This window comes from Aptenodytes patagonicus, chromosome 2 (assembly GCF_965638725.1).
Source record: "Aptenodytes patagonicus chromosome 2, bAptPat1.pri.cur, whole genome shotgun sequence".
In the NCBI taxonomy this organism is placed as follows: domain Eukaryota; kingdom Metazoa; phylum Chordata; class Aves; order Sphenisciformes; family Spheniscidae; genus Aptenodytes; species Aptenodytes patagonicus.
In genome coordinates, this window is record NC_134950.1 from 92,452,830 (window position 1) to 92,597,008 (window position 144,179).

Sequence of the window (144,179 nt, forward strand, 5' to 3'; positions counted from 1 at the left end):
CGGAACAGCACCTGTGTGGAGTTTCTAATACACCATTTGATTACTATGGTCACACTGGTATCTTCCGGAGAAAGAAATCAATTAAAGTAGATACCAGTTTGATAGAGCAAAAAGTTGAGAATGAAACTAAACTTGTAAATGTAAACTCAATACATTCTCTATGAAAAAAGTTGTCATTCTCTCGCTTCATAATTACCCTTTTTTCTTTTTCTTAGAGTTTTATAATACTGATTTAAGACAAACCCCCCCAACCTTCCACACACACCTGTGTCACATTCCAGATGTGGAATCCACTGTTTAAAACAAAACCAAGTATCTCCTTTGCTTAAATTACTGTACCAGTTTCTGCAAAAGGACCTGAAGTTTATGGCGCTGGTTTAGCAGAGTCAAGAAGTACATTTAGCTGCAAAACTGAAGTCGGGTACATGCTTAAGTGCTCTGCTGAATAAGTTTCTTATAATACTTTCCTCCTCCACAGCGGAGTTCATGCAGTAACTTTGCTGGTCACTGACAAAACAGCATTTGGACACAGGAGACAGTCGTTAAACAGCTTTTCCTCCTACAGGCTTTTGAAATTAATACTTTATTACTTCATACAAGACAGTAAAAATAACAAAAATAATCCCACGACTTTTCATAAAAATTAAAAGGATTTAAAAACAAATCTCATTAAAAAGCCAAACGAACTTTGCACTTAAAACCAAACTAAAGAAATACTATATATACACACACTTTTTTAAGAAGAGATTATGATTTTCTATTTGGTATCAACAGGCACTCTTCATTCATCATCTGCAAGAAACTAGGTTAGATCTCCATAGGCCACAGAGTTATTAAGTAAATATGCCACTGCTTCTGTGCCCTCCTTTTATTTCCTTGCTTCTTCAGTCTCATCTGGCTCTCTCTCTTGATGCTCTCTTTCCCACCTCATTTCTTTCAACTCTTGTCTGTACTTCCGTTCAATGAACCGTTTCTGATGGGCCATCTGGGGAAAGTTATCTGACACAAGGAAAAATATTTTACATTAATAAACAAACTGGTAACACAGAAAGCCTCAGCTCTTTTTTTTTTTTTAAAACTTTTATGAGATTAGGGGTAGGGGGAAATAATGTTATTACCATTTTTACTCATTTATTTCTAGTAATCCATAGTAAACCAGAGATGTGTGTCATAACACTTTGGTTTCCTTATGATTTCCACATCTGTTTCTCCTGCTATAAAGCACTGCCAAATATAATAAACTCACAAAAATAAAATATAAAATCCTGGTATAGCAACATGGCCAGGTATTACCTGGATTTTACATTCTGTTCCCTTAGCAACAGGTAGTCGATACTGAAAAACGAATGTGAGACTACTGTCAATGCTGTCAGGGTTTTTTGTCTTGTTCTCACTCCGAAAAGTATGAACCACTGGTTCCAAGCATTGTACAGATGTTTCCATTATTATTTTAGACCATGCAGAACCCACTAGATGCCCCACATTATGGCAGGGTTCCTAATGGGAAAATAATAGTGTAGCAAAATGGAATGCAGTAAAATCTGTTCCTGAAAAAAATAATGCTTGGCTATGTACCAGACTACAGCCTTAGCGTAGTCTAAGAGCGTGGATGAGTGAAGACTGGCTAAAACAGACTAGACAAGGCTGAGGTGGTGGAGAAATAGCTAGGGGGACAGATGCTTCTGATTTCAGACATTTGTCCATCAGCTGGTACGTATGTACGCTAGTTAGAACTGAGACTGTAAAACCAGCGTATATAATTGCACTCAATTTAGTACACAGCTGACAGAATATGACGTTTTCTGCATGACCAGGGTACTGACATTCATCTGTGCTCTGTGCTGCAGCGACCTGCACCCTCCAGCCGGTCAGAAAATGAAGGGGTGGTAGAGTACGTGGCAGTCTGCAGCTGGCAGTAAATCCTGCTGGGATCGCACAGAGTTCTGGGATCAGCACTGGCTACCTATCTGCATCCGAGATGAACGCAAAAGGTTACTACACTGACCTTTAAAGCCATAAAAAAATCTGGGAGATGTCTCAGCAAAGGACTGCTCTCTGTCTAGTTGGCTGCCAAGAGAGAATTCAGCTGAGGCTCCTCAGGGAGGAGTCCCTTGGCACCAAGCGTTTTCCTCCTCTTTCTGGGTCCCAGGCAGCACAGATTTGTTCAGCTAGAGAACACAGTGCAGAAGCCACGTAATCTGCAGGAGTTTGTGGTAGAGCAGAATGACTTTCTACTGCTTTGTTTTATTGGCCGGTGAAATTTGTGCCTTTTATTATATACTACAGGAATAAAAGGTTTATTCATCAGTTATTTACAACTCAGGCATAAGAGGGTATATTTATTTAAACCAGAAAGCAATCTAAACAAAAGCAAATTGTTTTTAAATTGCTGCTGTTTTTAAAAACACTAGTGCTTTGTTTAATGGAGTTCTGGGATATTTTGTTGCTCATGTGCACCATAAAATGAAAATCGGATTTTCAGCACTGTGCCTGTAACGTGATTCTTTAAGAACTCTGAAGAACTCAACTTGGTAGCAACCTGTTTGTTTATAATCCATTTAATACGTTGAGAAGGAAATTTATGTAATAAACTCATCATGGTTATCATATATATAAACAGGTACATGAAAATTAGTTGAAGTTAACAACTTATGCATTAAAAAAACCCAACAACAAACCAACCTCCACTCCACAAATATATACATACTAGAACAGGTGCCCATAGGGGCTGTAGAGCCTCCATCCCTAAAGATAATCAAAACTTGACTGGCAAGGCACTGAGAAACATGACCTAACTTGAAAATTGGCTCTGTTTCGAAGGGCGGTTGGAGTAGAGACCTCTAGAGGTCTATGGTATTCAAACAAATACATATGTCAGAAAAGAGCTGTGAAGTCCTTGGACTGATAGGAGATGAAGCTCACAGCTCTCTGAGTGGCGACACTGTCACAAGAAAACACACTCAAAGAAAACTTCAGTAACGTTTTGTAGATATTCACTGAAGAAGGGAAGTTACATTTTTCCACTTGTCAAATTTACTGGTAGTCAGGAGTATATGCCTAGCAGATGGATATAAAAAAGATTCTGAATTACAGGGATTCATTGTCTTCTGAAATTTTTAAGCCCTGGGATTTCCACATGCAGAGATAACAGATTAAAAACCTTTGGCATCTGAGGAACGGCATGACTTTTCTTTGAATCAAATGCAAAAAATGTACCTCCCCATGTTCTTCTGAACAGAGAGCTTCTGCTGTACAAAATGCATGTAATCTATTTGCCTACAGTACGTCCACATCTGGCACTTTAACTCAAGTGGCCAAAGTTCTTCCATGTAAGATGTTTGCATACACTCATTCCTTTCGTATGTGAGACTCCATTGCAATGAAGGACTGCTCCCATGCTGGCTATCCTGTGCATAATTTTGAGAGATGCATACACAGATCACTGGATCCTCAGCTGATATAAGCTGTTCTTAACAGATAAATATTGACTTACATTTGTTGGGGATGTGCCTGTTAGATTTTAACCTAGTCTACTGTATAATCTGAGATCAAATTTTATTTTCTAAATTGGCAACTGAAAAGTAATTTTCCTCCTCCCCTAAATTAGAGGATGAGACAACCACACCATCAGAGACTAAGCAGTCTTATCCCACTGCATATTTAAGCATGGAAAATCTCAATGAGACTTCACTGCACAGGGTTCCAAGTTGCGACCTCTGTAGCTGATCAACTCCCTTTTAAAAATACCTGTTGGTATCATATTAAATTCGCCTATTACAAAATTGTCTTGAAAGGACTAAAAGGAAAACCTGCTACTCAGAAGCTGACAGCATTCAGCATAGACATTCTGTTCAAATCTTATCCCCCACAAAACCTGCACCTAACCTCACTAAAGACCAAGGATGTAAACTATAAATTATTTCCTTTGTTGCCCAAATATCTTACATTTTTCAAGTGCGTCCATTGCAGCTCCCATTTCTGCTTGCTGAATACTGTGAAAGCCAAACAAAAACATGTTACATGAGATCTAAGTTGTACAGAATAAACTAAAGTTTCTGACAAAGTGGAACACTAGCTACTCTTTTGTAATAAAACTCTTTGGATAACCAGTAGCTAGTAATTCCCAGAGTGTATGATATGTCAACCTTTCCATAAATATGTGAGCAACAGCACTACAGTTCCAGTAGAATGTTTTTAAACTTAGATCAATAACACTAACAGAATATTCAGGTCCATTCTTCACTGAAGTATTTGCTTTTACTTGAGAGAGAAAAAGGAACAAAATCACAGAGGTGTGAACACTACAAAATCAATGATATTTTTATAACCACCACCAGATTTGGTAGCAGAAAATAAGACGAGGTCTTTGGGGTTCATGGTTGAAGTCTTTGCAACTTTAGAAACCATTCTAAAATGCCTAGAAGTAATAACATCAGAGAAAAAAAAAAACAAAACTGAGAGCCTTGCACCCTTAACTTGCCAGGTTAAGTTGGACAGTAATGCAGTAGCAAAGCCAAAGATAAAGTCACTATTTCCTGGAAGCTGTTCTGCACTTTCTAGTCAGAGAGCCACAAATGGGTTACCGTTGCTAGCCACCTTGTAGGCAAGTTCACCAAAAAAGCTTAAGACCCAAAGTTATACAGATGTCGAACCCTTCAGGTATTCCTGAGGCAGAAACTCAGAATAGCTTGAAGAAGGCTCTATAGCTTTCCTTTTCTAAGGCCAACCACACACTTGTCTATCTCCATGGCTAGTCATTTTGGACACTCCCACACTCAAACTTTAACACCATGTGATTTATTTTTCACTATACCTTGGGCCTTTACCACATCCTATTCGTTCCCCTTTGAAGTAAACAGCTACTGTGTATGTCCTGGCATGAGACGGTCCCACTGTCTGCAAAGTCCTGAAATAAGAAAGATATGATTTATTCAAGCAGGAAGTATTAAAAACCAGAATCTGTTTGTGGCACATACATCACCAAGCTTTCAGTCTGGTCAATATATATAGTGGAATTAGTGCAAAGCATGGAGCAAGGGTTCAAAGATGCCTATATAAATCACATTAACCCAGAGATTACTAGTATGGTGCGCAATACAAAGGAGAAATTTACATAAAATGCACCTTGTTTATATTGGTTATATTTATTCCTCCAGGTTCACTCAGGAGCACCATATGAAAATTAAAACTTTAACCTATAAGCAAAAACGCAAACTATAACACAAAGTGCTTAAACACTGTGAAAACACTTGTAATAAAGTCATACAAATTGTGCATAGCTGTGCAATTGCAAATAATCACACAAATATGATTATTGTGTGCACTAAAATTTTAGTCCCTGAGAGCTGTGCAGTTAACAAGGTTTTAAAAAGGACTTTATATTGGACACGGTAGCTCTCTACATACTGAATTATCACAGTACAAATAAATTTTCCATCAGCTTTGAAAAGTTACAGTTTGTCACAAAACAAACTTTCCATTTGAGCTCAAGTCTAGGACATGCATCAACAACCATCTAAAGGGGAAAAAAAGATAATTCCCTAGACATGCAATGAATTGCTCCTTCTGTTGTTTCTTCCTGCTGTCCCAAATCTCTCCCGACTGTTAGCTTGAGTTCTGTCCACTACCTTGTTTCTTTTTGGAAGGAGCACCAATTTCACATCAATTTTTAAAGTATCTAACTATAGTACTCTGTCTCTGAGTGCTGTGACAAGAGCAAATAAAACCCACCCCAAATTTAAAAGCAATAGTACTGACTGCAGTGAAACAGATAACCCCAAGAAAAGGAATTTAACAAGATAATAGGAAGATAACAGCATATTACTAGATCTAAGCTGTACTATAAAAATCAATTTATCATCACAACAAAACAAAACAAACATTTGGTACTTGATAGTCAGTGGATTTTACAAGAATCAGGAATTGTTTCTTTTGTATTCATCTCCCTCACTCGAGACAAAGCTGTAAGCCCTCATACAGAGACACTGAGGAGTCAGATTTGCAGAGCATTAGTTGCAGTGTTAAAGCGATCATATTTCTGATGTGCCCTGTTTGTCACTATAACTGAACTGCAACATTTAATTGAAAACTTTACTTCAGTAAATGTGACAAATGCACTTAGACTTTCATTCTTCATACCTTTTTGATATAATAACCCCAACAACATAAGCCTTGAACTTCCATAGGTTTTATCTCTTATTTTAGGGGCTAACACTGCACTCCTCCCTACATTAATTGAATGGATACGGATGCAATATACAATCTGAAGTTTATTACTGCCTCTTTGGAGCAGCTATTATGCTGTTTTACAACTGAAGGAGAGAAGGGAGATCCATCCCAGCCAGCTTCAGGTATCTAACTGAGGTGTAAAAATTAAGAGGTTAACTGCCCTGACCTCTTCTATCACTAAACAGGAGGACATACGTGGGCTGAATTGAGCAGCGAAAATGTCCAAAACTTGTGTTGCCCTTCAGTGCCTGACTCTGTGGATTAGAAACAGAGCCTACAATCAGGATGTGTAACACAAGACATTTATTATGTTTGCATAATAATGTAGAGTGTAGAGAAACTTCATACTATGACTGAAAATAGAATGGAGGTATCTTGACTTCATATCCAAACAGCCATTGTTCCATTAATTTAATTTAAAATACTGCCATTCCTTACATTAAAAGAAGAACAAATATAGAATGATGCCAATGAAATACTCCATTCGAACATAAAAAATATATTTTCCCTTCAAACTGTACAAGGTAAAATGCTTACTAATTCTTCCTTGTAATGGCTTAAAATACCTAAAGCCTGGAAAACATTGGTTCAACATTTTCCATCTTCAGACAAAGAGAGACTGGAGGGCTTGGATAACTACAATAAAACCAAACTATGGGAAAAACGCAGGGCGACTATCACATCTTTCTCCATATACAAGAAAGACTGATAGCTAGCTTGTATCCATAAGATGCCAGTTCTTACTTGTAAAGAGGAATGTCTGGCTCTTTTCCTTCTGTCCTGAGAGTCAAGCAGCACTGCTGAAGCTGAGATTTAGGATCATTCCAATCTTGATTTAAAATAAACTCCTGTAAGAAGTTCACAAGGATGCTTTTATGATTGAAAGATTGTGATAAGAGTCCAAAACACAATAATGTGTAAAACACAGTGGCAGGAAAGTAGGAACCTGACTGGTCTTACCTTTAGCCGTGGAAAAAAGCATACGTTCATGAAAGTGTGAACGTATTCCAAATCTTTATCAATGTACAGGGCAGCAATAAAGGCTGGGGGGGAAAAAAAAAAAAAAAACGGCTGTCACTCATCCAAGGAGAACGTTAATGGCTTGCAGTTTTAGAAACAAGTATCTCTGAGTACTCTAAAGCCACATTCAATTATGTTTCACAGCAGTGATCTGATGAGGGTATTATTATCCTACACACACAGGAAAAAAATAGAGTTGACCAAGAGATTAAGTGACTTACCCAAATCCACTCAGTCATTTAAAGAGCTAGAAACAACACTCAGCTCCTAATCTCACATTTTAACCAGGAGACCATGGATTCTTATAAATAAATCACTACTGGGTACCATAAAAAAGTATTAGATATAAATCACTCCTGTTTGTGTGCAATTTCCATTTGCTAAGAGGATTTGGCAAAAGCCAAGGGGTTGGAATGGCTCACAAAATACACCAAAATATACAAGATACAGATTAACTTTCTCTGCAGAACATTTATCACTGTTCCCACTTTCTTTGGAAAGAAGGTAGCACAAACTGTCATAAATAGGCTAAAAATAATTTAATTTCAACATAGCTTTCCCTCTTGTGGAATGAACATTTTGAAACCTCCCAAAATGCAGTCAGATGAACCACAGAAACATTCACCTGCTGAAGGAACTACTTTATCTTCCAATAGTGACAAGAACATATTAATGAAACATTGAAACTGCTGTTAAATAGCTCAACTCAGAATACAAGCTTTAATTTTCTAGACATGCTTTTGACCTGGCCATCATGAACCCTCAATTTCTAAGCCTACAACTTTGTATCTGTATCTGCAATTACACCTCCTTCATGCTTTCATACAGACTTCAAAAATGTATGCTAGTGTTCAATAATCTGGCTTTCAGAGGTATAGGCATAATTCATTTGAAAACCTGAACATACATTTTTAATAGTGATTTGGGGGATTTCTAATGGCTTTCTTAAACAAGCCCCGAAGAAAAAGAAGCTGCATAAGTACTAAGCTGTTATAACCAAATGAACTCACATTCCAAGAGATCAGCCAAAGTCTTAGTGCGAAGAGCTACAGGTCTTTTTGTCTTGTCATTAGTGATGGCAAATTCTTGCATACCCAGCTCTTCTGCCACTTTGGCCTGCGTTCTGTTGTTCACCAAAGAACTTCTCAACAGCTGCAACAGAAAGAAGTTCCACTCCATGGTAACAATTAGCAATGCCAAACTATAAAAGGTAAGGAGAGCTGGGGAAAAAAGTTACTTTTATCCTTGTAGCCTCTCACTTGTCTCAGTTTATTGACATTTTGTTTCAGCACACCTCAAATGATTTACATAAACACGCACACACTCATTCTTTCTACTGCTGATTTTTCCTTCTGTTTCAATTCTTCTCACCAAATTTTATTTATTCTATGGACACATTACTTCTGTAGATATGTCTTGCATTTAAAATGCTTGTTTGTGAGCTTCTTCGCAATCATATACCATCTTTTCATCAGTCCTGTACTTTTTTAGCTAATCTGCATTTTTCCAGTTTATGTAATACGCAGTTATATACATTTTTCCACATAAAGTATAAACATACAGTATTCTGGAGTCTGTAGAGCAGTCCCCAGTGTCCACCAAGTAAGAAATAAATAGGCAGTAATCAAAACAAATGAACATTAAAGCAAGACAGTCTAGTGTTTCGCAGATGAGGAAGCTGCTCCATTCATTTGGCCAGAGAAGAAAATGCATAGCTGGAGAGCCTGTATGTACTCTTTGCTCTACTGAATGCAGTATAGCTGTGCCGATGCACCCCTGACAAAGATCCGGCTCTAACATTTTCAGTGTATGACAATGTCCAGGACACCTGGTTCTCCAGCAGAGTTCCCTGAAGTGCTTAACTCAGGCTCTAGGCAGATTGCTTAAATAAACATAGGGCTCTGCCAAAGATACAATCTCATACAGCTTAAAGGAGTATTTTTGAATTTTAGGGTTTCATACAATTTTCTGAACCCCTGGTTAAGGTGAGCTTTTTTCGTGTTTGTTTGCTTTTCTGCTTTAAATAAAACAGCATTAATTTAAGAAGTTAGGGATATTATGGGAGGTGTGGGTGGGAGGGAAAGAATGTCTCTCTTTTCCACTGTTTATATGTAATCTAGAGTTGAGAAGCTGCATACGTATTTTTTCTCTCTTTGTCTTCCATGTCACATTTGCTCAGCTTATTAGATCCAAGTTATATGCTACCTGGCTCCAGCATGTCAACTGAGCTTATGAAAATCAAGATTTATTTGCTGCACTTGATACTTCATCTCTGCCAACAGATAAATAAAGAACAGTATGTTCATAATTTGTTTGGCAATGATGTATGAAGCAGATACTCACAACTTGATCTTCATAAACTAGGCAGACTGCAGATAGGATTATTACCTGCCTCCCTAACCTCTGCTTAAACTCATCTTCTACTTGTTCCTTTCCAAAATTCTTCCCCTTTATGTCCTTAAGATAAATAAACAATACTTCCCCCAACAAAATCCTAAGTACAATATGCAACCTACGAGACAGAAGTGCAGTATCATGTGACAAAAATCTGTTTCTTGTAATGGGAGAAGAAGAATCTCTTTTGCTGTGCTTGCAGAGTACTTATTTTGATGGGACCCGTAATCATGATTAGTAGGATCATAAACCAAAGAGCAACATATACACTACACAGTGAATTAGAGGTGGAAAAAAAAACAGTTATCCTTCTAGCACTGTGGTTATCAGCTTGCTCCGTATTATAATTTGCCTCCTCTACAAATGTGATCTAGCAAGAAACTCAATTCCCCTTAATGATACAGGGAAGACATGGTACCTGTGCCTTCCCAGCAACTTTTTTAGAGCTGTCTCCATGCTGGCAACACACAGCCTGCATCATTGCAGATGCTGTAACGTGTGATAGATGCTTAACTGGAGCTTAACTCTAATTAAAAACAATTTTTTTTTTTTTTCCATCTTCACACAGCATACTACTACCCATGACTGTAGCATAAGCCAGTACTGGAGAAGCTGTATCTTCCAACAGCCAACAAAATTTCATCCTCTTTTTTGGCAGATCACTTGGATATCTCAAAATATGTAGACAAGACTACATTCTTTTTCTTAAACATAGTTAATTTACAGACATCTCTCCACAAGTAATCACTACACTCTGGGAAGCCACTGCATTGACAGTCAAGTGGAATCTTCCCATCCTTGACCAAAATTGTCCTCAACACTACAGACACCATTCAGCTGATGTTCCATTATTACTTCAAATTTAAGTATGTTCCCAGATAACAGGAGAAAGAGCTCAGTGTTTGCTGTTTCTCTTCAGATCCCACATCATCAGTCTCCTTTCTCACACGTCTCATTTCATTTGTCCTCCAATTTAAAAACATTCTAAGACAATTTTCTTTTTCACTGCATGCGCATCCCCAGAGTTGAAATTTTATTCTGGGCATTGCCTACTTCTCCATAACTTAATGTGTTTTCAGCATCCATTCCACTCTAACTTTGTAGTTTCCCCTACAAACTTGGACTGTGCAACTTGTTCTACTTGCCAACTCGCTAATCATTAAATTAAGCAACACAGAGATGTTCTGATCATTGTTCTGAGTATTTACACCCATTAATAGCAACACTTCATAGCCTTCCTGCCAAATAGTTCTTGAAAGATTTATCTTAGTATAACAACGCTGATGCCTACATTCTTAAAAGTCACCCACAAAGCAAAACAACCCCACCAGTCTTGGATTTCTGCCTTATGTTTTTGCTTCCCTGAAGAATTAATATGACAAGGCTCTTCCCCTTTTAACTCTTACTTCAAAAGTTCAGGCTTTATCTACTCTGTCTCCCGAACGGTGCAGAAGAACCCATACAAATGTAAATGAAACTTAAGAACTGGTGAAGAAAAATTAAAATTACTTTTAGTCAGATCATGTACTTTTTTTCTTTGTAAACAGCTTTAGCTCAAAAGACCCAAGAAGCATATTCTTGGAAAACACATTGCCTGCTAGAGACTTAGCATCGCTGTCCCTTTATTGACTTGAAAAAATATGAGTAGCTAAGAAACCTACAGTGCTACTTACTAACTTTAACTAGAAGACTTGACTTACATTTTTTTATTCTAGTCAAGACTTGAAAACTAAGAAAAAACTAGTAAGCCTAAGAAAATTTCTTCCTCACAAATAAAGCCACAGCTGGCTAGCTTCAGTACTAAATGAATCAGTCAGGAAAAAAACTACATATACGACCACCCTATGTTTAAAGTACTGTAAATTGCTCAAAGATCCCCAAACTGGGTCATTCAGAGCCCAGATAAGAGAGGCTGAAAGGCTACAGTAATCAACAACAGATGACTATAACAATAGTAAAATTAAATTCAAAAGCTACCACAGGAGCTCCAGATTGAAGACAACAGGAAAACCAGACTAAAATAGGTTGTAAAAACTTCTTATCAGGAAACATAACCCTGCCTGGTTGCAGGTTCAACAGACTAGAAGTCATGAATAAAAAAAGTAATGTGATGTGCCTATTTAAATAAATAGTTTAAGACACCCATCTTTAAAAAAGAACTAGTCTTATCTCCCAATTTCATCACTGACATCCTTAAAATTATTGATCTATTTCACAGACAGAACAAAGATTATTGCACTGGGCTCATAAATCACCATTTCCTATTCATTGCAGTGCTCATGACTTAAAATTAACAAAGCCTTATTAAGAGCAGTGGTTGCTGAGCCTTCTTTTATTAATCAAATCCAGAATAATTCACTAGCTGCTCCCATAATTTCAGTCTCCATCCCACTCTTGCTTTTCCGGGAAGCATGATTGATGGCAGTCTCACCGTTAAGTGCCCTTCATGATGATCAGGGAAATGTATGAATAAATACTCTGTGGCTACCAACTGCATTATGGAGTCACCCAGGAATTCCATCCTCTGGTTATGGCCTCTGAAAAATGAGACACCAATGCAGCAAAATCAATAAGCACTCAGGGAGGAAAAAACAAAACCAGCATGCACACACAAATTAAAATAAGGAGTGCTCTGAAAGCAAGCCTCGCTCATTTCCAAACGCATTTAAGACAATTTTCCAGCGTTAACCAGGTGAGATGAAAACACAGTTCATTACTGTTGTAACACCAACTTTCGGGGAGAAAGCAAATCAGGGTAGCTGCATATAAACACAATTATTAGATCACAGATCTGCGACTAATTGAAGAAGAAGAGCAGTTGACATCAAGTTTGTAATGGGATAAGGTCTCTACCTGCAACTTCTTATAAGAAAGTGAACTAATGAATGCAACAACTTCAATAGAGATAAAGGTCTGTCCATTCACAAGAAATAAAAGGATCAGGGTTTAAACCCATGCGAGATCCTGGACTGGGTAACCACTGGTATGGTTCTACTGTTTGCTTTAAAACAGGGCCTGGCAGCTCTACACACCACAGAACACAAGGGCTGCACTTGGACCAAAGATCATGATTTTACTTCTTTCCTCTGCCCAAATGTAGCTCCAAGTATGTTTTGCTACTTTCTCAAGAGTGACGTGCAAATATCAACGATGCAGGAAGCTCAGAAGAAACACTGGGATGGCGCTCTAACATCTTCTATAGTCTTTCCTAAGGTATCCAATACCGACTACTGTCAGAGATGGGATACTGAGCCATGGGGGCTTGTGAACATAGCTGCTCTATTCTCTTCTGGAGAATAGATATAACATCTAGAGCTTATTTACTAATAAAGCAATCTGGGATACTAACAGAAGGACCAACAGAGCTACATGAGGACTCTTGCTGTGTACTCACAGAGTCAGATGGTTAAAGCCTACTGTCCTCAGAGTGAATGCACGTGCTAGAAGCCGAACATGAGTAAAGATGACTCCAATTGCATCCTCAAACTCTGTAAGCTTTTGAAGAACTGGAGAGGTCTCGATGAGCTGCCTGTCAGTATTGGACTCCTGCAGCTGTAAATAAAATGAAGTGCCAACAATGACAAACTGACACTGTTTTAGAACTTCAAAAGAGAAAGCCTTCTGTAAACCAAGGGCAAAGAATACAGAATACAGCGAACAAATCGTTCTGTGGGAAGCTGAACGGAGAAAACCCAGTTTCCTCTGGCTTTTTGTCTTGGATAACTACCACACAAAGAAGATATGAGCTCTGATGTATGCTTTTTTAACAGTTGAGGCATTTATAACACATTGCTTATATGTTCTTGTCTCTACGTGTGGATAGCATGGGCTACTTATTTTCACAAAACATGTATAATTGCACGTGTCTGAGTTTTCTAATATTATCACATTGTTTGCAATTGAGCAACAGATTCAAAAATTATTAGAATAGGCCTGGCAGACTGACAGCATGTCAAGATGAGATAAAACCCAAATCTATTGCTCCCACTTTCCTTCAGTATCAAAAATCAAGACTAAATACTTAGTATATGAAATTCAAAAGGGCACAATAACACAAGAAAATTAAAATGATCACTTTGGGTCTGTATCTTTTCTTATCAGTTTCTTGTCTGATGTCCTTGATGTGGTGACACTGTTAAATGGCTTTCTGGAGCTGGGAAATAGCTTAGGCATTTCTTTTGCTTTTTGCTTCCTCATGCACAGTCCTTTATATGTATCTACACAGAATTTCATCTGCTTTTTTACTCCATAGTTAGTCATTCTTGCATTCTCGCAATGAGACTGCAATTCTTCACCCTGCTGTTGTCCCTGCTACCCTGAATAATTTGGTATTGTCAACAAAGTGCCACCTCACTGCTCATCCTCTTCCCTATGCTGTCGATGCGAACAGCCTGTACTTCAGCGAAGATCCCTAGGGAAATCTGCCAGTGATCTCCATCCCTTGTTAGATGTGGTCATTTCACTCCTGTTCTCCATTTCTGAGGTTTCAGCCATTCCTTTAAATCTTGTAAGGACTGACAGTATTCACTGGGGTTGCTTTATTTTTCCTTCCTTTTTTTTAAACACATTTTTAAAAGCCTTTTGTGAGTGCCCTCCCAACAGCCTCTTAGGAAACCCAGCAGACAGTATCATCTGCATCATCACATGCTTTTTTGTTTCCTCTAAAATCTCCTATTCATTTGTGAGGCAGGACTTGTCTTTACCTGTAGACTCTTTCTGAAGAGACCACATTTATCCACGTGACCACTAATTTTTTTTCATCACTATTTCTGCTGACTTGACTACTGCCAAATAACAGGGTTACAGGCCTTCAGTTCTGTATATCTTACCCAGAGCTTTTTTTTTTTTTAATTGGCATTTCATTTGCCATATTGTTATGGTGACTTTTAATAATTTTTAAAATGCCATTTTTCAGGCTAGCTGTGCCCAAAGGCCAACCTGAGCAGCTTGTGTTTCCCTTACTGGTAAGTAGAGAGCTAGGATGGCTTCTGGGACATGGAAGAAAATAAATTTTCATCACACAAGTTAAGGTAGTAGCAAGAAATGATAAGCTGCATATACTGTCTCCAATCTCTAAGCAGAGTCCAAGTCTTCTTTGTGAAAGCAGAGATAAAGAGATTAAAATAAGAGAAAAGAAAGAAATCTAGAGTAAGAAGAATTTTCTTGGGAGCTTGTGCCACCATGCAGGATAGCTCGTGCTGAATCTCAAAAATTTATCTTCCCATTAAGACTCTTTTCTATTTACACTCACAGAGAATTGGTTGTAAAAAACACTTCATGTACACTGATTTGTTGCTGAAGATTTTGACTATGTACCCATTACAAAATCCGTACAAATATATGAGACATTTCAGATGGAGGCCTCAAAGTGACCTTCTGCTGGAAGGGTGTGCTCATAAAAAGTTTCAAAGGAGTCAAACTGACTGCACAAAACATCAGAGATTTGGTTGGACAAAAGAAACCTCTCAGATGTTCATACGATCTTGAACACCTTACTAACTGACTGGGTGACAATCTGAATACAGCTATTCTTCCAGCACCCCTGCATACCTGGAAATGCTACCATGTTTGCTGTGAAGACAAGGAGCTACAGTGCAGAGACGCTCTGTGACTTGCTCTAGGTCTCCCCCAGAATTCAGTCAGGGAACAAGGACTGGGAAACCATTCTCCCAACTTCCAGCCTTGTAAATTAAGAACTTATGAGCTTGTATCCTCCAATACATGGAGGATAAATTAGCCTTCAGACATCTTCATAATTTCAGTGTTTACTTGGTATTAAAGCTACTAGAATCACCGAAACAACCATGCTATCATTGCGCGCGCACACCCCACCAAAAAAAAAAAAAAAAAAAAAAATCAGAATCTTACTCCATTCAACTAATGTGCCTTCCTACTATTAAGGTTTCAGTCTTAATTTCAGGTTAACAAAATATGTACATAGATTGGTTTTGTACCCTTTTTCCCCCACCTTTGAGAAGATGAAAAAGAAGCTGCCAAAATGTCACCTCTCACTAGATTTATTGTATGAGAAGCACAATTATATATCAAACATGAGCCAAGGAAAGGTGAATGATTAATCCTCAGAGAGGCAGAGACTCATTATAAAAAAAAAAACAACAAACAAACAACAAAATCAAACACAAAGGCAAATATATACACTCCTTTGGCTACTTTTTAGCACAATTTCTGAGATGTCATTACAATGGAAACCTATGGAAAAGCATCCCTGAAAATAAAACAGAGCTATGAAATTTATTACAGAAAGGGATACACTTACTTGGAGTGGGTGTAGTGGATAATTAAGCCATACATCCCGCAGGTCCTGCAAACATTGATAGATGCCTTTAATGCTCAAGGGAGTCATTTAACAAATTTCACAGTACTAAATAAAATGTCATTACTTGAAATACTGAACTATTTCAGATGCTGGCTCTGCTTATTGCAAATTCAATAGTGCTGGCAAACTAATTTTTAAAATCGTGTATTTGCTGTTCAAACTGCCTGTAGTTCTTCCAATTAGCTTGTGTCAAAGAGTTGGAAAAATCCTTGAACCAAATAAAAAGTGGTTAAAGGAAGAAAAAGATTTGTTTAAGCCTCAGGACTAACTTTATTTGCAAGTACTCCTCAGTAGCAAGTTTGACTTCACCAAAGGCAAGGACTAAAAAAGAAAAAAAGAAAAACATTTATTTTCTTCTATTTCATATAGGCTTCCTTCACTACAGGCACCGAGCAGCAAATAAACACTGAGTTACAATAGGCTTCAAAATACTTTTATTTCTAAGTATTTATTTCTTTTGTCATTTTGCAGATTCAGAGACTTTCAAGAAGGAAAAGACTGTATAATTTGTCCCCTTACCACTGCCACGTGTATTGTCCCAGCAGTATGTACCAATTACTTTCCTTAGCCCTTACACGGGATAAATTCCAGCTAACAGTGATCTAAGATACAGTATGCAAGACTAGATCAGACTTTAATTATGCAATTGTGTAAATGTTGGATAAAATCCCCTGTATTTTTTTTCAAAGATGTGTTTAAAACTTTTAGGGGTGGGAGGATTTAACTGATGAAACAGGAATAGTCGCTCTACACGTGCATCATTTCCCCAAAGCATGCCGCCTGAATCCACAGCACCCATCTCTGTTTTTAGAGCAGCACTTTGAATGGAAGTCTGCAGGTTTCCCACGCCACCCACCCTTCCCTAAGCCAACCAACAAACAGCACACCTGAGGAAACACCGTAATTTTTTTGCCTGAACCAGTGCAGCTTGCTGTCCTAATTGCACTATGCTACGTTCAGTTTCCAGGAACCAAGTACAAGAGGTGTGTTCCTGTTCATTTGTGATTCTCAAGTAAAACAACGGACAAGAAAGCATGTCTTCCGTTATTTTTAAAACGGAAATCAAATCATATAAATATATAAATACCTTGTCATTGAAGAGTAAACGTCCAAATAACTGTTTTGCTTCTTCTAGGCTCCCCTCTAGATAAACAGCTCCTGCATGAGGGGACCAATACATCAAAGGTCCAATAATGCATTAGTAATTAAAAAATTACTAAGCACAGGGAAGTCAAAGATCTCTGCCGCCTTCATCTCTAATACATTTATTTTTTAAAAGCATGCTTTCTGTAGTAATACTAATTTTTTGAGAAATTTAAAGCATGTTAAACACCAACATAAATCAAGGGTCATAAAAAGCACAGAAAACCCTGAAACAGTTAAATCAGTGATAGAAAATGATACATCCAAAGAGCAAAGTTTAAACAAATTAGGCTAGAAGCAATTTATTTCTAAAAGTAGTTTCCAGTCAGCTAACTATACCACATACGTAGATAGTGAAAGCCATGAAATACATTTCAATAGTTAGCAAATAATTTTCGTTTATTCTGTACTTTCAACAACATTACATTCTGCAATATAAATGATGTGTCAGGACTATTCCAAACCTCAATGTCTCTCCAGTATCACAATAATACATTGTCTGAACTGGAAACTGCACCTCTGCATGTCTCAATTTCTGGAGATTATGGTACTTTTTTTTTTTTTTTTTAACTGCATATACGGCCCTCACTAGCCCTCCACATGCCCATTAGTAACAAGCTCTGCAAAACTTGTGCTAGCATATTATATTTTTTGTGTGTACCATATACACTCTGTATCTGCACAGGCACTTTATAAATTCAGTATCAACATTTTGTCCTTTGATACTCCTTACAGGAGGGCTTCTGAAAACCTCAAACTTGTAAGCACATCTGTATAAAAGCAGGGGAAAACAGCTACATGAAGAACACAGAGAAAGGGAGTTGATGTTCCCACATACAGGGAGAACATGGTTTGCCTTGCTGTGTCTTTCCCCCCTCTTTCCTTTCAGTTCCTCGCTAGGTCAACTACTTTCTTTGGACTCTTTGGAGAACAGTTTGGGGGTTTACAAGACTATCTTGCCAGAGGCATATTATGAGAGCACAGAATTTCAAACAGGCCCTAGGCAGCCTGCTTATACTTTTGGTTATTTTCATCACAGGGAAGAAGCACCAGACTTTTACAAAGGTTCTCAAGTAGGAGCTCCAGACCCCACATATAGTTTTATAGTCCCTTAACAAACTCCCAGATTTTAGCTATGGCCCTGACAAAATCTTATTGCTCAATTAACTTTGTGAACAACTTTGCATTGGAGGTTAAACAGCAAGCCTGCTCTCTTAGCAAATCTCAGTGCTTGCCAAATAGTCCTCATCATGACATCCTAGACAAGCTGAAGTATATGAACAAACCCACAGATACATATCTAGTGTTCCTTTTCTGTTTGTTTTTTATTTTTAAATTAAAGATCAAAGCACTCATGGAAAGCAAAATAGAGTTAAAAAGAAAACTCTTATTTCTTGATAAGATGAAATGCAATTTGGCCCAAGGCAGAATGCACAGAACTGTTGAAGTCTAAGCCAACTATGATCTATTTTTCAAAGCAGGACAAAATGCTTTAGGAGCTTGTGTAGTATGTAAAGACCTGGATCAGGGCTAAACCATTCCCATAGCTAATACCATGTACAGTACAGTTGGATGAATATGAAGCCAAATCAGTGAGATTTAGCTTGCTTTGTGTATTCAAACAAGTAAAGTTTTATAAAAATAGAGCTTGCATGGATATAACGGATCAGATTTCTGCCTTACTGCTTGCTTATTGGGTAACTGTGGTCAGGCAGTCCTGATTTCTTCTCCAACATAAATTTATCGACTAACGCAGCCAGTCTCTAACCAGCATGTTAGTGCCCAACAGCAAATTTGACACAACTCCCCTTCATCCTCAGCTAGAGGGTTTTGGTAGCTTTATTACACCAACCATGGCATATTGCCATGCTTTTTATTTGTAAGGAAAATGCAAAGACGAAAAAATATTTACTTGGCAAATGTCACATTTAATTCACAGAAGGTTAGCAGGGCACAGAGGAAGTGGGCTGGTGACTTGGTTGGGAATGTCTGGTGCATTCAGAAAGCAAGCTGCAGAGTTTAAAATTCAGGGCTGAAGTGCAGCTCCCCATTTTGCAGGTGTGTGCAAGTACTGTTGGAAGCAGTGAACCTGCACTTTTCCTGCCAGGCCACGGTGACTGAACTCCTCCCCCTAGAGGACTGCAGGTGGCAGGCCATGGTGGTGCATGAGAGGTGGAGTTCTGCGGTGATGGACAGAAGTGCTGCGCCGCAACGGCATGAAATGGGTGCGTCTTCAGTGCATGGGAGGCAGGATACGGAAGATGAGATTTTCATTGTAATACTGCACACTCATCATGTTATACATGTGGCATGTGTGCAGGAGACGGGAAGAGATGAAGAAGATTTAAGAAGCTTTACTATCGCATATCCTTACTAACACTACTCAACACAGACCCACGTCACCTCCATCCCAGTCAACATGGCATGTAGACATATTAAAACATAACTGTCTGCACATACAGATACATGTTTTACCTATTAGGGCTTCAAAGCAGTTGGCCATGGCATGGCGGAGATCCGACTCCCTGCAAAGGTCTGGACCATGAGCATAAAGCATAAATCGATCTAGTTCCAGCTTCTGCAGAAGATGTGGAAAGAGTTAAAACCATGGCTCCAGAAGTACGAGAGTACCACTTCTAGTCACTAAAGTTCAATTACACTATTATTATGCAGCAACTGGGTTTGAGGGAACTTTAAAGCTTTTCTCCATAGTTTCAGTTCAGACATAGACTAAAATTAGAGGACTTCATATTTGTTTATCAGAGGCAAGCAACTAGACTGTGATAGCGTGGGAAAGCTAGGAATTATCAAACCAGATTGTCAAGGGAAGCCAGATCAAAACATGTTACTAGTGAGATTTAGGAATAAGTTCAAGAGGAGGAGCTGAGGCTATGACAGAAAAACAGCCTGATACTGGCTGGATGGTGCAATGTGCTGTGTTTCTTGCTGGTAGTTTGCCCTCATATGATTTGGCCTTCAAAAATGCCAAAGGGACATTCAAAGGTTGAGGAGTTAACACTGAGGAAAAAGCTTTTGCCTACAAGAAGAAGATAAAGTACAACAGTGAGGAACAGAACTCTGGTAGACATAATCCAGTGAACATCTGGCTTTTTCCTTTAAGAGTGTCAACAGGTGGCAGTAACAAAATCCTCTGGGCACTGCAAGCAGAAGACTGATATTTTAATCTGCAGTGCCACCTAGCTTTCTTTTTTCTTTCAAATGTGCATCATTAACATTCATCTGTTGCCTAAACCATAGTTCTGCTTGCCAGTCAGAATCTCAGGTAGCGAGTCAGATATCTTATATGATAATTCTGCTATAGAAATGCAGGCAAGAGCTACTAGGTTCTCTTTACATATTCATCTTTTTCACACAAAACCATTATTGAGATTTTTAAAGAAGAGGTTTGTGCACCTTGCAAAGTCTGTATGAGAACAGGTTCTTCCCAACTAAGGGTGTAAGTTTCTACTGACCAATTTCTCATTAACTTTCAACTTCATCCTCCTAGAGTATATTTAAGATGTAAAAGTGGAGACTAAGTTGCTTGAGGTATGTGGTTTAGACACATTTCAATTGGAAAAAAGGAGTCTTCCATTTTCAATGAATGAGAGCCTATTCACTGCTCCATAACCCAGGGAATTACCACTTACGATGTTCCATCGCACTTTATAAAGTGCAGGGAGCACTCGTTAGAGTCAACATAGAAGTGGAACATTAATTGTTTTATATCAAATTAAAACTTCTTACAGATTATTGTCATTTGTTCATGTTAACTGGAGTTGTTCGGGTGTTGGTGTGTGTCCCCTCCCTCCAATGGCTTATCTCCATTTTGGGAGCTTGCATTCAGCATATTTTGCATGTGTTTTGCTTCTCAATTTTGATCATAACACGTTTCAGATTATTTTTAAAATTCCTGCTACAATGTCCCTTAGAAGCTACAGAAATTTGTCATTTGATCCTCAATTAAAACAGCATTCCACATGCACAAGAGAAGTTGAGGAGCTGAGAATTATATTGAGGAAGTAAACTGAATGCATCATGACACTGCAGGGGATAATTAAAGGGAGTGAAACCAGGAAGGTCATATAGGATATACGAGAGGAAAAAAGGGTAAGTTGGGAAATCAGGAATGTATAGATATCTAATATTTACAGTCGTATCTAATAAAAATAAATACAGTTCAAAAAATTTTGCAATAAAAATTTTCAAAAGTTGTCCATGTACAATGATAAAGGCTGTGAACAGAGCTTTAAGAATGCATGAGCTTTCCTGATGCAGGTTTTAAAATAATAACATGAATTCAAATGCCAGGCAGTTCAATACCATATTTGTAAACAAAACCCTGATTTGAAACATTTCAATCAATTCATGCTTATCTAAATCATTAAAGAAAGCTTTGGAGGAAAAAGACTGTGTTCACTCCCTACCCTATGTGTCTCCTGAGAACTGAGCAAAAAGATGACATGTTAGAAATCATGCAGTTTTTGCCAAAATCTCAAGATTAGATATGCTTGTTTAAATTACTGTGTGAATATGAACAGAGAAGATTAAAAGAGCACTTGAAAACTATCAGCAATACAGAGTGGACATGTGTGCACGCATACGTGCATGCACAGCTTAATTTATTACATCAGTAAGTCTCAGACTGTTTTTTAAAAAAACATGCTAATAAAATCAAATATGACTAAGGGAATACCAAATTATCTATGAATAGAGACGTAATCAACTTTCTATATCATATTCCTGCCCCCCAGTATCATGTAGAAATGTAAAAAGCTCTGTCATTCACAGAATTAAATGCAATAAAATTCAGAGGCATCTCAATTTTTCCCACGAGGCAATACAACTTTTCACCAAAAGCCTTTCTAACGTATTTCCCTTCCACAGTTCACAGCAAATCTGAAAATGACTGCGGAGGTTACGGAGCAGACAAAATGATTTTTTCACCACTTTCTCTACCACCTGCTGCCATGTTCTCCCTAAATATTCTATCAGGAAGTCCTTTTATAAACAGCCAGTTTCTATCTTTTTCTTCACTAAATTTCTACTATCAGCTTCATTACCTTTGCAATTTAAAGGTAAATAGACACACACCTTCAACATAAGCATCCTAAAACCTTATCCTTCTGCCTGCAAAAATTACTCCTCCTGAAAACATGTTTCGGAGAAAACACTAAGTCCTACTTCATCTTTAAAATCTACTTTCAAACTGAAAAGAGTTCCTGAATCCCAAATCTTGTACACAAAACACGGTAAAGACACTGATGGTCAAAGCAGGCAGATCCCTCAAGAAGCAATCCATGCACTAATAGTATCCTACCTATGGGTGTCAAATAGAGAGATGTATGAAACTGTACCTTAGCCAACATGGCCAGGTGTTGGTTCTGTACGATGGCAGTGCGGTATGTAGCTAATCCTCCTTCCTCCAGAGTGGGAAACAGGTAGTACAAGTGGACACTGGCAAAACAAAAATCAAATCAGATGCTGTCAGCATTTGGTTAAAGATGAACCACATGTGCCTCTAGGGAACAGTGCCTTTCCCTCAGATCCTAGGTAGTAACACAGGTCCCTTCCCAAGGTAGCAACTCAGCTTGAGGTAAGGTAAAGAAACAAACATTAAACCAATGCTCAATAATATTTGATTGGATAGCGTTGGCAGCAGGGGAGGAAGACTGCTGTTTCTATAGTGGGCAGCACATAATCTCTAAATCCCTGCAACAACACACACTTCCCTCGTCTGAAGGTTTCTACCTAACAGCAGCAGTGGGTTCAGCAATGTTGACACACAGAGGATGCTGAGAAATAAAGCACAAGGGAACTGTCAGCCTTGAGAAACTCCGTGCCGCAGGTAGGCAGTGCTTTAAGATGATACTAGTGATTCAGGCTGGACCACTACTCAGGATATTTGTTTTACAAGTTTCTTACAGTACTTTAACAGATGCTAACAGAGCCAAAGAACAGAACTCAACAGTCTGTATTTATCAAATGTGTGAAGTCATTAATACCACAGAAAAAAAAAACTGAGTAAAAATCACAGGCTTTCCACTGCTTTTAATATTTCTCATCATGCAAGTAAGATACTTCATACAACACAAAAAAAGTAATTCAGTGATCCAACCAAGATCTGAGTAAGGGATAAATGATTCTGAATATCTTCATATATGACTATCTAACCCATGTCAGAAAGAAGTTAATACAGAGAGGGTTTTCAACACCCCACAAATAAGGCAGTGGATGGTACTAATTATTAAAATATTTTATTAACCCAGTACACAGGGAGAAAAGTGCAGATGGATCCAAGATTATTTAAGGACAAAAATTACTATTAAGCTTAGAAGCAATCTAATCAAGCATCATAATTCACAAAAGCAGAGACCTGAAGTAGAGTTGGGGAAAAAAAAAAAAAAAAAATCAGGCTTAAATAGGTGCTTACATGCTCTATTGAAGAGAAATGTAGCTCAGTTTTTTTCTGAATTGAGACAAAAGTTAGCTCAGAAAGTCAACTGATGGCTGATGAACAATGACAATGAAAAATGCAAGACATTTTAATCAGCAAGTCTTCCATCTTATCAGCCTGTACTGTTGTATGAGAGAAAAGGCCATGGGTTTTAAGGGCAGGGGAGATATTTATAGGCTAATAGCTTTTAATACTGAGTAGCTAATGGCTAGTAGAGGTTAGTAGAGAATGGAGATGTAAGGGCAGTTTTGTTATTCATATAATAAACTTGCTGAAAGAGAAGCTTTACAGTAAACAAGACTAATCCCCTATTAAAAACAGTAGAACAAAGCAGCTGAAAATTGATTATAATCTTTATTTTGTTCAAACTGCCTGCCTCTAGTACTCAGGTAAGAGAGGCCAATGGAGGTAACTGATAATATCCCCGTACTGTTCACTGATTTCAGAATACTCAGACCAAAACTGGAACAATTTTTGATGAACCATGGTTTTTTATTATTACTTCTAAATAAGTTACATTTGTGCTCAACTATTTTATTTACATACAGACATTATGCAAGCTATAGCCCTAATAACTAGAAATATAAAAACTGCAACACATGCAATATTACCAATAAATGCTTTTCACTTGCAGCTAGAGAAAAAGAACCCACAGAAACAAAATGGCGTGCTAAGAAAAATATCTTTCCTTTAAAAAAATGGTACAGAGTTCAACCTGTCTGTAGCTGAACAATCTCTAACCCCCATCAACTTCAAATTGCATTCCATGAAACAGAAATTCTAGCTTTTCATTTTGTAATCTTCCTTGTTGTATTGTCAGTACTGAAGGCATTTTCAAGAGAGCTGTGTGCAGATGTGCAGCTCTAAATATCAGGCAGGACTGCAAACATACACAGTCATAAAGTAGACACTGCAAAGCCTAGTAAGCCCGACGGTATGACAAGGACATACAAAGGTGAGGGCTGTTGAAGAATTCCCCATTTACCTTGTTAAGAACTCCACCACAGCATCTCCCAGAAATTCTAAACGCTCGTTGTGGTTAATCCTGAAAAAGGCATTTTAAGGTTTACTATCAACTAAGTAACACATGCTGGTTATTTACACAATACAATTAAAATAGAAAAAATCACAGTTGATTGCTAATCAGCCATGACGGACATTCTTGCAGCCTCCCCCACCCTCTCTGGGTTACAAACCTTTCCAAAACAGAGTAACAACTACATGAATCTTGAAGCTCAGGACTGACACCACCACTTTTGAAATTTTCATATGTTCCACTCTGAGCTATTGTCAGGCCTTAACAAATGGAGAAAGGAAACAGTACCGTTTACTGGCACTGAGGTCAGGTTTCTTTGTCCATCAGAGGGCACCAGGTGATTGAAACAAACAGCCCGTCTTCAGTCCCGTGCATGCGACTAGGGAAGTGTACGTAATTAACATCAACACCTGCAGGGTGTGATGACTCTACAACAGATTCGTTGGTATGGCAGAGCTACAAGGGAGTAAGTACTTTCATTTTTCATAGCACCTTCAAATGCCCTGTTTTCTGTAACTTCCTTTGAGCTCCAAAATAAAAATGGCTGTACAAGAAGATGCATTCACAGATGCCATTAAGCTAGTAGAATCTTTTATTTCCTGTGTTTCCTTTTCTTCTATCACTGCTCCTGATTTTCCTTTGTTTTGCATAAAGTTTCATTTCCTCCTGCCTGCTTATATTACAAAGGACTAACAGGACACAGCAGCTGAAAAAGAAGGGGAGTTTGTCTTCAATTATATACAAATTTCTGCTCTACACAAAGCATGTAAGTAGCACTATTTTGACTTCACACGTGATTGTAATAGAATTAAAGCCATTGCCACAGGATTTTTTTTTTTTTTTAATCCAGAAGATCCTTCTCAAGTGTTTGACAGCTTTTGTTGCAATTTGCACTCCCCCAACAATTATGTAGTTAGTCTAATTTCTGAAATAGCAGGCCTTTGTTATGGGCTGAAAGAATTCAAGTATATCTCTGCTGTGTAAAACAATAAAGTGCTAACAATGCTGCAACTCCTCTGTGTAGCAACATAGCAGAAAACACAGATCTCTCAGAAGTGGGATTTTATATTTGTGTGTTATTTTGTAAGAATTAATGCAATTTAGCCTTATCTCACGTTATCTTAAGAGGGCTGAAATAAGCTTGAGGCAGACTCTCAAAGAAAAGGGCATGGTCTAGCTGAAACAGCATTTGGGGAACACTGCAACAATAATTTATTCAGAATTCAACTTCTCCCATTCCCGAGCTTCCTCCAAAATGATGACTCTTAAAAGGCCCAGTTATAGCACTAGTTACCTAAAACACACTCTGCCCTCTAGTTCATGTATTTAGGAGATTTCACATGGAACTGTTTCTTGCATTAGCCGTATGAGCTTTGTTTATTCACTTTGGCTAAATATGGTGCCTGTGGCTATAAACCACATCTTAAACATTATTTATTTGCGCAGAATTCTTAGTAGCCGTTTAAGGATTATTACATTACAACATTAATGGTTTTTGCATGTGTCTTTAAATTGGACCAGTAAATCAGCAAAGCCCATGTTCAGTATCACACTCACGTTAACTAGGTGCCATGCCAGGAAGGTACTACTGTAAGGAAACGTGATGAAGAATCCAATTTATAGCAATGATAACAATAACAACAAATCTTGGTTTTTAGTCTGAAGAAAGCAAAAAGGTAGCCTTTTCATTGTCCTCATTTCAAGGATAAACAAAAATGATAAAATTATCTGTTAAAACCTTCCTCAGGAGTTTTCTGCAGGCATGACCAAACATTTACGATGTCACTGCTAATGGAGGTTCAGCACATCTTCATAATATAAGTCAATTCAAAATTACTTTTCATTTCAACTATTTGCCAAAGCTGTTGCTGACAGTAAGCTGGTTGTTTCTATTAAACACCTCCCTCTGCAATAACTTCCCTACTTGCAAACAATTATTTTCATTACCTGGAAGGAGCTGGATCATCCTGTCCTAAACGGGACATAATATTTATCAGGGTGTTTATCCCTAGAAATATAAATAACGCACTATTAAATAAACAACCACTAATTCAATTTGAATAGGCTTAGAAAATAATTACTCAAAATGTTACTTTGTAATTGCTGTACACAAGATCATCCTGTTATTTACAGGGTTTACTTACAGCAAGTATAATCCTTACAGATGTTCTCTGCCTAACTGACCGCAGTCCCATTACAGTATTTTTGCATTCAGAGAGCCAGATAAAAATACCACCTTTGCATGAAAAGGACATTCCAAACATTACATAAACAATAAACAATTTACTTCATTACAGCTGAATATACTTTTAAGGGGTAAAGAATATTCTGCAGCAGACAGACCACATATTTTCACACTAATAAGACATTTTTACAAAATATCCTCCAGTTTGCTCATTATGTTGAACAGCAAATTAAGAAAACAATACTTGCCAAAACCCAAGAAAATACATCCTCCCATTTATTATCCTTGCTTTTTCTCAACTCTTTACTTGTTGACTAATTTGCAAAATCCAGTCTTTTAGAAAGATCTCACTGGTGTCTATGTATAACCATTGAAATCCTCCACTGAAGGGATCTCTCAGAAGAACAATGGTCAATGAAATAATAATGGACAAAAGGTTTTCTTACTGATTAAGTGTGAGGTGAGAGAAAGATGGTAGCAGTGTAACAGCATACCTTTTTTTCTCATGTGCATATGGTGAACTTTTCTATCTCCGTACTTTGGCTGTCGAATCCCACAGTTGGATAAGGAATTTCTGGCATGATCAGGATTCATTCCAAAGTTTAAGTGATGGCTTGGATGAGTCATGGCAAGCTATAATGTAGCACATACAGGAAAAAGAAGTCTTAAATGTATTTTTGCAAATGCAAGAAAAAAAAATACCTTAGACTGGTAGCTAATAATTGTTATTTTTTAGTTTGAAGAAAGGCTACGAAGTGATGTCGTCAATTAGTAGCTTGGTTCCAGCAATTTAAATGTAGGATGTATTATTTCAGATGTCAGAAAGAAGCAATACTTATGCCCAATCATCAGTTTAACTAATTAACTTTCAACAGTTTTTTTTTTCTTTAAAGAAAAATTAGTTTAGAAGAGAAAAAGCATGAACTGTCAATTTACCCTGAGTTTTGCTTACCAGCTTTCCTGACCTGATTTCAATACATTTGCTTATTTAAACATATATTCACTCTAACATTGCAGCATAAATATTCATATTAAAAATATGAACAACTAAAAAGAGCTTCTCAGCGATGCACATATTTGATTTAGGTTATTTAAATATCTACAAAACTTTCCTACTTCAAAAAACCAAACAACAAGAAACAAGTATATTATCTCTGGCATGGTTATTCACAGAAGAACTCTTTCTCTCATGACTATACAGGGCCACTCTTCAACTAGAAAAGAACAGCAATGGCAGGATTGGTCTCCTGTTTTACATTTGTACCATCTAGCATTATCAAAAGCTTACTCTGCTGCTGACACCACCACTACAAAAATGGCTGCCGTAAATAGAACTACAGCTAGCTTTTATGACTCCATCCTGCAAACTCACGCATTTTCTCTTTCTTTACACATAAACACCTAAAAATATTATGTATGTATAAATGTATGTGTACACACACCTGGTATATAAAACAAGAGATACATTGGCAAATTCAAGCTGCAGAAAGTTACTTCTGAAACACTTGCAGGACTGGTGCTGCAGACTGTGAGCAAAGACATTCCAGTAGTGCATTCAAACATTGTCTGTGGCTTTCCAAACGCAAGACTTAGAGAGTAAAATTACATTTAATCAACAATAAGAACTTTCTCCAAGTCTTTTTTAATTCCTCACTAATATTAATAAGTTTGTCATAATTGCACATTCTCCAATTCTGCTCCATCTGAACTGGATGACACATTACAACTTCTCTAAATAGTTAAATTAGTGTAATCTTTCTTGCCCAGTCTGTACTTTAAAAAGAATACATCATGATGAAACAGGTAAAAATCAATGCAAAATTATACATCCAATATGGCCTACGCTTAAGTAGGTGACTGGTGCTATATACATTTTTAAAAAGCTCTTTCTCTTCTAGAACAAGTTTGTAGGTTTTCAATAAATTTGCATAGGGATCAAGCATTAAAAAGTACTTTATCTAAACATTAATTTGACTAATGCTGACACACTCGTTTTTATGCTTTCTCCCCTTTTCGACTGCAATTTGCTTTTTGGTTTGAGAGTTTCGTCTCAACATTTTGAAGAATTCCATCACTGCATTTTTATCTTTCATATTAAAATTAAGGCAGACAGCAAACAACCAAATCCTACGAGATGCTCAATTGTTTAATGTAACTTTCATAGAATCATAGAATCATTGAGGTTGGAAAAGACCTCTAAGATCATCGAGTCCAACCATCAACCCAACACCACCACCCACTAAACCATGTCCCTAAGTGCCTCATCTACTCGTCTTTTAAATACCTCCAGGGATGGGGACTCAACCACTTCCCTGGGCAGCCTCTTCCAATGTTTCACCACTCTTTCAGTAAAGACATTTTTCCTCACGTCCAATCTAAACCTCCCCTGGCGCAACTTGAGGCCATTTCCTCTCGTCCTATCGCTAGTTACTTGGGAGAAGAGACCGACACCCACCTCGCCACAACCTCCTTTCAGGGAGTTGTAGAGAGCGATGAGGTCTCCCCTCAGCCTCCTTCTCTCCAGGCTAAACAACCCCAGTTCCCTCAGCCGCTCCTCATAAGACTTGTTCTCCAGACCCCTCACCAGCCTCGTTGCCCTTCTCTGGACACGCTCCAGCACCTCAACGTCCTTCTTGTAGTGAGGGGCCCAAAACTGAACACAGGATTCGAGGTGTGGCCTCACCAGTGCCGAGTACAGGGGCACAATCACTTCCCTACTCCTGCTGGCCACACCATTTCTGATACAGGCCAGGATGCCATTGGCCTTCTTGGCCACCTGGGCACACTGCCGGCTCATGTTCAGCCGGCTGTCGACCAGCACCCCCAGGTCCTTTTCTGACAGGCAGCTTTCCAGCCACTCTTCCCCAAGCCTGTAGCGCTGCATGGGGTTGTTGTGACCCAACTGCAGGACCCGGCACTTGGCCTTGTTGAACCTCATAAAATTGGCCTGGGCCCATCGATGCAGCCTGTCCAGGTCCCTCTGCAGAGCCTTCCTACCCTCAAGCAGATCAACGCTCCCGCCCAACTTGGTGTCATTTCAGTAGGACAAGCCCTGGAAACCAACCTCTGGAAAACAGAGAAGCTATGAGACAAGATTTCTCTGTAAGCCTCTGCTTAAAGTAGTTTGGGAGTGAAGTCTCCATACACATACAGAAACTGCATGTTTTAAACTTAGAGAAAATTCACCTTTCTCAGCCCCAGTCAGTGGAGAGAGGGGATGCTTATTTCAGGAGGAAATCCTAAAAGCAGTCTCCATTTCCCTTCAGTAACTTCAGAAAAAACGTAAAGGGAAAGGGGCCACCATGCCGAGAGTCAGCCTTCTGGAGCTGACCAATTCCAAATATGCACTTTCATAAATGACTGGTCATGCCACATGGATGCATTTAAAACAAATAAGAAATTCTCCTCTCCAGTTCCTGCCCTTGGTTGTAAATGCAAAAATTTCATCATGTACTTGTAGAAATCAAGAGCTAAACAGAAGTTTGCAAATTCCTTTTCACTAGCTATAAATGCAAAATAAAGAGGCAATGCTTAAGTTATTCTTTTTTGGAACAACAGAAGATAAAATGAAGAAGCAAGGCATGTATGCTCATCTGCAGAATAACATTGTATTCTTCACAAATATCCAAGAAAAGAACTTAGACGGAAATAATTAGCAATGTTTCTGAGAGTCTTTTCAGTAAGCATATTGTTGTCTTTCTACATATTACAAGCAAATCCAGACCTACCACTGGAGCAAAGGTAGGTGTACGCCTACATGCACAGTAGATATCTCTATTTAGAAGTCTTCTGGGATAACTGAAACTTTTGAAAGATCTGCAGTGCCAGTAATCAAGTACATCCAAGCTGTGGCAATGCAGTGCATTTCTCAAGTTTGTACAGCAGGCAAGATTATGGATCAATGCAGTAATATTAGGAAGACGAACCAGCAAGTAGTTTATTTTTTTCATATCTTACCTGCAGCAAGCACCTATCTCGAAAAGTGTAGCCTATCAATTTGTCCAAATGCATCAGACACTGATGGTAGCGGACATGGTGGGTGAGGACAGGAAGCATCATTGCGTGCTAAAAAACAATTGCAATAAGGAAAAGCATTCAACTTCAGTGTACAGAGTACTCAGCTAAGCTATAAATACAAACACTTTCCATTTGCCACAACACTGAGTTTTACTGTTTTCGTTTAAATGAGGCAAAAAAATAATCATAGTTTCCCAACCTTCATCATCAGAGCACTTAATTAAATCAGATGTGTCCATCTGCATAATCACAGTGGGGGAACAGCACCACCCAGGCTAAATAAATAAATACAGAAAACCAGTCTTCTACTTAAGTATTTTGAATGAGGTAAAAAGAAGTCTGGTCATCAGTAACATCAAATTTCAATAAGCTGTGATTGAATACGATGCTGTACGTTTGTACCTTCTCATTTAACATCCTGCAGTTTTAGGTTAGTACCAAAGATGAAGAAGGATCATTTCCCCTCTGCCTCATAACATTAGGGAAGAAGCACTTTATACCACTTTAACCAGCTTTCACCAAACAACAGTAGCTACTTGATTTTCAAGCACAGTTATTAGTGCCTTGCATCATTTCCTTCTGAGGAAGAATTAAGGGCTTTTTGAAATGCTGTAGTCTGGCATTTCCTGGCTTAATGTGCTAAAAAAATATCAAAAAGGTTGCTGTTTGATCATCTAGGAAACAGATAATGTTTTTCTGTTGGGGAAAATTTCAATAAAATTTTAACTAACTCTATGTTGCGACAATGAACGTCTCCCTCTTTCAGTGTTGTAATGCAGGAATTCTACATTAATATTGACTTTGGATGGATCTGGGTTGAAACAAGCAAATAGTACAGTTTATCAGTACAGTAGTACAGCAAGTATACCAACATTAAAAATCTTGCGTAAGAGTGAAAAGTAAGAGCTTTAAAGAATTTTATGCATGTGACTGTTTTTGTGACACTGATATCAAATTTCAGTTCTTCTAATCATTCCTATTAGTGACATGACACGAATATATTCAAAAGAATGACGTGTTTTAAGGGAATCAAAATCTGAAGGCTATCACTATTAATTTCAGAAAGAAGAATGTGTATGATTACAGAAGATGAGTGTATAGTGTGGAGAGATGCAAGAAAAACAAGCATACAAACCAGATGATGTACAATTTACAGAATAAACGATGTTATGGAATTCTGCATGTCATTAAAGAAAGAACAGCAGAAAATACAAACTGGTGAATGTTACGAGATCGAGAAGTTAAGAATAACCAATGCAATACTTTCTGTTTAAGTAAAAGATTGTGAAATTCTTGAGAACTGAACACATAGCTGGAAGGTAATCATAGAATCGTTTAGATTGGAAAAGACCCTTAAAATCATCGAGTCCAACCGTAAACCTAACACTGCCAAGTTCACCACTAAACCATGTCCCTAAGTGCCACGTCTACATGTCTTTTAAATACCTCCAGGGATGGTAACTCAACCAGTTCCCTAGGCAGCCTGTTCCAGTGCTTGATAAACCTTTTGGTGAAGAAATTTTTCCTCATGTCCAATCTAAACCTCCCCTGGTGCAACTTGAGGCCATTTCCTCTCATCCTATTGCTTGTTACTTGGGAGAAAAGACCAACACCCACCTCGCTACAACCTCCTCTCAGGCCTTCTACAAAGTGAGCAATGCGGTCTCCCCTGAGCCTCCCTCTCTCCAAGCTAAACAACCCCAGTTCCCTCAGCTGCTCTTCATAAGACTTGTTCTCTAGACCCTTGTCCTGGTTTTCGCTGGGATAGAGTTAATTTCCTTCTTAGTAGCTGGTACAGTGCTGTGTTTTGGATTTAGGATGAGAATAATGCTGATAACACACCGATGTTTTAGTTGTTGCTAGGTAGTGCTTACACTAGTCAAGGACTTTTCAGCTCCCCATGCTCTACCGACTGAGAAGGCTGGAGGGGCACAAGAAGCTGGGAGGGGGCACAGACAGGACAGCTGACCCAAACTGGCCAAAGGGACATTCCATACCATGTGACATCATGCTCAGTATATAAACTGGGGGAAAGCTGGCTGGGGGGCTGCTGCTTGGGGACTTGCTAGGCATCGGTCAGCAGGTGGTGAGCAATTCCATCATGCATCACTTGCTTTGTATATTCTTTTATTATTATTACTACTTCATTTTATTTTATTTCAATTATTAAACTGTTCTTATCTCAACCCATGAGTTTTCTCACTTCTACTCTTCCGATTCTCTCCCCCATTCCACTGGTGGGGAGTGAGCCACTGTGTGGTGCTCAGTTCTCAGCTGGGGTTAAACCACGACAACCCTTCACCAGCTTCATTGCCCTTCTTTGGACGTGCTTCAGCACCTCAATGTCTTTCTTGTAGTGAGGGGCCCAAAACTGAACACAGTATTCGAGGTGCGGCCTCACCAGTGCCGAGTACAGGGGGACAATCACTTCCCTACTCCTGCTGGCCACACTATTTCTGATACAAGCCAGGATGCCATTGGCCTTCTTGGCCACCTGGACACACTGCCGGCTCATGTTCAGCCGGCTGTCAAACAACACCCCCAGGTCCTTTTCCACCAGATGGAAGTAACTAGTTAACAGCAAGAAAAAAAACTCTCTGGATCTCTGATTGGCAGAAAAATGTAAAACCACTCCAAGCAAACTGAGTAAGTGTAAATGAAATTTTATTTTGTTACCATGTCACTCATTTAGAGTTTTCTTAGTATAATTTACAAGCTAGGGGAACACCCCTCTTATCTCCATATAAACTGTGCAGGTGTGCTTCCTATGTCTTCCTTCATAGAAGGAATTCATTAAAAAAAAACAACAACAACAAAAAACCACCCCAAAAAACTTGTTTCATGGGACAACTCTGCTTCCCTGCCTGTATGTTCCACTGCACTAGGCAGAAGGAGTCCCTCAAGCAAGGTTTAATACTCTTTATACCAATACATGTGGCCCTGTGTTTGAAGACTGAAATATAAAGTTTTAGATTTTTATCAGCTGTCGTGCAGTGAATGAAGAATTGACATCTCCCTGGCAGCACACCGAAGGCCTTTAATTTGACTCTTGCAGTTACACTGACAAAGTGCTGCTTTCATGGCACTAAATGCTTGATTGATTCAATTAACGTGCATCATGTCGGATTATAGCTATTTGATGTTTCTGATGTTTTATGTATTTATCTTTTTATAAGAAAATAAAACATATGCTTTAAAAATTGTATTAGGCTAAAGAATGGCTAGCGATTAAAAAAAAGTCTCCTGAAACCATACAGCCACAGGAGCTATCCCATAACCTTGGTACTTGCATCTGGTTTTAAACATACAAGTAACTTCTTTTTTTGTTTTTAAATATATATTATTTTTAACTATGCTGCATGTTCTTTTCTTGCTGCAGCTGACATGGCAAGGCAGAGACTCTCTCAGGTGCCCCCAGCTACTGCCACCATCCCCCAGGCTGGCAGACACTCCTGACCTGAAGCCACTAAGAAGAACCAGGTGAGCTGAAACATTTTGAAATGCATAATTTCTCTCCTCACCCTGAACACTTAACACAGCTGTTGAGGGCACACCCGCAACAACACAGGCAACAATGGGGGGGTGTGTGGGGGGAGCATGTGGTACATTCTCAGCATGGCCCCATCCTGCCAGACTGCATAGTAAGTGCTGCCCGGCTTAGTGGCCAAGTAGTGCACTCCATCTACTGGTAACTTCAAGTGAGCCAGGCACAACACAGGCATTTTACATTTTTGGAACATTTCACTCGCCCTTTTTCCTCCCCCTCCAAGCGGTTCATTTCTGAGACTGCAAAGACCAGTGTCATTACTGATATGTGGAACTTAGAGCAACTATAAGCTATCAGAGTGACTTAAAAGAGTTTCACTCCTCTAAACGGCAATGCTTTTAAAGGCATTCATTTTAAATCACTGCACTTTAGCTCTGCCCACAGGGTTGATTTATGTGTATTTAGTTCTAGCCGTCTTTAATCTGAGAAAAAGCATGTAGCGACAGCAGCAATCTTTCATTTTACAGACATACAGTTTGCCTACTCTTGGCCTCTCAAAGAAATCAAATCAAAGGACCTTCATACCAGAACTGGCTGATTTAGATGTTATGGCTGCAGATAGGCACAAAAACATGAAATAGCTTTACTTTCATCGTTCTTTGGTGTTCTGCTGTCCTTCAGCAACAAAATGAAACAGGAATATCCAAGAAGACATTAAGAGATGAATCACAGAAGGTATTATGAATAACACAGAACTGTTTCAAAAGCTCTTAAATTAGAAATTTACACTGTTTACTTAACCTGTAAAAGTAAATACAGTTCCCAACAAAGAAATTAGAAAAGTGCTGTAACTTTCCTCAGCTATGTGAGAAGATACTGTTCCACTATTCTCTTTCTTCGACTTCAGAAGCAATAGTAGAATCACAAGAAATATTTTAGACAGAAGAACAGCAATTTTACTTATTAGCATTTCCCTCCCATTAGAATTTCCCCTTTGGCTTTACCAGACTTCTAAGATAACAACGGGATTTCTATCTATACCTTTGCCTAGCAACCCCCAAAGTTTATACTTCATACTGTTAAGTTAATATTAAATTGTAAGCATTTAATTCTTAAATAACATCTCCAAAACAACAGCTAAAAAAAAATGATGCCAGTATACCTCTAGTATATTTATTTGGCTGTTATAACTACTTGATTTTTACTAATACAATATTATATAAAAATTGCACTTATTTTTATCGTATCACAAAGATGGTGGCTGTCAACTGCTTCAGAATAGGATCTGGTAGAGACCTGTACCTTGCAGATGTCATGTATATGAAACAGAGTATCTGAAAGAGATCTTCCTACTGAGGGTCACCTGTTTTAATCCAAAAGTTAGTTGTGATGGGTTTTTTTTTCCTTCTTTTTGTTCAACTAAAAAGATATTTCTTCATGCTTCACTGTAAAATTGTTTTTTAAAAAATATCTAAATAGAAAAATATATTAAAATAAAAATATCTAAAACCAACCCAATTGATGGATGAAGAAGCCCTTGGAATTCCACACTAGCCTCAACATTCGGCTAACATCCAGCCTCAAGCTAACCATTCCTACCCCCTCTCCCTTGTGCTAATCAACCAGTGGCAAGAAAATTAAAATTTTAAAATAACTTTTTTTGTGTGTGGAGGGGGTAGACAGGACACTAGAATAGTTCCCTAAATCAACAGATCTTATTGAAGCGAAGGTATTCATTTCCATTTGGTTCTTCAGCCTCGAATCACAGCAAACCCTTGCAAGAGGTAAATGGCAGCTATCAAGAAAGAAAATACATCAGACATCTCTGCGGTTTAGTCACCTGGCAGACGTCAGAGCGTATCCCTGTTTTCCAGAATCCCTGGCTACTCAACTCAACGGTCACTTCACGTCTCATTGTGTTCTTCTGACGAATTTTCTGCAGTGCTTCCTAGATAGGGAGAGAACGGAGCTCCTCTGAAGAACTTTCTACAACAAAGCAGTATCAATGTACACATGAATGCGTTCACAATACCCGTTTAAGGTTTGCTTTTGGTGAGCAGTTTCTAAGACTAGTCCAAATCTTGTATCTGCCAGCCACAGACTGTAGTGGACGTGCTGTAGTACAGTGTAGACAGAGGACTTTGGCAGACCAAGAAGAGAACAGAGGTGACTACGGTTTTTACTGCAAATGACAGAACAAACCAGTCCAACTCATACATCCAAGACGATACATAAGTAAGCAAGTTAAGGTCCTTATAAAGAAAGCACCTTCTTTACCCCTGTGTGAAAAGCAACCTCTTCGTTCAAGTCTGTCATCATGAGTACTCCTGGTTTGAAGCATTCAGTAGGATTAAAACACTAAGTAAAAGAAAGGCGTTGTTTTGTGATCTCAGCTACTTCATAATAGTTCCTGTTCAAGACTGTCAGTACTCCCAGTTTGGGAAAGGGGTCAGCATCCACTAGTCCTGGAGCCTATTATGATGAATTCTACCAATATTATTTCAATTAAAAAATTTTTTAAAAAATCCGTTTTGCCTTGACCACTGGCTATTTGGTGTTATGCAAAGTTTATTTGTCTCTAGAAACTATGAAAGGGACAGAATCGTTAAAAGATTCTGACAATCGTTAAAAGAAAACTATTTTCTGTAAAAATGGAATGAAAGAAAACCAACTAAAATAAATCACCCCTGGATCAGGATCTCCTGGTTCCAATACTACAAAGCCCCCAGGGTATGCAAGCTCCCCACATAGCGTGGACTAATGGTAAAGCCTCCCTCAGTGCTCTTCCTTCTTCAGAACACGAAACTTTTCAAAGTTGCAACCCATCCTCCCTCTCCTCACTACAGGGCACTTGCTCAAAGCCGTCTCTTCCCAGCTTCCAGTCTGAAGCCTGTGAGCATCTCTGGGCAGGAACAGGCTCTGTCTTCTGTTCTGCAGAGAATCACAGAGTGGTTCCAAGAGGTGCATCTATCCAGATGCAGATTCATCAAACCTCAGACACCTCAATACTGAGGCATCTAGGGTAGGAGGCTAGTTAGCCCTGGCTCCTTTTATATTCAATGAAGGGGGATAAATGGCTTCAAAAAATGCATTTCTCTCTCCATTGACTTCAAAGTGAGCCTTCAGGTCCCAATTTACGCACCTGCTATAAACGCTCAAAGTTAGGTTAGAGGAATAACACCCCCAGGCACGACCTTGTCACAAATAATAACATCATACAATCTCGTTGTAGTGAATGACCAATGGCAGAGGGAACAGAGATGCTTACAGCACTGCACCCCCTGTGCATTGTCTAAAATTTGCATTTCGAGGCTGTGTCATTGGGTGTTTTCTGAGACAAGCGCTACAGTGTTCGCTAGACCTAGCTGTACTTTCAGGCTGACTGGCTCAGGATTACCCCAGTGTTACTCATAACATATGAATCATAATCTTTAAAAGCCCATGTACCAGTCAGGTGCAGCCCTACAGCTCCTTCTAAGTTACTGACACATCCATTGGCAAAATGCAAAGGTTATCCTCACATAAAGCTTCTGCTTCAGCCCCATATGCCTCTCAGATGGCAGACAGCTACTTGATAAACCCATTATCCTAGATAATACGGTCTAGAAACAAAAATCAGCACACCACACAGAAAGTGATAAATACCAAAGGAGTATTTTATCTTTTGAAGCAAAACATAATCACCCCCCCACATGCAATCCACTACAATTTTACAAATAAGTCATCCATTAGCCCCTAATGAAAAGATGCCCATAAAACAATAGTCTTCCCTTCTACTTGCTCTGAGCCTAGAAAGCTGTAGCAAACAAAATCATCTCCTATAGGGACAAAATTTTTTTTTTCCTTACAACTGTGTCACAGTTAACTCACAATATTATTTTTTCCCATTTACAAGTAAGGAAGCTAAAGGCTTATTTAATATCAGCATAAATAAAATGTTAACTAAGACTCTTGCTCATGCAACAGCATACTATGTTTCGCAGTAATAATAAAAATCAGGTGCAATGTCAAACGTATCAAACATTTACTGCAACCAAAGCTATGCAATTAGCAATCTGGGGAAGACTGAGGAATTGGACTCGATCCTCATGGGTCCTTTCTAACTCAGGATATTCTATGATTCTATGAATCATCAGGGTTTCTAATCAATAAATAAAAATACAACAGCACTTAACTAAATTCCATCCAGTACCAAAGAAGTTAATTTCTCCTCTATGTATTCTTTATGTAAGTTGTCCAATTAAGACTGCCTGGTAGACATGCACCAGACAAATTCAAAGCTTCAGTCCAAGATCTTAAAAAAAAAAAAAAAAAAAGAAACCTGAGAGCAGGGTGCTTTAGTCTATATTTAGGTGACTTTATTTTTCTGATTTTAATTCCCAATTGGTTGAGCATTTGCACTTAGGAAATGCTTATTGCTCATCACTTCAGGAGCAAAAAAAAAAAAAAAAGAGAAAGAAAAGACAAAAATTCAAAAATACCTCATTTGTCATTAAAGATTACTTGAAAATAACAACAACCAGACGATTTCAACTCAAAGATCTTAAGGAATGTCACTAAGACTGCCTAATAAATTATGGTTTAAAACCACGCAAAACTGTGGCAGTTTTTATCTCAGAAGAGAAATGTTTAAAATTATGAGCCAGTTAAAAGTGTACTCTGAAATAAAAAGTCCTTCTCTATGCTAATTCTTGAAACCATTAATGACAATGGCTATAAAGAAGTTATGGTTCTATAATGATCATTTCTATAATTGGGTAAAAAACTTGCAGTAGTTTGACAGCTGAAAAAAGGAAAAAAATCCATTCACTAACAAGCAAAGATAAAAATAAAATCAGTGTTAACAGCCTGAAAAGAAAATCTTTTGTGAAGGATTTCCAGTGTTTCCATAAACAGGGCAGTCATATGGCTTTATTCCATCCTGAATAACCATGCTCAGTTATCAGTTACAGGAAGGCTCAGCATACCTCTCTTTGTGATAATTTCTGTTTATCAGCCTGTTTGACTTTGGGACTATTAGCCAGCAGGTGACGCAGCTTGACGTAACTCTTCCACAGCTTTTGGTACCTGAAGGACAAAACCAGAAAACAAATATTTTGGTTGGTACAACAAAAGTTTCTCACCATTTGTCCTTATGAACACACCAGCTGCTAATAATGCACCCATATACACACAGATTTGTCTACAAGCATCTTTTTGCTCCAGAAAAAAAATCTCAAAGCATTTCCAACAGAGGTGACAGTGTCTCTGCAGTTGTTCCAGCGGGGTGGACCACAGCAGCAGAGAGGAGGCATTAGTGTGCAGCGTGAGGTGAACAGCAAAGCTCAGGGTAGAACCCAGGTCTCCCAGATACCCACCCGTCCCCTCCAGAGGGCCACCCCCGCATGCTGAAAAGACTTGCCCGCAGTATGACATCTCAATTCAGGCAGGTGAAAACTCCCTCTTCTCCACAGGGTTTACCTATCACTCACTGAAAAGCAGTAGTAACCTTTCGCAAGAAGTGTCTGTCCTGACACCAGCTAAAACATTTCAGTGAAGCGCATGAGGAAGAGCTCTACAAGTCGTGAAACTTGAAGTCATTCTGCGAACAGTGAAATAAAAGTTTCATTCCCTAGTGTTTGCGTTGAATGGAAACAGCAAGTCAAGTTTTCTCTGTAGTTAGCATTACTTAAGGTATCTGGTTTTCTTCAACCATCTAGCCTTTCCGTATTTTAGGGGTGTCTACACATGAACTTCAGTAATGGAACTTTTTCCTCGGTGGAGTCTCTCTATGATCTAGCATGGGTTTTCACAAAACTTATAAGAACTTACTCCATTTCTAGACAACATCCCACCATTATATTCAGCCGCAATTGACCAACAGGTTTAAAAGTTACCACAGGAGGAGCGACCAAGAGAATCATGACTTGGACTTTGTGTCCTTAGGAAACAATGCTATCTCCAAAATAGTATCACCTCTGTAGTGTTTTTTCAAGAAAACCCGTAAAACCAGACTTTTAATAGGAAGCAGGGAATTAGAGGACAGAGGGAAGAAGTTTACCAAAGTAATTTATTTTCTTTTATACTTATATTATAAAATAAGACCCTCCTCAGTACCAACTTAGAGCAGTGGTTTTAGTAGGAAGTTACCACACTATTGGCAAAGCAGTAAATGAAGCAGCAGTTCTTTTACTCTTTCATAATCTTCCCAGCATCCCACATTCACAGGCACACAAACAGATCTTTTCTTATTGGCTTTTTTTCCCACAGCTATTTCTCTGCAGCATTCTTGAATGTATACTCTTTGCCTCTAGAGATGCTGATATTTTTTGAGTCTATAAACACATCTGAAATGGTCAATCCATAGATTTTTCTTATGCTGTTCTCTGCATTTCTGCAATCTGCAGACTAGCACATCTATTTCTGACAAATCCCCATCCAAAGAAGAAAAATGAGTTAATGAACAAATCAACCCACCAGAAAACAAACAAATGCCACGAGGAGGTTTCAACCCAAAAACAAGAACCTGATACTAAGATCTACAATATACGTTTTGCTACTAGTATTAATATGGGTGGGACAAACTATTAATTCTCAAACTTTGCAATAACAAACAGATTACAGTAACAAAAATTCTGTATTAGAACATCATAAAGAAAAGGCACACTAGAGGAAAACCTTTTCTGGGCATTACCTATTTCACACATACACCAGAGTTAAGCCTGAGATTTATGACGGCACCACAGAGGTCTTTCACAAAAACTGCTTTGTTGCTTTGATAAAGAGAAGTACACCTAAATTCTGTAAGCAGCTCTGGGGGAAAAAAAAAAGCCATGGAAATTTTAAAGCAAGTTAAAATAAAAGTGTGGGAAGAACAATTTTTGTATCTTTAGACTCTTTTCAATGCAAGGTACTAGAACTTTACAAATATTAAGAAACTCAGCATCAAAATAGAGGTGGTTCTTATATTCTTTGGTCTAATTATTTTCTTTTTATGGATAAGAAAACTAAAAGACGAGAAAGATTAAAAGTCATACTCAAAGCCAAAAGAAAATATGTTATTATCTGGATAAGCACTCACTCTTCCCAATTCCCACCACATTAAATCTAAAATTCTCAGCAAGGAGTTGTAGAAGAATATGTCTGTCATACATGCACATATGAGTGACTGGGCCTCAAAACTGCAGGTGAAATTCAACGTCCTTAAAAGACACTGGAGGAAAATGCATGAGGAAAAAGAACCTTAACTATACATGCACAAGAGATGGGGTCTATACTGTCTGTCATCATTCAGAAAACAGATCTCCAAACCACTGGAAGAGTTCCCTGAAATTGTCAGAAATGAAGAAAAGAACTGTGAACAAAATCCAGCAATCACTTCTACACCACTACACAAATCCACAGTGAAACAGTATTTCTTGCTCTGACTGAAGTTCTGATTCCCTCTCCACTTCTTCACTACATTCCTCTCCATCTCTATAAGGATATAAAAGGTACAGAGAAAAGTAGCATGGACCCAACAGCGTCCAAGCTAGGAAACAGTACATAAAACTTGAGATCCGTCAAGGCATAGAAAGAGACAACTAAGTAGGATATAGCAGGGTGCAAGAAAAATAAATGTCACGAAGAAAGCAAACAGAAAATGGCTATATTCATTATTAGATGTAAGACCTGAAGAGCATCTAATTAAACGGTCAAGTAACAGCTCTGAAACAAAAGTCAGTCCTTTTTCATATGATGCACAATAGCACTGGGGAGGTGATTACCTGGAATCTTCTCCCTGTCAGTAGCATAGAAAGATTCAAACAGTGATTTGAGAAATTTAGAGAAGGAAGGTCCATTCAGGGCTGTTAAACAAAATGATCCAAATATATCCTCTAGCTCAGAAGTCCATATGCTACAGACCTTTGGAAGCCTGGGTGTTTCTCCCCCTGTGCCTTCCCATTACACTATTCTTTCTCCAAAAACCCACAACTGGCCTCTCGGAGAAATAATGTGGAGCTTGAGGAGCCTTTGCTCTGACCTAGAAGAGCTGTTCTCAGGTTGAGAAATTTTATACTGCACATGCATGCACATTTATTTCAGCAGATCCTGAGTTATGCCAGAAAAAACAAGTTATACCTTATATTCTCTAATTTACAAGAGCTAGTGTCCAATGCCATGAGCACTAAGCTTTATGTGCTTAATTAAGTCCGATATAAACAAGCCCTATTTAAGCCACAAATGACAACAGTAATCAGTTTCTGAATGAAAGATGGAAGGAAAAGCATCTTACTGAGGATCTCCAGCATAACTGAGTTGAGCAGGTCGTATCCCGAAGTGGACAATAATGGGGAAAGTAATTACATCAGGATTGAACTGTTCCCGGTCCAGTTGATCGATACGAACTGAGCTGGGTTTCTAGGAGAAAAAACAAAATATACCTAATTGACAACAGCTCCATGGAAAATTTATTGCCTCTAGCCCACACTATCCAGGAACCACCAAGCAGCAATATTCCAAGCTTATTAAAATACACATAAAACTAATCATTAATATTATAATAAATATTTGTCAATGGCAATGACCATGACTGAAACAAAGTTAATTGACTTAGCTTTCCCAGCAAAAAAAGGAAGTCTTTTTATTTTCATTTTACAAGTCAGAAAATTTACAGTTTGATTATTTCTGAGAACTTAAAGCAACTTTCTTTGGTCAAACACTGGAAATAAAATCAGGATTAGCATTCTGGCATCCAAACTCCCACATGCCTGAGTAGTTCGCTAAGATCAGGTTACCTCTCTAATTTTAGTTCTGTTCCTGATTTCCCAAAGCAAGTGAAGCCATTATTCAATCCATTCAATCACACTGACTAAACAGCATTAAAAAATCTGTCATGCTACTCTTAGAAAAAGGCTCCTAGGCTGATGTGTATAATGAGGAATACAGTCTTGTATAGTGAGGAGACTTTTGTCCTTTTTACAGTTCAAAACAGAAGTTCTTTTTATAATTAAAAAGGACAGTGTGGAAGGAGGCAACTTTCGCTTCACCTCTAAAAATGCTGAAAATGAGTAATTGCACATCACTGTAGAAGACATGCTGCTTACAGAGCTCTCGATCACTTATCTAACATATTTAAAAACTCAGTTGAAGGTGCACAGTTTGTCTCCAAGTAAACATTTTCTCCATTACCTGGCAAACTGCTTTGTTATGTGCCGGCTTACTCCCCACTTTGCGATCAGATGGAAGAGGCCAGTATTTTCTGCTTGTCTAAGGTTTCAGAAAAAGGGCATTACTTCTAGTTACCTGCATCTCAAAACTTCTAATTTAGCATTGTGAATTTCTCAAAGATGAGTTTCAGAGTTACAGAAACAGCTCCCACCATTCTCTTCACAAAACAATAAAAACTGTGTCAAGAACAAAGCTTTCACCCTTCAAACCACCTTGGTAGAACTGTTCGAAGCAATCATTTTCTGCATGGATAAGCAAAGCCAATTCTAGAAATAAAGGTAAGCCTCATCAGGTGGCCACATTTCCAATCTATTCTAGAAATACAAAAACTTACTTAAAACTTTGACATTCAGATAGAGAAACATTTTCCAAATGCTTATCAGCTTCCCTTTAGACATGATGACTGAACATAAAGTTACATCTCCCCAGCCAAAAAAAGAGGGGGGGAGGAGGGCGCGAAAAAAGAGAAAAGGTTTTCCCCACAGCATTTCCAAGAAAAAGGGATTAGGACAACAAAATCTAATGAAAAACATGGGGAGGATTTGTAGCAGACAGAATGTTCTTCTCTAAACCAGAGCTTAAAGTCTTGAAATTTAAGTTAATCTGTTTTTGTGGGGTTTGCACAATGCCAATTTGAAAAGTTTTTACCTTCACAAAAGTTGTTCGTTGGTTCTCCCTTCTCTTAACATTAAAAATCAGGAACTTCTCCTATCCCCACCCCCCTCAAAAAAGCAACCTTGCTACCCAACAACTCCTCTGAGAACCAAGGCGGCAAAATATGATTAACAGAATACGAAACAATAATTATACTCAATACACTAATTATAATCAATGTATTTTAAAAAAATTACAAACAATATTTTCCTATTCAAATGTTCCACATTTTAGACACTTAAATAGAAGTAATCTGATCCTCAAAAGTCTGAAAGGGAGAAGAGCTTTCAATACGCCTATAGCAGAGTCTGTGTGAAACACGTGGCCTCGGGATCACTCAAAACCAGACTCTTTATTTATATGCCACTGCCTTTGAGTTTTGTCACTCAGTTACACAGCTGTTCACAGATGCCTGGTAACAACCAGGACAAAAGAACTCCTTGTTTAAGACCTAATCACAATTGTTCCTCCACTGACGGTTATGAGAGGAGAGTAGCTAGGCTATGTTTTTTTCCTTCAGCACGGTGAACACCAGCTTCCTCTCCGGTGCTGTTTCTGAAGGTTAAATGAACAAACAGCACCATACAGAAATATACAGCATAAACTGCACACCAGCAGACAGGACGCAAGCAAATTAGATGTTATTCTTCCAGATTTTTATCCCTGTGTTATTTTAAAAGTGCTGTGAGAGACCATCTAATAAACACAGCCTCACTTTTAAAATCTCATCAAAAACAAAGAAATTCTAACAGAACAGAGGCCCATTATCTTTGTTTCCTATTCCAAACGTCATCAATCAAGGCTTTGCTGATATTAGGCTTGCCAATGTGACACCCATCTACAAGAAGGGCCGGAAGGAGGATCCGGGGAACTACAGGCCTGTCAGCCTGACCTCGGTGCCGGGGAAAATTATGGAGCGGTTCATCTTGAGGGCGCTCACAAGGCATGTGGTGCGGGACAACCAGGGGATCAGGCCCAGCCCGCATGGGTTCATGAGAGGCAGGTCCTGCTTGACCAACCCGATCTCCTTCTATGACCAGGTGACCCGCCTAGTGGACGAGGGAAAGGCTGTGGATGTGGTCTACCTGGACTTCAGTAAGGCCTTTGACACTGTCTCCCACAGCATTCTCCTAGAGAAGCTGGCGGCTCACGGCTTAGACAGGTGTACTCTGCGCTGGGTCAAAAACTGGCTGCACAGCCGGGCCCAGACAGTTGTGGTGAATGGAGTTACATCCAGTTGGCGGCCGGTCACAAGCGGTGTTCCCCAGGGCTCAGTTTTGGGGCCGGTCTTGTTCAATATCTTTATCAATGATCTGGATGAGGGGATTGAGCGCACCCTCAGTAAGTTTGCAGACGACACCAAGTTGGGCGGGAGTGTTGATCTGCTCGAGGGTAGGAAGGCTCTGCAGAGGGACCTGGACAGGCTGGATTGATGGGCCAAGGCCAATTGAATGAGGTTCAACAAGGCCAAGTGCCGGGTCCTGCACTTCGGCCACAACAACCCCACGCAGCGCTACAGGCTTGGGGAAGAGTGGCTGGAAAGCTGCCTGTCGGAAAAGGACTTGGGGGTGCTGGTCGACAGCCGGCTGAACATGAGCCGGCAGTGTGCCCAGGTGGCCAAGAAGGCCAATGGCATCCTGGCCTGTATCAGAACTAGTGTGGCCAGCAGGAGTAGGGAAGTGATTGTGCCCCTGTACTCGGCACTGGTGAGGCCGCACCTCCAATACTGTGTTCAGTTTTGGGCCCCTCACTGCAAGAAGGACGTTGAGGTGCTGGAGCGTGTCCAGAGAAGGGCAACGAGGCTGGTGAGGGGTCTGGAGAACAAGTCTTATGAGGAGCGGCTGAGGGAACTGGGGTTGTTTAGCCTGGAGAAAAGGAGGCTGAGGGGAGACCTCATCGCTCTCTACAACTCCCTGAGAGGAGGTTGTAGCGAGGTGGGTGTCGGTCTCTTCTGCCAAGTAACAAGCGATAGGACGAGAGGAAATGGCCTCAAGTTGCGCCAGGGGAGGTTTAGATTGGACGTGAGGAAAAATGTCTTTACTGAAAGAGTGGTGAAACATTGGAAGAGGCTGCCCAGGGAAGTGGTTGAGTCCCCATCCCTGGAGGTATTTAAAAGACGAGTGGATGAGGTGCTTAGGGACATGGTTTAGTGGGCATGGTGGTGTTGGGTCGATGGTTGGACTCGGTCTTAGAGGCCTTTTCCAACCTTAATGATTCTATGATTAGAAGACATGAGACTGCATGCAGATGTAGTACAAAAGTATGTTAAAATACATATATATTTGTACTAGTGAGAAAAGCAGCAATATTTTAGAAAAAAAGAGTGAAGTATTGAAAAGGATTAAAATTTGCAAACCTTTATATCTATTCTAACACGAAGTGTCACTGGACTAATGAAACACCATGAATAAATTAAATGGTTTTAAATAATGCTAAACTACTGTTAGTTGTTTAAGTAAATGGGATTTATATGTCTATCAAAATTTTTTCCCTTCTCCATCATGCATATATACACCTCACTTAAAAATAAAATACATATAAAAAAACCTAGATCTGATCACAAGAGGAATTATTATTTCTGAAGTGATGTTATGGAGGAAAGCAGAAAAATAAAATTTATTGTTTTTACTTTGTTGTGTCAAGTGGATAAAATTGAATTGAAGAGCTGTCATTTTCCAAAACAGTTTCACATTTTCTCTATAACAGAACTGTTTTATCTTCTAATGTTGTAAAATGCATAGAAAATACTTTCATATTCTATTTTTCACTTACTTTCATACTCAATAGAATATGCTGCAATGAACAGAAAAAATCCACAAACTAAGAAAGTCACTGCAATCTTCTTGAGAGAAAAAACGTTCTGATAGCATTATAACATGACAATGTTTCAAAGTACTGCAGATTTCTTTTATGCTTACATATTTTGATGTCCACACACATCTTTAAAAACATTGTCTTGTAGAATGCAAAGTTTGTCAGTAAAAATCACACAATCTAAAAATTAACACTACCACTCACAAACCGCACTGCCTTATGCATACAGACATTTACAGTTCAGTGACACAACGAAGGAGCATATATGTGTTCCTTCATGCTAAACAAAAAAGCAAGTTTTCAGCTAGCTGAAATCAGCATATCTTCAGCAAAACCACTGAAGCTATGTCAGCGTATACCATTCAGATGCTGACGACTTGTGCACTAGCATGCACCTTGTATCACAGAAACCACAGGCAACATTAAGTTAAACAGTTAAGGCTGTTTAACAATTTCTATTATGAGATTCTGGTTTAGCACTCAGTTTTAACCAGCTCAGGTAGAATTTTCCATAGTGAGAGTTCATGTGTATTCTGCATTTCACATTCCCACAGATGATCATCTTTTCCTTTTGGTCTAGAGAGTTTTTGCCAGAATGAAAACACTCAGAATGAAATCAAGGGAAAAATAAATTATCCTGCCCAAGTTATGATTAGCTTATAAAGTAGTTTACTAAACGTAATGCTGCCATACTTAAAAATATGAACTTGAAAAATGTATTTAGGAAGTCACCTTGGCTGCAGTTTGGGGACAGGTTTTTCAGTTAGCAAACTAAATTTTCCCTTAGGCATGATACCAAGTCACACTTTTTCTGGAGAAGCTACGAAGTTGAGCTATGAGCAAAGGAGGAAAATGAAGTCAGAGAAAGAAAGGTATTACAACTGAGAAAGCTGCATGGCAGTCTAAAATGTTAGGTCCAAAACATGCCTCTACTACTGAGATATCACTTTGCAATACTGATCGAACCACGCAAACAGAACCCTGCAGCTTTTAGTGGACATCATCTATTCTTGTGACCCACAATTCTTAAGTGTGAAAGTCAAAAATGGGCTACATTCACATAAACGCTGGAGTTGAAAGGGGCTGTGTTCAGAGAACATATGCTTTAAAATACTAATTGTTCCAAAAATAATAAGGCCATAGGGGTTTCAAGCTTCGCACTGAAAATTAATGGATGCATTCATTAATGTACACAAAATTCCTCAGTGAGAGCAACATAGAAACAACGTGGAAAAAACCACATAGGCAGAAAACACCTTTTCCATATTCAGGGCAGAATCTGGATAGAGCCCTTTAAATAGAGCTAGCGGGTCAAAAGAGGAAGATGAAAGAAAATAGCAAATAGTTACTAATTCTCTGGTCCTGTGTCACGGAAAAGAGAATGAGATCATGCACATAAAGACTGAGAAAGTAAGAAAGCAGAGGAGCAAACTACAGTTTCACGTACATAAAATATAGCCATTCCTTTTAACGTGCACATTGAAGCAGTGCTCATCTGGAAATCTGCCCTTCAGTAGAGCAGCAGAGGGTGCAATTCTTCCCGGGTTGGAACAAGTCAATGAACTGTTCCTATAGCAATCTGCAACTGTCACTGGTCATCTTTTCCCTTTCTAATTCAGCCTGTAGCAGACTCTCTGAAACAAGACATGTATGTGTCATTGGGTTGCTCATAAATCAGAATTATTTGCTCTACCATGCCAGGGCTGGTAACGATCATCCCTTTACATTCTTCTGCATATTTCTGCCATTCCAGTTCTTCCCACTGAAGCATGTTAGCAATCTCTTCTTCAGGCACCAGAGCTTTATTGCATCGTAACAAGTAGAGAAGAATCTGATGCATTGAGAGTACTTCTTTTCCTCCATCTTGAAAACATAAATAAATAAATAAAACACATTTCAGATATTCACTCCTAAAGCACGAGCAAAGGAGAAAATATGCAGAACACAAAATATTCGGATGAGCAAAATAAAATGCAAAATGCTTAAGCAACTTGACAAATATGAAGGCAAATGTTTTATTGATGAATACTGCACATGCATAAACACTTTGCTAAACTGGAAGCAATAATGGCAATGGCAGCAAGAGTAACAGTTTCATCATACTGTAAAGCTGAAGTTTCTAACTTGCCTGAAAAAACTTTAAAATGAGTAGGCAGAACAATCAGTTACATTGTCCAGTTATATCTTCCTTTTCACACTTTTATCGTTCTTTTTACAACAGTAGTTAAAAAGCCTTTAGGCATTTGTGCAGCCTTTTTAAAGAACACTCAATTTTACGGGATACTTCTGGAATTATGTAGCAAGTTATCCTTGCATTTTAAACTTATCTGTAGTGCTTACATGCTGTACCTGCAGTAACGAAGACTAAAGAGCCTCATGCTGTCTTCTGTCACTAAATGAATCAAGGGCACATGAAAACTGCTAAATACTTCCGAGACCCCAGGAAACATGCGCAGCAAAGGCTGCTTTTAACAAAGGAAGACAGTATAATAAACATCTGACTGGCTCCAGGTAGCCAGTTACAGATGTGAAGATGCAAACAGGAAAGATGAGTGAGTGACGGTCCTGACAGACCACCACTCAGAAGACACTGACTATTCAAATTCAGTATGTCCGCTCGTATGAGTAAAAAGATTGACATGTTACTAGAGTGCTTTAATTTTGACATGCATCCCTCTGACCCCCTCCTTCAACAGCAGGCTGTTAACTTGTAGGTATGGAGGCATCTTCAAGTTTCATCCGCACAGAGCACAAACGTTGATTTCCCTTCCTCAGGGAGCAGGAGCAATCTGGTCCTGCCACTGAGTGCATTCTCTCTATCACTACACACACAAAAAAAAAAAAAAAAAGGAATGGAGAAAAAACAGAAGTAAAGGCTTAGAGCAATATGGGGGATAAGGAATGTGATCCCAGGCACACAGGAAAAACCTTGCAGAACTGCTGCATAACAGCAGTGTTGTGTAAGATGATGTCTTCTACAAAACACGCGAGGGAACAAGTGCTTCTCTTACTTCAGCTGGGATTACAGCACTATGGTACAGAAAAGATGAAAGGGAATGATATAACTTGGCCTCTTAGAACAATTAACCTCATTCAAACTCCAAGAGGGAAACTTAAATGGGGAAAATACTCCCCAAAACCTCACTGGAAACAGAAAATCCTTCTAAATAGCTACAGGGGCAGATTTTTAAACGTGCAAAGTTTTCCTTCAAATTAAAGGGGGACTAAGTTTACAAGTCTTTTGTCTTTGTCAACAACAAGATTATACTGTTACATAAGAGGTAGCCCATGTCCAACAGTCGCTAAAAAAGAAGTGTAGCCTTACTCACCAAAGACTGTGTACCGGAAGGGTATAGGTTGCTATAGATAGCTGTGCTAAACAGTAGTTAGAGACCTGACCTTTCCTGGGTCAGAACATGCAGTACTTGGGACCTCAAATGTTTTTTTTCTGGTCTTTTACTCTCTTAATGTATTTAACATCATAAAAATCTATGACAATGAATACAATACAGCCACTATTCCACATGCTATGCATCTCTGGCACTCAGTAAACCCGGTATGATTAGCTCAAAGTTTAGAGCTACCCCAAGGCCTGTCTCTAAGTAATCCACACAGAAAACCTGACATCCCAAACCTCACATTTTTAGACCATGTTAGAAAAATAAGAAAGAAAGAAAAGTAGAGGGGACGGGAAATCAGCAATTCATTTCTATCTTTAAAAAGACAGTTGATGGATGTGTGGAGATCTGTTACACCGATATATCTTCTTTGATTAGACATAGACAAATAACATTCTGAAACATACCTGAAGGAAATAGATTCCCACTCTCTGGAAATTAAAAATCTCCAAGGATATCTCAAAAAATAATCAATACAAAATTCAAACTTGATTAAAAAAAAAATCTGTCACGAAGATGCTAAAAGGCAACTATATATGCAGAAATATCAGGAAAAAGACATTTCTATAAAGAGTTAGAAGGCTGGGAACCTTAAAGAGGAAGCACACAGGAATACATGTTATAGAGACTTATCTCTCCCTAACAGTAAACAATCCAACAGCGCAGAAAGAGTGGACTTCTAAACTAAAATAAAATATATCAGAATATAAAACCCACAAACTAACAGGAAAACACCCTCAAGCTACACAAACCAGGCAGGTCAAACTTGTTCTCATTTTGTGATGAGGTCAAGTTAATCAGCCACATGTGGCTTGATGGCTTATTTTGTAAATTGCTTTAGCAGAACCAAATCAATGCTTGCTAGCAAGCCTCAGAGCTCTGCTTCTGATTGAACACTGTTGCGTATCCAGGAAGGAACAACAATTAGAAATACAGTCATCTAACCATCAGTACTCTCCACAGTAACGAGCCAAACCTCATTTAGCTACAGCTATAATTAATATACCAACTAAGTTTCAAAGCCCAGAGCAGAGAGCACCTCCAGGCCACAGCCCTCTTGATGAAGATTGTTCCATGTCTCATCTGCACTCTCAGTCCAGCAGCTGAAACGCATCCTCCTGTCCACACAACCCTTCTGGAGCAATCACTGGCAGGATCTCAGCAGGACACATTTTCAATGGACCTATGACATTTATATCAACTGAAAGTCTGTCCTAGTATCTTAGGACGTGTTAAATGCCTGTGTATGCTGTTCGCTCAAAACGAGCATAACGCTCCACACTGAAGCTTGTCCTTGGCTGGCAGGCTAGGGTTGAACTGCATTGGAATGGTGTTTTTCTGTCTTTCACCATTTGGTGCAAGGTCTAAGCTTGCATTAAGATGAAGAAAGAAACAATCAGAACATGTGCTTAGAAGCGCCAATCATGCTGACCCTCAAAACTGCACATCAAGAATTTTAATATAATCACACGGTATCCTGAAGAGCAGAAGGGACATTAAATTCAGTTTCACATGTGAGATTAGGTAATAGCACTCCTTAAATGCCACAGCTCCATCACAGGGCAGGACAAGGATGACCCAGCACTGCCTAAACTCACCATGACAGAGACAAAAGCTGGAAACAAGACTTGGCCTGCCCATCTGAATCCCAATTCTGAGTAAACCATCCACACTGCCAGCAAGCACTGCCAGCTTCAGATGGAAGCACCAGACCTCTACACTGACTGAACCATTTAACTTGCAATAAGTTTTTTTGTGGGTTGTTTGTTTTTGGTTGTTTTTTTTTTTTTTTTGGGGGGGGGGTGTTTTTTGGGGGGTTTGTTGGGGCTTTTTTTTGTTTTTTAAGATCTGATTTCCATAAAGCTACATAATACAAACATTACCTGGAAGAAATCTCACAAATCGTGGCATGAAGTGAAATCTGGGGCAGCAAATAGAATCATTTTCAAGTGAAGGACCTTAAATATGAAAAAAATATGGAAAATTTATGAACAGCAACATATTTGCAAAAGAAGAAAAAAAGAAGGCAACCCTGCCATAAACGAAATCAATGAACGGTGATTACATTTGATAGGACCTAAGTTTCAATCAGAAAAGTAACAAAATGCACAGCAGAAAGGAACAGAGTAACAACTTCTAGTGAAAGCTTTCACATGGACAATTTCAAAGAAAGCTACAATAACTTAAAAATAAAAAGAATCTAATAAAAACATTAGTTTTATGTAAAACAGTGATACAATAAAAAATGGTTTTATATAATTAATTCAATTAAGCCTTATAGACACAAGCACTAGTTTATTAGTCCTTCCCAATTAGTGGGGTGGTTTTTTGGTTACAATAACAAAGGTAACAAGGAAATTTCCATGATGCTATTTTGTGGTTTTTTTGTTTCCTATTTTATCATCCAAAGCTTTGCATGAAAATAAAAACAAAACCAGTAAGTACCTGGTGTTAAAAAAGAAAGAACAATCAGAACCAGTGATAGGAAAGACAACACTGATATTAGAATACATTTAATATTAAACCAAAGGCGGCTACACAAAATGTATTAAACAGAGGAGCATACAAGTTTCACTGTAATAAGTGCAGAGTGCATCTCCATAGACAAAGTCAAGACAACAAAACACACTACAGATTCTGAAATGAAATTCCTTTGATATTCTCCGTTTTCTTTTAGACCAAGGGAAGGATCATCCCTGAAATTCTCCTTCATCGCACTCTCCACAGAAACATATATTTTCATTTTGTCAAGTCAAAAACATTCAGCTATAATGACATGTTATCCCTCTACGGCTGTCTGTATGACACTGCTTTATAAGTTGACCGTAGAGAAATACTGTATGCGTAACTTGTTTGTTAGCTTGTAAAAACAGAGTATAGTTTACCTAACACCTTGGCTTTCAAAATACCATGCACACGATACTGTGCAATATTAAACATACAATAGTATTTACTGTTTGATTAAAAAGAATTGTTTTGGATTTAGGAAGAAATTTAGTTTATCTGCAAGAATACAGTGCCAAGTTTTTGCACTTTAATTGCTACAGTTCACACTAATGAACTCTAATATATTTCATATTCTTGAAGAACAAAGTGGAAGTTTGTCCTTCTCACATAAACCAGCATTTGACTCTGTTCTTTTGAGGCCCCTCCCCACTTTTTTCTTTTTAAACCAAAGAACATAACAAAATAGAGTCCTATTTACAAAAGCTGCAACTAATTGGGGTTTTGTATGTTGTTTTTTTTTCTCTAAATAAAAGTTACCTTTAAGATTCCAGTCATAGAGCTCCAAAATATCTTTGAATAGATATGAAGAGAACAGCTCAAGACCTCTCACACAAAAATTCTGGGGAAAGAAAAAAATAAACCAGAATTATAATTATATAGTACTATAATACAAATAATGCCACTCAGGTATATTTAAATAAAACAATGAAAAAACCAGTGTCTTCATATTTGCCAACTGCTAGACACTGGCTTTGGAAACAGTATTGATATATCTCTAATCACCTACTGTAACATAACACAGTGATCTCTTCAGAAAGCATTGCCAAGAAAGCATTGTAATGAAGACTCTTTAGTCAATGTCCAAATCAACACTATAGGCAGAAATTACGAATCTGTGATAATTCGCCATGCACTAAAACCTTTTCACCTGAGTAAGCTAAGCAGATGACATTTCTGAGAAGGATCTTTTTCATAATTCACTTTTTCCTACATGTTCGTATTAAAAGTTTATAAATCACCATCTGTGATATCATGATCACTTCCATAGCAACGTATCAGTACAACGCAAATTGAGGATTTTGACCTCAAGAGCCAACAGGAAAGGAGAGGAAGAAAAAAAAAAAAAGAAAAAGAATGAGATTCTTCTCATCAAGTGGGGAAGCAGCTCCTCCAAAGCAAAGAGCTTTCATTCAGAAATGAAGGAACTTAAAAAGCCTTCCCTGACAAACAAAATCAGGCCAGGTTGATATAAATTGTACGTGTATGATAACAGCTATAAATTCCAAACCCAACAAGACAAACTCTTCTGCAAGAATGCATTAGTAAAGACAGTCTGCAAATAGCGCTGTAGCCAATTGACCAGGAGTCCAAAAAAATGTCAAATTCCCTATTTTGCTTGGTAGCCATTTGTTGTTTTAGAACAGGATTTGGAGACAACACAGCACATTCAGTAACAAGAAATGAATTGCTTTGATCACATTAATCTTGCTGAAGAATTTCAGGGCTCTTGCATATATTTAGATGCTGTTGAGCAACAAAAAGAGAGATAACTAGGAAGAAAAATGTAAATATATGTGACTAAATTAAACACTGATCCTATCTTTGTAGTTAATATGCAGGGGTGTTTCTGTACTTCCACATGCTGTTCCACTGTAGCAATTTACTTCACAAACTGGCTTCACCAGGGATTAATTTGTAATAAAAAAAAAAAGATTATGAACTGAATGTGTTTTGTTTGTATCCACCGGAAATTTGTTTTGGCAACAGCTTATATTAAGTACTGATAAGCAATCTTCAGAGCTTCAAACTCATGTTTAAGTCTCAGCTCTGCCATTGACTTATGCGGACCTGGCAAACCAGCACCTCCATATGCCTTATTTTTGTCAACCATAAAAGAAGGATAATGCCTAACTCAGCTTACAGATAAGAGTACCTGACGTATATTGTATATAACTTAAAATGAAAAGAAGCTATCGATATAAGCACTTCTTACTATTTGATTTTAATGTATGATAGCCTAGGTAGATGGATTTATGCTAGTACCTGTGAGTACAAGTTCCTTTTCAGCCATTCGTTCGGAACACAGCCTGTCTCTTAGAGACTTTACAAGATGGCATTCTGAAGAGTTTAATCCATTAAGCATATCAACAACTCACAACCCACTCTGACTTTTTGACTAATTATCCTTCTTACCTCAGGCATCATCTCCTCAATGAAATGAATTGTATAGTCAATGTTAAATCTGATTACTTTACATAGAGGAATCTGGAAGGAAAATAGAAATTTCGCATGAAAAACTATACAGCATCAAATGTATAGTTAATACAATTTTGTATGCAAAGGTATTACTGTCTGCTGAAAAGGACACTTACTAAAACAGCTGCTCTGCGGGATCATGCAAAGACAGGAACACAAGCATGTTCAAGAGAAGTAACAGTTCTAACCTCCACCTCTGTAATAACACAGGGCTGACAGGAGGGATGGTAAAGGAAGATTAAATAATGCCATCTACTGGAGATGAAAATTTGTTTAGAAGAAAAAGCAAAGCTCAGTAAACCCATATCTTCTCTCACTTGTATATTTGGAAGTTAATTTATTGCTGGTGACACAACATGTCAGATTGATACAATGACCTGAAGGCAAGGGGTTTTTAGCATGTTGCCAATTCTGTTAGCTATACTGTCTTAAAATATGGCTTTAAGTCATAGCAACACAATATAAGAACTTCAGGATAAATTTATAGGTTTATACTAACTTCATCCAATAAATATTCTCAGAAGTTCACTCAACTAACTAGTAAGACAAACTCCTTTTTTTCACCTTTGAAAAAAGGTTCCTTTGTTTGCAAAGTCCACGGACTGCTGAAGGTGTGTGTTTGGTTTTTTAAATGGGATTTTTTAAAGCAAAAATGCTAAATTTCTGAAAGACTACAGAAATGCCTAATCCTACCCCACACATCTACAGCTCTTAGCAAGTTTTACTATTCACTGCCCTTGCAAGCGTAAAAGAATCTTAGAACAATTCAATGATCTGTGAAAGTGAGGCAACCCAAGGTTATTTTGCATTGGTAAGTTCACAAATAAATATCTGATCGGTGCTGGGATTGCACTGAAATCAATGGACTTAGCAGAGGTGCAATATTCTGCTTGCATCTTCTTGCAGCCCACTGTCAAACATCTGACTATTTTCTCTACAAAAATCTGTTGATATCTGCATGATAAACTAAGAAGCTACACCAACCAACCAAATAAAAAACTGCACTTTCTACAATTTGATACAATATTAAATGTGAATACAAAAATAAAAAACCTTGGAAGTCAAATGTCCCATTTAGAATCTGAGGGGAGGAAAACCTTTCACATTTAAATCAGCGGAGCTTTTTAAAAACAAACAAAAAAAAAATACAGGGAGTATTTGCTTACTTTCTAACATGTAAGTTCAACCAGGAGAAGATACTCCGATTCAGAAACTCAGTAGCCTGGGGTATTTTTCTTTGTATTGAATAGAAAATGAGTGCTTTAGAGAAGTGACCACAACCAAAATCTCCATGAATTAGAGTTCCACGTACACAAGCAAATAAATAGCAAAGGAAAATGTGGTTGGTCCTATAAAATTGTTTTGGTAGTTATATTAAGAAAATTATGATTTCTCTTATGACTGTACTAACCATTTTCCCTAATATCTGACCTGCTGAATTATTGCTGAGTAATAGTAATAACAGTAGTAAGACTTCTAACAGTGTGCAAAGCTAAGACTTCAAATTACAGAAATCTCGTTCATTCAAAGATGTTGGTGTTCGGATCTCTGGTTTTGCTACCCTTTGCCACCTCCCTTTTATCAAATATGTTCCAAAATGTCTCTCAAACAGCAGTTTTTATGTTGCCAAAAATCATCTCAAGACAGCAAAAGACTCCTTCCAAAGGGCTTTATACCTGTTAGTAACAGGAACTGACAATACGGTGTTGCTTTGTATTCAACTCTGTAAAAAAAGTAATCATTTGCTGCTGATCACTTCCCCTATTTGGAATGAGAAAAAACACACATGCACTTTACAGTAAGAGTAAGCTTAAAGTCTTCACTAACTACTCACGTCAGACAAGAAGAGTTTTCCTTGTTCTCTGTATATTAAAGATATCCATAACTCTTCCTTCCTGTCATGCAGTAGATACAAAACTAAAGATAAGGTGGTCTTTTTACCCTTTTAATGGGAGTAAAATAAAACCGTTCTTTTTTGCTCGTTTGCAAAGTGAAAATGTAAAGCCTCGGGACAAATCTGCCTTTAACCCCAAGGCTGAGTTAATGCTACCTGGCAGGACTGCTTCACACTGCAACCCCACAGGCTGAACTCTACTCTCTTACTGACTCCTCATCAACATTACAGTCCCTTCCCCTGCTCACCAAAAGTAAAGTACTGTCATATATATTATGCAATGTCACCAAAAAAAAATGCTTTCTTCTCAGTGCCTCTCAGTTCCAGTATTCTTACAACCCAGTCCTGTCCTGATAACCATTCTTACACTGGGTTTGGCATTGGTGGTGTAGCTAATAATAGGTATAAAACCAAGGAAACAAACAAACCCTACAACATTTGAAAAAACAGTTCTTAAAATATCAAGATAACAAAAAATCTTTACATGTACAGAAATTAAGTAGTTGCATATTTTTCATTCAGATATGGCTAACTCAGCTTACATTGGAAAAGCAGGGCAGTCAGGTACCAGTCATGTCCTTTTCTTGTTATATTTGCTTTCAAAACATAAAATTAATTGCCTTTAAATACCTACAGCTTTTAATAAAAATCATAACTTCCCTACTTCCTGAAGAAGCTGAACAGATGTTAGAAAGTAGTGAATATGTCTAGGTAAGTTTTTAGAAGACAGAAATCCCTTTAGAGTGGATCTCTGAAAAAAGTCCATTTGTCACTTAATAAAGGGAAAACCTTTTTTTATTGTTGTTGCTGGTTTTTTTAAAACTTTTTCAACTTAACAAACCTCCTCATCCAATTTAAGTCCAATTAGTTTTAACAATTTATTCCATGGTTTATTTCACTTCCAAACTGTGAAACCTGTAAAAACATTACATTCTCAGTCACAGTTTGAAGACAATGCTTACCACAATTAGTCAAGACAAAACCTGAGACTCATTAGCACAAATGTCTTTCTCATGTCCCCAGTGCTGGCAAGATGTTTGCAACACACATGTACCATTGTTTTAGAGAAGTTCTACTTCAGGGCAGAAACAGCTTGCCTTCCAAACAAATCCCATGTATGTAGCAACGAACACACTTACGTTTGTTAGTGGGGCATGTGCAAACATTGAGAACCCTTCAAAGATATATTCATGGTCATCATACTCAATAACAGTAGGTCGGTCTGTCTAAAAAAAGCAAACAAAACCACCACGGAGTAAGCAAGAAGTAGTACTACTTCCGTCATTGAAAACAAAATTAGAGTCCTAGTTAGAATTATTTATAAAGTACTTACTAAGAAGTTTGTGGGAGGCGACACAGTAATTCGATAGTGGTATAGTCTTCCAGCATTGTTGGTCATGGGGCGACATGGTTTAATGGGCTTAAAGAAAGAGATAAGTAGAATTATGTGTAGAGTCAAGGCAAATTTAGATTAAAAGAGAGAATAAAGCATTTCTAATAGCCATGAAATATGCACTAGGAAAAATTAAATAAAAGCAGGTAGTCATAATTAAGCATTCTGGGAAGGGGGAAGTGGGGCCTTATCTACATTTTCACTTTCAGAAATATTTTTAAAGCTATCAAAAGGAAAAAAAGGTGAAAAAACATTGCTGTAATTTTTTATTTTCCATTTGACTCTCCATCTTTCTTACCCACAGCAGTTAGTTGTTTACGTACCAGACTAATTTCCTCTTTTATATAAATTTGTTTCAGGAAACTGATTTTAAAAGCTTATGAAAAGGAACCTGGACCTCACATGAAAAGATCTCAAAGTATGCTACCGAGATAGACAGGTATCAGCTCATCTGCTTGGGGCAAGTCTGGGGCCTGAAAAGAAGGGATTAGTCTATCACCAAGAGGCAGCTCTGGTAACCCTGCTCTGTCTGCCAGGTTGTAACGCCTGCCTGCAAGGTCCAAAGGCAGCCAGCCCTCTGTGCACTCTGATGCGACACCAAATGCCTGGGATTCATGTTTTCTTCCAGCTTGTTCTGAAGCAGTCCAGTTTAAAGACCCAAAAATCCTCAGCAGTCAGAAAAAAACAGTTTCTCGTACGCCCTACATCCAATTTGCTGCAGTTCAGAGGCTGCCACCAGCCTGCTCAAAATACATCTGTCCGCACAGCAAAAAAACCACCAAAATCACTGCAGTGAACAGGGTACTATTCTAAACAGCATTACAAAAGTTGGCCTGATGGCGATAGCAAGATAGCTATGCCACTACACAGCTCTGTGCACTTTGCAAAATCCATCCAATAAGTAGGGTAATTACTCTGACTGTTCAGCCCCAAATTAAGCTTCTCACTGCTGCGACACGACAGTTACAAACCAGCCAGTTTAAAGCTAGGCAGTTTTATCTACAGGACACTAAAAACTAGTACATCCTAGGAGATTTTCTGAAACCTCAAATTCCCAGCTGGCCTTGATCCAGGGAGCAGCTGCCTTCATGCAGCAAGTTTTATATATCAGTTTTCTCTGGCTAAAATTTTCTCCCCCCTTGTCTCTAGTGTTTTTCTTGCAGAGAATGCAGGGAGGAATGTTTACAGTGCAGACATGCTCTAGTGCTAAGGCAAGAACACCTCCCGACAAGCTTCCTGCTCCTGTCAGCAGCAGAATTACTATTTTATTTACTTTTCGTTTTACCTTTAAAGCAATCCCTTCACAAAGAGGGCCCTCATAACATACTCATCCACTTGAACATATTAGATCTTTGACCACAAGTTCTTTTTTATTAATGTAATAGTGTTTCAGCAACTTAAAAAAAAACACCCTAGAACTAAACAAATACAAGCAAAAGTTCTCCATAGTTTTCAGGTGGATTTCATTACCAGTATTGCATTTTAAATATGAGGTTACACACCTCAGTGATTTAAAGTTGCACAGGAGTTTTTACTAAGCCTGCAAATCACAGTAAAAAAAAAACTCAAATCAACCCAAGTATGAGTTTACAGCAGCAAGTTTATATTCATAATTGCAATTCTTAGAATTACTTACCTCTTCACCAGGATAAATGCCATGTCTTATTCCTGTTCGTCGGGCTTTAGCACTGCACTTGCACAAAGGTCCATCATTCATCTGTCAAAAACAAAATAGGATTCTGTTTTTATTGAAAAATGGTTTTGGAAAAGCATGTTGGTTTTAATGCCCGGGGTGCTGATGCTTCTAAAAGCCTGTCATGCTTAGATTAAGTGGATGTTCTTAAGCCAATAAAACTGAAAACAGTATAGGCTAATGTAAGAAAACTGCACAATAGCATTAGAACTTCATCACCTTTTCAGAAGCACAAGATGGAAAAATGCTCTCAGCAGAATTGTACCACATCTTTTCCATTTCTTATACATACAAACAGCACACTGTCTGCCTAAAATGAGATTCAGGTCCTAAACATTCACATGCAAATATTCATGTACTGAAATCTCCACGTTCAAACAGTTCCACTCAGTTCCCTGACTGAAATCCTGTCCTTGATTAACCCCTCTGCAATGTGGCAAGGCTATCACCAAAAGTATGCGAAGCAGACCATTTGAAGATTTTACTTGTTACTTTAAAGAAGCAATGGGAACACTTCAAATGCATCCTGCGAACAGATCAGTAAAAAAGAGGAAGGGGGGAAAAAAATATCCACTTCAGTATTCTGTATGGGTGCAACAAGTAGCTATATCAAAAAGGGCCATTGTACATACTATAAAGCTCATGGGTTTTTTTTCACTTTTATGATCAAGTTCAATGCAGACTACTAATTACTGCAATACCCTAAAGCTTTCTGCTCTTAACATCACGCCCATTGCAGAAATCCAACAAAAAGCCCCAGAACCAAACCAGAGAAACAATTAAGTTCCCAACCCCCAGGCTTTAATGAAGTTTTTCAAAGTTTGAATCCAAGAACTGAAACATTCTTTTTAGACTTAGAAAAAACACCACCACCTTTCAATACAATACAAAAACCAGCAGAACTTTCCATACCATTACAAGCAGCCTGAAAATGGAAACAGCGTCCATGGTGGGGCTCAATAGTATCATCAAATAGATACAATGTGAAGATACCTCAGGAAGCAAGAACCACCAAACTGCTGTTAATGCAGTCTTCAGACAGTTGGGAGAGAGACGCAACTTTCTAGTTCTGATGTTAATTCTCTGAATGTTAATCTCAGTTTAATTTCTTCAGACTGGCACAGTGCATACATGCAAAGGAACGTAAGAAGTAAGGCACTTCTCTACTCCTTTGGGAACTTAGTCATGCAATCTTAACAACAGAGTGACATGACTGCTTTTTGTTCACACATTTTTTTTACACGCTTCGAGACCCTTGAGGGGAGTACAAGCTCAATGAAATTGAATCATGCTTATAAGTAAAAGCATACTTCCTCACTGGCTTATATAGCCACAAAACAGAAGAGAGTTAAAAAATGCAAATTGCTCATCACTCCCCAAAAAATAAGGGCCTACTGAGGCTGTTAGAATAATCATCACTTATTTTTTAAAATCTCATCCTTAATTCTTAGAACTGTTCAGCACTAACACTGCCTCTTTTACATTAAATGCACAGACCGAAACTGAGGGACATGTGAAGCACCGTAAAGCCCAGGACTTGAGAAGCAAGTCAGATACGTATCTATCTTGTCTCTAATGACACAGCTCATGGAAAAAAGAAAAATGCAGAAGAGCAATTATGAAGTGACGATAAAATGATGTTGAAAGGTCACAACTTTACATAAAACTAAAGTAATGGCTTCTAACTTTCTCTGGCTAACAGGGCAACACAAACAAGCAGATAACACTTGTAAGCAAAAGGCCACTGCGGTGGCATCTGCTTTAACAATTTATTTTCTGGCAACTGCCAGCACTGCTGGAGACTATCCAAAGTAACAAACACACTGCTCAGACTGAAGGGTTGGGAAGATCCATCCTAAAAATCTAGTTCCGTGTCAGACGGTGTACTTGTACGTGCCAGTGTGCACAGCAATCATTCCTGTTTTACGTAGTGATAGTTAGAAAGCATTCTGGCATACCAGATAAATACCTAGGAAAACGTTTTCAAATAAAAATCTACTCAAAAGTAGTAGAGCACCGACAAGCTCACCATGATCTGATTTCAGCCCCTTCAAGAAAGACGAAGAGTCAGTCTCAAGCAAGTTTTTGGGAAAGAAAGTTTTTCAGCAGGAAACTCATAAACCACACATTTCTGAATCTATTCATCCTACAGTTATTCCACTTCTTATTCAGCTAATATTCTGGCCTAGAACATTACCTTGAAGCGTGCCCAAGAGCTACACAATTTTTTCAGTTAAGTATCTAAACAGTTCGCTAATTTTGTTTTCCATACAAATAAAAACAGCTAGCTATGCTCGGTCAAATTTTTTTTTTTTTTTTAACTAGAAGCATAAATATGAGTCTGTAATAGAATATTCAACAGACCTTTGAATTACCACAGTGGCAATAAGCATTGCAGTATCTCTTGGCATTATGATTTGTTGCATGCTAAACTCATGCATCACACAAAGTGCCAGAAGAATAAATTTACTGAGATGCCATTTGACAATGAGTTAGAATAGACTGTAAAATATTTAAGTAAGAAAGATGAAGATGGCAAATTTGCAAACAAAAACTAGTCTTCTGTGCAATGTATACATTCAAAACAACACTTCATGAGCTCAGCAATTACATTTAATGAGAACTATAATCTCCATGCAATTACAAAAGAACCATTAGACAAGAAATTAGGAGCATTAACCACATATTTAAAACATTATTTATCATTATGAGCTGAGAGCTTTTAGGTGAAAAATTTGTAAAGGAGGTAAACATGCTGCTTTTTCTCCATCCCAGAATTCATCTGTGTACTTTTATCTCAGGGCTAAGAGGACAGCATTAGTACACTGTTAGCAATTCAGGTTTTATTAACAGTGTCAGATGTGATTGCAGCTGAATAATCCCCAGGATTCATGAGCTGAAACCACACTCTTGAAATCAAAAGTGAAGTGCTTTGAAGAAGATGAGAGAGAAAAGGGGGGTAAAAAAAAATGCATATTGAAATAAATGTCACTCAGCATGTTTGACAACAATGCAGAATTTTAGGTCTACAGGGGAGAATGACTTTCAGACACACGGTACTTTTTCCTCTCACCCTACCTGTCCTGGATCATTGTACCACAGTTCTTCATGGAGACGATCAGGGTGTGCTTTTTTACGCTTAATTTCTGCAATGACGTCAAAAACTTCAGAATCTGAACTGCTAGAGCAGCTGCTGTCATCTTCAGAGTCACAGTCTGAGTCACTGGAGCTCTCTGATTCACACAGGGAAAATAAAGTCGGTGAAAAACACTTCCACACACTCTCTTCCCCAGTAGCAATGCATTCTCTAACATGACATTAATAACTTTCAGTATGCCACAGTTAGTTAAGTTGTGCATGACATTCACACTAATGAAAAGAGGGACAGCAACTACATTTTTAATTAAAAATGACAGCAAATGCTATGGATATTAAATGCCTACAACAACTGCATCTGTTTGCATGCATCAGATTGCTGTTTGGCTGTCCAGGAGCACCACTGATCAGTTGTAGAAGAACAATTTCAGTTACTTGACATTAAAGATTACAGAGCTATAACCAACACAAGTATGACCGTAAAGTTAAAAAAAAAAAAAAGAAAAAGAAAAAAGAAAGAAAAGAGAAAGAATACACTTAAGGTCATTAGAATGAGCTAAACAGAACCTTTTGTTGTTTAAAAGTTAATTCTGCTTGCTATGAGCAAAGTGCTTACGTCTATTTCATTTTACCTAAAAATGCTCCTGTCTGTAGCAGGATATTGTCTATTTAAGAGTTACCAAACAGCACATATGGATAGAATTATTATAGAACATGTACTGTTAGACTCATTTTTCAAAATCAATTATTTCTAATAAATTCATTATAACATATTAGAAACCACAGACAAGAAGAAAACCTGGAACTACTAGCTGAGTGAATGCAGCTATAAGTTCTTTGGAAGTCCTGTTCTGTGAGTTTTCCTCCTTACTTTTTTTTTCTAAAGACATTTTTCTTTGTATTAACTGAAACAATTTTTCTATCAGAGGGGAGAACAATGCTAAGGAAAAAAAAAAAAGAAGATTGTCTTAGACTTGTTAAAATGTCTCCTTTGTGGTCTTGTCAGAGTAATGTTAATAAGTGTCTGGACTTAAAAAGAAAAAAACCACAAAAACCCCAAAAACAAACACACAAAAAACCCCAGAGCCCAATCTCACATATCTCTAACCTCCTGTGGTACTTACAAGTGACTCCCTTTCTTATGTATATAATGTCACTCACTTCCACAGATGATCTCAGCTCCAAATAAATGCCTTCATAGCCAAGACATATAGCACAAAGCAAGTAAGGTTTATTATTCTTGGAAGAAGGGATGCAACATTTCTTCCATTTCTAAGTTTCGACTTAAAAGAAAACATATTAACTACCCTGCCAGTGCTTTGAAATACTGTGAAACTATGGTTTAAAATATGTGTATTTACTGAATACAAGACTCTCCTTAGTTAAAAGAAAGAGAGAGAGAGAGAGAGAGAGAGAAAATGAGAGAATATTACTAGCAAAATATGTTTCCCTTTTTTTCTTTAAATCAAGACGTATACAGCCCGTAATTCAGCATAAGGTGTTATGAAAATATGTCCTTGGGACATATGATTTACGTAGGTCACACATGCTCAGTTGCAATCAAGTTTTGCCTGAATGTGCATACACGTATATTCCTACAAATATTCACAAACACTTGAGTTTTAAAAGTTCTCTGATAGACATATATAAACTTATACAGTTGTATAAGTCTAATTTTAGGTGCAAAATGAGCATGGGACCTGTGACAGTAAGCTGAAATTCTGAAAGACCAACAAAGAACTTTTGGATTTCATGTACTGAAATCAGCCTTTCATGATCTAAAAGCGCTCTTCGAGAGCATCGCTATCTCACTACAGTACACAATTACTGATAACACAAGGCAGAAGAGAGACAGCATCTACTTAAGTACAAAATAAGACAAACTATTAGACACTGCAGAAGCATGGCTGTAGGAGAAGCTGGCACAGACACCAAGTCAGCCCAGGGGACCAGTGCAAACGCAGAGCCTTCAGGTCCTCCAGAAAGAGTGGAAAAATAAACACAGAGAAGTTGCTCTTGGCCCTATATTTTAGCCTGGAGCAGCAAAGGAACTCTTACTGCAGAGATCCGAGAAAGTGGAGGTATGTGAAAGTAAAGCACACAGGTATGCTGAACACAGTAGTTTTGTCCTCGCTTCATCCACATGAAAATATGCCTCCTGAAACACCCTGCAGTTAACTTTGATAATGATTCTTGAGTGAATTTAAATATGTGCAAATCCACTATTCAAAAAAAGGTAAAAAGGTTTCCTTTACAAAAGTGAATTCACATCTTATTTAATCTCTGTTTATTATTTTTCTTTCACCAGTATTGTATCTTTTTATACTGCCTGCATGTAACTGACCATGTCATTATATACCTGTATTTCAACTTCAGAATTTTTGATATGTGATTTTTAAAGAGTTACTAGGCTCAGATATGAGTCTGAAGCAGCTCAACAGGCAGACATGAAGCATCAGTTAAAAAGCAAGCCCAGCGGAGTATCTAAATTAATGTGATATGCCTAAGAATTTCCTGAACTAATGCAACTGACTGAAAAACACACTATGAAACACTGAAATGCTGGAAGTATAACAAGAACGGCTGACAGTTCTCACAAAACAAAGTAAGAAAAACAGCTTTCACTGACTTCTGAGTAGACAAATTGCTATCAAAAAGTATGCCCTGCTAATTCAACCAGTACCTTCCCAACAACTGATACAGCTAGCAGACTTACTTCACTGCAAGAAGGTCCATATCGGTGGCACATGACAATGCAGACAAACTATGTTTTGAAAACTGATACTTCTGCATCAGATTATAGTAAGCAGAGCTGCACAACCAAAATACAATCCAAAAGAAAGATGAACTCAGTGCCATAACAAGCAGCCATATGAGTTTACCACTACTCTTGCTTCTTTTTTAGAAATATAAGACTAGGAGCTCCTCAAAGCCTCTTGTGAGCCATGCTTTGGCCTATCTGATCATGCTCAGGGTGTTTTCATGCCATGGAAGAGACTTTAGCGTAAGGCAGTGCTGGATACCCTCCATTTTCCCTTAGGCTTTCTGGGTAAAAAAAAAATCTAGCTCTACTTCAGTCAAAAGCAACAATAAAACTCCCATGCATATGCAATAGAAAGGAAGGACTTAAAAAACTTAACAACATTATTAAATACAAACAACTGCCAAAACCAGCTTAACTATAGATTATTCCATTTCAGAGATTTGTCATCATTTCTGCCTACCTAAATCTTCATCCAGCTTGGTCTTTGGTGGTTCCCACGGCGGCCTGGCTGCTTTGGCCTTCGCCTGTCGCTTTCCTAACTCCTCATCAAACTTTTCATACAGGTCTCGGAGCTTGCTTGTTCCTACCACAGTAGAGTCCCCCTGTTAATTAAAAAACAGAACAACAACAAAAAAACCGACAGTGTGGAAATAGCACATGAATACAACATGCACCAGCATTTCACAATGAAAAGCAAGGGGCGGAAAGATGGGTCTCGGTGTAGTTCAATGAAACATGGATATACTTGTTAAGGCTTTAGCATACCATTACATTGTTCTGTCAGATGAATTAGCAGAGAAATTACTTCATTTGCTGGTGCATTATCATCAAACCCTTGGCCTAACAAAGCAGAACTATGACTAAGCATATTTAGTACAGCTCAGCATTGATTTTTAACAGGTTTAGAAGAAACAGGAGACCTGTGGAAGTATTTTGCAATTAAAAAGAATTTTATCACACACAATAAACACAAAACTCAGCTCATTTTGGTGCATGCTTTCAATCACTATGAGTTCACTCTCCATGTAATTCTCAAAAAAAACCCCCCACAACCAACCAGCCACAAACAAAAAACCCCCACAAACCTCAAAAAACCAGAAACCTCTCCTCCTCTATCACTACTCCACCAGCAAGTGTTATTCTCAAGTACAAAGAATCCTGACTTCCTGCTTCTGTACAAAACTTCTCCAAGGTTGTGGGAATACATGGTGATTGAAGCATCTTTGCTCAAATGCAGGTATAATGGAGAAACCCACCCTTCCCCTCCTGGAGACAAAAAAGTACCCCTCTTCCATGTACCACTAATCTGAATGAAAACAGAAGAAACTGATGAAAATAGAGAATACCAACAAATAAAGCCCTTAACAGGGTTAAAAGACTGAGGTGATTGGGAGGATAGAAAGATTAAGTGACATAAAACATGATCTTGCTGAAAGGTTCATATTAATCAAGTACCAAATAATCAGTAAAAGACTGTGTAGAGTAATGTTAGAGTTCTCTCACAAACATACCACTTGATCCATAGGATCATTGGAATAATAGCTTTCAGAATGGGTACAGCGAACCCAGACTGGCTTAAGTAATTCCTCATCTTCCTCTTCGTTTTTTTCAGATGCATTCTCCTCTGATTCTTTGTCTTTGATAGCAGTATAATTTTTCTCTTTGCTGGAGCTCTGGTTCTCAGACCACCTTTCCCTGTCCTCCTCCCATCGGGGTCTCTTTCTCTCTCTGCTTGGAGACCGGCTTAGTGGGAGAAAGCAAACAAAAGCAATTCTCTATTATTTTAACAGTGACAGTTTTATAATGAAAAACAAATAGTTTGCTGCAGATCAGTACATCATTCTATCATATAAACTACAGAAAATCCAATTGCCTCTTCCTGCTTTTAACTTGCAACATAAAGAGTACTTTGTAGTTCTGACCTACTATAAAAAATGACTTAAAATTGAAAGTGCTTTTGTATTTTAAACTTTCTTCAAGAATTAGAATGAAAAAAATATATGCTATTTTAGATTAAAAATCCTACTTGCATTCTAGATTACTTTCTTTTAATTTTGTTCCAAAGCTAGAAACTCATCACTAAAAACTAAAAGTCACATCACTCACAACTAAAAGTTACAATATAAAGAAGTTTTAATACATAGCCCACAAACTGTTTGCATGAGAAAAGAATTAGGATTTTATTAGAAGGATTATACAGAAGCCACGCTGCTTGTGTTACTCTAACTCTGGCACTTCTTTGAACAACACAACCTGTGATATTCCTTATGTATTGCAAGAGTTATGCTTTCAGAAGCTGAATGTATGAAAACTACTTCTTTTTTTTAATCTCCTCTGCCTACAAAGCCAATAATGTTGCACTGATTTCAACTATCCAGGATCCAGAAGGAATTTCTTTTTTTATATCAATATAAAAAAAAGCTCCTAAAAGGTGATCTAAACATAGAATGACTTTAAATAATCTTGGTACTTTACAGACTAGAAGCAGATGTAGGAGGAAGTCTTCAGGACACAGCAGCGAAGCCCTCTCTCCAGAGATTAATCCTGTTTCTAGCTTCACAAGGTCTTGAGATAGCTGACATTCACATGTATACGCAGATGGTTATAAATTTAAGGCGCTCATCTTTTCTGAGTTTCAAACCAGGCACGTATGCACATACACAAAAACTCACATGCATGGATACACAGAGCCCCAAATACACGAGACCAAACGTAACCTTCCTTACCTTCCTGCTCTCTTGTAATCTTTTTTGTAGGATCTGTCTGGTGATGGTGATCTTCTGCTGTCACGGTGCCTATGCCTCTCCCTCTCCCGCTCCCTTGGAGAGTTCAAAACATAAGTTAAATGAGAAATCTGGCATTTCATACATTCCACGCCTGAAAGGAGCACAGAAGCAGGCTGAGTCCATGTTATGCAAAATGACACACGTGCTGACTGCTAAAACCCCAGACATTCTTAATGCTGACCTTCAAGAAATTTGTGAAAGACAGTCACCCATCTCCTCCACCTTTATCATAAAGCCATCTATCTCAATACGACGGTTAATTCATATGATACAGAGGTAACTTCTATAAATTCACCACAGGACTTGTTGCCATTCTTCCTCTTCTGTTACAAATGGCAAAGGGTAAGATTATTGTACCTTCAACCACTCTTAATGCCTCAGAAAGGGAAAGAAAACATATGCCATGCACAATAGCTTTGTACGCACAGCAATCATTCAAGTGTTTCAGGCAAAGCCCTTCCTGACAGCCACCTCAAGCACACACAAAAAACTTATAAACACAGAAAATCTGCATCATGCTCAAACTATGAATCTCATCTACAAGTCTCAGCTTGCACATACACATAAAGAACTTGACCACCCAAACATATTTCTGGGGCAAAAGAGCTTTAAATTAACTGAAGGCTTGGGGAAAAGGACCTAGGGGTGTTGGTCAACAGCCGGCTGAACATGAGCCGGCAGTGTGCCCAGGCGGCCAAGAAGGCCAATGGCATCCTGGCTTGTATCAGAAATGGTGTGGCCAGCAGGAGTAGGGAAGTGATCGTGCCCCTGTACTCGGCACTGGTGAGGCCACACCTCAAATACTGTGTTCAGTTTTGGCCCCCTCACTACAAGAAAGACATTGAGGTGCTGGAGCACGTCCAAAAAAGAGCAACAGAAGGTGGTGAAGGCTCTAGAGAACAAGTCCTATGGAGAGCGGCTGAAGGAACTGGGGTTGTTTAGCCTGGAGAGAAGGAGGCTGAGGGGAGACCTCATCGCTCTCTACAACTACCTGAAAGGAGGTTGTAGCGAGGTGGGTGTTGGTCTCTTCTCCCAAGTAGCAAGTGACAGGAAGAGAGGAAACGGCCTCAAGTTGCGCCAGGGGAGGTTTAGACTGGATATTTGGAAAAATTTCTTCACTGAAAGGGTTATCAAGCCCTGGAAGAGTGGTTGAGTTACCACCCCTGGAGGTATTTAAGACATGTAGACATGGTGCTTAGTGACATGGTTTAGTGGTGAACCTGGCAGTGTTAGGTTTACGGTTGGACTTGCCTTAAGGGTCTTTTCCAACCTAAATGATTCCAAATTACTGTGTACAGGAGACAGCAAAGATCACACAGGCGGTTTTCATACTCTGCTAAACAGCTGACAACTCTTTAGTCCACAATCATTTGTGTAGCTGTCAATTTCCTAGTAAACAAGTCTGCTGATACACAAGGAATTATAAATATGCACCTCAGGTGGTTTGGTGGGCTAACAGAATGAGGCAAGATTATTTATGAACATATATATGTATGTTTCCATATGTGTAACATGAAATAGAATGCAAATTTACAAAGCACAAAGTTCACATAAGTTATCTATTGTTCTTCCCCACACCCATTCATCCTTCTCTGCCTGTGCCTTGTTCAAGCATGGATTTCAGTCTTCAGAGAGTGCATATTCTATGCCGTCTGATTTGCTTGAGAGAGGGATGGTGTGCAAAAAACACACTGAGGCCGGAAAACAGTTCTCATTAAAATATGCAGATACATTGTCAAGTAGACCAGAAAGCTGTTGGCCTCAAGCAGTAATCCACAAGTGTTTGAGAAAGACGCGGCTGGAAACATGAATTTTCAAAACTTAAAACTGAACTTTAAAATCTAAGCAATAAATTGTGAAATTATGTGGCAAATATTTGAGTCACCTACAAAGGGCAGAAAATTCCACAAGCTCATCATACAGAAGAAGCCAGTGCCTTAATGCCAGTTGCATTCAGTTTTAGGAAAATCCTCTTTTGGAAATCAAAGTAAACTTACTGAATGTGAGGTTTGGGGTTTTGGGGTTGGTTTTTTTTTTTTTTTTTGAATACAGCTGTCTAAGGTTCTGCAATTAAATCTCTGCATATCTAAATCAAAGTGGCTTCATTTCCATAGGCACTATGTGTAAATTCACGTTCCACACATGACATGAGAAAGCTCAGAGCTTCTAAAATTAGGGTATGTGATCCAGGTGCTCTGATAAATATTTAGATACTTAACTTTCCGGTATCTCTCTTTGAATATTCTGACCTTGATCATCAGACACAAAAACAGCCACCAAGAGAGCAAATCTAAGACATCTGGAAGATTTAACTGATAACGGTTTGCTCTAAAACACCACACAGCAAACTTTATCAGGTCAGCTCATAATCTGCAAGTTGTTTTGTGTCTATGAAGTAGAGAGGCAGAAACTTCATGATACATCCCAAAATAAGCAGTCCACACTCATCCATCTGAATCATAAGATGTCAACATAGCCTACAACTTGCCCATTTGTTTTAACTGGTGTATGCTAATTTTCACCTCAGTCTTCTCTTGAGATCACAGGCTGGCTTACTGAGGTCTTCATCCTGAACAGAATCACACAGGCAGGTCTAAGCACCCACTGGGAGGTCCTGTCAAGCCTGCACATGTCTGCGCTGGTGTCCCATGAGGATGAGGACAGAGCAGGATGAACGCTGCACAACATGCTTTGCACTAAAACACCTCACTGCAGGGATTAGATACGTGCACCTATGAGACTATAAACCCCTCCAAGTGCTGGTTCTCTACAAATACAGGGCTTACTCAAAGAAAGACCAAATTCAAATAACACCTGGAACCCTAACTCTGGTACCTAAATCTTGATATTTGAAGCGCTGAGACTTAACTGTTTGTAAGGCTCAACTTTGAACACAGTTTTTTGCACAAAGTTGTGCCAACTCTACTTTCATGTCACATGTGCATAAGTTTCTATGGTAAATAACCATGAGAGTAGAGCACTAATCAGCAATCCACTCAGTTTTCAAACGAGAGCTTCTTTGCTCCCAGCTATCTCCACGGACAAGGGCAACAAGTCTGCCAAGCTTGCAAAGGTGAGGCAGAAGCCTCACAGTACCTGAAAGATGTCAGAACAGTAGCTCTTTCCATCAGACCCGAGTACTGGCTACCTCCTGAGCTAGAGGGAAAAACAAGTGTGAGGGAAGAACATCGATGCAAACAAATAGTATGGGACAACGATGACAGCTCTCCCTCTGCAGGCAGAAGATACCTCAAGTTACCTGTTACGCTCATAACTTCTGTGATGAGGCGATACCCTTCCTCTATCATAATCTGTCCGGTGCCGACTGCTTTCCTGCCTTCTCCTATCCAGACTCCGGCCTCGATCCCGACGATCCCCATGGTTAGTGGACCGATGCCTGTCACCATGGATGTGACCATGTTCGCGATGTCGGTGCTCATCATAGTGCTTGCTCCTCTCTGGAGACCGTCGATCACTTTGTGACTTCTCTCCCTGGTACTGACCCGCATGCCGAAAATGGCTGCTGCCACCACTGCTGTTGGTAGCGCTGCTCGGAAAGGAGCCAGAGTTGTGCTGATAGCTATTGAAGTTAGGCGGTGGGAACGATTGCTGCGAATACCCTGCAGAGTACACAGGCTGGTAGTTGACTTGCTGTGGTATGACTGGTGGGGGAGGAGGATGCGGTACTGCGGGAGGAGGCATCATGTAAGGAAAGGTGCTTTGCCCAGCAGGAGTTCCTGGCACAGGAGCATTGCTAGGATTTGGCACAGGCGGGGGAGCAGGAGGGAAGCACGGAGGCACCGGGAAGCTCTGCCTCATCTGGTGGTTTGGAAACGGTGGCCTCATGGGACACTGGCTGATGGGATTTTGTGCGGAAGGGGGCACTGGAGGAGGATAGGGCACAAAGTCTGGTCTGGGAGGCATATAACCAGTGGTTGGAGGGTTTGAATAGGTTGTTGGAGGGGCAGTTTGCTGGTCATACTGGTATTGTACAGAGGGCTGTTGTGGGTGAAGCTGCCGTAGGTTCTGAGGGCGGTAGGTCTGTGTTGAAGTCCTTGCTCCTGGTCCCCCCTGACCACGGGGACATCCTCGCCCGGAATGGAAAGACATGGCTCACCTTTAATGAGGAAAATAAAAGTCCAGTGTCACACAATTTTTGTAGGATGTCCTTAATGCATTTGCAGGAACTACTCCCCAAGTACTGAAATTACAGTTTCTGCAATTTCCTTTAACAGAAGCAGTAAACGATATCCACTATCTCTCACTGAGAGCTTTGTGCTCCTCAGACCTCTAGTACAGGTCATTTATGGCCCTTTGATTGCTTTCATGGATGAGAAGCTTAAAGGACTCTACTGTCTTTAATCCAGAACCCCAGCTGGACCACACACTCTGACTTAGGGCAATGTTAATTTCAACAAGTGATTGATATGATGACTGGCCAAGGATACAAGTGCCTCTACTAGGACTCACTAGACACTTTGATATAAAGCCTTCAGATACCCCACGCCAAAGAAACCACTCATTTTAACAACTGCAATTGTCATCCAAAGTCCAATAACAAGGAGTTCTTTCTAGAACATGATTCTAAACTTCAGGCAGAATGAGTTTATAACACCTCATTGCAAGTTACCTGGTCCAACAAATCATGTAAATTTTAAATGAGATAGTAGCAATTTACATTCGCATTTGAGACCCAAATTTAGTAAAGGACTGAATTCAACAGACATTTCTAAGTATTTTAAGTTAGGTAGGTATATTTTTGTAGACTGAGAATCTTACAGGTTACAGAAAAATTTATGTAGACTGTGCTGTTACTCCAATTTCATTGAAATAAATGGTTCCCAAAAAATCCCTCAGCTGCCAGCTTGGCCCTGTTACCTTTCCAGCAATTGCCACTGCTTCAAGTAGGCTTAAGTCTTGCTCAAAACTATGCATGTATTTAATGCCTTGTATTAACGTTTATAAATGAAAACAACTGTGCTTCATTAAAGTTAAAATTCATTCTTTAATTACAATGTTAAGTTTCAAGAACTGGAAAAAAGGAAAAAAATTAAAATAAAAAATCATTCATCGTGTCTTGGCTGGAATGGAGGGAGAGGAAAAAAAACAATTAGTTAAGCAGCTGCAGAACTCAAATCCTGTTTTCGGGCGGGGGGGGGGGGGGGGGGGGGGAGAAAGGAGACGCACACACAAAATTGGAAACATCACCGGATAAAACAAAACAAAGCCTTCGTTTTACTGAGGCTCTGCTGAAGCTGAAATACATGCACAGAACATTCTCCCACCTGCTACCATGCAAAATGGCCAACCTGGACTGCTCAGAGCACTGCTTTCATCTGCATTCTGGTGCCAGTGCTGCAAAAGACATAGCTTGCTGAGAGACAGCAGACAACTTCTGCTGAACCAGAGGGAAAAAGGAAAAGAAATGAAGGAAAGGACAGACATCAAGGAGGAGGAACCAAGAAGACCCTACGTCTCTCCTTACACACGCAGGGCTTAGTGGAAGCCACTGGAATTGGCGGTGGTGGCATTCATTCCCTCTCCAGAGCTGAATCAATTTTGCTTTAGTTCTCCAGTCATGATCTTACATAGCTCAGGCTTCTAACAGAAAACTGTTTTATACTTTGCTGACATTTACATACACATTTTATTTAAACAGGCTGAGCAAAACTCTTATTACCTTAAACAAATTAAAGCAAAGGCCACTGTACCGCGGTGCCTTGCCTTAAAGCACATTTCTTTTTAACATGTCATAGGATTTAAACAAAGGGTCTTGTTTATCAGCTCTCTTAAATAGAGCTCTAAGACTTCCCTAACACCAGGGAGAACCGCTCTGGTTCTACCACTGTAATTTCACTGCTTCAGAACGCACAGAATCACAGCTCAAAAAAAACCAAACAAAAAAAATGCTACATGAAATGGTTTTAAAAGCCCAACTTATTTTAAAGCTCCCTCTGCTGTAAACTTTGGTCATGTTTAATTTTCATTTAAATTTAAATAAGTTCAAAAACACTGTAAAGGACAAACTCTCCTTTTCCTGTCACCTAAAAGAGGAAATTTACTGTGCTGGTAGAAGCCATCACACACAAAAGTAACATCAGTTCCTTAAAAAACACCGAAAAAAAACTTCTCTCCCTGCAGACACACAGCTGCGGGCAACAGGGCACCGAGACCAGGCCACATCCAACCATCGCCTCCCAACGGTCTGTAACGGCCTCCAACGGCCACCGAAGGGCCGGCGGAGACAAACCCAGCGACGAGACCGACACCCGCCCGGGCAGGCTCTGCCGCGCTGCCCTCCCGCCGCACGGCCCCGCTCCCCACACGGAGAGGCCTCCTCAGCCGCAGGCCGGCCGGGCGGCCGCCGCGGGAGGCGCTGCCGGCAGGGGCCGCCTGGGCCCCGCCACCCCGACCCGCACCAGCGCCGAGGTCGCCAGCACCGGCGCCGCCGCGCCTCCCCCCCCCCCGCCCAAGACACCTGCCCCCGCCGCCCGCCCTGGCCCCAGACGCCCCGCGGGGAACCGCGGCACCGCGAGCGGAGTGGCCCAAGGGAAGACCCGGCCCGCCCCGCGGCCCCCAGCAGGCAGCCGGGCGCGCAGAGCCCACCTGACGCCCCGCCGCCGAGGCCAGAACGGCCGGCAGCGCGCCGGCTCCGGAAGAGGAAAGCGGTGGGAGGGCGCTGCGGGCGGAAGCACTGCCCGCCGGGAGGGAGGCTGGGCCGCGCTTTGCCCTGCCCGGGCCGTGGCCGCTGGGGCATGAGCGGCCCGGCGGCTAGCAGCGGGGACCGGTCCCGCGGGGGCTGCCTGCGGGCCTACCCGGCGCTGCCGGTGTGGGTGGTGGAGGACCACCAGGACGTGAGTGCCCGGCGCTGGGCGGTGGAATGGGGAGTCCCTCGGGTGGTGCATGGGGAGTAGCTTCGTTTCTTTCTTTCTTTCTTTCTTTTTCCACAGCGTGGAGGCTTGGTCTGGTAGGTGGAAGCGAAGGGAGATGCCCGGTGGAACCTCTGTGCGGTCGCCGGCCGCCTCCCGGCAGGATGCGCCTTCCCGCGATGTAGCCGGGTTCTCCCTGCTGTAGGTGCTTCCTTGGGAATAGTCCCCGCCTCCGCAGCCATGCCCAGGCCTTAAACCTGCGTTCTTTTTCACTAGTGAAACGTAAATGAAGTTCAATGCCCAGGTGACCTGAATTTCCTTCGCGGTTCAGCGATTAAGTTAATTAATGCCATGATCGGATTTTGGCGTCTTTTTAAGCAATTATTGCTGACTTTTTTTTTTTTTCCTTGAGTCGTAGTTGCTATAGTTAAAAGGAGACAATACCTACATTACACTGCTCTTAGAATTAGCTAGGCATTAGTGCAGTACTTGGAAGCTCAGCCCTACACAGTATATGGCATGTCAACAGCAAATTGGTAAATATAATCACATCCCAACAAGCAGATTGACTGCCACTTGATGAGAAATGTTAAATTTGGGACTTTGGTTTTTTTAGTTAAGTAAGTAAACAAGGGGGTGAAGAAGGAGTTGCTTTTGAACTGCTGTTTCTGTTTTCTCATATGGTTTGCTTATAGTAGCATAAGCCGAGGCCTTAGTCCTAAGTAAGCGGATTCTTTAGCCAGTGGTACAGAAGCCCGCTGATTTCAGTGAGGATTGCTGGGGGCATGAAGACCCTGTGGAGGAAAAAGTGAAAAATATTAACTCTATCAGTGTTTTGCAAACAGAAAGTTTTAGTGTAATAAAGTTTATTAAAGAAAATCATGTTCTGAACTTGTAAGTAAATAGTTTAACGCAGGTCATTTTTGCTAAGAGTCACTGAAATATGTGATGCTGTGATAGCTGGTTTTCCATGGTAACCAAGGACTAAGAGTGTCACTGTGATAGGAGTACTGAGATAATGACTATTAATGGTTCATCTTTGTTTTACTCTCTATACTTCTGTTTTCAATTAACTTAACGAAGTCTATTCATACTAAATATATACACTGTGTTTTCAGTATATGTGTGTATATGCATTGGTCTGTCTTGCATAAAGCATATATGGCCTTTCATCCCAAAGCATAAGAACTTCACAGAAACTTTATACAGTCCTTTGCTTACACTGATGTTCCTCTAGGGCAAGGTGTCACTAGATGCATCGTACTTTGATTAATAATAACAGCTGGTATAAAGGAAATTTTGTTCTTAATCTGAAGTAGGAGAACTTTTTAACTTTAATTGCAAAGAATGTAGATTTTTCAGGTAGTCCAGATTACTTCCTTTTTCCAAAGAAGTAATAAGTCATGGATCAGGGAACCCTTGTTATTTTTAACCTTGTTTTATCTGCTGTTACAGTAGTGTACATATTACTGCATATGTAGTGGGTAAACTGAGGAATTTATTACTAGGCAGATTGCATACAGTCCAAATTTCAGCTGTCAGACATGTTTTATGGTTATGCCCATGCAGTACACAGGATTTGTCATCTTAATCAGTTTTATGCCAAAAAATTAGCTCAGTTTCTGTTGTAATGTAGAGATCACGTGTAATTTTTATTGCCCAGTCCTTTTACAGTCTTCACATTCCCTGTATAATAGGAATGTGATTCACAGTCCTTGCTGGATTTGTTCTGGCAGCTAAGGCAGTTATTGTCCTGTAACTGTGGGAGGGACTCCATGTACTGCAGTTCGGTGTAAGAGGTATCATAAATCAGCCATCATTTTTCTCATTTTGCCACCCTACATTATTGCACTTCAGTGGTTCGCTACGCTATAAATTGATGAGTTGCCTCATCTCCTGTTTTTCCCACCTTTGAGTGAAGACCTTCAGCAGGGGATAAGGTTGGGCAGTTAAGAAAGGTAGTCTCTTTATTGCAGCCACTAAATCATGTAGGGATTAGGAATTAATCTTTCTTCAAAGGAGATAGGTTAAAAGATCAGCTAAAGTTTAAATGATGGTGGGATCAGTTTTCACTCTCTATTAGTTAACTTATAAAACACAAGTAATGAGATGTTTTTATCTCCACAGCACCCACGCATGGTGAGGAAGCTTTATAGCATGGAGAAGGCAATGCAGGGGCAATGTTCTGTAGAAGAGGAAATGCCTTCCTGGGATTCAGTTGTAAATGAAAAAAACTAGGAATTAAGTTGAATGATGAGTGAGAAGAGCTTCTGCAAACAAGACTTCCTATAAAGAAGGAAGGAGGGAGTAAAGCTATGATTCTTCATCAGCTTCTCATGTGTGGAACTCTTGGGCTCATAATGATTACAGTTCATGAGCTGTCTTGCTGCTGGAGTTGTTTCCCCTTTGTATTGTTTTCCATCTCCTCGTTCCTCTAACCCAAATTCTAAAGGATTACGAGTGGGACTAGTGTTTTTGCTGTTAAAGCCATTGCATTTTTTAGCTCACTGGTTACAATGGAAATATTTTTATTTGTGTTGTTTTAGGTGCTACCTTTCATCTATCGTGCCATTGGTTCAAAGCATCTTCCTGCCAGTAACATCAGCTTTGTTCATCTTGATTCCCATCCAGACCTTCTTATTCCTGTGAATATGCCTGCAGACACTGTATTTGACAAAGAAGCTCTTTTTAGGTAAGTCCTCGGTACTGCATCAGAATACTTTTAAGTCTGCTTCCTGCTGCCTTTGATTTACAGTGAATATTGGTATGACTGCGTAGAATGTATGAGCAAAAGAGGTGTAAGTCAGCCTCAAGTTGTGTCTTCTGTCTTTTCACTTTTACTGAAAACTTAATTTTTTTTGACAGAAAAAGTTATGATTGTGTTTTCTGAATGTGGTCAAATATTTAAGTCGCATATCAAGCAATTTAAGACTTCCAAATTTACTTTGTTTAGTTGTTCAGTAGTATATCATGTTATTAGGCCAATTAGTTCCTCTGAGTAACAGGACAGCACCCTGAGTGGGTGCTTTATGTCTGAACAGCTGTGGTTTTAAAACAGCCTTTCTCTCTTCATACTGCAAAATTGACTTTGAGATTGAAATAACATCTCCTATGTTGACATGGTGAATATGTGAAATTGAACAAGGTTTTCCTATTAAGATCATTAAGACCAATATTTTCCCCCAACTTCTTAGGTAGGTAACAAGCCACAGAGTGATCTTTGCTATTGTCTTTCTTTTCCTGTTTTAAAATAAGTATCGATTGCTTCAGTGTTATGGTGATTTAGCAATGACCAGATGATGTAATTGCTATGTAAGTAATTGTATCATGCTACCCATAGTCACTATTTTGTTTTCTTTGTTGGATGAATAAGTTTTGTGGACTATATCATACACCTAAAAAAAGAGGGTGTTGATAATCAGGAAAGTTGCTATTCTGTAGGTGCTGATTGACTCACTTTAATTACTGAGATTATAATTAAAATCTACTTGGAGCAGTTTACAATAAAATACTGCTTGAGGTCAGTTGAAAGTTATTTAGAACTGTGTTGATGATGCTTCTTGTACTTTCCTCTGTGTGATGTATCAAGAGAAAAAGGACAACAAATCCATGTAGTTTATAATCAAAGTGCCATACTAAGAGTGAAGCTGATTGCACTCTATAATTCTAAGTTTTTTAATTCTACTGTAGACATTTTTGGTCTGTCTTATGAATAAAGATTTCCCTCTTTTTCTTTCTTTGATGAAGTGAACCTTACACAGAGTACTAATTTCAGATGATTTGTATGGGGGCTTTCAAGATGTGGAAGGTGTTTGTTGTGTTCTTGGCCATGTTTTACTTACAGGGAAAGTAACAATATTATCTCCAGCCTTTCTCCATTCATTACAGTGAATTAAGTATTGAGAACTGGATTATGCCTGCTGTTTACGCTGGCCATATTTCTCAAGTAGTATGGCTTCACCCACCCTGGGCTCAGCAGATCTCAGAAGGAAAACACCATTTTTTAATTGGGAAAGACATATCAACAACTACAATCAGGTAAATTGTCTGCTGTCATATGCTAATAATATAAAGGCTATCTCTGTAGCTTTTCATGGGTGTTTTTTTGTATTCTTGGATAAAGATGAAAATTTAATTTGTATTTGTGAGTTCCTTAGGTCCTACTGTGACTGACTATTTGTGTGCATAGGTACAGTTAAAATTGTACCTTAAATTCTTTTTTTTATAGGTAATTCTAGCTATTCACAATACATTTCAACTACCCAAGTTTTAAATTAGTTCTCTTCATTAAAGTCAAAATCTCAGAAAGCAGTAATTTTTAACAGAGAATTTGGGTAACAGAGGGCAGCAATTAGATCCTCCTCAGTCCTCCCGTATCAGGACAAAACAAACCCAGTTCCCTCAGCTTCCCCGTCATGTGCTCCGGCCCTCTAATCACCTTAGCAGCCCTTCTTCAGTTTGTCATCATCTCTCTTGTCCTGGAGGCCCAAACCTGGGCAGAGTATGTCAAATGGGACCTCACTGGTGCTGAATAAGAGGAGATATCCCTTGCCTTCCCTTGCCTTCCCTTGCCTTCCCTTGCCTTCCCTTGCCTTCCCTTGCCTTCCCTTGCCTTCCCTTGCCTTCCCTTGCCTTCCCTTGCCTTCCCCATGTGTGTGTTTTTGTTTGTTTGTTTGTTTTGTTTTTTTAAGTTAATATACTAGTTAAGCACTGAAACAGCTATACAGGCAGATGGTGAAATCTCCATTCTTCGATAAAGTCAAAACTCAACTGGACAAAGGCCTGGTCAGCCTCATCTAGCTTTGAAGTTAGTTCTGCTTCAATCAGATGATTGACAAGAGACTTCCAGATGTCCCTTCCAATTTTAATCATTCTGTGATTCAAGTTCCAGTCAGAGCCCCTCATCATTCTGCGGGATGCAGTCAATGACAATTTCACATTCACCATATTCACTGCATTGTGATTTTGTACGGCTTGAATGGACATTTACAAATCATGTTTCTTGCCAGCATATTGGAATAAATCTTTTGAAGCAAGTTTAACAGAAGGCAGCAGAGAAATGCTTTGTTTTACCACCTAAAATAAAACACAAAAGCTCTGCAATTCTGAATTTGAGGCCTGAAGTAAACCTAAATAAGATGACAAAAGCTGGTGCTTTCAGTTACATTTAACCATGAGAACTAGCACACATACAGAAATACTTCATGGTGGCTGAATAGCTCTCCCACAGATCCTCTGGTCGCCTTAGCAACCTTGAAAGCAACATTTCCAGCTGCCTTTTGAAGACGGTCAGGTACCTTTTCTTCAGGTTCTAGGCTTACAAAAATCATGAAAGAAGAAAGGGAAAGAGTCCTCAGAAGTATGAACTTCCTAAAAGTTTTGTTGACAACAGGTGGCTGGATAGGCAATAGATCTCTTAGTTAGTGTCCCACTAAGGGAAAGGCTGTAGCATGAGCTCGTGTTGAACCCTGGAGAATTTCTGAGAAGAGGCCCTGTGAACGCCCCATCAACAAGATGAAGTTGTGATCCAGGCTGTCACCTTAGCAGGCCTAAGACAATGCAGCCACAAGACACGGGGGAACTAAGCTTCAGATTTCTGCTGCTCATGAAATTACTTGTCTTTGTGGTTGATTGATGATGATACCCTGTAATCCAATGAGGCCTTAACACAAGTGAGCAGAAGTTCACACTTCTTCTTAAGCTTATTTTTTAATCTGAATTTATGATGCTTAATGTACTGAAATATGGTTTGAAAATAATATTCTTTAAATTTTCACTGTAAGTGGAGTTTTTAGCGTTGTTCGTTTTTGTTTGTTTGTTTTTAATTAAGTGGATACCATTGATATGTAGCTATTCATTCTCAAGTTACCTGCTCTCCCCCGCTTAGAATAGGGAATCTTTATTGGTGGTAAAGAAAAGTTAAATGCTACCTATTAATTCATAATATTTTACTTTTACTAAATCAGTATCCATGGGTTTCAGGGCACTTCTGAAGCACAACTAACAGAATTTTCCTTAAAAAATAGGCAATCCAAGACAAAATAGCCATAGCTTTGCAGTCTTACATGCCATAAGATTGACAATATCTTGTTAAATTCGGGATGTTGTCTTTAAAATGCAATTCAATGGCAAATTAACATAGAATATCCTTCTTATCCATTAAAAACCTTGTAGGGCTATCATAAAAAATATAGAGTGAATTTTAATACATTGATTCAGCAATAAAGAACTAGAAAAAACTTCAATTTAAAAACCTGAGGATTAAAATAAATACTTTTGTGTACACAGTTTTATTGCTTTTGTTACCCATCAAACATCTACTCATTCTTCTCATGATCCCTTAAGTGTACATGCTTTTTCCTAAGCTCTTTGCAAAGATGTATATTAACTGTGAGTTATTGTCAATTGTAGGGTTACAGGTACAGATTGTTACTTTTTAAGTGATGGTCTTTATGTCCCTGCTGATCAGCTAGAAAACCAGAAGCCTTTAAATTTACACGTCATTCTCATCAATCCTACCGAAGCATCAAACAGCCAGGAAGAAAATGGTGAAGTAGCATCTGCTAAGAGACTGAAGCTAAATACAGATGACACAGCAAGCACCGTTTCTGCCTCTTCATCAGTGGTTCCTGGTCACCTTGATCACAGCACCCCAAGTCTGAAGAAAAAGGAAGTACAAAGCGCAAGTGCGCCGAACAAGGCAGGAACATTGTCAGAGTGCTCAGCTTCAAGCTCTCTCAGAAACGGTGAATGCCCAATAAGGGAAGTTGTTAAAGATGTCTGCCAAGTACTGCAGAAAGGGGATGCATATGTTTTAGACATTGACTTAGATTTTTTTTCAGTTAAAAATCCATTCAAAGAAATGTACACACAGGTAAGCATGAGAACAGAGAGGCCTCTTACGATTCACAAAAGATTTATGTCGATGGAGAAACTGTCATCTAAGCTAAATTAGCAGATCAGCTGATCATGATTAATGATTCATGGTAATATTTGAAGGAGAGACATTGTAAGGGAGTGTTTGCTCCAAAGCATTACAACAACCTAATAGGGGTAGATCCTTATATTTGAAATTGGTATTGAGTGCACATTCACACTGAGAGGTGTATGGCTCATTTCTGCTTGTTGCTTGGGACATAAAGCTATGCTTGGGTTTCCAAAGGTAATGTTCCGAATACCCACAGCAAGATTTGTCAGGGAGGGATGACAGATTGTATCATTTTTTATCATATTGGAAAGCCACAATGGTATCAGGAGACTCTGCCTTTCAAAAAGGCATGGTGGTGGTGATTATCTGAAGAGTGGTAACTTGTTCTGATGAGAGGCTGTTACTCTCATTTCCTTTGTCTGGACTGCCGAGTATAAGGATGAGCAAGCAGCTGTTGTCTCTGATGCTGTGGCTTTGAGCCTAAGGCTCTGCCTTGTATTCCATTTATAACTTGGCTGCACAGCAAAGGTAGCTTACCTGTATAGAGTCATAAATATGTAGATCCTCAAAGGTGCAAAGCAGTTAGCACCTTTTCTTGACATGAACAGGATTTTTAGGAACTAACTAATGTGCCCTGAAAATTGGGTGTGGCACCTAGGTTTACAAATTCTTCTGCAATCTCCTGACTGTTTTTAGCATTTAAATCTCTCTTTTTAAACACTGTTTTAACTTCAGCCTATGCTGGAAAACATCTGACATCTTTGAGTTTCAGCTAGACTACTGCTTTCTTGTTCACCATAAAGAAGTGAATATAGTGTCCCTGACCTCTGTTAGCTTCTGACATTCAGTATTTATGATCACAGTGTCTTCAGACAACGTGCAATGCCAGTTGTTCTGAATCAGAAAGAGAAGCATACAGCAAACGGAAAGCACTGTGGGGGTCTTGCCATATAAGAATAAAATTCAATACCCCTCTTAGGGCTTGAAATACATTCTGAATAAAATAATGGAGGAGGGTTGTTTTTTTTTTTGGGGGGGGGGGGTTGTTTCTTGTGCTTTTTTTTGGTTTTATGCTATGATGGGTTCTCAGTTCTGGGAACCACTTTCAGAAGTGGACTTGCACAGAGCACCCAGCATACCTTTTTAGATATAACGATTAATCGTTATTATTTCATAACTATGTTCCCTTTATTGTAAATTATGATAATTCCATCCAAAAATTTTTCCCAAATTAACACTTGAAATGTAGGAATCCAAGGAAAAGCTAAAAAGCAAGTATAGTTCACCAATCCAGAAGAGTATTGTCTTCCCACCAAAAAAGTCTAAAATCCAAAACATTGTCCTAAAGATGCTTTGTATTTCTGTAAAAATTTAATAGTCTACCCTTCTTTTCTCCCTCTGCTCTGAAAAATTCATGAATGTTCACCTTTTTAATGCTGTTAAGTAAATAATGAGATCTGTTTATCCTTGATAAATTAAACCTGAATATTATCAAGGAATAGGGCTGACAAGCCCATGTAATAGTTTACTTGTGAACTTGTTAGCCAGGCAGCCTGAAGCCCTTACCTGTCCTGTTTTCCTTTACAATCATACTCTCTTGTTGGTTTTGTCTGTCTAAATCTGCCATCTCAGTTTTACTCAGCATCTCATTGGGACCTTAGTTCAGCAACATGTATGTTTAATTTCAGAGACTCTTTAACCAAGAGATGATAAATACTTAGTTTTTAAAGCTCTGTTCTTGAAATTAGGTTTAAAGTTAAGTAATTCCACAATGTTTGGCTGAGGCCATGAAGTATTGCTTTCTCAAGCCTCACAGCGTCTTCCTCACCTGCATTTGTAGAGAGTTGTCTGCAGTACTAAAGCAGAGGAATGATCTTGGTGATCAAATTCTTTTTTTGAAGAAGGAAGGCTTCGAGGATTTTGTTTCTCATTTGAAGAGTCTAATTTTTTGCCTCTTTTTTCTTTTTCAAAGACAGAATATGAGCTTTTGCAAGAGTTGTACAATTTCAAGAAGCCTCACAGAAATGCAACAGAGGTATGGTATTTCCTTGTGGGATGTATGAGGGAATGATTCTTTTGACTTACCCAATAAAAACGAGTTACGACAAGGAAGGAACCTATGAAAGGTGCTTAATGAAGTGGTCTCCAATTAAGCTATGCAGCATGCTGAATACTAATCAGCAGCATCTTAGGAATTCTGTCCTATTAAACATTTTGGTTAAACATGTGAATTGCATAAATATTTAGCATGAGTGTGAAAATTAATTTCTGTAAACAAGTGGTAATTGACAAGGAAGAAATGAAAACATAGTAAGTCATCTTCAGTCTCCTTTTTATGGCTCAACAGGGCTTTGGTTTGGGTTTGTTTTGGTTTGGGGTGTTTTTTGTGTTTTGTTCTTTTTTTTTTATCCCTCCAGGCTTTCCCCTTCCTTGCCCTAGTTGCTCTTCCTTGATAGTCAGAGCTGTGCTGAATGCCTAACTGGTATTTTACCTGTTTATTTAGATGTGGAAAGGCTGGTATTATACCACTGTAATGTACTTTTCATTGTATGTGTTGTGTGCTTCTGAATCATGGAAATGTAAGCCTGCTGTAGTTGCCAAAATAGTCCTTCAGCCCTGAGCCCAAACCATGGAGACAGCCATATTAATGGTCATTACACCAAATAATTTCTAAACAAGGTCTTGTCTTTGCTTTCGTAATCTCATCTGAACACTATTACAGAGAGATTCAACACATATACTTATCACAGATTAATGAATCCTAATTAATGTGTGTATAAAGAAATTGAGGTATGTGGAAGATTGTACAATTGATTCTCATATTTCTTAGTCAATCAGCAATAAAAACAGGTGCCTATTTAAAAGGTAGTTAAATGTAAAAGGGGTAAACGCTCGTGATTTAAGTGCCTGATATGATTTCAGGGCATACGTTATTTACAAAAGCCAACAAATTTATAGGAGGCAGCTGAAACGGTTAGCAGACAGTGAGTAATGGATAGGTATAGAACTGAACAAGGCAAGACTAGATTTGTGGATGTTTTTATAGTGAGACAGTCAATTTAAAGGGTTTGAAGGTAGAAAGCTAGTCAACTTTGTGTTTTTCAAAGCTTCAGAAAATATCCTCGATGTCGAGTTTCTTAAAATCCATTTTTGTAGTTCCGGAGTATGGTTAGATGTACATTTCTATCATACTACAAGATAATAGTGTGTTGTTTGAGGTTTTTTGTTTGGTTTTGTTTTTTAAGTAGTATAGAGGGGGCTCGGATGTGTCTTTAATGTAAATTACTGGTGCTGCTTAGAAAAGTATCTTATTCATACCCCAGGACAGGATCATAAAGCTGTACTTCATGAACGGTTGATACCCTCAGCTCTTAGAAATTAGCCCAAAGTTGACATCACTGGCCAAAAGCAGCAGTATCTGTTATATGATACAGCCAGCAGAATCCTAAGAGGGAATTGTTATGTTCTTAATCGTTACCCATCTATTCCAATGTGCTTTTTAATAATTTTTGTTCACACACCACTGCACTTTTAATACCAAATATGCCAAGCATTGCTTTTCATTTGATATGTTATGTAGGATCTCTTTCTGCAAATGTTTGCATGTACAAAACTGTTTTCATGTATGTAGCCTCACTCCAAGAAGATTGCCTCTTTATGTATTCTCAACTTTTTAAGAAAGGGCATAAACCTTTGCAGGATCAGAGCAATAACTGACATTTTAAATTAATTCTATTTTTTTTTCAGGCACACAGAGCTGAAACAACCTCAGAGCATCAAATAGCCCATTTTGTTTTGTTTTTCTGAACATGCATTTGATTTAATTATATTCTTCTTTTTTTAAAACTTAAAAAATTAAATTCTCCTTTCATCATAAAAATGTAAAGCTTGTACTCCTCTGAGCATTTCAGTGCTATAGAAACAAATCCAACAATTAGTCATATACAGTTTTTTAGCTCTCCCTGGTGTGTTCTGCCAGAATGTAGATGTGGCTTTTTTTTATTTGTTGTGGGAAAGACAGAGCAGAGAGAGTTGATTTGTTCTGAAGGTATAACAGCTTCTGCAGGCATTCATTCTGATCCTCTTGAAAAGACGTTCTGTAGTAATGAATCAGTTGTTTCTGATTCCCCACTTTCAGTAGATCAATCATTTCAGAATTTAAATCATAGGATAAGCCATGACATTCTTACTTCTTTTTTTCCTAACATACTTTTACACGTGCTTATTTAAAGGAGGGCTTGCTGGATTGTGTTGAAAACCGTGTTCATCAGCTAGAAGATCTGGAAGCAGCATTTGCAGATTTGTGTGACAATGATGATGAAGAGACCCTACAGAAGTGGGCTTCGTACCCTGGGTAGGAGATTTCTAAATGGCTTAAAATGCAAATAGTAGTTTGGGAACCGATTCGCCCACCACCTTGCTTACAGAAAAGGAGAGAGGCTGGATAGGATCTATGCAAGGCTACCATTTTTCCTTTAGTTCTAGAGGAGAAAGAGTCAGACAAAACAAAAGAAAAGGCAGTCTGCTGTCTTCAGTGCTATGGTAAGCCTTCCAAGATCAGCCTTGTACAGCTTCATGCAAATTCTATTGTCTGTGAAGGGAGGCACATTTGGCGACTAAAAATTTAGTGATCTGTGTGAAGCAGAGCTCTCAAAAAAGCAACAAACTACGGAGGATATGGAGAAGGACTTCTTTGGTGCTCCTGAAGAATCTGCTTTCTGTGGAAAAATGGAAGTGAGTGAAAGACTGTACCTGAGCAGCAGTGTCCACAAAACATCTCAGCAGCATCTGCTATGCTTTTAAACTAAATGTTTTCAGCTGAAAAGAAACAGTAAAATTCCAAGCTTTCCCTTGATGGAAAATCACTCATTTTCCCCATCAAATGCAGCAGTTACTGCCAGACCTGCGTAACAGTGACCACAAGCATTTCCTATCCAGTTCATACAACTTCGAGCTACAACAGCTTCTCCCCAGGTCTGCCCTAAAAGAAGTCTTGCCAGAGGCAGGTATGAGTATAGGGGCTTTCTAAGAAAGACCTGGTGAAACAGTACAATAGTACCGATAATTTCCATTTTTCTTAGGTGCAAGATGACACGGGCAAATTTCATTTTCAGATCCTAAGCCATGATAACTTCTATTTTCTTCTGGTTTCTCTTTTTTTTTTTCCTTTTTTTTAAACCATTTAAAGTAAATAGATGTATTTCCAACTGTTTATGTAACGAGTTTTGGTTTTGTTTTAACTCCAGAATGAAGCCACTTGTTCAACTAGTTCACAGTTTGAAAACCAGGATGGAAAGCCCAGACTACGAAATGGTAGGTGACTAGGTAAAAGAGCAGAAAGTGGACAGATTTCAAAAGCATAGCTTCAGCAAGGAGGGAGAAGATAATGCTTCATTTCAGACTTGCTTCTTAAATTCAGGACTTTGTCAGGTTTTGGTAGTTTTCCTTTTTTTTAATGTCTTATTATTTAGGCCAGCTTTTCTTTTTAAAGATTCTAAAATTCTACCCTGCCAGCCTATATTTAGGCAACATTAATGTGATCTTTCATGACTGTGACGTCTCAGGCTGCTTCCTGTGAAGGAAGGTTTCATTTCACCAGGGTCTATTGATATACTTTATAGAACTTAACTTAAGGTACCTATTTGTAAAAGATCAGACCTATCATCCTCAAGGGCTGCAGCATACTCTGAATTCATAGGAGAGGTACAGTGTACTGGAGATAATGAAACAATCCATACAACCTCCAGAATTTTATTCTTTTTGTTTAAAGAACACATTGGGGAAAAAAAACCAACTCTTACTGCCTGAAGAGGTGTAAGTTACTTACTGGGCTAGAGATGGTATCTTAGAGACTTTTTACACAGATAAGCTATATCAATAATTCATCAACAGAAATTAAATCTGTTTAATTTGCATGCAGGTCCATCAGGCTGGTCTGACCTGTGATTATATAGAGCTTCCTCACCATGTTAGCACTGAAGAGGAGATCGAAGGCCTCATACAATCTGTTAAAGTTCTACTAAAAGATATGCCTAAGCCCACACTTGTGACAGTTGCTCGGTAAGACTATGCGGATACTTTTACTTTAAAACACTCAGACTGTGCTTACGAAGTTAAATGATTCTATCAATATAGCACTGGTTGGCACTTCTTAAATTCTGTCTTAAAGTGGAAGCCTTACAGTGTAGTGAAAATTGACATTTGAAAATGTTGATCATAAGGCAGTGACAGTATCTGCACAGCTGAGGGAAGGTTCTGTGCTGATGGCCAGTTTTACTGGGCTTTACAGTAGCTAGCACAGATTTCAAAAGCAGTGAAAACATGATGATTTAATGAGCTTCAGCACAGGCTATATAAAGCCTGTGCTGAGGCCTTGTGTGTGTTGAGATTGATAGCTGTCGCTGGGGTTCGTACATCTCCACTATTATTACTTGTGCTAGTAAGAGCAAAACTAGCTTGGACAAGCCTCCATGGGCTGAAATCACACGTTCTAGGGTTCATTGTACTACAGTTAGGATTTCTGTTTTCGGTGAAACTTCTGATGGAAGTGTTTTTCATCTAATAGGCTGAAAGGGATTTATATTCTAGAAAGCTCTAGTAAAGCTTTGTATGGGGTAAAAGTTATGCTTCCAGGATTGTAAGGGTATTATTTGGGAGAACAGGATGGAGTTTGAGGCCAGGGACCTGGGAGAACCAGGGATCTGTCCTGGGAAAACTTAATTTGAAGACCACAGCGTATCTGTTGACAAATTATTGTAATTTAATCACTTCAAAAATACTAAGTGTGCCCTTAAAGGGCAGGCAACAATAGCAGAAGGTGACATGAAATTGTTTTTGTCAACAAGAAATAGTATGGCTAATACCTACAATAAAAGAAAGCTGTATTTCCTGTGCCAGCTGCAGGGTTATCATCCACTGTTGCAGATTATGTAGATCTTGACAGACATAAAATCCAAGAAGTGTCAGCTCTGCTTTTTTACTAGTATCTGTTTGCAGTTCAGTAATAGATACTGTAAATAATGTTATATCCCAGGGATTGTGAAGATTTGTTTTTCAAGTTTTCCTACCTGTTTTACTAGTAGCATTTGAATTTTGCAATCTTAACTTTCCAGCAGTCCTTCAGTTAGATCATTTGCTTGAACTTTGACTGCCAACATGTTGTGTGTCAGAGTCAGGAAGAGAGTAGAACTGGAAGGATGAATAGGTCACATTCCTACTCTGCTCCAGACTTTCTATTCAACTTCAGGCAAACTGATACCATTGAAAGTAGTGAGGAGAAGCACAGCACTATGCTTTGAAGGGATACTGGGAGGCAGAACTCACCACAGTTTGAAAGCAGCTTCAGCCTAGACACAGAGCATTACAAGAATACAAAATGTGGTGATGGTGGCGATACCTGTACTCTCTCACGCTTTTTTCGTTTCGTTGTTACAGATCAAGTTTGGATGACTATTGCCCTTCAGAGCAGGTTGACATCATTCAAGAGAAGGTTCTCAATTTAATAGGTTCAGTGTATGGTGCTCTGGATGTGCACTTAGATTACTCAAGCACCTCATCTTTTTTGTGACCTTTCTTCATGTATTGCCCTCTAATGCAGTGGATTAAATTGCATATTAGCTATGGTTGCAAGGGGAAAAATACTGTTGTTTCAGCAGGTGGCACTAGAACCCAAGCTGACCAAGAGCTAGTTTCGAGTTGCATTGCTTTCTCCAAGCTGCATCTGAACTGTTACCCGTTTGGCTTTATTCAGATTATTTCTGTGATTATTATTTTTACTGTCTTGCTTCTTAAAATTGGTGCAAGAGAAACTATTTTTTGTGCATCAGATGTACTTTTCATCTGACTTCTTTAAGTGTCTGTAAAAAAAAAAATACGTATATGTAACTTCTTAAAGTAAATGGATTTCTTTTATGTAATTAAACTTTTTTTGATGGAGTTTGGTGAGTACAGACATGTTCCTGAGTTGCACTGTACCTTTTAAAAAACTTATCTCAATAATGCCATTAAGACATTAGGTTTACATAGTGATTTTTCTTAACTGCTGTGCTCGAGATGACCAAGAATCCCCCTACAGAAACTAAGTGGAGTCAGATCACGTACTGCTTGCGTAAAGTTTTTTGTTTTTTTAAAGTAAGAGATGCTCGTTGCTGGGCTTTTTTTACTGTCAAATCAGTCCCCCTCTTCTGTGCTTCTCTGAATGAAGGAAGAAGGATGGCTTGACCTCTGTCTGGCACAACACCATGCCATGTTTCCATTCCAGTATTTCAACAACATCCGATCTAACACAAAACTCCACTTCTGTCTTTCCTCTTTTTCCCTTCCCCAAATACCCCTTTCAAAATGAAACATCAGTCAAAGCAACTTTTGGCTTGATACACTAAGCAGTTAGCATCATCACAGATCAGGACCCAGAGAAAACAGGGGTCTGAAATCTTTCCACACCAATAACAAACTGCCAGTTGCTTCCGTGAACCTGTCATGCTGGCAATGCCCTCACAACCACAAAGCCAGTAAGATTACTGCCCTTTCTTAGGGAAATATGGTCCATGTTCAGCTGTTTTGGAGCCCAAAGATTGAACCAAAGAATAAATTATTTGATTCAATGTCATAAATAAAGTCCATATCTATATTTCTAAATCTAGATCATCTAGACTGGATGGTGGGGTTAAGTCACCAGACTCGTAAATGAAGAGCTCATTAGAGGACTGACAGGTATCTTTCCTCTTGTAGACAGAAACACGGGCCAGACAACCGGCTCATCAGCACCAAATTTTCCCTCTGTTCCTTCCCTCCAGCTATGCTGTGAGGGTTGTCTGCCTCATTGCATTGTCCTGTATGGCCGAGGACCTTCCCATTTCCACTGTTACTCCTTTGGAAACAACTGGAGCATTAGAGAGTTGGTGGCAGGGCTGCATACCTGGGACTGGGCTGACTTGAGAGCCTGGGCACATCCCAGCAATGAGAAAAGCTAGTGCAGGATTGAGCTGAGGGAGGGTGGGGAGAAGTCACCCTGGTTACAGCCATGGCTCCAGCAGGCTGTGTTGTCGGGCCAGCCCCTGGATATCAGAGCCCCCAGGAAACGCTCAGGACAGCTTCAAGGACCATGATGAGACAGGACACCTAACAGCTCCTCCTTGCTACTCCTTCCTCCTCACACTTCTCCCCTGCTTCAACATGGGGTGCTCCATGGGCTGCTGTTCCTTCAGGAAACACCCACCTCCTCTGGTATGGTCCTCTCCCATGGGCTGCAGGGAAACACCCGCCCCACCGGGGTCTCTCCAGGGGCCGCAGGGGCATCTCTCTCTCTGCTGGGGCGCCTGGAGCACCTCCTTCCCTCCTCCTGCTCTCCCCCCGGGGCTCGCAGGCCTCTTTCTCACACCGTTTCCCTCAGCCCCGGCTGCCGGGCAGCGTTTTGCCCTTTCTCAGCCAGGCTTTCCCCGAGGCGCCCGCCCGTGGCTGAGGGGCTCAGCCGTGCCCTGCGGTGGGGCCCTTGGAGCCGGCTGGAACCGGCTGTGTCCGGCACGGGGCAGCCCCGGCCCCTCCTCACAGGGGCCGATCCTGCAGCCCCCCACGGCTGCTGCCAGCGCCTGGGCACCTGCAGCTGGTACAAGCTGATGTGCTGCAGATACTCTGTTTTGGGACACGGAAGCAGAGTATCAGTTAGCCAGGCAGAACTGTGCTATTGCACCCTGTGCATTTGTTTTTCTGGGGCTAACATAATTCTCTACAGCGCAGGAGTGCCCCAGCGCCTTTGATCCAATTTTTTTTTGTTTGTTTTCTACAACCTTATTCAAAGCCCAGCAACGAGCGTCTCTTACTTTAAAAAAACCAAAAAACTTTACACAAGCAGTACGTGATCTGACTCCACTTAGTTTCTGTACGCAATGTATGGCTGTTTATAATTTATGAAGTATTAAGGATCTTGGATCCAAGGCTAGCCATGTCTTTGTGACAGAATGCATAAGCATGAAGAAACTGGGTCCATGGTCATTGTCCTGGTTTCGGCAGAGATAGAGTTAATTTCCTTCCTAGTAGCTGGTACAGTGCTGTGTTTTGGATTTAGGAGGAGAACAATGTTGATAACGCACCGATGTTTTAGTTGTTGCTAGGTAGTGCTTACACTAGTCAAGGACTTTTCAGCTCCCCATGCTCTACCGACTGAGAAGGCTGGAGGTGCACAAGAAGCTGGGAGGGGGCACAGCCAAACTGGCCAAAGGGACATTCCATACCATATGACGTCATGCTCAGTACATAAACTGGGGAAAGCTGGCCGGGGGGCTGTGACCGCTGCTCGGGGACTGGCTGGGCATCGGTCAGTGGGTGGTGAGCAATTGCATTGTGCATCACTTATTTTGTATACTCTTTTATCATCATTATTATTATTTTCCCTTCCTTTTCCGTCCTATTAAACTGTCTTTATCTCAACCCACAAATTTGACTTTTTTTTTTTTCCGATTCTCTCCCCATCCCAATTGATGCGGGGGGGAGTGAGCAAACGGCTGCATGGTGTTTAGCTGCCTGCCGGGTTAAACCACAACAGTCATGGAATTTATTCTACTGGAAGAAATATTTTAAAATAATTATATATTTACAATCTATAATATAGTCATTTCTATCAACAGCAGAAGTAGTAAAAAACTGTGGAAGTGCACAGTCTCTGTAGAGCAAATACTAATGTTAACAAATGAACTTAACTATTTCAGAAGAAATTACAAGCAAAATTTATTCATAATAAAAAACAATATTCTAGGTGGTATTTTCTCTTTCCCATTTCAGTTTCATTTCCAAATAAATCCTGTGTGGTTTTGTTCCTCTGGAAGTGGCAGTTTTTTCTAGAACCAGATTGCTTTCTAAGTTAAATGGTTCTAAAACTGTTATTTTCCAAATAGCAGTACTGAAATGAGCAAAAACCGGGTACAGAAGGTTTTGCTGCTGACTTCAGTGAAGTTAAATCTTTGTTTCTGAAGAAACCATCAGTTCCAACTCCTTACAGGATTCATCGTAAAAGCATGCATCACTGGTACTGTGGGCCTTTCTTCCCCGTCTTCCTCCCCCACCAAACGTGCACACACCTCCACAGCCATATTTGAAAACTACTAAATAAGACAGCGGAAGTCTGACCTTTAAAATCAACTCTTTACCACCCTCCTACCGAAAACAGACCATGACGATGCAGCTGTTTCCCCATGTGGAGGTGGCCTATGACATTACAGTGAGTTGCAACAGAGCAGGCTCTAATCCCTTCCCTGGCCATCCAGAAATTTGCCTCTCCTACATGGCCAGCCTGAAGATGACACTGCCAGTCTTCAGCCACCTTCAGCTTAGAATTTGCAGCTTTTATCAAAGAGGCTGTAGAAGCCCAGCAGTTCTTAAGGCAAGTGATGACAAGGTTTTGCAGACTGCCCTGAACCAGGCATCTTGGCATGGAAATGGTAGAGTTGTAGTGGGGTGAGCTGAGGTCATTACTGCTCCCTCTGTATGCCAACCAGGTTGCTGCAGTCCAGGCCCCATATTTCCTGAAGCCAGATTTGGCACTTCATCTCTATATTGGTGTTAATTCCTAGGACACACAGACATTTCCTGGAGGTGCTTTTTTCCTTCCTTCAGTGGTAGTTTTACTGCATTTCCACATGTCAGTCGCTTCAGTTGCCAAGGTGAGCAGCTCCGGTGCTGGCACAATCCGCAGCGGAGCGCTCCAGCGCGGTGCACAGGGGGGTTTCCTGACCAGGGAAAACCTCAGGGGAGCAGAGAGACCCGCCAGGAGTCCGCAACTCATGCGACAGCAGCTGACAAGACCTGGACGGGGCCAGGAGCAACAGCAGTTAAGCCCCCCACACCTATAAAAGAAGCCCCTGGGGAGCGCTAGTGGCCAGGGCGCGGCATGGCAGCCACGGCGTGGCACGGCAGTTTGCGCAGGAAGGGCGCTGTAACTCTGCTAGCTCAATCAGGGAGCAAAGATATCCACCCAGCAGAAGGACATGTCCTCTCTAAACTCGCCACAACTGACGCAGCTTCCCAGACAGAGCTCCGATGGGAACACGCTGCCAGCCGGGTGTCAGGCTGCAGGGTGAGCCCTACTCTTACGCCAGCACCGGACAGCAGCAGCGAGCACACCTGTGGGAGGTGCGCCCAGGGAGAGGAACTCCTCCGCTTAGTGACAGAGCTCCGGGAGGAGGTGAGTAGGTTGAGGAGTATCAGGGAGTGCGAGAGAGGGAGATGGACTACTGGAACTGCACCCTACCAGCCCTGGGACACACCTGTCAGGCAGACAGGGCACATGATACGGAGGACCCCCTATCCTCTCTCCACCCGGCAGAATGTGGTGACTGAAGGGATAGGGGCCAATGGTGACAAGTTTCTGCCCAGTGCAGCAGACGTGTCTCCTCTGTGACTACCCCACCTTCCCAGGTGCCCTTGCATAATAGGTACGAGGCTCTGCAAGTGGAACCGAACAAAGACAAGGACGACAGTTCATCTAGGTTGGATGCGTCGCCAAGGTTAAGTTGGCCTATGCCCTGCATCAAAACCACTTCCATAAAGAAAAAAAAAAGGGTCATTGTCATAGGAGACTCTCTTCTGAGGGGAACAGAAGGCCCAATGTGCCAAAGCTGAAAAGTCCTTGACTAGTGTAAGCACTACTTAGCAACAACTAAAACATCGGTGTGTTATCAACATTATTCTCATCCTAAATCCAAAACACATCTTCAAGATGTGAAGAGAAAACTTCCTGCCTTGGTACAGCCCTCAGATTATTATCCATTATTGCTTTTTCATGTAGGCAGCAATGAAGTTGCAGTAAGAAGTCCAAGGGCGATCAAAAGAGACTTCAGGGCCTTGGGACGACTGGTTAAGGGATCAGGAGCACAAGTAGTGTCTTCCTCTATCCTTCCAGTTGCAGGGAATGATGTTGGAAGAAATAGGAAGACCCAGCTGATCCATACCTGGCTCCGTCACTGGTGTCATCAGCCGAATTTTGGGGGTTTGATCATGGGTCAGTCTACAGAGCACCAGCCCTGCTTGTGACGGTTGGGGTACACCTATCTCAAAGGGAGAAAAGGATCTTCGCATAGGAGTTAGCAGGGCTCATTGAAAGAGCTTTAAACTAGATTTGAAGGGGGAAAGGCATAAAACCAGGCTCGCTGGAGATAAGCCATGGGGCAGCACACCAATGTTTGAGGGACAGTGTTCCTGCGAGGTCCTTCAGTCTGCTCCACGGTGTGCTGAGTACACTGGAGCGCATTTGACATGTCTCTATGCTAGTGCACGCAGCATGAGGAATAAACAAGAGGAGCTAGAAGCTTTGGCCCAGTCCCAGACCTATGACATCACTGGCATAAGTGAAACCTGGTGGGATGAGTGCTGTGACTGGGGTGCTGTGATTGGGTGGTTGTAGGCTCTTCAGGAGGGACAGGCAGGGCAGACGAGGCAGGGGTTTGGCGCTATGTGTAAGGGAGGGGTTGGACTGTGTGGTGCTTGCAGTTGGTGATGACACGGTTGAGAGCCTCTGGGTAAGGATAAAGGGGAAAGCAAATAAAGCGGATGTTGTTGTGAGAGTCTACTATTGACCACCCAGCCAGGATGATGACACCGATGAATTATTCTGTAAGGAATTAAGGGATATCACTAGATCACCTGCCCTTGTCCTTATGGGTGATTTTAACTTCTAGACATTGACTATGAATATCATACCGCGGACACAAACAGGTCCAGGAAATTCCTGAAGCACATTGAAAATAACTTCTTGGTGCAGGTACTAACAGAGCCAGCTAGGACAGGTGCCCTCCTAGATTTGTTGTTTGTAAACAGAGAGGGTCTTGTGGGTGAAGTGGTGATTGGTGGCTGTCTTGGTCACAGTGACCATGAAATAGTTGAGTTTCAAATCGTTGGTGATAGGGGGAAAACTGCCAGCAAAACTTCGACCCTGGATATGGGGAGAGCAGACCTTGGGCTGCTGAAGGAGCTAGTTAGTAAGGTCCCTTGGGAACCTGCTTTTGAAGGGATTTGGGTCCATGAATGCTGGTCACTTTTCAAGAGCCATCTCTTAAGAGTGCAGGAGCAGGCACTTCCAAAGTGTTGGAAGTCAAGCAAGCGGTGCGGAAGGCCAGCTTGGATGAGCAGGGATCTTCTAGAACTTAGGCAGAAAAGGAAAGTGTATGGACATTGGAAGCAAGGACAGGTGATGCGGGAGGACTACAGAGATGCTGTTTGCCACCGTAGGGAGAAAATTCATGTGGCCAAAGCTCGATTAGAGTTCAAGCTGGCCAGGACTGTGAAGGACAACAAAAAGGGCTTTTTGAAATATGTTAACATCAAATGGAGGATCAGAGATAACATTGGTCCATTACTGGATGAGGTCAGTCACCTCACAAATAGGGACGTAGACAAAGCAGAGACGCTTAATGCCTTCTTTGCCTCTGTCTTCAACACCGATGATGGGCCCTGGGACCCCCAGAGCCCTGTGTTGGAAGACCGTGACTGGTGGGATGGTAAACTCCCAGCTGACTCTGAACTTGTTCAAGTCCTGCTGCTCCAGCTGGATGAACATAAGTCTATGGGGCCCAATGCGCTTCATCCCAGGGTACTGAAAGAGCTGGCCGATGTCATCGCGGGACCTCTCTCCATTACTTTTCAACAGTCTTGGGAGTCTGGAGAGGTCCCAGTCGACTGGAAGCTGGCAAATGTTGTCCCAGTTTTCAAGAAGGGTAAGAAGGAAGACCCTGGTAATTACCGGCCTGGCAGCCTCACTTCAGTGCCTGGCAAAATTATGGAGAAGGTTATTCTGGGAGTTATTGAAAACCACTTGAGAGACAATGCAGTCAATGCAGTCATTGGTCATAGCCAGCACGGGTTCACGAAGGGAAAGTCCTGCTTAACCAACTCAATTTCCTTTTATGACAAGGTCACCCATCTAGCTGGCCAAGGGAAGCCAGTAGATGTGGTGGTTCTGGATTTGAGCAAAGCTTTTGATACTGTCTCTCACAGTATCCTTCTGGACAAAATGTCCAGCACGCACCTAGATAAGTCCCTAATACGTTGGGTGAGCAACTGGCTGACAGGTCGGGCTCAAAGAGTTCCAGTAAATGGGGTTACATCAAGCTGGCGGCCAGTCACCAGTGGGTTTCCCCAGGGCTCAATTTTGGGGCCAGTGCTCTTTAATGTTTTTATAAATGCTCTGGATGAAGGAATTGAATGTACATTAAGTAAGTTTGCCGATGATACTAGACTAGGAGGAGCTGTGGACTCCCTCGAGGGTAGAGAGGCCTTACAGGGAGATCTGGATAGACTAGAGAGCTGGGCTATCACCAACCGTATGAAATTTAACAAGAGCAAGTGCCGGCTTCTCCACCTGGGACGGGGTAATCCTGGTTACACGTACAAACTGGGGGACGAGAGGCTGGAGAGCAGCCCCGCAGAAAGAGATCTGGGGGTTTGGGTTGATGGCAAGTTGAACATGAGTCAACAGTGTGCCCTGGCAGCCGAAAGGGCCAACCGTGTCCTGGGGTGCATCAAGCACAGCATAGCTAGTCGGTCGAGGGACTACACACCACTCTACACCGCACTGGTGTGGCCCCACCTCGAGTACTGTGTGCAGTTTTGGGCGCCTCAATATAAGAAGGACATCAACCTATTAGAGTGTGTCCAGAGGAGCGCAACCAAGATGGTGAAAGGTCTTGAGGGCAAGACTTAGGAGGAGCGGCTGAGGTCACTTGGTTTGTTCAGCTTGGAGAAGAGAAGGCTGAGGGGTGACCTCATTGCAGCCTACAACTTCCTCAAGGGGGGCAGTGGAGGGGGAGGTGCTGATCTCCTCTCTCTGGTGATCAGCGATAGGACATGAGGAAATGGAATGAAGCTGCATCAGGGGAAGTTCAGATGGGACATGAGGAAAAGGTTCTTCACTGAGTGGGTGGTCGGTCACTGGAACAGGCTCCCCAGGGAAGTGGTCACAGCACCAATCCTGTCAGAGTTCAAGGAGCATCTGGACGATGCTCTTAGTCATATGATTTAGTTTTAGGTAGTCCTGCGAGGAGGAGGGAGTTGAACTCGATGATCCTTATGGGTCCCTTCCAACTTGCGATATTCTATGACTCTATGATTCTATGTGTCTGAAGCATGCAAAACCTTCCTTCCTAATGTTCCCTCAGTTTCTAACCCCATCACAGGACAAACAGCAAGATCAGGATGGGGTATCTGTTGCACCCATCATGTGTCCTCACCTACTGGGTAGACAGAGGGACAAATTTAGTCTCTGAAGCTGGTTCCTATTCTTTATATAGAAAGACGGGCCATTTGGGAGTCAGAAATAAATCACTGCATAATAGCAAGTTGAGTGGCAAGAACGTTCACCTTTTTGGAGCAGTTTTTACCAACAACTGGCACTTTAGTACAATGGGAAGGAGTGTGGGGAGAAAATTGCCCTTGCAGTAGTGTTAGAGATCCAAATTCAATTATACTGTTTCAGAAGGGCTAACAAAAATCACAAATCTGCCTCCTATTTCTACCAGCACACTTGTGATTTTGTCACAAGTCACCTTCATCAATGGCACCATTACAGGAAAAAAAAAGCTAGTTTTAAATGCAATATTAGGAAATAACGGAAAAGATTACACCATTGTTACCAGTTTTCTCTTACACACTTATGTTGTGTTGCACACTAACATCAGCTAGTCCAGTTTTACTTCAGGACCACAGATTGTAATGTCGTCTCTTCAGTATACAGGTTGCTTTTCTTTCATAGCCAAAAGGCACACACATTACTAAAAACACTTAAAAGGAGAAGAAATCTATAGTTAAGGTCTGGAAGGAGCTCAAGCAACAGCAAAGCAAGTGTCGTTGAATTATTCTGTTGTAGAATTTTTAAACCTGAGACATTCTTAATAGTCCCCTGAGAGTTAAAAAACCTTTCAAAATGAAGCTATTAGATATTAAATTTACGTCCTGATGGAAAAAGACCTTTAATTTCAGTCTTGTCATAAAGTTACCTGAAAGAAGGGCCTTTAGCTGGTCCCCAGCCTATTGAGGGGCACTGGATCAGGCTGGTCCTTCTCAGATCTGACAGGAGGAATCTGCCCTCAGGTCAAGAAGGTTTCTGCAACAGGTGGTACCTCTTGTGATGGTATTAGAGTCCAGGCAGAGCACCAAAGTGCACTTCTGGGGCATTTCTAAGCATATTGTGCAGTCTGTAGCCCTCCCTTCTGCTGTCTTCCGGTCAGAAGCATTAAGGAAGGCCAACAAGGCAAAATTAACAGTGTTTCTACATGCCTTTCTTGTCTGAGATTGGATGCTAAGTGAATTTGGCTGTACCAAAAAATTCTACCTGAAATTTCTGCCATTTGTGTCCTTCCTCCTATATAGACACTAGAAAGATGAAAGTTCATTGCTGACATGTTATAAAATAATTTACAGCTAGACTTGCCTTTTCAGGGATCAAATATTTTCCGTGCTGCAGAAACAGCTTCCTGCTTGAATGGAGTATATTTATTTCTCTCTGCAGTCAGCACTGCACTAATTTCCACTCTCAGAAGCACCTGTCAGTAAGACAAGATAATTCTTATACCCGTGAAAATTACCATTCTCTAATAAAGTATGAGTACAAAGTCTCTGAGTACCCTGAAATTCATATTAGAAAATGGTGTACAAACGAATTCATTTTGGAGATGCTGTGATAAATTAATAGACAGGCTGTTGACCTGGGGAGAAAGCATTAACTCTTCATTTTTTCCCAAAGAGGACAGAGGGAAGGGAAACTCAGAGCTCATGTCCATTCTGGAAGTAGGTATCCAGGAAGGCAATCATCCAGAAAGATGACAGAACTGGTGAGAAGTGGGTGCTGCTGAGCACCTTGCTGCCTGTGTTTCTGGCTGAAGAGACTTACTGTGATTCATCTGGAAAGGGCTGAATGTGTAAGTCAGCATACACTCCTGACAGATGCTCTATACCAAGTTAAAGTCTAGCTCAAGCTCCAGTTCAGGTTCATAGTTACACCTGGTCTGTTTGTACCACAGTTTCCCACAAATATGATAATATTTGTGGGAAATTTAATGTTTCCTTCACTTTCTTTGCAGCTATTTGTCTTTTAGGTGGACTGCAACCAGCCACCTTCAGGTGGGGTTGCTTTTTGCTTATATGATTATGCAATAGGCAGCTTGTAGGGCTTTAGAAGAAAGACTGGAAAGCAAACAAAAGCCTTCCCAAGAACCTGTCTGTCTATAGCATTGATGAAAAACTGCCTGGTTCATCACCTATTGAATTCAGGCTAGGGTGGGTAAAACTGAATTTGAGTCTGAGGGCTTAATTTTTATTATAACATGTGTTGGTGACTTTTAAAGAATCTCTGCTGAGCCTGGCTCAATTTGCATGTCATAAGGTATCTGGCAACTACATAGCAAATGGATTTTACAACATATAATTTACTTGTCAAGAGTAAGTTTTTTACCGGAAAAACATTCCTATCCAAACTGTATTCTGTCAGACAACAGGAACTCTATCTTCATTGGTTTTTTTTACCTGGCACAAGGCAACATTTTCATCTTGCTTTCACTTACTGGCTACTTGTAGAAGGTCATACCTGTACTTTAGAATATATTTTCTAAATTCCCACTCCACTTTTCTCTGCAAGTCACTCCAGAGACCAACAATTAATTTTTTGCCTAACTCCTGTAGCTTGTTTTGCCACAGGATGACACTTGAAGAACACATATAGGTGAGAAATTCCTCTGACCCACTTTACTGTGAACGTATTAATGCAAACACTTCACTAGTCAGGACCTTTGTCTGAACAAATGCAACAAGTACTCAAAGTAACAGTTTTCTTTATGGGGAATGTTTTCAGTGACCTAGATCCATCTGTGGTTTTTTTCTGTTTCTTGCAAGAGGACATAGGTGCGATATAAGTTTTTACTTATCCCAACACCAATGGACACTTTTGCGTTCAACATTTCACATATTTCATCCAGAAAAGAAAAGAAAAAAAATAAAAAGTAGATTGTAAGGAATTTCCTCAGGATAAAGGAAAAGTTTGTAATTAAATGAATTGGAAGTATGCATTACTTAAGTAATACACTTAAGTAATACAGTTAAAATATGTTATATCCTTGTGTTTGGAAAAATAAAATTATTAGAAACAAGCTTAAGCCATTCACTGTTTTGTACAGATATGCTATTAAAGAAATTTCATCAGAGTAGTGCTTTTAAACACCACCATGAAGGCACCAGGATTATAATTAACTCAGATTAAATAAAGAATACAATAACATTTTTTTTGCAAGGAATGAGCAGCTGCCAATTTTAAGAGAATAGTGAATTTGATTTTAAATAGCACCTATAACAGCAGAGTGACTAATATAGGTATTTACTACTCTATCAACCTCCACAATTTGGGACCCTGTGCAAACCCCGGGCAGCATACAGAACAACTCCAGAAATCTCCAGCCTTTTACTGCAGAAGCAGCAGTAATAATTAAATTATTGATAAAATTCGCCATGCTCTGCTCTGTATAAAGCCCTTTACCTGGGGCTTAGGATAACAGGGCAATGAGTGGCCACTTTAACACAGTCAGCAACGTGTAGACTGCAACCCTCTTGAAATTACCTGGGAGATGTGCTGAGCCCCCTTGGTGCCCCAGCACATTCAAAGTCACAGGGGGAAAAGCACAACCCTGGGCTTACACCAGGGCTGGGGGACACCTGGCAAACCCTCATCCTGGCTGATATGTCATGCATTCAGGTCATCCCTGCCTCAGCTGCCTCTCAGGCCCCTGGAAACATCAGCTACACTGGATTTTAAAGGTATCAAGATTTGGATCTTGCCAGGGAAATCTACTGTTCTGTCAGGGTAGATTTCCAGCTTCAGAAGCAAAAAGAGTCAAGATTAACTCCTTGGTGGTCTACACCTCCCATGGAGGGGCAAAGATTAAAGATGTAGGGAATGCAAGTTGTGCTCACTGGCGGAAACTCATCTAAAAGGGGAATAAAGGAGAGGGAACCCTTCGCTGCAGCTTGAGTGATGAGAGTTTTAATTTGCCCTTTGCTTTGCTGTGTTTTGTGGAGGGTCTTTGCCAACTAAATGGAATAGCCCACCCCCAATTTGGTTATCACTGCAAAAACAGATTTCTGCATCATCATCTGCTTTTGCTTTTCGAAATTTTACCATTACTCTTTTGCACTTACTTGACCTTAATTAAAACATTGCCAGGATGACTCTGGGAACAGAACTGAAAACATCCAGAAAGTTTTTGTGTTAAGTAGTTCTCAAGATGTCTGCACGTCAAGATGGTTGTCTCCCTGGAAACATTAATCTTAGACCTAGTATTTGCTCTGAGACTTTCATACCAGTTATACATGATCTTTTGAACACATAATGGTATTCTTTATTCACTGTAATTAGATAACTAACTTGGATTAATTAGCCTGGAACAGCAGCAGCGTATTACAATGAAGTGCAAGTTTGAGAATGTTGTGGGGTTTCTCTTACAATTAGAATTTAAATTACTGTTTAAAATGACACTTCATTTCCATTTTTATTCTTAAATACATCAGCACTGTTTTTCTTCTACATCCAGAAATGGAATAAAACTGACATTTTTCAGCACTGCTGTAAAAGACACTTCTTTCTCTTCTCTGAGACATTGACACAGGAGTCACTTAAGCCTGTTTGCAATACAAGCCTTTTTTTTTTTTTTCAAGTTTTAGAAGGAAAGCCTTTTAAAACTGCATTTATCCACTACTGCTTTGAAACATGGAATAGCTAGCCTTGCTGGAATATGATATTTGTGTTTTAAAATGTAGTATTTGGTGCAGCCTTATGAACTGGAGATAGGCAATGATTGCATTTGCATCTATGCACAGATGGAGGATTGGGTAACTCAGATGGAAAGCCACAGAGCCATCCAGAAATGGGCAATAATTTCTTGGACACACAAATTTTATAACAAGTCTTGGAAAGTCAGAGCTTTGGCTCCCTCTTTGACAGAGAATTAAAGCTGAACTGAATGGAGAGTTCAAGTTCAGAAGCAAAAGGTAACACCTGTGCTTTCTTTCGCTTTGTGTGGGTACAAAAAGCAAGAATGCTCTGGGAAGTTTGGTTATTTCCTTCAGACACAAATATGTTACATATGCTTAAGAAAATCAGAAGGAATGCAGAAGACTTTCTAAAGAGGAGGACACTGTAGATCAGCTGGCTTAAGCTACAGTAGCTGGGTATTAGTACTGAACCAGGACAAGCAATATGAATTCAAATTTCTTAGTATGCAGCAGTAGTTAGGGAACCAAGTGGTATCTCTTGACTAAAAACGTCACCTACTTCATCCGTATTATCATCTTCATGTGCAGGAGGACACATTTTTAAAAACATATTTCTTGAGGCTAGATCTTGTTTTTATGGATGCACACATGCCCCTGGAATCACCAAAGTGAAACTGAATTTTACAATTTTCTGTTGTTTTCAAACAACAGAAAAAAAACAGCATATGAATACATTCCACTCCATCCTGGGCTAGACACAGCCATCAAATTTCTGCCTGAAGAAAAAGAGGTCTATTAAAACCCTGGAAAGGCTGGAATCCCAGTTTATGTAGGAGCTCATCACATTCAGTTAGCATTCACCTTTTGCTTGAGGAAACCGAAGGCCCTAGAAGGAGTCAGAAGTCACCCCCAGGGTGAACAACCATTTAGGGCTCTGCTAGTTTAACCATGCTGTAATAGGCAATGATCCTAACAAGACTTGCAAGTGATAGGCTTTGAATTATCTATTATTAGTTAGAAGAGTGGACTTTGGGTTGGAGTGAAGGGTGTCCACAAAGAAACTCTAGAAGAAGCTCAGACAGCAATTCAAGCCTAATCCAGTCCCTGGGTTAGGGACCGCACTGGAGACAATTCTCTGTCTCTTAAAAGCCTCAAAACTCACTTGCATCCCACACTGGGATGAAACGAAGACTTTTCAACTTCATGCAGCTTAGCATTAGATTCATCACTCACTACTACCCTTTGTGCAGACACTTTCTATGTCATCCAAAACTGATGTGTGGAAAAGTAAATCATCTTGCTTTGTGGTTCTATGCAGCTCAGAGCATCTAAACAGCTAACCATCCTCTTGTGACCCTACAATTCCTGGAGCCCCATGAGCTGCAATTGTTTCCTGAACTGAGGAATCCTACCTGACCGTGGAGATATTTATTATGGTCACTAGGTGGAGCAACAAATGCATCATTTGAAAGCTGCTTGGAGGGCTGGAAGTTAGGTGGAAAAACTCTGGAACCTTTGCAAGTTCATCCCCTGACTAAACTGTGATCATGAAAAAGCAATGGGATAATTCCCTCTTGGGTATTCAAGGATTTTCTATTGTATTGAAAGCTCAGCACTACTTTTTACCATTTTAATAGCTGATGCATCTCCAAAAAACCTTGGAAAGAAATAGGATAGTTCCAAGTCAAATAAGAGAATATGAAGGATGCAGTGACAAAGTATCCTGAGGTAACTAATTTTTAAGGCAAAAAAACTCCTAATCTCATGAATATGTTTTTTTAGTAACAGTTTTGACCCAAGCATGCTATAGATATTTTCCCTGCAAAGGTACAGGGCCTACTGTAATGCACTGGATAAAAGTCTTAAGACTGTAAATATTACCATTACAGTACATGGGTGCCTCACTTCAATAAAATTCCCATTTGTTTCTTATGGACTCATTTGTCTGTCTTTAGTTATGTCTGGATGTTTCTTTGTTAAAATCACTGGTAACGTATCTCAACTGGAGCACACTGCGTGAGTCAGCACAGACAGGACGCAGGAACAACCAACCACCAAACCACAGATGAAATGCAGAGTAAATTTATTTTTGTTACCTCACCAGCCGGGAGATCCCCAAAGCAGCACCCAGGCAGAGGCACACAAGTGGGGACACAGGCACCGCTGAGCTCGGTCCATGCTAGAGGATTGCCGACACTGCTCTTTTGCTGATAGATCTCTAAAACTTCCCTTAACTCTTTTGTGGTGTATGTACGTGTGATCTGCACTCCCCCATCCGCTTGTTCCTGCTGCCCCCTCATTTGTATGAGGGGTTGTGCTTCCACCACATCCCTTCCTTCTAAATCCGACTCAAACTCAACCTTGGAGTCCAAGGATTCACTCCAGATATTTCCATCCCATTCCTCGGGATCCCACAAAGGTTTTGTGGTGAAAGCATGAACTTGGGAAAACAAAACCTTACTTTTTCCGTATCTGTCCCTTCGTTTATTAGCAATACGTGCTACCAACTGCTCCACAGTACCTTGCAGCCCATGACACTGCTCTGCTTGAGTAGTAATTACTTCTTGCACGATCGCCTTTGCATCTTATAAAGTCCCGGCTTCCCTTTCCAACTCTCTCATTTTACTCCGTAATACTACAACTTCATGATCAAGAGCTCTAAGACCAGTAAGTAATAACCATCCCAGTCTCCCCCCTAACTTGCAAGAAGACTCCGATGCCACAGTCTGCACATAGCTGTTTCAATTGTCAGGGGAGTAACCACTGCCCCATCATCTATTTCAGGCCATGCTTCTGGCAGAGCTAAAGTAGCCAGGAAAGTGGCCATGGGGGTCCAGTGCTCAGTACTGGGCCATCCCGGAATATGGGGAGTCACCATCATGGCCTCCCCAGTCCCTGACTTTTTTGCCAGCCATGGTGTTGTGGTTTAACCTCAGTCGGCAACTGAACACCACACAGCCGCTTGCTCACTCCCCCCCACCCCCGGTGGGATGGGGGAGAGAATTAGAAGAGTAGAAGTGAGAAAAACTCGTGGGTTGAGATAAAAACAGCTTAATAATTGAAATAAAATAATATAATAATAATATTAATAATAATACACAGAGCAAGTGATGCACAGTGCAATTGGTCACCACCCGCCGACCGATGCCCAGCCAGTCCCCGAGCAGCGGCCCCCCCCGGCCAGCTTTCCCCAGTTTATGTACTGAGCATGACGTCACATGGTATGGAACGTCCCTTTGGCCAGTTTGGCTGTGCCCCCTCCCAGCTCCTTGTGCACCTCCAGCCTTCTCAGTCGGTAGAGCATGGGAAGCTGAAAAGTCCTTGACTAGTGTAAGCACTACGTGGCAACAACTAAAACATGGGTGCGTTATCAACTTTGTTCTCATCCTAAATCCAAAACACAGCACTGTGCCAGCTACTAGGAAGGAAATTAACTCTGTCCCTGCCGAAACCAGGACACATGGCATAGCTGTTCATGGATCCTGCCAACTATGCAAAATGTGTGAGTCAGCACAGGCAGGGTGCAGGAACAACCACAAAATCATGGATGAAATGCAAAGAGTAAATTTATTTTCATTACCTCGCCAACCTGGGGATCCTCTAGCATGGACCGAGCTCAGCAGTGCCTGTGTCCCCGCTTGTGTGCCTCTGCCCGGGTGCTGCTTTGGGGAACCCCCAGTTGGTGAGGTAATGAAAATAAATTTACTCTTTGCATTTCATCCATGGTTTTGTGGTTGTTCCTGCGTCCTGTCTGTGCTGACTCACACACACGTTCACTATGGTTCTGCAGAATAAAAGTAACATCATGAATTGTCTATGTGTTAGCCAAGTTATTTGTGCCTTTCAGGCACAGTTTTTGTTCATGAATGTCAAATTGGTATCATCTGAAATCTATGACTAACACAGACTGCACAATACATTCCAGAAAATGCCAGTCTTCTTACATAATTACAAAGACATTAATTTCTACATTAAGAGGACATTTGCAAGGTTGTTTTCCACTTTGGCAAAAAGTAATGAAACAAAACCAGAAACAGATATCTCTGTTTCTCACTTCTGCTGGATATGGCTTATTTATTGACCACATGTACAAATCCTCCATTACCTGTGTCTGCCTCAATTTCCTCTCAGCTTATTTCAATATCGATTATGCAGAGCAAGGCAACGAAATTGTAATGCATTACACCTTTAATCAGTGCTGCAAGGATGGGACATGAAGGCCCATTAGAAATAAACTCACTTGGGGATATTGACATAGCAGTGCAGTATAAGACAGCAGCTCCACATTGTCTCTTGTAGCTAGATGCCCCTGCCAGCCCTGCTCCTCCCTTTGACACCACTGAGTGAGGATGCCCACTTTGGAGGGCATTTACAGATATTCCTCAGCAGCAGAAGTATGCAAAGATAGCTCTATCTTAATTGTGGCTCAGCTTCCAAGATGGACCATCAGCCTGAGCATTTTGGTACAAAGAGTAAAACTGTCACGTATTTGTGTGCAATACAAAATAGGGTCTTAAACCAGAGATACTGAGCAGCGACTGTCTTCCCTATGCTCTCCACCCCAGCCACGCTGCAGTTTCCCTGCTTGTCACTGCGGAATGAAATGAGCTTTTTCAGGAAAAATGGACAGGGGATGAGTCAGATGTTTGAGGTTACCGTGCACTTTGTTAGCATTTTTTCCCCTCATTGCAGGCTTTCTGTCTCTGTCTCTGGCAGCTCTGTCCTTTCCCTTCCCCTGATGACTGCACTGAGTCGATCTCCCTAGCCACGGACAGAGCTGGACTGTGGGGGTTGAAGAGTCAACTGCACGAACATTTTCCTTCTGCTGCTGCTGTTGAGTAAGAAAATCACTCTCCAGGAGGGTCACTTTTGGGGGAAGAGACCCATTCTATGATTCTATGATTCTATGATTCTATTTCTAGGAGACCCAGGATGACAATCCTCTCTCTTTATGCCTCCAGTGGGCAGCACCTAGAAGGGTCCCTCCTGGCCTGCCTGCTGGCCCCTGCTGGCACCATCAGTGCCACAAACCCTTTGCATGTCCCATCCACTCTCAGGAGGGAAGATCAGGGGAAATACATCAGTTTTCTGCCTTCAGCTTTCAGTGTCTCTTGCAGGAGGAACTCCTCTATCCCCACAGCGGAGGTGCAGCTCCCACACCCCAATGCAGATGGGGAGGCGGGGACCCAGCAAACCCAGTTCCAGCTCCTGCCTTGGCACAGACCTCCTCCCCCACCCTCATCAGCTTCAGCCACAGATCCATCTCGGGAGAGAGGCAGTCTGGCTAGGTCCACAACGACTACAGGGGAGTACCATAACACCCCTGCAAAGGCAGATTAATTTCTTACCTTTCTTTCAGTGTGTGGGCCCCTGGCTGCCCCACTTCTCTGTCACAAGCACAGCTCACGAAGGTGCTGGATCCCTTAGCTGGTGCTCACCTCCCCGCAGCCTTACAGGGACTCCCACTTCCCTCCTCTCTCAGATAAGGGAACTCTCTTCTTCAAGGAAAAACTGCTGCTCAGCATATCCCCAAACGTTCAAGAAATGGCTCTGGTCTGAATTTTCATCTGGTTCTGTTTTGTGGTTGTTTTTTTTTTACAGTTTAATTGCAATTCACTTTGGTCATACATCATTTCAAACAGGGATACTTAGCCCTCTCAAGGAAGGAGCCACCTCACTGGAGAGAGACAAATCATTCCCATCTTGGTGGGAGATGTGGTGGTCGGAGGCCGTCTTGAGCTTAGCGACCATGAAATGGTAGAATTCTCGATTCTTGGTGAAGTAAGGAGGGGGGCCAGCAAAACCGCAACCATGGACTTCCGGAGGGCGGACTTTGGCCTGTTCAGGACACTGGTTGAGAGAGTCCCTTGGGAGACGGTCCTGAAGAGCAAAGGGGTCCAGGAAGGCTGGACATTCTTCAAGAAGGAAGTCTTAAAGGCGCAGGAGCAGGCTGTCCCCATACGCCGTAAGAAGAACGGGCAGGGAAGACACCAGCCTGGCTGAACGGGGAGCTCTTGCTGGGACTCAGGAAAAGAAGGAGAGTTTACCACTTGTGGAAGAAGGGGCAGGCGACTCAAGAAGAGTACAGGGATCTCGTTAGGTCGTGCAGAGAAGAAATGAGAAAGGCAAAAGCCCAGCTAGAACGCAATCTGGCTGCTGCTGTTAGAGACGACAAAAAAAGTTTTTACAAATATATTAATGACAAGAAGAGAGCCAGGGAGAATCTCCATCCCTTATTGGATGCGGGGGGGAACATTGTCACCGAGGATGAGGAAAAGGCTGAGGTACTCAATGCCTTCTTTGCCTCAGTCTTTAACAGGCAGACCAGTTATCCTCAGGGTACTCGGCCCCCTGAGCTGGAAGACAGGGACGGCGAGCAGGATGAACCCCCCATAATCCAAGAGGAAGCAGTTAACGACCTGCTACACCACCTGGATGCTCACAAGTCTATGGAACCGGATGGGATCCACCCGAGAGTGCTGAGGGAGCTGGCAGAGGAGCTCGCCAAGCCACTCTCCATCATTTATCAGCAGTCCTGGTTAATGGGGGAGGTCCCAGATGACTGGAGGCTTGCCAATGTGACGCCCATCTACAAGAAGGGCCGGAAGGAGGATCCGGGGAACTACAGGCCTGTCAGCCTGACCTCGGTGCCGGGGAAGATTATGGAGCGGTTCATCTTGAGGGCGCTCACAAGGCATGAGCGGGACAACCAGGGGATCAGGCCCAGCCCACATGGGTTCATGAGAGGCAGGTCCTGCTTGATCAACCTGATCTCCTTCTATGACCAGGTGACCCACCTAGTGGACGAGGGAAAGGCTGTGGATGTGGTCTACCTGGACTTCAGTAAGGCCTTTGACACTGTCTCCCACAGCATTCTCCTAGAGAAGCTGGCGGCTCACGGCTTAGACAGGTGTACTCTGCGCTGGGTCAAAAACTGGCTGGACGGCCGGGCCCAGAGAGTTGTGGTGAATGGAGTTAAATCCAGTTGGCGGCCGGTCACGAGCGGTGTTCCCCAGGGCTCAGTACTGGGGCCGGTCTTGTTCAATATCTTTATCAGTGATCTGGATGAGGGGATTGAGTGCACCCTCAGTAAGTTTGCAGACGACACCAAGTTGGGCAGGAGTGTTGATCTGCTCGAGGGTAGGAAGGCTCTGCAGAGGGACCTGGACAGGCTGGATCAATGGGCCCAGGCCAACTGTATGAGGTTCAACAAGGCTAAGTGCCGGGTCCTGCACCTGGGTCACAACAACCCCACGCAGCACTACAGGCTTGGGGAAGAGTGGCTGGAAAGCTGCCTGTCGGAAAAGGACCTGGGGGTGCTGGTCGACAGATGCCTGAACGTGAGCCGGCAGTGTGCCCAGGCGGCCAAGAAGGCCAATGGCATCCTGGCCTGTATCAGAAATGGTGTGGCCAGCAGGAGTAGGGAAGTGATCGTGCCCCTGTACTCAGCACTGGTGAGGCTGCATCTCCAATACTGTGTTCAGTTTTGGGCCCCTCACTACAAGAAGGACGTCGAGGTGCTGGAGCGTGTCCAGAGAAGGGCAACGAGGCTGGTGAAGAGTCTGGAGAACAAGTCTTATGAGGAGCGGCTGAGGGAACTGGGACTGTTTAGCCTGGAGAGAAGGAGGCTGAGGGGAGACCTCATCGCTCTCTACAACTACCTGACAGGAGGTTGTAGCGAGGTGGGTGTTGGTCTCTTCTCCCAAGTAACTAGCGATAGGACGAGAGGAAATGGCCTCAAGTTGCACCAGGGGAGGTTTAGATTGGACGTGAGGAAAAATGTCTTTACTGAAAGAGTGGTTAAACATTGGAAGAGGCTGCCCAGGGAAGTGGTTGAGTCCCCATCCCTGGAGGTATTTAAGAGACGTGTAGATGAGGCACTTAGGGACATGGTTTAGTGGGCATGGTGGTGTTGGGTCGATGGTTGGACTCGATGATCTTAGAGGTCTTTTCCAACCTCAATGATTCTATGATTCTATGATTCCAGCCCTCCCTTGCTAAAGCTAGTTACATATTTTCAGCAGTTTACATGAATGTCCTAATGGTTTCGTACATCTTCTACCACAGGAGACTGCATTGTCTGCTAGGGAGCTTTCTTATGGGATTGCTTACCTTTAGCAGAATTGTTAGCATATAATTTTACTCAAGACGCTTGGCAAAACAAAGAAAAATATTACATTTGTGTTTGTCTTTCACTGCATTACAGAATGAGGTCCGTTATGTGCAAACTTAGGGCTACACCTCCTAAAACAAGTCTAACACATGTCCGTCCCTCACCTGCCCTAAGTGATATTAAATCTTAGATTTATTCAATGTACAGTGTCAGTCAGTCAAGAAACATCTCATAGCAGAGTTATTAATATGAAGCTGAGATAACATGCTGAATCTCACTGTACTGTGTTGTGTTCTAATGTTTATGTCCTTTGTACTCTGCTTGCTACCCAGCATCTCTTCCAGCCATTCTTGTTATTGCCGTAAACGTGTTTTGAAAAACACGAATTTAATAAGACCCCAAGGTCTATGAAAGCATTCTGGAATGCTCTGCCCCACACAAGGTGGTCCTTCCCCGCTGCCTGATTTCGCTCAGCTCTGAACGCTAACGTCAAAGCTATCTCAAATACCTGACTTCAATGCATCAAAGGCTGCTTTGGGGCTTTCTTCTCTCTACTTCAGCTTTATTTATTTTTTCACTTAAAGGTAGTACAGGTCATCAGCTACCCAATTCCCGTTAACACTGAATTTCTGTTGTCATCTGTGTAATTCCAGTTGCCCAAACTCTAATGCCCTCTTGTTCCAGGAAGCCCACTGCTTCTCAGAGTCCCTCCCTACTTTGGCTCTAGGCTAGTCATTAAACTGGGAGGTGGCTGGTCCTCCTCAATCAGCACGCAGGGCTGATTCTTCTCAAAAAGAAACTCTGATGTAATAAATCTCAGTCCTTCCTCACACCTTGAACACTGAAAAAGAAAGTCTTTTTTTTTTTTTTTTTTTTTTTTTTAAAGAGTGGCATTTTGTAAATTCCTGTAACTAAAACCAGATCTTGGATGGATTCTGTTTCCATGCCTCTAAGTGCTCTTTTATTTCAAGTAAGTATGGGACTGCTCACAGCTAGCGCATTAAGGTTCCTGAGAAGTGCAAATCAAAAGCTGATGCATTAGTGACTTCCATTTCCCAGACAGTCCAAAAGTTTCAATGCAGGCAACGATACCGTGTCAGACAGAAAGACTTCACTAATAGGATTTTTTGTTTCCTTGTTTATAAATTGCAAGAAGAATAGAAATATGTTTATAAAATATATATGATACACTACAGTTTTCATAGGGTGCTTGACAGCAAAAAAAGCAAATTGCTCAGTCTTTCAGTCCCTAGGACAGAGATACTGTTCTTGGAGGTTTGACAGAATAAAATCTGCCGATCAAAATTCCTGCCTTTGGTGAGGTTATGCTCCTTCTTTTCTAACAAGTCACTTCATGTGTCATTAGACAGTGCAGAAGAATATCAGTAGTTCCCTTTTTTCCTTTGTTTCTCAGATTTCAAGGAGGCAAGCAATCCCAGCAACAAAACCTCTGCTCCTTCCCCTCCCACCTGCTCACTCTTTTTTTTTAATCCACTTCCTTCCCCCCGGTTCTCTCCTCTTTGCTTCTAAGCCTTTAATTCAGTTGATATTTTCTGACTTTAGACAACAGTCATTCACACCTCACACTCTCTGAAAAACATCTTTCTTATTAATTTGCCTCTGTATTAATCAATTACACGGCTTCTTTCATTCAATTCAGGCAAGAGAAGAACGGAAAGCTAGTCTTACTGCCTCAGACTTTCAGGCTCTTCCTTTTGCCCTTCCTGGTCCTGGTTCTGTGTTACAGCAGGAAACACAGGTGTGCTGGAGCTGCGAGCCGCGTCCAACATTCAGCCTTAAGAACACATAAGGCACAAGACACCTATAAGCCCTGAATGCCGTAGTATTAAATATCCTACTGTAAGTCACAACCCTTAAGCCCTTTGCCAAAATGTCCTCATAATTAGGTCCGACAGCTGAAAAGGAGGACTGGTCAGTGAACAAAATGCCTGGGACTGGCCCCGTGGAGAAGAAACATTTTTTAAAGCACTGAATGCCATTGGGGACGAGTTCCCAGTAATGTGTTTATTTTTGGTGCTGCTTGTGATTCTTCAGGTTTCTGAGGAAACCCTGGTAAATACCTGATACAGGTCAACAACCTTTTAATAAGTGACTGGAAACAGAAGAGAGGCTGCTCACTTAAAGGTATTTTTAGGAGAAATTTCCAAATATAAATGTGCTGTATTATCCCTTTGTTTTGTGTCTTATGTCCTTCCCTACTCTGCCAAAGATACTCCCTCAATTTCCATTTCTCCCTTTTGTGTTTTGATGTCTAATTTTTGATGCCTAATTTTATAACTCATGGTTGGTAAATATTGGTTAGGTCGTTTAAAAAAAAATAATCCACCTCCCTTTTGATTCACTGGCAGTAACAAAACTTCAGCATTTTTATCTGTAATTTTACTAGTTTGTAAAAATTTTTCATACTGAGTTGGTCAAAATTGCTTATGTTTTTAATGTGTTTGCTTCAATGTGGAGTCTGAATTTTTTTTTTAAGTAAGATTAAGGAAATGTATGAATAAAAATAATTTCATCTGAAAAATTGAAAGTTTTAATTTAAATAATATCAAAATGTTCCAACTTACATATTTCAGAAGAAAAATACGTTTTTCTGATTTAAAATAAATAAATTTACTAACACTAGCTAAGAACAAGAAAAATGTTGTCAACCAGGATGCTAAAATACTGTCTAAAACTTAACAATTGTGGGTTGGTGATTTATTGTACTTAATTTCTTCTGTATTTTTCTTCCAGAAGCAGTGCTTGTCATATTTTATGACACATGATCTAATGTGAAAGAAAAAAATGTTCATTTAAAAAAAACCCACCAGAGCAGTCTGCAAGTCACAGCAGCTTCCAAGTCTGCTTCCAAGACCTCCCTTTTAGTGATGTCCATAGTTCCACAGGAGTAATGGATAAAATTGATGAAAGGGCTTTAACAGCTAGAGTATTTATTGTAAATACTTTATTTACTACATTTAGCGCTCTTCCCTGTTAGTAAAAAGCATGACATACTTCTGGATTTTACAAATTGGTTTGCTATGTGCAATTGTTTGCTTTTTTGCATGAATGAAAGATAGCTTGCCAAAATGTTTGTTTTTTGCACCAAAGAGTTAGTTTATTCCTGGTAATATTTATGGGTTTTTTTTCTGAAAACATTCTTCCACTGTCTGTGCCCCTTTCTTAGCTTTGATGATTTTCAAATCAGGCCAGTACTTGTTTGTTCCCAACAGAAAGTTATTTTGTCATATGAGTATGACCATCCTATGTTCAGCTTCTTACCTAGGTACAAAAAGAAAGCGATCATTGTGTTGATCACACTTTGCAACATGGCATATTAAGAATCACTTAAGACAAGTTAACACGTGATTTAACTTGTGAATATAGGGCAGGTATGAATAGTGTATGTCATCAATGGCTTTAGAGATTTACCCGTGGAAAGCGTTATATAGAGTTATAAACAGCTTGTTGGTCTCCGGTCTTAGAAGAACCTGTAGCTAAATTCTATAGCGGAATCTGTACAATACAATCCCTTATATGTGCATTAGTGCACACCTGTAACTGTATGCACAACCTGTAATTATAGAGTGTATAGTAGTTCATCTTTTATTAAAACTTATTTTAGACAGACGTCAATCTTAATCAACCTACACTTTATTCAACCTTCTCAAACACAGTGTTCCACTGAGCAAAGGAGAAAAGGAAGGAAGAAATGTTATTTCATCATTTGTCATATTTGTTACTGCAGAATTTTTATCTCCCTGATTCTTTGTGTATTTCTGATTAACCAGTGAAAACACAGGAACTAGTAAGTTGTATTGAAAGGGTGACTACTAATATATTAAGTACCTTTGACATTATCTGAAATATGTTTATTCTCTGAAAGTTCTCCCTGCGGCCAGCAGGATTAATACTGTGGCTATGTTTTGATGATACAGTTTTGATTTTCAGAATTATGTATTTCCTAAGGATGGAATAGCTTTAGATATGAGCTGTTTGCTGGTCAAGGTCAAGTTGTATACATTGTTTTCAAACAATGATAGCTAGAGAGAGGGAAAAACTTTTTTTTTTTTTTTTGGCTTTAAAAATAAGAATGTAACATAAAAGGAAAATAATGTATTGTTTGTATTTGCCACATTTGGAAAATTTATCTTCCAGTTGCAGAACATAAACCTGAGAAGAAATCTATAGACAAAACAATTTTCTATTTTTTTTTTTTTTCAGAAATCATATATAGTCACTCACACACACAAGTAACATGGGTATTTGATAGGGCAGAAAAATATTCCCAGCTATGGTTTAGAAGCTTTAATTACTTCATAAACTGAGGAAGATTTCAGGACAACAAAGGGTGCTGGTGATGATTCTCCAGTCCTGTAAGGAAGGGACAGTGACAGACCTACTTACCTGCACTCTGTAATAAGCTATCAAGCAAAAGAAGCTGGATTAACACTTAGGCCCTATCCATTCTGTAGATGGAGGACAGAGAAACAATTTGGTCTGGAGGAGAGCTGGAGAAGTTCTCAACAATGTGTAGCCTCCTAAAGAAATGAGACATCTATCTCCACAGTGTGGGAGGGAGTGTGACTGTTGTCCTCCATCTTCCCTTTACCCCAAATAAGTGCCGATTCTGTTGATCTGCTTCAAGCAAACTCTACAGATGATTAGCGCCTCAGACTTGTCAACCTCACCCTCCCATAAGCTCTGTGTAAAGAGCAAACCAGGATTTGGGAAGAGACATTACAAATGCTCCCAGTGAGGCAGCAGCATGAGCCAACACTTTATTAGACTCTAGAGTACACAGACACACAGACGCACGCGTGCACACACTCACACACACGCACACAACACTTCTGGACCTCCCAGTGGTGGAGAGAAGTCCGGTAGCTGCTCAGTCTCTCTGACACAATGGCATCATGCAGAAGACACAACTGCATGAGGAAAGAAGCCTCCTTAGTTCTGATCGATCCAAGTCTCTTTGGTCTTCACCCAGCCTGCCACGGTCTGGGCTAAAGCTGTCTATCCCAGGGGCCACCTCTTGTGCATCTAGGGTCAAACACAGCAAGTGTGGACACAACCATGAGAAACAATGCAACAGTCAGAGATGAAGAGGAAACTCCTGGATCAGGAAACCAGAGGTTTTTTGGGACCACAGACAGTTCCAGAACATCTGCAGCAGGAAAACACAGTTAAAATCGAGGTCAGTAACTCACAGTGCAATGGATACAGCTGTTCTCTGCACCACAGTTTGCCCAAGGTAAGAAACTCCTGCGCAACACTGAGCCTGGGAGAAAGACATACTTCGACTCTGATGACACTTATCCGTGAATATATTTTTACTAGTTTTGGAGGTTTTTCTAACAATGGGATAGGGGGATGCTAGAAGGAAATGTGGGCTCTTTACATAGTGTTTTCCAGGTAATCTGAAACTGATGAGTTTCACGTTGCTGGAGATTGAGTAGAAATTGCCTGACAGTCCAAGAAGAATCAGGAAAGTATTCATCTTGGGCAATGGCAACAGCAGCATCAAAGACAAAAACATCTGAATCAGCCCTTTACTGCAGACAATAGTTATTCCCTTTTCTATGGGTTAAAGGAAGGTTATAACAATTTTGACCTTTTTGAAAGTTGAGCCCTTTTGATACTTTAGAAGGCTTTTTTACTGGAAAATAAAACAGCTGCTAAAAGTTGTCTCACCACCTCATCTTGCAAAGTGAAACTTGGGACCCCAAGAAATTTAAAAGGGCTGGACATTACCTCCTATAAAAATTAACTAATCATTAATATATGTGTACAGCAGATTTCATTCCTACTAGTCTTTAACTGCACACTGAGACACAAGACTAGGGAAATAATCACAAGAATTATATATATTTTTTTCTTGTTTCTCCTGGAGTATTTAATTGCTGTGGTAGCTTATCTTAGGCCTGTACTGACAGGCTTTCCTCTTTCAGTCATCTGGAAGGTTCTAGATCTGTAAATAAAATTACTTTCTTTGGTCTTATATAGTCATATACTTCTTTGTTGTTGTGAGAAAATGAAAGGCTTTCGTGGGTGGCTTAATGCTTCATTTACGTTTACTTGCAGTGCTCAGTGTGCCATTTAGAGATGTCTAGGTACTTGGTAATTCTGATCTTTTAATTACCTGCTGTAAGGGCAACAGCTGCTTCACCCAGAGAGTATGAGACCCTGTGGCGGTGCGCTCCCCCCCCCGGCCCCTGCGTAAGCAATGACCACCACTGGGGGTCGTGATGGCTGCATCCAGCTCATGCTGGACTTTGGGGGTGGATGGCAACACAGTAGCCAAGCACTGTCTGGACCAGTGACCAGAACGTCTTGCTGATATGCAAATATGACTATAAATCAATCATCTTACTCTATATATAAATAGTGGACAGCCCAGGGCCCGTTGCGCTCTCCTGCACCGCAGCGGGCTGCACGGTGGGATGTCCCTTTGAGTAGGGACGCCTCTCAGGGTTACTCCTCAAGGTTGAGAGATTCCTTGCCGCAACAGATACTCGGTAAGTGACTAATACCATACTAAACTTTGAAATCTTAGCTAAGTGATATAAAGGATTAATTGCACATATATAATCCTTTTAGACATAAACCGTTGACCAAGTCTGGGACTAGGACTGGATCCAGCCACACCTGGACTCCTTTCTGAGAAGGAGTTTAGAAAGCACGGGGGTCCTTTCTGAACCTCATGGCTCAACGGGAGGGTCTCCCTGACAGTTTTGTCTGACCCTGTCCTCTATGCAGTAAATAATCAATTGTACATTGCCATCGAATCTTGCTAAACCACTGTCACATTTACCATTGAACTTTCTTAATTCACACTTTAACTCACTGTTTTCTATCAGTAAAGTATTGTTGCTTCTCTCTTACGAGTGAAGTGCAGTCTCACTCCATCTGCGACAGACCCTCAGGCTTTTGTCAGTTTTCCCCAACTCAGTGTAACTAGTTATAGCTCTCTTTTTATATTTTTACACTTCACCAAATGTGTTTATATTTCAATTTTAACATTCCTCAGATATAAAAGAGATATAGATAGAAAGCATATTAAGAATGGTGACAGACCTTTAAAAGGAGGTGCCACAAGCTCTACTTCTACTGGGGAAATCATATAATTGAGGAGCCAGGGAGTTCAGAGGGTGAATTGGTAGCTGTAATGAGGTAGAAGTGGTGTTCAGTGGCTGTAGCTGGTGAAGAGGATGTGTGACATGGTAAGGGAAAAGCAGAGGAGGGTGAAGAAGCTGTGGGGTGGGTCTGAGGAGCTGCTTGAAAGTCAGGCTGTGTTGGAAAGTGGTCTGTGATGTACATATTTGTAACGAGTAGGGACTGGGGACCACTGGGTTTATTCTCTTTAATCAACTAGTGGGTGGGAGAAGACTGTTGAAAGTAGAGAGAGTAACTGGAGGGTGCGTTTGGGAAGCATGCCTGGGGTTGTGTGCACGTGGGGAACAGCACTTCCTGGAAACTTGGATCATTCAAAACACTGGTGGTGTTGGGTAAGACATGGAATTAGCCCTCTGTTTGTGAAAGAAAGCTACTCTATTGATTAAATTAGCTGCCCCAGTCCCAGCTCTTCACTGGATTACATAGGTGAAACTAGGAAGGGCTGCCAAAATAACCTGGAGCAGTGCATGCTGTTTAGTCTCACTAGCCTTGGGTAAACAACATTGGTTCACTGAATGCATTTAGGCTGATATCTCATTTCTTGAGGTGCCCTCATAATGAAAGGATTTCTCTTATTGCTGAGGATGGGAACTGTGTAATATTGTAATGTATGTAGCCAGGGGCTGCATGCATTATGTCCCCTTTTTTCCCTCAGAATGAGAAAGCATGAAATAAAATTGCAGTAACTTTCACTTTTTTAAAAACATGTTGGATTTGTGAGATAGTGGAATCCTAGAGATGAAGGAGAAGTAACTAGAAAAATTGGGAAACTAATTGTTATTAAAGAATACCACTTAATGTGGTGATCAACTAAAATAAAGGGAGAGGCTGGGGGATGAAGGGACTGAGAGCAGCCCTGACGAGAAGGACTTGGAGGTACTGGTGGATGAGAAGCTGGACATGAGCCAGCAATGTGCACTCGCAGCCCAGAAGGCCAATCGTATCCTGGGCTGCATCCAAAGAAGCGTGGCCAGCAGGTCGAGGGAGGGGATTCTGCCCCTCTACTCTGCTCTGGTGAGACCCCACCTGCAGTACTGTGTCCAGCTGTCGTGGTTTAATCTCAGTCAGCAACTAAGCACCACGCAGCCGCTCGCTCACTCCCCCCCACCCGGTGGGATGGGGGAGAGAATTGGAAGAGCACAAGTTAGAAAGACTCGTGGGTTGAGATAAAAACAGTTTAATAATTGAAATAAAATGATAATAATAATATGATAATAATAATAATAATACACAAAACAAGTGATGCACAGCACAATTGCTCACCACCCGCTGACCGATGCCCAGCCAGTCCCCGAGCAGCGGCCCCCCCGGCCAGCTTTTCCCAGTTTATGTACTGAGCATGACGTCACATGGTATGGAATGTCCCTTTGGCCAGTTTGGCTGTGCCCCCTCCCAGCTTCTTGTGCACCTCCAGCCTCCTCAGTCAGTAGAGCATGGAAAGCTGAAAAGTCCTTGGCTAGTGTAAGCATTACCTAGCAACAACTAAAACACCGGTGTGTTATCAACTTTGTTCTCATCCTAAATCCAAAACACTGTACCAGCTACTAGAAAGGAAATTAACTCTATCCCTGCCGAAACCAGGACACCAGCTTTGTTAGTCCTTAGTACAGGAAAGACATGGACCTGTTGGAGAGTGTCTAGAAGAGGGCCACAAAAATGATCAGAGGTGTGGAACATCTCTCCTATGAAGAAAGGCTGAGAGAGTTGGGGTTGTTCAGCCTGGAAAAGAGAATGCTCCGGGGAGACCTTACTGAGGCCTTTCAATACTTAAAGGGGGCTTATAAGAAAAATGGGGACAGACTTTTTAGTAGGGCCTGTTATGATAGGAGAAAGGGTAATGGCTTTAAACTAAAGGGGGGTAGATTCAGACTAGATATAAGGCAGAAATTTTTTATGCTGAGGGTGGTGAAACACTGGCACAGGTTGCCCAGAGAGGTGGTGGATTCCCCATCCCTGGAAACATTCCAGGTCAGGTTGGCCGGGGCTCTGAGCAACCTGATCTAGTTGAAGATGTCCCTGCCCATGGCAGGGGGGTTGGACTAGATGACCTTTAGAGGTCCCTTCCAACCCAAACTATTTTATGTTTCTATTTGTCCTGCTTTCGGCAGGGACAGAGTTAATTTCCTTCCTAGTAGCTGGTACAGTGCTGTGTTTTGGATTTAGGACGAGAACAATGTTGATAACACACCGATGTTTTAGTTGTTGCTAGGTAGTGCTTACACTAGCCAAGGACTTTTCAGCTTCCCATGCTCTACCGACTGAGAAGGCTGGAGGTGCACAAGAAGCTGGGAGGGGGCACAGCCAAACTGGCCAAAGGGACATTCCATGCCATGTGACGTCATGCTCAGTACATAAACTGGGGAAAGCTGGCCGGGGGGGCCGCTGCTCGGGGACTGGCTGGGCATCGGTCGGCGGGTGGTGAGCAATTGTACTGTGCATCACTTGTTTTGTGTATTATTATTATTATTATCATATTATTATTATTATCATTTTATTTCAATTATTAAACTGTTTTTATCTCAACCCACGAGTTTTTTCTCACTTGTGCTCTTCCAATTCTCTCCCCCATCCCACCGGGTCGGGGGGAGTGAGCGAGCGGCTGCGTGGTGCTTAGTTGCCGACTGAGATTAAACCACGACACTATTCTATGAGTGGAATTACGATGAGATTGTTCTGCAAAGGTTATTTCACATATTTGATAGTTAAGCTATTCAGTGACAGCCTTTGTCAACTACTGCTAAATTCCTGATAAAAAAGAAAGTTGAGTTATTGGTTGCAAAATGTGTGCATTGAGACCTTCTGTCGTGGTTTAACCCCAGCACGACACAGCTGCTTGCTCACTTCCCCCTGGTGGGATGGGGGAAAGAATCGGAAGAGTAAAAGTGAGAAAACTTGTGGGTTGAGATAAAGACAGTTTAACAGGTAAAGCAAAAGCCGCGCACACAAGCAAAGCAAAACAAGGAATTCATTCACTGCTTCCCATCAGCAGGCAGGTGTTCAGCCATCTCCAGGAAAGCAGGGCTCCATCACGTGTAACGGTGACTTGGGAAGACAAACACTATCACTCCGAATGTCCCCCCACTTCCTTCTTCTTCCCCCAGCTTTATATGCTGAGCATGACATCACACGGTATGGAACATCCCTTTGGTCAGTTGGGGTCAGCTGTCCCGGCTGTGTCCCCTCCCAACTTCTTGTGCACCCCCAGCCTACTCGCTGGTGGGGTGGTGTGAGAAGCAGAAAAGGCCTTGGCTCTGTGTCAGCACTGCTCAGCAGTAACTAAACCATCCCTGTGTTATCAACACTGTTTCCAGCACAAATCCAAAACACAGCCCCATACTAGCTACCATGAAGAAAATTAACTCCATCCCAGCCAAAACCAGCACACCTTGTCATTGAGATCTTCCTAATACTAACTGTATTTAAGTGAGGTTTTCTTTCCTGTAATACTTCAATATTGTTGGTCATAAATTGTTCTCCCTGTTTTTCATGTCCTTAGTCAATGGCATATACTCTTCACTGTTACTGCTCCCTATTAAGTAGGGGACCAGCCAGTATTCCTAAAGTAAGAGAACTCTTCAATAATGCAAAGCTTTTGCATGTGAAATCTCCTGCTTTCTGATGCGGTAAAATGGTACTTGATGGCTGTCTTCTCAGGCAGAAATGCTTTAGTGTATAGGTTACACTAGGATACTACAGACTGGAAGCCCAGTCTGACTCCAGCATCTCACTGCAGAGTCTTGGGTTCAGGGACAAGGACATCCCAAACACAGGACAGGAAGAATCAAGGTGTTTTGCTGACCTCTAGAAGAGTTGAGGGAGAACTGTAGGTCCTCTAACCCAACATTTCTTGGGGGACTAGCTTACTTCTAGCCTAACTCCTTTATTGCCCATGTTGACTCTCTTGGTTGCCAAAGCCAACTGGTCTTTACCCGCTGATTCCTTAATGACACATGGGAAATCCAGGTTGTATTTATCTCCTGATCATCAACACAGTAGATGGAGTCAGCTCTAGCCTACCTTTGGGAACAGCTAATAAACAGGTATGTCTGTTATACAGCCTCTCTTCTAACTGTACACTTGCTAGGTAGAAGTATGTTTGTTAGACATGAAGAATTAGCAGCCCTTGTGAAGGACTGGAATAAAATGACTGCCACAATTTTTATCAAAATGTTCTAATGTTTTCATCTCCTAGAACGGCATTGGCTCCATTGTGGGCAGGAGGCAACTGTCACCTGTTGAGTTACTAACGCAGCAGTTGTTACAAGCATTTTTGTGCATTGTCTTCAGAGGATCCTCAGGGTCCCTTCAGTCCTGCTGCTCTTCTAAAATCATGCAATGACTAAAAAATCTAGAGTCTGTTTTAGTTCTTGTAAGAGAATAATTCTTGCAAAAAGCAAGCAAATTTGGTTCTGCTTCCGTGTATAAAAAACAGTGGGAAATTAAGTTGTCCCTGCCTTCCTCTACCCCTCAGCACAACTGCTGCAACAGCGTGATGTTTTCATCTTGTATTTTACTTGATCACTTCAAAGTGGTGTCCTCCAACAACAATAAAAACGTACAGCTGGCATCATCACGGGTCCTATGCTTGGAAGTACCTTAGGCTTTGGAAAACTTCAATATTAACAAAGTTCAAGTCTCTCTTGTATGAAGCCCAAAGAAATACTGTCCTATTAGCAGGCATGCTTGATCTGTGAGCTCCTGACTGATGGTATTCCCTTTCTTAGGGGATGTACTCAGTGAGTCACTGAGAATGAAAGGGGTGTAGTGAATAAGACGTAGTGAGTAGTGTTCATGAGCTGGATTTCATAATAAATACAAAGAAAGTTTTAATTAAAATAAAATTCACTTCACATTGATCTATTATGCATATTTTGTGTAATAAAGATGCCTATTGAAATAATATGTCAGTATAAGTTAAAATAACATTTTATTCTGATACTTCTACATAAGTGCCCATAAAAGGAGGCATAAATATGATTCATTTTTTCACATAGTTACTGAATAATGTTTCCTCCTCATTTTGTACTTGCAATAGTAATTGTTTCTCTGACTAAACATAATTTCTTGCAGACTAACCTACAAACATTTGCCAGAAACGTACTGAACTGTTCTAAGCTAAACACATTCACTTCTATGAAGGTAGGCCTGACTATGCATGTACTGTCAAGTGGAAGTATATGCTGCTGGTGCTACTTTTTCTTTGCACATGCATCCTCCTCTCTCCTCCCTAGCTATTAAGAAAGTTGGTCTTCAGCTGTAAAAGAACCTTCCTTCAGGCTACTTGTCTTTGTGGTTGTGCTTCTTTCTCTTGCAACTCAGCCTTGACAGAGGACCCCAGCTAGACATGGAGATGACTGTTTCCTTGCATCTGATGCATAAGGTCCTGAGCTTTTCTTAGACTAAGCAAGCTCTGATGCTGCCTGGAATATCTTGATCTATGCTTTCTATTGGCTGGGCACAGAAATGGGTCTTAGTCACTTTTCTGTCTCATGTTTTGCAACCAAAAGTGCCTTACTGGGAGGAAAAGTACTTCAGCTTTCACATGAGTAATTAAAAGGCTCAAGGAAGTAAATTTTCAAGATGTCACAGGTGTTACATGCAAGTGGTGATAGCAAAATTGCTGAAAGAGTGGGTGATGTTCTACACTGAATGAAGCTACTTACCTAGGGTCTTTACTGCTTTTGAACAGTGAGACTCAAAAGAAGGGTCAGAGGGCCTGACTGCTTGAATATTCAGCCTGCAGACTTCATGAACCTGAAAGCAATCAAGTCCTAAGCCTTGTGAAGTGTTGATTGATTCAAGCTTCTATAGGAAGACATTAGCAAATGTCTTTGTGAAAGTTCAGACTTAGGAATTTGTCACCTTGCATAAGAAGAGCACAACAGAAGTTACTGACTCCAGCCAGATCCTTCAGAAATGAATGGTGAGTTAAAATTTCGGTTTTGCTACTTACTAAGTCTTTAGGATTTGAGCCAGTCTTTTACATGAAAATGAGTATTTACTCTTCTGTGCCCTGAATCCTGGGATTTGGAAGTGCTTAGTCTGGAAAATTACAGGCTCCACAAAGGCTTACATCCTTGCATAAAGTTTAAGGATCTGGGAATGCAAGCCAGGTTCTCCCCAGGTGCATTCCTGGCACAGGACCTGCCCCCAAAATAGTAAAAACAGAATCACAGAATGGCTGAGGTTGGAAGGGACCTCTGGAGGTCACCTGGTCTGACCCCCTTGCTCAAGCAGGGCCAACTAAAGCCGGTTGCCCAGGACCATGTCCAGACAGCTTTTGAGTATCTCCAAGGATGGAGACCACACCGCCCCTCTGGGCAGCCTGTGCCAGTGCTCGGTCACCCTCAGAGCAAAAAAGTGTTTCCTGATGTTCAGAGAGAACCTCCTGTGTTTCAGTTTGCACCCATTGCCTCTTGTCCTGTCAAAAACACCTCTCTGGGGACTTGGAAGGAGTGCACATAGACTGATACACTGTGGTATTAGTGTATCAGTACCAAATAACTTGGTCTTTTTCCTTAGCATGACCTAAGCTTTCTTTGGGAAAAAGCCTGATTCCATGCTGTCGCCTGCTGGAGGCTTTTGCTAATATGAGCCTTTAATAGACTGTGCTGTGCTCTGTTCAGGGAACATCCCAGGTAAAGGCTGGTGTCTTACTTCCCTCTGCTGACAGCTGTCCAGGAGGTGCTCCTAAGCTGTGGATGGAAATGCCAGTGAAGTGATGGAGGTGGGGTTAAGAATATCTATTTCAAAGCAGACACCTCTACAGATTTACAAAGATATATTGCTCTGTCAAGTCTTTGCTTACTAGGTCTTATAATCTAGACTTTTTTACTGGGTTTGGAATTTCTTGAATTTCTTGAACATTAAGACTCTTTTCTTGAGACAATGTATATTCCTCCTGTTTTCTCACATTGCTCACATTTCCCTCTGGATGTGAACAGCAGCATAATGCATTCAAGGGAGATTATTCTGAGTGAAACTTCAAGATGTTTTTGGAAAGCATTTTCTCTCATAATGTAGACCAGAGATCTTTAAAAGATCCCAGGAGATGCCTAATTGTGTTAAAGAAATTTTTATCTTGTACTAATCCATCCTGGTCCATCTTGTATAAAATGATGAAACTTTGAGAGCTTTAAACCCACCAAAACAGACAAGGAAACTCACCAGGAAAGATGGTAGCATTCTTATTTTTTTTTAAATACATGTAAGTACTGGTTCAGACTTTGTTCAGCTGAAATAGCTCAAGAATTGGGAAAGAACTGTCATGATGTAAAAACATTTTGCTAGGAAACATTTCTCATGGTACCTACTTACTGAGGCAGTTGTCTCCTCAGAAGATAATGGCTTCAGATATCATTTTAGTATTCCAGGTTAGACAGCTCTTGTTATCGTCATTCACTGCTCAAGAGGTTGTGATCTTAGTTCTTAAGACAATTGAATTATGCTAGAATAATAGCAGCAAATTGCATTCACATAGGAATGCGAAGAGTGTAGTAGCTTGAGATTGCATATAGGAACTGGACTGCTCTTTAACATTCATTTCATTTTCATTGTTCTTTTGAAATCCATCTGTACTGAATCTCTCCTGTGGAGATTGAATGAAACTGGCATTTCTCAATACTACAGTTATTGTACCATCTTATTATCTTCTCTGAGATAAGTCAATCTTCAGGATGAAGATGAAGCTGCCTTTAATGGCCACTGATTCTTATTCAGTTTCAAGTAAAAGGAATTTAAAACTATCTTTACATTCTGATTTTCTGAAACAGAAAAGATACGAAAATGCTAGTGTAATCTATAAACCTTATAGAGGAGGATTAGACTTTCACAAGAGAAACAGAAATGCAGGCCTGTATTGCTTGCTTGAAGGGACACAGCATCCAGGGAGGGGCTATAGCAATTAAATATTAGAATAAAAATAGAGTTTCTTCAGAAAGAGATACGGAAGGGAATAACATTTTGAAGATGTGCTTTTACTCTGTAGATATATATGGAGAGGAGTGTACTGCAGAGAAAAATGAAAAATGGGCTATTGCCCTTTTTTCCCCTTTCTTTTTGTAAAAGCTGGTGGCGTATGTAAATTGTCAAGCTATTGGCATTAGATTCAACAATGAACTTTGATTTCTCCAAGGTATAAATTAGTGTGGCTCTTATCCTGGACAAAATAGCTTCATGGATTCTGTTCTCTCTATATACTGCTGTGCATACTGTCTCAAAATGTGATATGCTTTCTGAGGTTTGGGGCAGGACAGTGAGTAGGAGCAATGTTGTCTAATTCAGAATTCACTACCACATGGATAGAAGTTGGCTCTAGGTATAGTGTGACTAGCTTCAGAGGAAAAGCAGTTAAACATACTGGAGCTGGAGGGTATTTCCCAGGCCAGATGCAACTCCTAAGTATCATGCTTGAGTGTTAAATCCTCAGGGTGGTCCTGATCTGGATCCTCGCACCTCGAGTGAGGTTGGGGATTTCTGATCTGGGGCTTCTTGTTTCATGAAACTGAAATTCTCGAGGAGTCAGTTACACGCAAGTAAAACTTCTCTAAGAACAGAAAAAATGAAACTAAGGAGGATGAAAACAAGATCTTTTGAAGCTGGTTCAGCGTCCCTGTGCCTGAGGGAAGTTGTTCAACAGAATCCCTGTTCAGGTTCAGATCTGCCAGCCTCCCACCTCTCAGGAGGGTTATGATAACTGGCTGCAGTTATCTTTGGTGAACAGGATTTTCTTCATTACTTTCTGCTTAAGAAGTTTTTCTTCAAAAGATATCTATCCCCTGTTGCATATCCATGAAACATCTGTGATAAACATTATCTTGGTTTAAAAACTAAGCAGTAGCTGTTGCTCTTGAAGATAACATGGTATATATATCTGGAATCTGAACATTTCTGTGCACACCCTTTCCTTAGTGCAAATATCTTCCTCCCTCAAATCTATGGAGTTTCCCTCTTCAGTATATCTTGTTAATTAAAGTGAATATTCCTTCTTTTATAAGTAAGGAGAAATGATGGAGTGCAGAAAACTCAGTCTCTACAAACTCAATCCCTGAGCTTGGCTGTGTAGACCACTAGCATGCAGTTAGATACAGTGTCACGTCAATTCATCTAATTTTATCCTGTGTCAACAAGGAGCTACTCCCTGCTTTCTGTTTAAAAGCTTCTTTGCAAATGATCATCTCCCTACTCCTACTTCTGGGAACTTCTTTTTTTTTTCTGAGTAAGTTGTAGAAATTTTTTCTGCCATCTCTAATGCTACTCCTTACAATGAAGCATATGGTTCGGCAGAGTAAAAAACATTCAGTACTTCAAGCTGCAGGTCAACCTGCGGTTTTTTTCCCCAAGTGCATTTTTTTAAGATGTGGACCGTGCTTGTTAAGATGTCCTTAAAAACATAAAAAATCAAGACAAACAGCCACATGTATACCAACTGCAATATCCAGGATTGAAAATAGTAATCAATGGATAAAAGTGGTGAAATGGTAAAATTGCTTATATGAAAGTGAAAGGAAATGTAGCCTCAACTGTCTGTAACCATCACTCTCACTATTGCAGCATAATCATTGTTTTGGTTACTGCACAGAACTTAAATCTCAAAGAAGTCAGCAGTGCAGACAGTACATGTGCTGAACTAAGGAATGTAATACATGTGGCATTAAAGGTGACCTATGATTGGGCTCATTTAAACAATTACTAGGTATGAAATGGATTGTTTGTTCTCTCTTGGGTATAATGTTTAATTAATAGAGTTCTATTAACATGCAGGTTGGAGAACAGGACAGGACTCAAAAGTTAATTGACTGTTTAGTAGCCTGTTGCATTTGAAGATCTGAAATGAACTTTCCTTCACACTTAATGAGCTAGAGCTTTTTAAATTGGAAAAATATTTGTTATAGTGCTCCAGATGTTAACATGATAAATGCCTAGGGACTCCTCTAGTTTAATTTGTTATGCTCACATTTAAAGTTTGTCACAATACATTTTAAATGGCAACGTGAACCAGGGGGAAAAATTGATCACCTCTTACAGAAGATTCTTCAAAGACTGAACAAAACCATGCTGCAAGCCCTGACAAAGCTATAAAGCAGACATTAAGAGCAGACTATTGTTTATGGTGGGTGACAGGCCTCATGTCAGAGACAAACACCACAGTTTGGAAAAGGTTATTTATGCTCTACAGAATCCATCTGAATAGGGGTCTTCTTGCAACAGAGAACATACCTTTGGGATGCTGCAGTTTTTATTAGGTTGGAAGGGGCAAGGGGAAAAAAGTCAAAGTATTTCAGTTATAATTCTAAAAAGTGTCTTTGCTTCTGTTGCTCTCGTGAAATAAAAATATCTGCAAAGTTTCTTTTTTCATTATCTTAACTTAACAGATGTTCAATCAGGGTTTAAACCTGAGGGTAGCTAAAATATGTGTGAAACAGTGTTGGGAGGAATTGATTGTTGCCACTTAACTTCCAGTTCTTTCTGTGCATCAGGAAATGATGTACAAGCACACCTCAAAAGTTCTCTTGCCTAGGACAGGTGCCTATGACTGAAAGTTATTTCATGTGGGAATGGGAGTCTCACTAACGGACATTCCTGAGTTTGATTTTAATGAGCAAACACTGCACCACCCGGCATAACAAGGCACTTAAGCAGAAAACAACGGAGAAAGGAATGTGCAGCTGGAAGGAGAAAAACAAGATAAAGACCATGAAGGCATTTTGCATGATCAGAAAGAACGGGCCAATCTGCTAGAGGATAGATGCGCGTGAACACAAGGCTGTAACCTATCTGCAAGCTGCAGGTAGCGCGTGTCCATAGTAGATAACTATATAAGCCTTGTTATAAGTGTAAATAAAGGAGAATGACCATACTCATATTGAGATCTGTCATTACTCCGGAATCGCAACTCCCGCTCCGTCGTCGACACTGAACAAAGGGAAACTCCGACATCTGGTAGCAGAGGATGGTTCGGCGCGCATCTTCGAGACTGCGGTAAGAGCAGCGAGAGAAGGGGAGCGGGAGAAAAGCGGCTGGGAGTTGTACTATCCCGATGATCGGAGCGGGATAAGATAACGGAGCAGTCTGGCCAACTGCCTCCCAGTGAGCGACCGCTATCATGGAAACAGAGGCGGCAGCTGTGTTGCTCGTAAGCATCCTCTCCAAGAGAGGGATCGAGACAACGGTAAAACAATTATGTACGTTGATTAAATTAGGACAACGTTGGGGACATTTTAAGGACAGTCAAACTATTTTTTCTGACCTTGAGTGGCGAGAGCTTGGCAATACTATGTGGGAGCAGACTATCACGGGGGATGAAAAGTCAAAGAAGGAGATTAAAACAGTGCGGGAACTATGGAGGTCTGTGTCAGAGACTTTAAAAGCCATGAAAGCTGAAAGAAAGGTGGCTTGTGCAGCCACTCAAATGCTAGCCCCAGAACCCTTGCCTGATAGACCGAAGAATACAACATCTGGACTGTTTCGGTTCTTTGGGCCGTCTGCAGTCCGAGGTATGTCGGGTACCCCCAAACGAACTGCCTTGGAAGCCAAGTATAGTGTTCTGGGGGGTGACGGCGCTTCTGAACTGCTTGAAATGTACCCTCCGCTTACGGACTGCAAAGATGCAGAAACTAGCGGTAACGGGGCCCCTCTTTCACCTGAGGCGGTCGCGGAAGAGCGACGACCCGGGGAGGAGGAGCGGCTAGCTCCGTTAACCCCTCCGTGGCCAACAGCCCCGCCTCTAGGAGTCTCTTCAGGTGCGTCTACTCCGCCACAGGGTGACAGCAAAGAACAGAGTATGGCTGGGACTAATGAGCTCCTGAAGAAGGTGGTGCAACAGTTACAGGGCTTGACAATTACAGCCCAGAGGGGAGGAATAGAACATCTGTCCGGGGCATCAGGGGAATCCCTACCCCCTTGCCTCTCTGGACCACCAGCGGCGGTTCAGCCCAGACGCTGGAGCGAAGTGGCTAGAGACGCTATGCTGGACGGGCAGTGGCAAGCGGTATCCAGCTTGGGGGCGAGTGCTTTTCCTGTGCTGCAAGAGAATAACGGCAATAAGTGGGCACCTCACGATTGGAAAATCCTACAGCAAGCAAAAAACACTGTGTCCCAGTATGGGATAAAATCAGAAGCTTCACGTCAAATTGTAATCTGGATATTTTCGGCTGACCTGATGTGCCCTGCTGACTGCCAAAACCTTATGAGGCTTTTATTGTCACCTACGCAGTATTTGTTGTGGGGGTCGGAATGGTCACGGCAGGCGGCAAGTGCTGCGGCACAGCATCAAACGCAGGGGGATCCCCTCTATGGGATTACCGCGGAAATGATAACGGGGATGGGAAGGTTTAATGATATTAATGCTCAGTTGGTTTTTCCTATTGCTTTGTTGCAGTTGTCTGCCAAACTGGCGCTAGACGCCTTTTTAGCCTTACCCGGTTCGTCCACTCCATCTTTTAGTTCTGTACAGCAAGGTGCCACTGAAGCGTATAGTCATTTTGTCGATCGCTTGTGGGGGGCGATACGGGGGGGGGGGAAGAGAGAGAGAGAAGGGAAAAAAAAAAAAGAAAAAAAACCCAAACCCAACAAACAAAAAAAACAAAAACAAAGAGTGCCTACAGTGTGTACCGTGAGTATTGTGTCAGTTTTACCACTGTGATAAGAAGTGGTGGGCCCGGTGCACGCGCGCACAAAGGTGATCTGAAACTTGCTATCTGAAAGAAATAGTGCTGTATAGAATATTAATAACCACTGGACACGAAATACAGTCCACGAAACTGCCAAATTGATTATTGTTTGTAAAAAAAAAAAAAAAAAAAAAAAAAAAAGAAAGGCAATTCGCCCAGAAGAGAAAATGTTGAGCCAGGCAGATGTGATCGTAATTGGGCTAATCTTAATAATCCCAGGGTCGGCAACTATACATCGCATTAACCCAAGGGAAAATATGTGGGTAACCTGGGCAAATAAAACAGGGCAGCCCGCGTTTTGCCTTTCCCTCGCCTCAGCAACTGAGCCGTTTAGGACTTGTTTGTTAGGTATGCCTGGATATAAGGAAGGTGACTTTGCCAGGTTCAGTACTGGCAGTTGTACTAATGTGACTGCAACTAGCAACTGTAGTGCTAACTTGATAAAAGGATTAAATCACTCGCTACCCTGGAATCCCCAGGAGTTGGAACTATTAGGGTTGATGCGAGTTGGAAATACATCTAAAAATTGGACTCAGACATGTTTTATATTTGGGGGACCCCTACAGACGGGTATCCACTTCTACCAGGCAAGAAATTGGACAGGGTGGACTAATGTCACCTCTCACACATCTTACTACAAGTATCAGGATGCGGGCGATTTTTGTGGTACCAATGACAGTGGTAATAGCTATGCTTTAGGAGCGGCTGGAGCGGAAACAAAGGGAGGAATAGGGATCTGGAACAATGGTACCCCAAAGGCGTTGCCCCCACAGGTATTTTTAATATGTGGGGACAGGGCCTGGCAGGGTATCCCAGCAAATGCTGTAGGAGGGCCATGCTACTTAGGAAAATTGACCCTGCTGGCTCCGGGACAAAATTGGTGGAAAACCATAACAAGAAAAGGGCAACAACAAAGACGAAAAAGAGCCGCCACGGGTCTTTCCCCAGACTGTCGTGATGACGTAATTCTGCCTAGCGACACCGAAAAAGTCTTCCTTTCACTATTTGTACCAGGCGCTGCAGCTGCGAGGGCCCTAAATGAGGTAGGGAAATTAGCTTGTTGGGCTAAAAAGCAGGCTGATGTGACAACAGAGCTTATTGAAAAATTACTTGCAGATCAGGATACCTTCCATCATGCGATTTTACAGAATAGAGCTGCTATTGACTTTCTGTTATTAGCACAAGGACATGGGTGTGAGGATTTTGAAGGGATGTGTTGTATGAATCTGTCTGACCATGGGGAGTCAATCCACAAACAGCTACAATGGTTAAAGGACCACACCAAGAATATTCAACAAGATCACAGGTTATTCGATACCTGGCTTAAGAATATATTTGGGGAACTGCCATCTTGGATAATAAGTTTAATAAAAGAAAGCTTACGCATTTTAATTGTTATATTAGTAATAAGTATATGCTCTTGTATAATTTTTAGCTGTGTGAAGAAAGCAATTATGAAAATTGTTAATCAAGTCTGGGTTGCTCAAAAACAAGAAGGGGGAATTGTGGAGGAGTGGCTGGTACAGCAGGGGCACGATCTAGTATCCCTGAGCAACCCGTGTTTTTAACAGTAGCAGGGATATGCTGACAAAGACGGCTGGTGACCTTGACCATCCTTCCCTGAGCAGAAGAAGGAGCCTCGCCACGTGATGAACAACAACAGCGGAACAACACCCGGGATAAGGAGGAGGCAGAGATCGGCGGGACCAGCCGGCAGCTACTGATGAGAAAGGTGTTGTGAGTGCGTGGACAGCTGTGATTAACCAATTATAGGTTGTTATGAAGAGCGTGCCCAGCCACCCCATCCGTTCCGATGAATGATGGGGGAGTGACCGGGGAGAAAGACCCCCTGGCTGCTGCGTTTGCAGACTTGCGGGTATCAGACAGCTCCTCCTCGTGGCTGGTTAAAAGGACTAGCCAAGCTAAGAGGGATATGTGTAATAGTATTTATATGCATTTTTGTTTTGTGTACCCTGTTTGTTGCAATGTATACGAAAAATGATTGAAAGATCGGTTTCAGCAGTGTTTCTAGTAAAACAAAAAGGGGGAGATGTGGGAATGGGAGTCTCACTAACGGACATTCCTGAGTTTGATTTTAATGAGCAAACACTGCACCACCCGGCATAACAAGGCACTTAAGCAGAAAACAACGGAGAAAGGAATGTGCAGCTGGAAGGAGAAAAACAAGATAAAGACCATGAAGGCATTTCGCATGATCAGAAAGAACGGGCCAATCTGCTAGAGGATAGATGCGCGTGAACACAAGGCTGTAACCTATCTGCAAGCTGCAGGTAGCGCGTGTCCATAGTAGATAACTATATAAGCCTTGTTATAAGTGTAAATAAAGGAGAATGACCATACTCATATTGAGATCTGTCATTACTCCGGAATCGCAACTCCCGCTCCGTCGTCGACACTGAACAAAGGGAAACTCCGACAATTTCACATTTTTGGCTCAGCATAAAAAGTAGTGGTATAACTAAACAAATTATCAAAGTTGTCAAAACTCTTGTTCACCTCAATTTAAAAATAGAGTATTATGAGTTCTGCTTTGTAACTAGAAATTACAGAGCAGAATTTCTCAAAAATATCATCAGGGGATTTACTTGATCACAAAGAGCATAAAAAATCCATGGCTTTATCTAAATATTAATGTTGTAGTTCAACTTGTATGCTTACAGCAGTTGAGAAAAGATCTAAATCTTTAAGGTTCTGTATCTTGGTTTATGCCTACATGTGCTTTTAAGGGAAAGAAAAGCATTAGTCATGGTGTACATTAAGGAGGAGTGAAAGTGTTAGTCTCTGAGTAAAACTCCCAAGCCAAGTAAGTTCAGGATTGCTATAGGAGTGCTGACCCTGTAACTGAGATCTTCTAGATCAAGGACTGCCATTGGTTTCAAAATTGTCATAGCCACGAAAGGAAAGTAGTCTTCTGTGCACAGATGGAGAAAGTAGGGGGTTAGGCTACTGCCAGAACTTGAGGCTTCAAGGACAAGCAGGTGATACTGCTTCCTTATTGCTCCTGTAGCAGAATGACCATGATTACTGAGAAAGTACCGGCTCCTATACTGGGAATATAAGGGAAGTCCAGGACTGGAGAGAGAAAAAAGGCATCTGGGAAACGGACTATATTGTCAGGTGTTGGGTAATAAGGGTCCAAGTATGTCAAGCTTACAAATTCCCTTCCCAAAGGTCCTTGAGAAAGAGGTTGGGGACAGGGTTGAGGGCTTGCGAGGAGGTGAGGGAGGTTTCAAGATACATAAGCTGGAGGTACTGAGGGAGATGAGTCAGAGTATGAAAGCTGGAGAAGGGGTAAAACGTGCTTTTGTGTTCAAAGAAAGTCTGTCAGTAGCAGTGTGTGCAAGGGGCAGCACAGAGGTGATGTGGGCCGGGCAGCCAAGCTTCTGTGAGATTTGTGGGAAGACTGCGATGACATGGAGGCGGTTGGGGTAGCCCATTATCTTCAAAAAGCAGCTTCAAAAGAGAAGGCTGTAGACTGCAGTCCTGCAGCAACACCACCTCCTCAAAAGTCATAGGAACACATTGACTAAAAGGATAATCCATGTATTTGCTGTTCCTGTCAACAGCACAGTAACATTGTGTTACTGTGGGGTTGATAACGTTATAAACTTTCTAACCAAGTTGGTATGTGCAGTGAAGAAACTGCATAACCCCTTTCCTTTGACTGCATTAATCTGCCCTAACATGGAGCTGTTTGAACAGCAAACATGGACGTGATTTTGGTGGGCTGGAGAATGGGTTCTTCAGCACAGATTTAAATGCAGAAGACCAGATATCTAATTTCATTAAACGAGACTCTTAAGTTACAGAGCATCTGTCTTGCAAGGTATGCATTCCCTTTAAAATTACTGTGCTACGTAATGCTCTGCTTTAAGTTGTGTGGTTGTGGACTTAGCATCGTTAGTTGCTTTGGAGGGAGTAGAACTCCAGCCTCCAAGTCTGCCTGAGGCTGATTTAATCAAGTGGCCCTTCAAACCTCCAGGCAGAAGTGACTCTGTTTCATAGCCAGTGCATTCCCTGGAAATGTGCAGGTCATCCTCCAATTGTCATGCAGTACTGTCACTTGGTTTTTAGAAGGAGAACCACATATACCTGTCAGAAACAAAATTAGCAATAATCCTCAAAGGCAGCTGAGTACCAACTTGTACTTTTTTTTGCAAGAAGATGGTGGCATAGGTTCAAAAGACTGTTTTTAGAAAATAATAAATTGATTGAGCTACTCACGCATAATGGAACCTAATTTTTCACCCATTGTCCTTGACAGAAAGTGTTCTGTTGTCTTTACTGGGTTGGATGTCACAAGCCTAAAGCAAGAGATTCTCATCTACATCAGTACAATTGATTCATTCAGAAGTAAGACTCTACATTATAGTACTTCAGTGTGAAGAGGCTGAGACAGGTCATGTCATTGATTTTTTTTTTTTTTAATGGAGAAGTCATAACTGTAGGTCAATATATTTGGGCAATGGATGAGCTGACTTCTTACTGAAAGAAACTACTTAGGAATAAAAACCTGAGGCTTATTGAGTTGATGAATCTGCAACCTATTTATTATTTCTGCAGGAGAATATGGGCTCCCAGCAGCTGCATTAAATGTTCTGCTATGCAGTGATTTGTCAGTTCTGTGACAACTGCTTAACTGTTTAGGGATCATCAGATGCAATAGATATTTCATCATTGTACACAATCTACATCAAAAAGGAAATTTTGTTATTACAATGCATCAAGCATGTCCAGTTTCAGACAAAACAAATTATTCTGAACATACGTGCTTCCACTTGTAATGCATTTTTACAGCTACCTCTGGGTATATACTGGAAAGTGTCATTAAGAAAATGGAAGAAACTGTTCAGTTCTAATCAAATTCTCACATTTCAAACTGTCTGTTCCAAGAACAGAGGGAAGGCTTGTGATATGTTGTTGAACTGAAAAAAACCTGTCATCTTGCCAAGATTCTTTAAATAAATAATAAACTGTGAATATATTCAGACATATACTGCTTAGCATAAAAACAAAGAAAACTGCAGCACGGAACAGATACATAGCCAAAACTAGGAACAGATGCAAATCATAGCAGAAATCACAACTGATAGCTAAAATGCAGATTGCCAAAGATAATATTTAGATATGTTAGAGCTTCTTTTTCAATGTCATATGGTACTTGGAGCTATTAGTATCCCTCGTTGGTCTCTGAGAATCTGAAATATTAATGAAAACAAGTGTGCTACAGGTCCTGTGGCAGTAGTGTAAATTCTGCAAATCCCATGGCATGTTAACAGGAAGATGTAACCAGAAGAAATTATTATGATTGTCAAAATGTCATAATGGAGTTTAAAATTTATCATCTGTAAGTGGAGGTACATCAGGCTTGAAAAGGTAACGTTTGTTTGGACTGAGAGCTTAACAGCTCAGTTACCAAATATTTTCAATATTAAAAGATCGTTGCAGCCTTTTCTAAATGTATTCACATGGCAGGCTCTGGTCAGCAAGGGACAAAAGCTCACCCCAAAAGATCAGTTCCTCAAGTATCTCAAATTTACTGAGACAGGGGATCTTAATTGTTGTTTCTAACTTCCTGCCTGAACTCCTGAGATATGTAGCAGTCTGTCAAATGACTAAACAAATGCTATAGCTTGGCTCATGTTGTCACCGTAACATCTAAAAGCACTAGGAATTTCTAGAGCTTCGTGGAACAGAGAAAAATCCTGTGTTGATATCTCCTTGCCAAACACTTAGGTCAAGTGATCCTTCTGCCTGAGCTGAAACTCCCCTCCAAGGCTGGGCAACAAGAGTATGACTGAGAATTCACCCTGTCATCCATTAAACATGGGCAAGTCCATCGTCCTGTCCTTTGTATTCGCCAGTTTCTAAGCAGAAGTGATTGATAGCAATGAAGCCATACCTGGCTGTTTTCTTCTCTCTCACCAACAGCTTCAAAATAAAGCCTTTAAGACCAATTATTGACATTTAAAAGTAAGTCTTACTGTTACCATCTTTGGTAACTAGTCCTTCTCTTAAACTGTAGCTGTCCATACCATACTTCTAAAGTTTCAGGGTCAAAACCTGATTGCAATGGAGTTCTGCAGTGAGGGAGGAGGTTATATCTCTGCACTACAAGGGATAACCTCTGAAGGGCTGAAAGGAGAAGATAGCCGCTTCTCATACAGCCTGACAACTCTTCACAAGTAGTATCAAGTCCACTTTTGTGTAGGGCTGTGAAAGAAGGATGTGTACCTTCCACCACTAGAATACAGCAGTGCTGCATGTGTTCATGGTTCTGCACTTCTGAAAAGACTGGGATTTTACCCGTATAAGGAGGAATCACAAACTTCTGATAAATCAAGGCTAAATAGGGGCATAAGAGCCTAGTGACTAGACTTCTCTTAAACTGATATCTGAAGAAAAGCACCATGATATGATTAAACTATCCGAGGCATGAATTGCTATAAAAGGCAGCCTTTGGCAAGTCATCAAAGCTGTTCCTCTGCTTTCTTTGCATTTCTAAGGATGTAGCTGTAATGATGAGGAATGGAGATTCTGAAGGCTCACTTTCCCTCTGCATATTCCCCTTGCAGCTCTGAAAGCTGGCAGTAAAATACTCTCTGTTAACATCTCACTCTTCATCAGTTCCACTAATGAACAGACTGTCTACTTCACAAATAATGGCCACTTAAGAATCAATTGATTGTGCTTCATAGTGAAGCATTGTGCTACTGCAAATTCTACCAGCCAGAAGATTTTTGACAGCTCTAGTCTGCAAATCTAGATATCTTTGCAGGTCTTTCTTGACAGTTCAGAGCACCTTAGTGAAAGGTAACAAGCTTTTAAGTAGTGTTTAAATGTCACACCTCTGTAACACGAAGATAGAAGCCCAATGAAGCTGAATATAGATCTGTCAGCTTACCACAAGAAATAGCTTCTGTTAAGATTTATCTTTGCTGTTAAGACCCAGCTCAGCTATAGACTACAATATTTCTTAACCACAAATTAACACAATTGGTTCAAATTCAGCTGAATCTGTGTGCTGATACATTTGAATACACTTTCTGTACAGCTGTGAGAACCTTTTTTCTTGGTTTTAGTAGAATTAAGATCAGGGTATCATGTTTCATTTTTGTGTACAGATTTGCCTTTATGTTTGTACGATAGGTAGAGTTTAAAAAGCTCTTCCAAAACTATTTCACTGACAAAAGATGAATGCATAATGATCCTAACAAACCAGTAAACGTTACACAGTTAATGTCCTGTAACTGTGAACCCCCACGTCTTCAGTTCAGAAAGAGTTTGTATTAATACATGAAGCTAACCCATACTGAGAAGACAATGCAAAGACTGTTAGATTAGTGACCTAGCATACCTAACATCAATTAAAGGAACTGTTAGTGTTAATTCTGATGAAAGTATATTTTTGAGTGCTGAAGGATATGATAACAAGGAAAGTGATGAACCCTCTAGTTTAATATTAAATACCACTTTAGTTAAATGCTCAAGTGGTGGCAATAATGCAGAAGATAAGAGTTGGCAAAAGAAGATGAGCAATGGCGTATAGCGCAAACTAGATTAAACTATATTGAAGATTTATGGCTTTCATTAAATATTATTTCTCAAGAATAGAGGCACTCAGTCACTTGTGAACAGGGGAGCCAATGACTTTCAGGACTCTGCTACAGGCTGTGCATGTGTCAACACCCACTGCATAAATGCTTTCTCTGAGTTCTTCCACTGGATGTACATCTCTCAGATTAATCCAGGTAATCTGTACCATAAACCCACAGATATTAATCAATCAGAAAGTTATGGTGTTCCTTGTCATTATCAGCTTCTAGCTGTCTGCCTGCTCAGGCTCCAAAGGCACAGACATGTGGATCAGAAAAATATTCTGAAGGAAACCTAGTTGTTTGATAGCTGAAACTGACTTGAACTAAAATCACTTAAAGTCTCCAATTCATAACCCTTCGGCACTCTAAATCACATAGTCATAGCCAACAGGTATAACATGTGGGCTACTTTATAACTTCAAAAATCTGTAAATTTACTCCGGCTTGCCTACACATCCACGCCCCATGTAAACCTCAGCATTTGACAAGGTCTGACAACTGTTGATCCAAACATTTAATCTCAGCCTATTCTCTGTTTTTTGTTTTGTAGAGCTAAAACTTATGCACATGTAAATAAATGTAGCTTATAACTGTTTGATACAGCTAGGAATGCTAGGCAGTTGGGTTTTTTTCATTTTAAAAGACCTTACATTGTTCAAGGAAAGCTTTGTATCAAATCTACAGGAAACAGAATTTTCATTATTATTCTTTCCCGTATGTTCTTACTTGCGGAGCAGGATGACAGGTAGCACAGGGGAGAGGAAAATACTTTCTACTCAAACTTCAAACAGCACTCTGAACGCTAAGCTATGAGAATTTTCTTCAAGCATCTACAAAATTTGGGCTAGCCAATTATCTAGTGAGTTTCAAAAGAATTGCCTAGCTATGGCTTAAACATGCTGAGCTGAGATACCAAGTATCCCATCCATCCCAGAATGGATAAGGAAGGTATTTAGGAATTTTTCAAGCCTGTGAAGCAGATTTTGGCATATCAGACAAACACAAAGCTTCTCTCACAATGAATAAAAATTAAACTGGATAGTCACAGAGGAGTTCTGGAAATGCACCTGTGTCTGGGAAGGTATAAAACCAGACAGGCTGTATTGTGGGGGAAAGAAATGATGTGCAGAAAGATGGACATAACTTTAAAATCTGGGTGATCAAAGGTAAAAAATGGGATTGATTCTCCAAGTTAGTGCTACATATTTGCTTTGAATAGATGTTCTAGGTAAACCTCAGTAAATTCAGGCTAGGGATTAGTGTAAATAGAGAACTACCACCTGTAGTTCACCTTTCAGTCTCTGCAAAAGGGGTGTTATCTCTTGGGTGCATTGTAATGACCTATTACTAAACATGAAGCTCTAGGAGCAAAAGCTGCCTTTACTAACCATGGATGCTACCAGCTTTGTTACTGTGCATCTTCATTGCACTTCAGCATGGGTGATTCCAACTACTCCTTTTCTTTCTGGCAGTCAAAATTCATCTGGCTGCTGTTGACAAACTGTGCCGATGGTTGTGAACTCTCGAGACCAACATTTGCTGGAGTTTAGTTCTACCAGCTAAATCCTTTTGCCTGCATTATAGTTTGAATCAGTATACCTGTTCACATGGCAATATAGGTCAGTTCACAAAAGCTGATTATGCCAGGTTCAGTGGCTGCAAGGTGTCAATTGTCATTCAGGACTAGGGATGATTTCTCATCATCACATAGGTCAAAAAGCAGGAGGGGAGATTAAAATGAATCCATCAGCAACTGAATTGATACGTTATTCTGAAGTGTCACCCAGAAGCTACAACTAAATCCATGAAATTTTAATCTTGCTGTGACACTCCTGTCCTTTGTATGTTTTTCCTGCACCAAAGACATCACTGGAGTTGTGACAGCTGTCACACAAGTCACTCGTCCAGTGGCTGCTGAGGCTCAGTGCAGGCTACCCAAATCTCCGATGGATTTTGTGGCAACAAGCTTGTCAACAAAGTTTGCAGCTGAAGTGCCCACATTTCCTAAACTGGTTAGCTTAAAATCATCTCAGCAAGCAGAAATAGAGGCTGCTCTGTCCTGGTTTTGGCTGGGATGAAGTTAATTTTCTTCCTAGTAGCTGGTACAGTGCTGTGTTTTGGATTTAGCATGAGAATAATGTGGTAACACACCGATGTTTTAGTTGTTGCTAAGTAGTGTTTAATACTAAGTCAAGGACTTTTCAGCTTCCCATACTCTGCCAGCAAGGAGGTGCACAAGAAGCTGGGAGGGAGCATAGCCGGGACAGTTGACCCAAACTGGCCAAAGTGATATTCCATACCATGTGACATCATGCTCAGTATATAAACTGGGGGGAGTTGGCCGGGGAGGGCAGTGACCGCTGACTAGGAACTGGCTGGGTGTTGGTCAGAGGGTGGTGAGCGGTTGCATCAATTTTTTTCTTTCCCTGTTTTGTTTTTTTTTTCTCTCTCGTTATTTTACTTTCCATTACAATTTATTATTATTATTATTATTATTATTATTATTATTATTATTTTATTTCAAGTATTAAACTGTTCTTATCTCAATCCATGAGTTTTCTTACTTTTGCTCTTCCGATTCTCTCCCCCATCCCACCAGGGGAGGGGGCGGAGGGTGAGCAAGCGGCTGTGTGGTGCTTAGTTGCCGACTGGGGTTAAACCACGATACTGCTCTTAAAAAAGGAAGAGGGTTTTTTTTATATGTGTGTTTTGTTTTTGGGGGTTTTGGGGTTTGGGGGTTTTTTTGATAACAGCTTAAATTAACAGGCCTTGTTTTAAAAGGAATACAAGCTCTGTGTTTTATGTCCATAGGGATCACAGTTGCACTGCTGGCCACAGCCCTAACTGAAATGCAAGGCCATAGCCAAAGCATCCTGGTATTTTACTTTCCAGCTGCCGCTTCTCCCCGGTGCTGCAGACCTACAGTGTATCCCAGGGGATGGCAGAACATCCACAGCAGGACAGGGCCCACTTGTCTCCATCTGGCGTTGTTCTGGATGCGCGCCCTTGTCTTGCACCTGTTACAGGCTGGCAAATACAGGTCTAGCTAACATGCCACAAACTGCAGTGCTCAACAACACCTGCTAAACAACTTTTTCAAGCCTGTTTTCTTTAGATTCTCAGTTAAATATAAAACTGTTCCTCCTTTGCCTCAGTCCCTTAGAGCAGCTGTTGTTTAATACTCTAGCTCTAGCCTGACATAAGGCATGGCGTTATGAATTACAGAGTACCATCACATTTCTTTTCCCTAGCTGAGCTATGCACTGGGAACTCCTACAGGCACTCACCCAGGAGGGACCAGCAGCATCACGGAAGCGACCTGCCGTTGGTGGGACTTGCCGAGGCAGGGAAGGGCCCTGCAGGCAGCAGTGGGCTCTGCCTCCCCACCATGGCGGGACCTGGGCTGCGGCTGCTAGGCAGGAGCCAGGCGAGAAGTAGCCAGGAGGGGCCTCGGTGGGGGCCTCACCTCATGCTTGGGAGCTGCCCCGGAGCCCCAGCCCCGGTCCTGTCCCGGCCACCGGCCTCCCCGACCACCCAGCCTGCCCCGGCACCTGCCGCACCCTCACCTCGTCTGGACATCGCCAGCCCATGATCCCCCGGGTACCTCATATAGTAAAGGCCAATGTGAGAGTCGTGTGAGAAGAGGTGCTGAACTGCATCCCACTAGAAAGGATTTTAAGGAGAAAGAAGCTCTCCTTTTATCTGGCGCCTGCCGCTCTCAGCAGAAGGGAGTCTGGTAAATCTTTCTAAGTAAGCTGCAACAAGCCAGCTGTCCTAGCTCACCATCTTTTCTCTTCTCCTGCCTGGGTAATACTCACAAGGACCATGATACGCAGCTCATTGTTCCACTGATGGCTGCAGTTGGCTGCTTCATTTCCCCACTTTCTGAGAGTGAGAATGAGGTTGCTTTTTCTTTATATATCAGAGAGAAGCCGTCCAGAATCAGGCGGAAAATGCCATCCTAACTTCTTTCCATGCGAGCTTGGGAGAAGGGGGAAGACTCTTCTCCAGCACGTCTGGGCTGCTGATCTAACTTCCCACATGGGAAGCACACGAGTTGCTCGATCTGGAAGAGGTGTCTGACACACGAGTTTATGGCTGTGATTTTAAAATCAGCATGGGAGAACTGGTTCCTGTTGTGTTTCCTTATCAACGACTTCAATGCATGACCATTGCCTGTACATGTGAGTTACCTTTTCAAATGAATTGTGGTCACTGAACACACACAAGTAGACAACTAAAAAAAAGAAAATTATTTTTTCAACTACCAGCCAAAGGAGTACGGAAGTACTGTGGCTGACACATGCTGACGCAAGCTGAAAAAACAGACAGTTTCCCTGCAGTGGAGGAAAAAGGTCAGTAATTACACTTCCTAAATGAAGTGCTGTCAGCCCAAGTTACAACTTTGCAGCTCTTCCTAAAGTTTCAGACTCAAATTTCCAGATACGATTGCCCTTTTGACACTATGAGCCTGTGTTTCAGAATGCCCGAACTGCTGGAAAGTAATTGTTCTGCTTTTGAACTGTATCACTGCTGAACTGGCTGTGAACAAAAGCACTCTAATAAAACCTATGTTTGCTGCTAGTATTTGGTATCATCAGATAGATAGCTCAAATGAGGAAACAACCAGAGGATGGCTGTTAAACAGCTACTACTTTGCAGGGCAATATTGAGAAGTACTCTGAGATTAGATTCTATCTTTTTATGCTCCACTATGAGAAAAAGATGCCTGATTGACTAACTTTCTTGTTGCTGTCCTCCTATAAGCTTTGAGGCTCTCTTAGAAGACTGATTTTTCAAGCCTAGTGATTAGAAAGACAAGCATCATTTCTCATAGCAAATAAGTGGAAAACCGCTGGATTTTGTCACTGATATTCCAAAGTGTTCTTTGGAAAAACTGGTGGTTTTTTTTCCAAGTCTCGTAAAAAATTTTTTTAAAAGAGCCACATCTGTTGGAGCTGTTCCTTAAAGGAGTATTGCATGTTGAAAGTTGACTTTATAAATAGCATTATGGATGCTTGTAATACTTCAGTCTGGCTGAACAAAATGAACCTCTGTGAAGTGATCACAAGTGTGCACTAATGGTTTTTTGT

At 40.7% G+C, this 144,179-nt stretch overlaps 2 protein-coding genes across 4 annotated transcripts; one reads left to right on the forward strand and one right to left on the reverse strand.

Annotated features, from left to right (window-relative positions):
• Positions 1 to 561: 561 nt before the first annotated feature.
• Positions 562 to 75,606, reverse strand: DROSHA (drosha ribonuclease III). 2 transcript variants are annotated; one of them, XM_076330395.1, is made up of 33 exons: positions 75,575 to 75,606; positions 72,228 to 73,085; positions 72,065 to 72,124; positions 68,909 to 69,001; positions 67,694 to 67,925; positions 66,643 to 66,784; positions 63,401 to 63,555; positions 60,266 to 60,346; positions 58,570 to 58,656; positions 58,376 to 58,462; positions 55,280 to 55,351; positions 53,624 to 53,705; positions 52,243 to 52,317; positions 48,655 to 48,824; positions 42,559 to 42,683; positions 39,272 to 39,371; positions 36,145 to 36,252; positions 30,758 to 30,865; positions 27,295 to 27,433; positions 26,563 to 26,623; positions 24,565 to 24,624; positions 22,480 to 22,579; positions 19,598 to 19,700; positions 17,067 to 17,137; positions 15,920 to 15,964; positions 13,037 to 13,194; positions 12,074 to 12,179; positions 8,259 to 8,400; positions 7,189 to 7,271; positions 6,973 to 7,076; positions 4,814 to 4,906; positions 3,946 to 3,992; positions 562 to 999 (listed from the first exon to the last, which is right to left on the reverse strand). In XM_076330395.1, exons 2-33 carry the CDS (start codon positions 73,076 to 73,078, stop codon positions 869 to 871), a joined length of 4,071 nt encoding a protein of 1,356 aa, XP_076186510.1. In that variant the 5' UTR covers positions 73,079 to 73,085; positions 75,575 to 75,606; the 3' UTR covers positions 562 to 868. The 2 variants fall into 2 exon arrangements, with proteins under 2 accessions (XP_076186510.1, XP_076186511.1); XM_076330396.1 differs by lacking the exon at positions 72,065 to 72,124.
• A 75-nt stretch (positions 75,607 to 75,681) lies between these two features.
• C2H5orf22 (chromosome 2 C5orf22 homolog) lies at positions 75,682 to 90,700 on the forward strand. Of its 2 annotated transcripts, none has more exons than XM_076330397.1 (9): positions 75,682 to 75,822; positions 78,384 to 78,529; positions 79,726 to 79,875; positions 82,249 to 82,711; positions 84,738 to 84,800; positions 86,998 to 87,119; positions 88,012 to 88,078; positions 88,686 to 88,825; positions 90,200 to 90,700. In XM_076330397.1, exons 1-9 carry the CDS (start codon positions 75,724 to 75,726, stop codon positions 90,330 to 90,332), a joined length of 1,383 nt encoding a protein of 460 aa, XP_076186512.1. In that variant the 5' UTR covers positions 75,682 to 75,723; the 3' UTR covers positions 90,333 to 90,700. The 2 variants fall into 2 exon arrangements, with proteins under 2 accessions (XP_076186512.1, XP_076186513.1); XM_076330398.1 differs by lacking the exon at positions 75,682 to 75,822 and adding an exon at positions 76,086 to 76,141.
• The last annotated feature ends 53,479 nt before the right edge of the window (positions 90,701 to 144,179 follow it).

Coding starts and splice junctions, on each gene's coding strand:
- C2H5orf22 (XM_076330397.1), top strand. CDS start 75,724: ATGAGCGGCCCGGCGGCTAGCAGCGGGGACCGGTCCCGCGGGGGCTGC. Junction 75,823..78,383: donor TGGTGGAGGACCACCAGGAC/GTGAGTGCCCGG, acceptor GTGTTGTTTTAG/GTGCTACCTTTCATCTATCG. Junction 82,712..84,737: donor TCAAAGAAATGTACACACAG/GTAAGCATGAGA, acceptor TCTTTTTCAAAG/ACAGAATATGAGCTTTTGCA.
- DROSHA (XM_076330395.1), bottom strand. CDS start 73,078: ATGTCTTTCCATTCCGGGCGAGGATGTCCCCGTGGTCAGGGGGGACCA. Junction 39,372..42,558: donor AGTTATGCTGGAGATCCTCA/GTAAGATGCTTT, acceptor TTTGTCCTTCAG/GTACCAAAAGCTGTGGAAGA. Junction 26,624..27,294: donor TATGCACATGAGAAAAAAAG/GTATGCTGTTAC, acceptor TTATATTTCTAG/GGATAAACACCCTGATAAAT.